We start from the raw sequence: 144179 nt of genomic DNA, 5'->3' as shown, positions 1-144179 counted from the left end.
TTTAATACGCCATCCGCTTTCAAAAATGACAAAAAAAAACGTACGTTTCTTTAAAAAGCAGTAGAATGCATGAGATGCAGCTAGATACTGCATTTTACTGCTGGCCAATCCTGGCCAGCCGTACAATGGCCAGCATTGGCCACCCTGGCCAATCCCCCATTTTATGTGCCACGCCACCATGAGGCAAACAACAACGAAGGGGCGCCTAAGAGCTCCGCACTGTAGTTTCCCACCACTCCCTATAAACTCGTGACGTCTACACGGAAAATCATAACTCCGTGATACCCATTTAGAAGCGAATGCCTAAGTAGCCTAACCACTGGGTATTTCCCTCCCTCCCACAAAAAAAAAAAAAAAGAAAGAAAGAAAACTGTGCCGACACACCGCAATCTACTTGCGAACTCGGTCTGTGGTTTTATGGTTTGGTTTTATGGGGTTTAACGTCCCATAGTGACTCAGCGGCCGCCGCGGCTAGAATTTCTTTGGAGGAGAAATTCTAGAGGCCCGTGTACTGTGCGATGTCAGTGCACGTTAAAGAACCCCAGGTGGTCGAAATTTCCGGAGCCCTCCACTACGGCGTCTCTCATAGCTTTAGTCGCTTTAGGACGTTAAACCCCATAAACCAAACCAAACCAAACCATCAGGGGATGAGATGAGGGACGCTTTAGTGGAGGACTCCGGATAATTTCGATCACCTGGGGTTCTTTAACTGCACTGAAATTGCACAGTTTCTGAGCTTTCTCAGAAACTTCACAGTTAAAGAAATATTCGTCCTGCTCCAGGGTTCAAACCCGGGACCACCGCTTCACCGGAGCAGTCGCTCTACCAATTGAGCTAACCGGGACGGCAAGCTTATCGTAGGGTGAGAGCGAATTGATCAATAACTCGAAGTGGGAACAGTGTTGGTCAAAACTTGCCGTCCCGGTTAGCTCAATTGGTAGAGCGCCTGCTCCAGTGAAGCGGTGGTCCCGGTTCGAACCTCGGACAAGGACGAATTTTTCTTTAACTGCGAAGTTTCTGAGAAAGCTGCGTAGCTTTCCTTTGTAGCCGTATGGTTGCGCTTGGGTGGATGTCGATGAGTAATTACTCCCTTATTACAAATCTACTCCACCTTGGGCGATTCCCCTAAACATTTGACCAGTGAGTGAGTGAGTGCGAGTGAATGTGAGTAAGTTAGTGAGAGTGAGTTAGGGATGAATGTTATGCGCAACTAATCACTCGTGTACCGCGCATGAAAACGCGGGCAGTTTGTAGCATTTGACTCTACTGAGACGCGTACCATGGCACAACAAATTCAAGTAGCGGCAGCTATGCGCCCGAAACACGCAGTTTCACTGTGTAGCATTGCGTACTCGCTTCTTCCAAGCAGGATTCGATAAAGCGCACGCGTGAACGCGCAGTAGAACGTCGCCCACATTTTCCCGTTACCAACTATGATCGTGATAAAAATAAGAAAAAATTAGAGGCGAATAATTTAAATGATGCGGAGGAAATACGATAACATTGTTCTCTCACTCGGTAATCTATTCGATTCAGAATCTATTGCAATGATGATTTTATTCCAGTTCTATTCCAAATTCGGTTCTATTTTGATGATATGCTGCCTCAATTCTTCTTCCCAACCGCTTCTTTTATTGAGTTCTGCTTAGTCATCCTTATTCCGGCGTCTCGTTGCTCTTCCCTACAAGTGGACAGGGGGAAAGTGGTGAGAGGGGGAGGGATGGAAATCCCACCAAACATCATCTGCCACGATTAGCAGGCGGGGGCTTTACACTGATGCCGACGCCTCGGACGCCAGACAGTTTCTACCTTCATGGCCTTCCTAGTGCTGTAGTATTAAAACTGAGGAATATTTTGTTCAGTATTCCATAGCCCACTTATCAAACAGCGCTCTGAAGAACAGAGAGCCACAAGTTATTCGCTGCGCAAATGGTTCTCGGTATGGAGAGAGAAGGAGACTAACTGTGTCGTTCACTGCGTTTCTTTATTCACCGACTTTATGACCATTGATAATCGGCGGCAGCTGCTGCTCTGTGACCATCATTAAACTATTTATTGTCAATACTGCAGGAAACCAGGCGAATTATGGTGAAGCGTGAGTTTTATTTCTTTCAGGTACTTCAGTGGGGCCGAGATTGTCTAAGCTATAAAGTGCACTTAAATGTCCACACACCATCTGTACAGACAGGGCTCAAGCTGACACCACCCGATCACGCACCGTGCTCAGAACGTAGTCGGGAAGGCCGTCATTCGCGTGGCGCTCGGCGTGGGATGCCTGACACGTGTTGTCGGCCGCGGAAGTTGGTGGGTTGCAGTGGGTAGGCTTCCTTCCAGCTCACCGTTGATGGGTCGCCGCTACGACGCCGGTGCCAGCCAACGTTTCCTAAAATACGGCCCCACGGGAACAGGCTCTCCTTTCCTGATTGCCTCCACCGCTGCCTGCAGGTGAAGCTAGCAGCGGGGAGCGCTGGATTGCCTGGTGGGCCCAATCGCCTACAGCACTGAGAGCGATCGCTGAAAGGCTGACCATCAGAGGTACAGAGTATAGAGCATACAGAGTTATTGTTCCTGTGGTGGTCCACTGCATTTCAGCCCGTTTTATTCGTTTCGTAAGCGTCATATACTTGTTTGAACTAGCTTCCGAAAATGGTTTGGTTTCGTTTATTGGGGTTTAACGTCCCAAAGCAACTCAGGTTATGAGAGACGCCGTATGAAGGGCTCCGGAAATTTCCACCACCCGGGGTTCTTTAACGTGCACTGACATCGCACAGTACACGGGCCTCTAGAATTTCGCCTCCAACGAAATTCGGCCACCGCGGCCGGGATCGAACCCGCGTCTTTCGGGTCAGCAGCCGAGCACCATAACCACTGAGCCACCGTGGCGGGCTGCTTCCGAAAATGCATGTTACGATATATTTGCACAGCAGAGAAAGAGCCACATAGTTTGCTGCCTTCGTTTGTTTGCCTTCGTTTGTTCTTTCAGGTCGCTATGGCCGCCAACGGGTTTTCTCAGAATGTAACATGCGTAAATTTCTAAAGCCCCAAATGCCACTGTAGCCGAAATCTGTAGCCGGAGGCAAAGTGAATAGCGCTAGCATTGAGATCGTCTACGGCTGCTGGGAACAGCTGAAGTGTCCGTCAGATGGCCGCTCTTCACCTAGCTTTGCACCGTATTCTCCTGTACGTACTACGCTTTTTATGCTCTTTTGCTTTTGGCTGCTGTGAACAATACAGCTTCCGATGCAGTTTATAAAGCTTTCTTTTATCAGCTTACAGCAGCAAGTAATAGAGCTTCATGATGAATATGGTCCTACTCTGCGTTCGAAACTGGGAGTACCTTTTTTTTTTTCCTAATATGCGTCAAGTTTATTGCCAGCTAACATATAAGTAATCAAATGTGCATAAGCTGTAAGTGCATTATCCTGTACTGCTGTACGTGTGTTTTACAACTTTGGGCGCCTAACATTTATGCCAAATGCTTGGTAGCTAATATATAAATAGCATAAACAAAAATATGATGAGCAATGGCGTATTCGTCTGCAGTGACAGATAACGTGTAGTGGTTCTCTATCATTACGGTGATGTTGCGTGCCGTATGCGATCGGCGCGTGTTCAGCGTGCAAAGTAGAAAACGGGCAACATCTTATATCGCCACCCGCACCCAACATCTCAACGATTGCCCCCGAATACAGAAGAAGAAAACGAGAAAGCTAGCTGAGAGCGCACGTTCAGTAAGAAAGGCAAAACCCACCAACGCAGCACTGAGCGCTCCGGCCGTTTGCTTGAGCGGAGTGGAGTGCGCGAACGAATGGCTGCTATATTGCCAACACCGCCGCCGCTGGCTAAGGAATCCATTAGCCAAATAGGTTTATGGAACAAAGTATAGAGAAGCAGCGACGCCTCTGTGAACGCGGTCTCCCTCGCAAATCTAATATCGCTGATGAACCTGCGTATAGTGCGTGCAGCGGTGGCGTCCACCCCACAGCACGCGCGCCTCTTGCTGCGCCGATCTCGTACAAGTGGTCGCGCCTGCACGTTGCCACACTCGGCTGCTGCGGTCTTTGGTAACATCCCTGTGTGCAGCGCTGTACTGCGTCGTCTCATCACCGCAGATGGAAAAACACGCTTAAGGCGTGTCTCAGTTCGCGGCCTTACGAAAACGTCGTCTACAACTCCTGTGGACGAGCTCCGCAGTAACTTGGTCAGAATTTGTGAAGATTAACATCGCTACATATGGAGAGAGGTCGAGTGTTTTGGAAAAAGCTGGCTACATTTATTTTGTTTTTCTAGCTCACTATCGGGTTAAAATCCCCAATCGATAGGACGCGAAAACTATGCGTTGTTTTTTTTTTTTCTCACAATATTGTGGCTTCATTCCCAACCTTGTGCGTTACGCGGGGCATGCCAGATGCTGCAAAGCAAGAACATTGTCCCGTTTCGTAAATATAAAAAACGATGGGGGAGAAAGTACTATTAGGTCACCAAAGTTTCAGCTTTGCAGGTTCTTTGCTTATGTTTCCTAGTTGAATACGAAGGGATGTCCATTTACGAGCGACTGGCAAGGATCAGAGTATGCTCTACGGCCTACATAGCCTTATATGGGCCTTTTATAGAGCAAAAGAGACGGCACGGAGCAGAGTAGAAAACAGGGCACTGGTAAGAAGCCCTTTCTAATAATACGAACCAACAAGCCCTGCTTGAACTGTAGCTTAAATAGAACTGTGTTCTCTGCAGCTTTTCAAAATCGCTAGCGGCACACATTGCGCAGAGCGAAATATGTAGGGTACAGTATGGATTTCGTGAAACAGCAGCACATAGCTGTGAAAGCAGTAGTTCGATAAGAATAACTTAGTCTTTGCGTGTTAAGTATTATCTGTCTGCGGCACGCTCCACAACACATATATCGTGTGCCAGGCAAGCTGACCTTGCTGTGAACTTTTCCAGCGTAGAACTACTTGTCTGAAATAAAGTGCGCTTTCACTGTGAAGCCAAGCGATGATTCATTTGAAGGTTTCTCGCTGTTACAGTTAATGTCAGGGTTCTCCCAACTCCGCGAGATAATATAGAGACTGACAAGCGCCTTGTGATGAGGGCTAGTGCCCTGAGCTCGATGCTACTGACTGATAGCTTCTTGGTAAGCAAATACCCATTGTACCTGAAGCTCCGAGATCATAGAGCTACTTCACCATCCCCGTACTTGATTTAAACATTGCCCATGCCAAATTGACACTGGCTAGTTCTTTGGCAGTCCTGACGAATTCTTTTTATTTATTTATTGGAAGTACGTGCAGCGCCCGTAGGCATTAGTGCAGGGGGGTGAGGATACATAACAGAAGTATAGGCCAGAAAAAAAAATAAAAAAAGGAAGAAAAAGCAATACAGCAAGACATGACACAGCAAGTACAAAAAGAATGAATATGAAGACACAAGAAACAAGAAGGCATGACAAGAAAGTACAAAAGGAAGAAGCCAACTGCGCTCTCATACATCCGATAGCAACACACGGAACATAGATTCAGAACGGCATTCAGCAATTTCATGGGGCAGGCGATTCCAGTCATTTATTTATTTATTTTTATTTGAAAATACTGCAGCCCCATTCAAGGGGCTATAGCAGGAGTGGGTACAAAAATGTGGAACAATTCCACGCATACAAGAGTACATTACAAGCATTACAAATATAAACGCTAGAAAAACAACATACAATGCTACGACTCAATTGTCATCAATGGTAGATGGAAAAAATGCGTTGTGATAAGTTTTAGTTTTGCATTTAATTTCTTTAATCTTCCATCTGTGGTCAAGTCTGTTTGACCTGAAAAGCGGTGCAAGCAAATAATTATCTTTATCTATTTTTATTTTTCAGTGAAAGATTTTGTACAGAATTTCTAACCGAGAGTTCGTACGGCGTTTCCATAACAGCCCCCCTCCCAGCGCTAGTTTAATGTTTGTAACACTGCTGTCAAAATCGTAATTACTGGAGATAAACCGAGCGGCAAAGTTCTGATTACGTTCAAGCATGTCGGTTAAATTTAACGTTCAGGGCGCGAAACTACTCTAGCATACTCCAATATTGGCCGAATATAGGTGAAATATAGAAGCTCTTTAACTTTTAATGGTGCCATTTTAAAATTTCTTCTTACAAAATTCAGCATGCCATAAGCTTTAGTAGAAACGCGCTCGGCGTGCTTGTTCCAGGTGAGATTGGACGAAAAGTAAACGCCAAGGTATTTATAATGATATACTTTAGAAAGTCGGATAGAATCTAATTTGTATTCAGCCAGGAAAGGGTGATGCTTGCATGTGAAGGAAATAAACAGACACTTTATTGGGTTCAGAAACATCTGCCACTTCAAACACCATTGTCGTATGCGGCCCAAGTTGCACTGCAACTTGGTAGCAACGTGGTATTTTGCAAGCACTGCAACGTGGTATTTTTGGTAGCCAAATTTGGCAGTCCTGCCATTTCTTTAGCAGTCGTGCTAATTCTTTGGAAGTCATAGTCCTGCAGCAATATTCGCGAAACGTAATCTTAGGCATTGAATTTTTGACTGAGCATCGAGCTATCATTGACCTTCAATCCAAGTCCATCACGCTTTCGACGGAGAAATCCTTACCTTCGAAGACAACACCGGAGCACACCGTTGGCCGTTCTCGATGAAGTGAGCGTTCCACCTCGGTCAAGTGTCATCGTCCGGATAGGTGCCAGGATTACCGAGAACATCGGAAACATCAGCGAGTGAAACACGCAGTTGCTCTTAGACTGAGGCCTGGTCATCGTTCGAGGCAACGGCCGTTTCTGATATGGACGAGCTAAGATGGTGGTGACAAACTTCAGCGAAGAATACTGACGCTTCAGAACAGGCACAACGATTGCGCTCTCATGGAATCTATCTGACGTTTGGGGCGCCTTCACCCCATCCGACTGATCCGCAGATGACTCGCCTAACCAAGATAACTCGCCCAGGTTCGACATCAGCCCAGCTCTGCCCCGGAACAGACAAGGGCAGATCCGCATTCTTCTTTAAAGATGCAGCGAGTGCTTTTCGTCGTCGTCGAAGGTCCGGTAAACGCCCATTGCCAAGAATCGCATTGTAACCGACGAACACGCCCGACCTCTCTACCAAAGCCCCTACCATGCGTCGCCACGAGAACGCCAAGCCATCAGGGGCCAAGTGGGCGAAACGCTTTGCGACGACGTCATCCAGCCGCCGAAGAGCCCCTAGGTGGCACAGGTTGTTGTGGTGAGGAAGAAAGACGGCAAACTTCGCTCCTGCGTCATTACCGCCCTTTGAACAACATAACGAAGACGGATGTGCGCCTCCTCCCTCGCATCGACGACAAACTGGGCCGGCTCTGCAATGCCAAGCACTTCTCTTCGATGGACCTCATGAGCGGCTGCTGGCCCATTAAAGTCGACGAGTCATGGTGGCATATTACACAATCATTAGACCGAAACTTGAGTATGCATGCACTGTTTGGGATCCTCACACAAAGACTAACATTAATGCCCTTGAAAGAATTCAGCGCAAAGCAGTTCGGTTTATATTTTCTAAATATCGCACCACTGACTCACCATCTGCTCTGTTGCTTCAACATAATATACAGTCCATTGAAACTCGGCGTAGAATACTAAGGTTAAGATTTCTCTTTCTATTGAAAAATAACAAGCTGTCAATGGCTCCCGATTTGTATCTCCAACCGATAACGTCCAGGTCAACAAGAAACAGGCACACTGAATCGTTAAAACCTTACTTTGCCAGAACTAACATATTCTAATTTTCTTTTTTTCCCCGCACCATTACCGAGTGGAATCAGTTACCACCATCATCAACAGTTGACATTGATGCCATTGAACAGGCCATTCATTGATTTTTTTTACTTGCCTTGAACTTTTGTTTTGTGCTTTTTGTATTGTGTTTATTGTGCCCCTCCTGCCAGTGCCCTTCACTGGGCCTGGAGTATGCCCTAAATAAATAAATAAGTAAAGAGACCGAGATGCGGCCGCATTAATCTCGCCGAATGGCCTCTTCAAGTTGAAGGTGATGCCATTTGAACTCTTTCCATGCCAGCTACGTACCAATGGGTGATGAATACAGTAATGGTAAGTCTCAAGAATCAGATTTGACTAGGTCTCTTAAATGCCATCCTTTTCTTCGCCTCGAACTTTTACGACTACCTGGGAAGGCTTAGAACGGTGCTGGAAGCTATCAAGTCGTCCTGGGTAACCTTCAAGGCAGAGAAGTGGCACTTCGTCTATCAAGAGCTGCTTTTTCTAGGCCACATGTCAACAAAGATGGAGTACGCCCAAACCCGTGCAGCTGCTGTCGTACAGTTTCCGCCGCCGGCCGATAAGAAGGCTGTGCGCAGATTCCTCGCACTGTGCGCATATTACCGGCGATCTGCCAACAATTTTTCGACCATCGCCGAATCTCTGACTCAACTGACAAAGGCAGACTTCAGCGTCGTATAAAGTTCCTTCCAGTCCTTGGGCACTTTGATGAAAACGCCGAGACTGAAATTCATACCGACTCAAGCAGCGCGGGCCTAGACGCCGTTCTCGTCAGAAAAGCGACGGACTGGTGAAAGTAACCCCGTACGCTAACCGTTCCCTGTCGAAGGCCAAGGCTAACTATTCGACGACCGAGGACTACCTCGCCATCATCTGGGCTATGTCGAAATTCCGCCTCTACCGGTACGGACGACCACTCAAGGTGGTCAGCGATCACCACGCACTGCGGGCTCAGATTTCGTGAATGCTTTGTGTTGACGAACTGAATTCAGTCACATCAATTACAATTTAAGTTATTTGTTGGACTGCTGCAATGATTTCCAATCTCCCGTTGTTTCGTTTGACTTGCTCCACGCTCTTTAGGTGGCGCTGGTGGTTCAAATTTCCTAGTGTTCCTGTATACCCGCAGGGAGCAGAGTTGCGCGTAGGCCTACCATTACGCTCCAAACTGTAACGCGAAAGCCGCTTCTCGTGTGGTGTGGCAGGAGGCACACGAGAAGGAAGTTTGGCGGCATCCCTCCTCCTCCCAGTGGATGCTATACAATACTCCCTCAGTCGGATAACAAAGCATAGTGTGCTCGAAATGGGAGCGGCTGGCCCACTCCTCCAGATCATACGTTGAGCATGAGCCGAAATGAATTAGAACATTTGACGTCAGCGGAATCATATGATCGGCGCTTTGATATTTCTGTTATGAGCAGCGCGCGAAAACCGGTCGCGCAACCCTGCTCCCAGTGGGAGCGTATACAGGAACACTAGAATCTCCCGCCATGTCATGTGACTTGATTCATGCTCGTCGGATGGTGCCTCCTGGACCCTTTCTTTCCGGGATACAAATACCCGCGTGCTTTTGCGTAAGGAAGGGGTTGAATGTTGATGAAGTCGACGACTGCCAAAGCACAGCACGAGAGGCACTGATGAAAGTTGATGAAGGCAGCGATATCCGAAACAGAGCACGATAGGCTGGTAGAATAACACCAGGGGCGAAATAATGTACCGATGGCCGCACATTATCGACAAAATAACTGCATGGCCATCGGAATGCAAGCTGCGTGACGTCCTCAAGAACCGAGGTTTCTGTGATTAAGTAATTGAAGTAAAAGATGTTACTGTTAAAATGAAAGTCCACAAGTTTTGACGTTGAACGTGTATTTGCCGCAACAGGCAATAAAGAAAAACTAAAGTGCCGATGGCCTTATGGTCTAAGGCAGCGGTCACCGAAGTTTATGTGTTCGTGCATCCGTGGGTTCGAATCCCACTCGGGGCCATAAGTATGGTTACTTTGTTTCCCGGAAGCTGGTCATCGACAGACGGCCGCCATCGGGTTTTCGTTCACATGAGAGTTTTAATGCTAACGCATTAATAATTTCAACGAGGCGGCTCACGAGCTAGCTCGAGGTTTATACAACCGGGCTAGTGAGGACCCCTTCGGGCAAGGAAGGGAGCGGTGAACGCATGGCAAAACATGGCGAAATTACTCAAAATTACAGATTTAAACGTAGGCTGGTACCCCTACCATACCTGTCGCTAAATAATATGCAGACATTCGCGTGGAGATTACTCCAAACATACACGTTCCCACACTCGATCCTGGCGACCTGTATGTTCCCGGAGATAAGATCAGAAGAGTGTTCACACTGCAGGTTGAGAGGGTCCCTCGACCATATAATCTGGGAATGGCCAAATTCTCCCGGGAGGGCGTTAAATATCGACTCTAAAGAATCCTGTGAGACCCTGCTGCGTAGTTCGGACCCTAAGCTCCAGCTCCACATCGCCAACTGGCTTTAGAGGCCGCTGGGACACAAGACCTCCCGCCCAGCATCTAAAGTGGTGCCTCCTACCTCCCCCGGCCTAGTGCCGAAGGGGGCTGGGGGAATGCATTTGTTGGATAATAGAAGTTCTTTCCTTCTCCTTCTTCGGCCACCTGGGGATCCTAGCGTGCGTTGACATCGCACCGCACGCGGATGCCTTTTGCTTTTCGCAGCAATCTCCCTCACTTGGTTGCGCTTAGCTTCCCGAGAACGAAGAAATTATAAGGAGAGGAAAGGTGTACATGGCTATACTTGTCATTAACTGTACACTCCGACTTTATGTTGAAACACCTAAAAATCAGAAATGCAGCACCTTACATATACTTTGCGCATAGAAGCGACTTCTTACTTGTTTTTCCATTTTAGTTTTGGTTAAACACCAACACTTGATATGTCACCGATCACGGGGAAAGCCGCAGTGAAGGAGAGAGCCGTATTATTGCCAGCCGACCGGACTGGTTGCCTTTTACGTCGCAGGTGATTCCCTCCTTTAATTACGCGAAAGAACGAAAAGCAGACCTCCGGAGCAATATGGCCCACGTAATTTCGTTCTGGGGCCCTTCTTTTGTTCGCCCTCAATTCATACCCTGATTGGAGCCCCAGCGTCGGGCGGACTGCAACGGCTTATTTCACTCAGAGCGCTCGCATAGTGGGTCGCGGACGGCTTCCGTGCCAGCTAATAAACCATCGCGCCATTGATTGCCCGGCTTGATTGAGCGACATTCGGAGGGATGCCCTCTTCCGACCAACCGACCGAGGGGGGGGGGGGGGGGGGGGCCGAGGCTATATGCCAAGCCTTGCTTGCATATACGCCTCGTTCGCCGGAGAACATTGCATCGCGTGAGAGAAGGCAGGGAGGGGTCTCTGTAGGGAAGAGAGAAGAGTGACAGACGTGTAGTGAAGGGTCCAATAAGAAGACAGTCGCTTGCGGAAGAGAGCAAGAAAGTGGCCTTGTGGGAAGAAGGTGGAAGAGGTGGAGGAAGAGGGAGAAGCTGCGAGGTTCCACTCCCTTTCTGTTCTGCCACTGCCTCCGCGGCGTCGTCTCCCTTCAGCCCCTCGTCACCACCACCGCCTTCTTCCCCCTTTCCCCCTCGCAGACGCCGGAAATTGAGCCTTCGATCCCCGGCCTCTTGATGTTGTTATTGCCGCGCGGCGCCTTCAATATAATCCGGCGAGCCAGTAATTACGCCCGTCAGCCTAAATTAAGATCTCGCGCGAGATATGGTCCGTTTTTCCCTCCCTCATCCCGCGCGCGTGCTCCCTCCGACTCCCCTCCCCTGCCTCTCTCTCTGTGGCGTCGATCCTCGCGAAGCTGATGCCTGGCTGATGCCGCCAGGGCGGGAGGGAAAAAGACACGGACACCCGCGCCGAAACGCCGCCACCGCCGCCGCGGAGGCAGCGCGGCTGGGCCCCGTGTGGATCCCGCTGCCGTGTCGATATATCCGCCGGAACAGCTGCGTGCGCTGAGTGTGACTCTGTGCGTGCTGCGGGGGAAAAGGCGGCCACACGTGGCATCTTCTTGGGACTCGTATATGCGCACAGTCGACCACCCCGAATGGCCTCATCTCTTCCCCCCTGCCTGCCACTCTTCCAGCCGCAACGTACGGCTGCGCGTTTCATCGTTTCCGTACAGTTGGAAGTTGGGCGGCAGTTTGTTTTACGGCGATAGGTACTTCCAAAATCTTGACCGAAGTCAACAGAGCCACTGTAAGCGTGATCCCAAACGGCAGAACTGTGGGCCAAAGCTTGGCCCTAGAAATCTGACCCACTCAAACTACTCTGACCACCCTTGGCCCAGACTTGAGGATTCACACTGGCCTTACAACGGCCATCCATCGGCAAACGGCGTTGGGCCAACGTGTAGAGACAATACATGGCTGACCTCAACCTTTAGCCGTGGTTCGGCTCTACACATCCCTAGAAAATTCCAGGCAACATCCTTTAGCAAAGCCAGTTAATGAAACGTCTTTTGCGTGAACCGAGAGCTGTAATGTGCGTGTGTGTGTGTGTGTGTGTGCGTGTGCGTGTGCGCGTTCGTGCGTGCGTGCGTGCGTGCGCGTGTGTGTGCGTGCGCGTGTGTGTGTGTGCGCGTGCGTGTGTGTGCGTGTGTGTGTGTGTGCGTGTGCGCGCGTGCGTGCGTGTGTGTGTGTGTGCGTGTGTGTGTGCGTGTGTGTGTGTGTGTGGGCGCGCGCGCTATACGAAGTAAGAAATAAGAATTTTGCAGGCATGTCGACTGTCAACCAACTAGCAACCACTATTACTATTGCCTTGTTCGGATAGAAAGGTGGAATAATGAATTCGAAGACTGCTTACGCGTGCGTATGTGAAAGCATTACAAACGCTGTCGAGCTTTTTTTTATTTGTTTTTCCTTTGCTTCCACTGGTTTATGCTGTAGCGACCCGCGCGACCTCAAGTGGCGAAATACCGAAGAGGACGAAGGGTCGCCGGCACGCGCTAAAGAATGCTCGGGACCATGGCCTCACCCATACGCTCCCGCCGCCGCTCCATTGCTATCTCTTCTCCGGCAGACCTCTGACAAATGTGGCCGCGGTCGCCTTCGAGGTGACCTCTGCAATGTTAATCCAGAAATGAAAAAAATTGTCATTTTGTCTGTCAAGCATTATTCCCACGATACACTATTGGGGCGGGTGAGACTCCTTTCAGTATTAGCTAAACGTACATTCCGTCAATAATTATTCGGTCATCTGTTACTGCTTCTCAAAATTGACTTCCTGGGGTCATTTAACCTAATGTCAGCAAACGTTCGTAAACCTTTCAGTTTTGTTTACTTTAGTAATCCTTTTTACTCCGCTCCTGTCGTATTTAAGTCAAGACAAAAGTCTACTCTTTCGAGGTGTGCCTGCATTCAAGTGTGTTTAAAGGGCAACTGAAGATGTTGTAGAACTCGGCGATCTTAAAGGGTTCACCCCTTTATGCGAAAATATGCGAAATTTGCAGGTGAAGTAAGCGAGTACTCTTTGTGCGAGTGTTCGAAATAACAATGTGATCGCTGAATAACGATGGGGTGGTGCTCAGGCTTCTCCGCAGCGCAGAATGGAGGGCATCCGATGATGACGCCATCGGCAGAGACGAGGCATTTCGAACGCAGAAGCGTTTACTCGCAAAAAAAAAAAAAAAAAAAAAGCCAATACAACCGAGGGTAAAGGCCTGAAGCATTGTTTGGCGGCATCGGACGAAGCACGGCAAGATGCGGGTTAAGATTGCGGGGATCTGAAACAACAGAAATAAGGAAGTGAATGTGAAGTTTCTTTGCACCACTTAGGTGCCTTGAGGAGAAGCCTAAAAATTGGCACGACTTTGATTGGCGATGAAGTCATCACTTTAAATGCTAGCGCAAAACAACTGTATGCTTAATATATAGGCTTCATACATTCGAACAGTTCACCCTCGTAAAATTCTAAATAACAAAAAGTGTTACGTGCACGTGAGAGGTTGCTTTCCCTGCAAACTTCTCGAAAGCGCATGCATTTTTGTAGCCAAAATTTGTTGGGCCACAGCTCCGATGGTAACCGCGTTTTAGGAATTCTAAAAACCGATATGGATATTAATTACGATGGGCTACACGCCTCTCGATAATTAAGAAGCTTAAAGGTAGTTACAAGGTTAACTATACAATATCAGTTAACCAGCCTACTAATTAGCAAGTTTTAGCTGTATTCTGATGTACCACACCGCTTAGAATGCTATGCAAAAAACAGTGCTCTTGTAATTCAAAAAGCCTATTTTCAAAAATTTTGGAAAGTCTTAGCTGAAACACCCTCTATGTTGGTGCCCTGCGTGAAAAGTTTCATCACTTCAAAGGTGTTTTACTGGTTGTTATTGATAACATAATTTCCAACAATTAGTGCCTTCCTGTTTAAAATACCTCGTGCTCAGCTAATGAAAACAATGAAAAGGCAACTAAATATTTGAAACTATTCAGGTATCCCGATACTGCCGACTATTATTGCACTCAGACTGAAAAAACATAAGTGCACATTTGGGCTTAATTTTTTTTTTTTCGAGTCCGTGAAGTTGTGTCTAAAAATCAGTATGGTTTTTTTGGCGGACCGGGCACCACGCAAATATTAAATGATGTTTGCCATTTCATAAAGTGTATACTAGATGAAAACGAGATACCTTGTGCCGTATTTTTACACCTCACAAAAGGCGCTCTTCTCAGTTAGTCACTTATAGGGCTTTAAGCGCCCTATAAGAGTTCCAGGTATTTATAAAGGTAAGTAATATTATAAATTATATAGATTATGAAGGTCACAGCTTAAGAAATACAGACTTGTTGCATAAATGGGGCGATCTGAACCAGTATAGAGGTCGATGCCCCCAGCTGCTCCAGGAATAACGAAGTGCTAAAACACAAAGTTTATGGCATTCCTTCCAAGCTCCTAAAACCGAGCTCTTTGTCTTCGCTGTTCGTGAAACGGGGAGGCACTTACGATAATGTCACATACCACGCTGTCGAGCATTTCATGACGAACGGTCGCTCCTGCTCAACATAGCAAAAAAAAAAAAAAAGTGGCTTTCATGTCAAAGAAGTCCGGTTAAGGTGCAACGCTGGATAGCTGCGCAATTCACAGTTCTGAATCTGAATGAATGTCCTCGAAGATATCGATAGCGGTGGTACAGTGACCATAGTCCTTCACAAGAAAAGTCAGGAAGGGTGCGAGGAAGGGTGTGAGGCAAGGAGACACGATCTCTCTAGTACTATTTGCAGCGTGTTTGCAGGAGGTATTCAGAGAACTCGATTGCGAAGAGTCGGGTATAAAGCTTATAATTCCTCAGAAAACTGAAATTTGCTGATAGCATTACCGTGCTCAGTAATTCAAGGAACGAATTGTAAAGAATCATCGAGGATAACGACAGGCAAACAGAACGGTGAGTCTAAAAACTGATATGGGGAGGGAAGGGAACACCGGTTTATGATAGGCAGCGAAGAACTAGAAGTGGTAATGGAATACATCTGCTTTGGGATATTCGGGATTGCTGATCTGAAGCACAAGAGAGAAATAGCTAGGGTAATAAGAATGGGGTGGAGTATATTTGGCAGGCATTATCAGGTGATGAATATCAGTTTGCGTAGTAACTGCGAAGAGGAAAACTTATAACATGTGTACCTTCATCATCATCATCATCAGCCTGACTACACCCACTGCAGTGCAAAGGCCTCTCCCATGTCTCTCCAATTAACCCTGTCCTTAGCCAGTTGTGGTCAGGGTATCCCCGCAAACTTCTTAATCTCGTCCGCCCACCTAACTTTCCGCCGTCCCCTGCTACGTTTGCCTTCTCTTGGAGTCCACTCCGTTACCCTTAAGGACCAGCGGTTATCTTGCCTTCGCATTACATGCCCTGCCCAAGCCCATTTTTTCCTTTTGATTTCGACTAGGATGTCATTAACCCGCGTTTGTTCCCTCACCCACTCCGCCCTCTTCCGATCTCTTAACGTTACACCTATCACTTTTCTTTCCGTAGCTCGCTGCGTTGTTCTTAAATTAAGCTGTACCTTACCTTATCTGATGGAGGTCAATGAAGAGGATTCAACTTAAATTAAGGACAGCACAGCGAGGTAAAGAAAGTAAAATGATAGGCTCAACCTTAACACTCAGGAAGAGAAGAGTAGGTCAGGGAAAAAACCCGATTTCAGGAGATCGCAGTCGATATCAAGAAGAAGAAATGGGCACTGTCAGGACATGTAATGCGCAGCCAAGATAACCGATGATCTGTTAAGGAAACGGAATCGATTTCAAGCGAGGGCAGCGTAACAAGAGGCATCAGAGAGTCAGATGGACGGATAAGATAAGAAAGTATGCGTGGATAGGGTGAGTTGAGTTGAGGGTGTTGGAAACTACTGTGGGGTTAGCCTTGCGGATTCTACCGGCAATCGCTCTATCGTAGCAACAGGTAAATGCTAAATAAGGTCCGCAAATCAGGCACATACTCGAGACCTCACTGATCTATACAGGGTGGTCGCAGCTGGCACAGGACCATGTTAATTGGAGGGATATGGGAGAGGCATTTGTCCTGCCATGCATGTAGTCAGGATAATGATGCTTAAACACACTGCGGACGTATTTCTGAGGCAGATTTAATTTCAGTAGTCAAAATTTTCGCCCCAAAACAAAGCTAGATTTTGCAAACATCAATCGTACCTGCAGAGCGCACTTCTTGCCGTAGTATGTAGGGTAGTCCAGCGCATCCCTTGCAGCTTCGGGCCTCTATGTGGGGCTCATGTGATTCGGGTGCCTTGACGAAATAGTACAAACTTAAGAAAAATTACCCTCCACACCAATGGTGTTCAGGGCTTCAGGAGCGCTAAGAAGGGCCAAAATGGCCAGGTGACAGCATGGGCCTCCCACTAGGCGACGAGAATATGCTTGAAAATGACGCTCATACATACAAATCATATCATTGGTTAAAATGAAACAAAAGAAACCAAAACGCCGTTATCACTGATGCGAGCACTCAGAAGCACACGAAGTGCACGCTGGGAGACACAAATATGAAGTCTGTGACCCAAAGAATGCAGACCCGCCGGACTCTCGCGCCGTCAGAGGTCAGCGGCAGCGACGCGGGTGAGCGCGCGATGTCTGCGCGTCGGAACGAAATCACGCCTCGCGCTTTTCAGGCGCGTAGACAGCCGAGTGGGGGAGCTGCGGATTCTTCTGGCAGCAGAGTGCGCGCGAGCCAGTGGGCGGGGGTCGGAGGGGTGCGGTGAAAACGCACGCAGCGACAGGCACGCGCGAGCGGCTGAAAAGGAGGGGAGGCCGCTGCTCACGACTGCATGCCGCCCGCCGTGGTGGCGCGGAGAAAAGGCGCGACAGCGGCGCGCGGGTTGGCGTTGGCACGAGCGACGCATTAGGTGCCCGTTCCGGGGCAAAAAGGTTTCCGTTGTCTTCCGGCGCCGGCACGAAGCGGCGCGCTCGCGAGCTGCCGGGGAGCCGAGTGCCCCGTCCCTAAATGGCATCCCGGCCCGGGACACATGTCGGCACTCAGACAAATAGCGCCAGCCTAGTCGCCGAGTAAATGGCCTGGCCTTGTTACTTATATGCAGCGCCGAGCGGCAGCTCGCTCGCTCGCTCGCGCCGCCTCTGCCGCAGGTGGCGTCAGGGCCGAGGAGGCCCTGTTTATATGTGTCCGTATGCTTCTCTTTTTTCATTCACTCTATTCTTTTGTCGGGCAGCTATCTTTACTGCTGCTGTACATTCTTACGTCAACCCGTTGCGCCACGTGCTTTCGTGTCGCATCCTCCTCCCCTCCCGGCCACATCCACTCCGCCCTGTTCGTTTTCGTTTCTTGCGCCCGCTGCTCCGCGCAGTGCATCTGGGCGAGACAAGGCGGCCCAAAGTGACATCCCGGAGGAATGACTCCCACGGTCTGGAAGCGCGAGGCTGCAGAGACGCCTCTGCGACATCGTGGCCCTGGAGAGGGACGACCTGTTGGTCGCGGTCCTCTTCCCCTCTCCCGTCGCTCTCCTCACTCCCTTTCCTCGGCGGCAGCATCGCCCCAGAGCCTTCTGTTCTTTCAACCTGAGGGTCGTTCTTCACTCACGGCTCTGCAGGTCTTAGTTCCTTTGTTCCCGCGTTTCTTAAAACGGTCTTGTTTTATTTTCTCTTCGTTTCGCGTCTCGTCGACTTGCGCTGCGTAATGTAGCTACAAAAATAGCGGACCAAAAAGAAGTCGCGTAGAAGCGAAGCTCCTGTCGACGAGCTCCTTTGTTCACAGCGAATCCGCGGGCCAGGCGGCAGCGATTCCTGGCTTTTTCAGCCGATATTGAAGAAAGTCCGGAACCCGTTACCGCGACACTACAACCTCTGTCACTTCAGGACGGAAGAGAGAGGGGGATATGGCAGAGAGGGAAAACGTGATTCGCGCCACGAAGATTGGGTGAACAAGACCAAAAAGCTAGACGGAAAGCTATACAGACACTTGTCAGGCTGTCGGCACGTGGCTAGGTATCAACCACCGTGGTATCAACGCTTAAGATATCCTGCTTTGGCAACGGGCCGTTTGTGTCACTTTTATATTGCTCCTCATATTGCTCCCTGAGAGAATTTTTTTGACTCGCAAAATTTCAACCATCAGGCAGACTTCTTCCCGCTTCTGGCCACAAAATATTCCTTATATATTTGTTCCGCAAGACTTTTATCGTCTATACTTCAACCCATCACATTGCATCACAAACAGATCATGCTTGTAAGTCCGTACCTCATTCCCAAAATATATGGCAGAACATGAGCTTCTTTTCTTCCTTTTTACCGCTGCACACCAATACCGTGGAACAACTACCTGTCTACACCGGCAGGCACCACTTTGCCAATAGTGTCTGAGCTAACTCGTTGCTAGGCGCACTTGCATCTGCACTTGCACCAATTGCCGAACTGCGTTTTCTTTGTTTTGCCCGCACAAGCTCCCCTCTCAGATGTCTTTGGAACTAAACCAACATGGCACAAAATGATGATCCGTAAAAAAATCAATATAAAAATACTGATAAAGAGAAAAATATCAGCACACACTTTATCATTGCCCCTAGCAACTGACCAAAGCAGGGTTGTCTTTTATTCGTGAAACTTTGTGGTAGTAGCAATACTGGCACAGCGCGAAATACAGACACAAGGGAAGGCGTGACAGCACGGCGCTGACTAACAGCTTGAATTTTTTATTCAGAAAGGACTGCCTTTATAGATCAGAAACAACACAAAAAGTGTGCACTCATGAAAGAAAAGTGGAAACCCAGATATCGGCTCGAGATTAGAACTTGCCCCAACCGCTCAAGGAACACAACTGCAGGTGTGTGTCGAGGTGCAGGTCGAGCGTCTGAAGGAAGCTGGGTATCCGAAAGTGACCCTGGGGCAAATTTGTGAAAGACTGGTAAAGAAGATGAAAAAAGAGGCTCCTTCAGACAACCGTGATGAATCGCGTAGAAACACTGTGGCCATCACGTACGTTCACGGCGTTTCATACCACTTGAAGAAAATTGGAGGAAAATATGATTTGAACGTTGTTTTCAAATCAGAAAATAGGTTAAAGAAGATTTGTCCGGCGGTCAGTAACGGGGTTCTGAGCAATACGGAAAGCCACACCAGAAAGGGGTGCAGTGTTAACCATGATGTGGAATTTTTGCTATGTAGGCAGGGCGTAGTGTATTGTATTCCCCTGTCCTGCGGTAAGACGTATATTGGGCAGACGGGGCGTTGTGTGAATACACGCCTGATTGAACACTGTGATTCACTGGGGAAACCGCCCAGTTCCAATCTTGTTCTGTACTGTCAGGGTTGTAGTGGTTGCATTCCAGAACTTAAAGGCACGCGCTTATTATACGGCAATCGAAATCAACTATCACGCGAAGTGGTTGAAGCCTTATATACTCGAGTAGAACGGGACAAGTACGTGGCAAAACCTTCGATTAACCTGCGCAAAAATGAGATTGCGTTCTTGCAGACGGTGTTTCCGACACGAGAGTGAATTTTTGAGTGTGCATCTAACAAACGTCACCTGGTTGTGTTCTTTGAGGGGTTGGGGCAAGTTCTAATATCGAGCCAATATCTGGGTTTTGACTTTTCTTCCATGAGTGTACACTTTTTGTTTGCGTTGTTTCTGATCCATAAAGGCAGTCCTTTCTGAATAGGAAATTCAAGTTGTTAGTCAGTGCCGTGTTGTACCGCCTTCCCCTGTGTCTGTCTTTCGCGCTGTGCCAGTATGGCCGGTACAGTCGGGGACAAAAGTATCCGGACCACGTGTTCCTCTAACGAAGCCGATAGCTCTGCTATTAGTCGGCGGCTGGAGACCACATATGTGAAGGTATAAGTTAAATTTTTGTTCTTTCATCTCCACAAGTGCGGTCTCCAGCCGCTGTCTGATAGTAGAGTTATAAGCTTCGTTTGAGGAACACGTGGTCCGGAGACTTTTGTCCCCGACTGTACACTAGAAAACTAACTCGCCCAGCTTTCCGTCGTGCAAAACTTTGTGGATTCGGACTCTATTCGTTGACGCCATCCCAACCTTCGCGACATCGCACAATTTCATTTAGGCTGAGTGTATATAAGTATTATGAAAAAAAGCGCAAATAAAGGAGACAGATGAAAAAAACAGACACGTATACGAGTGCTGACTGGCAAATGAATGCATTTATTGCGCGAGCACACAGATACATGTTAAGAAGGATTGCGCAGCAGCAGTTAAAAGAGGGCAACGTCACCAATAGCAAGAGCACAAAGGCTCGTCATTGAAAATTAAGATACGCCACCTCGTGCCGGGAGATAAGCTAAAGGCTTGCTGAGGCATGATGCCCCGTTGCGTGCGGCGGCACATGCTTCAAAGAGTTCCCACATCAATGAAGCTCAGTAATTCCTGAGGACGGTACACCGTTAAAAAAAAATTGTGGTGTTCAACCCAGGTGAACCTAGTTTACAGAGCGGAAGCTCAATTAAGCATGGTCCCTCAGTTTTAATTAACCAACTCCCTCAGTTTTGCTATTTTTTTACTTTCTATGGCTAGGGTTCAAGGCTGTCGCCGCACGCTCCCTCCACAGTTTTTTTTTTTTTTGTTCCTTCATGCGGGTTTGTAGGCATGAGCCAGAACAGAAGGCGCTGCGGAAAGCGTTGTGCAGACGACGCGACGCCAAGGCTACGCCCAACCTTCTCCCGTCAGTCAGAACGATGCACCAATGGAGTGCCTTTAGCGAAAGTAACCCCCCATGACGTCAACGGGGTTCAGAGTAGTGGGGCGGGCGGTTTTTGTTGAAGCAAAGAACGAGCGGGCTTTGATTTGAATTTTCGCAGCTTTTCGGGACGCGCATGGCTCTAGTATTTTGCAGAGGTTATCTTCGATGCCTCATCTATGCAGTGGGCTTGTTTTTCAAAAATGTCCGGACCCTGGGCAGTGGCCCTTTAACGCAGCCACGACGCCGGTTTCGCCTCCCACTGCTGCAGAAGAAGTTGCGATAGCGCTGGCCATCGCTCACCCTGCCACTCGCACAGTCCTTCGCCGTTTGCCCTGCCACGACACGCATCCTCAAAGGCTGCATCTCTCCGCGACAGATCATCCTAGTCTGGGTTCCTTCTCATGCTGGGAACTCCGGGAACGAGGGAGTTGACCACTTAGCCCGAGGTTTTACGAACCGGGCAGCCGACGCGCCTTGCACCCCGGACGGCCTGGCGGAAACTCCCCAAAACTACGCTGAAGTTATCAATGGATACAACCTATACAGAGAACAACACCGGAAACTCCCCAAAACTACGCTGAAGTTATCAATGGATACAACCTATACAGAGAACAACACCGGATATAGCCTCTCACCCCCCCCCCCCCCCCCCCTCCCCCATCCTGACCTCGACAGAGCACAAGCGACCCTCCTTCGTCGATTACAAACTCATTCGCTTTTCAGTCACTCCCGTATGGCGCTTGTCACCAACGGCGAATACGAATCTTCTTGCCCAAATTGTAACAATGGTACCCCCGGAACACAGGCTCACATCTTATGGAGATGCGCGAAACAATCGTCCCCACACACTCTACTGCCAGCTCCTATGGAATTCGGATGGAATGGGCTGCTGACAACCGCAACAAGACAAATCGCAACAAGTTGCTCTCACGTGGTGGGCCCAAGCAGTCGCCCCCACCAGGGGGACACGCCGCCCCACTATTCCCCATTAATTGCAATTATGACAATGAAGTTTATTCACTAACTCACTCAGTCATGCTTCTTGGGGCACACCACCGTGTAAGGCCCTGAAAAGTTATCTTTCTGCCCAAAGGCTCTAGCTTGTACACGGCGGAAAACATAACATGTTCCCCAACCCTGCGAGCGATACACTTCAGCTTGCGAGACACTTGGATAGTAGCGAACTAGGGCGATGTTTCGTTTTCGCAATATGCCGCTTGACGACCTTGCTGTGTGCAGACGTAGAGGGAAAAAAGGTCTCACCTGTTCGGGGCTCGCAGCGCCAGCATAGATGATGACTACCATATCGAGAAAGTGTATCTGTCCTTCATTTGCAACTCCTTCGCCGACTGAAACGGAGCAAAAAAAGGGGGATTCAAAGAAATCGAACAGATCTCTTTGGAGGGCATTTGTCTCTTGCGTCGTTACTAAAAATTTTGAAGAAATCATTTACTTAGTGAAAAACTTTTATCGCGTCCAGGCCACTCAGTGCAACTTGCAACTGCCTGCCATAGTGCGTCAGCATGTTAAGTCGTCTCACTCACTCGCCCAGTAACGTACTTTGCTGTAGAATAGTCCACCCAAGCGAGTGGAGAGAGAGCGAGAAAGATGAAAGGATGGAAAGGCAGGGAGGTTAAATAGGCGACGCCTAGTATGCTATCCTACACGTGGGAAGGGGAACGGAAGGAGAGATAGGAAGGGGTGAGAGGAAGGGGAGATCCCTTTTCCATGTGTCTGTAGGCCACTACTAACAGGGTACCAAGAGCACACACTGAAAGTTTATAACCTTAAATTCAATCATGTGTCCTTCAAGAACTTGAGAAGCGCCTTCATCTGTCAAAGATGAGGCACTTGCTCATTGAGAACGAATGCCATTCCTGCAATACCCGAATTTTTTTAGCAGCAGCCCGCTTCTGAGTGTCCTTAAAGCACGGTCACGTCAGGTAAACGTGTTATTACCATCGTAACTGTCACGCAGGTTAACTCCCAAACACTAGGATATTAAGGCGAAGGGTTCACTGGTGAATATCATGTTCCACTCTTGGATACCGTTCCAAGCGGACGCTGTCTATAGCGAGTACGTTCCGAAAGAAGGTCAGCACAGCCACCACAACACATTCCGGAATTAAATAAAAGCAAGCGACCGACAAACCGCACACATTAGAATCCTCCATTCATGAGCACTCTCCGTATCACGGTGAATCAGCTACATGCAAGCACATAGGGTATAACAAGAGTTCGAAATCCCATAAGGGCGCATCTTCACCTCAGCCAAAGGTTAATAAATGCTTGAAAGACCACAATAATGTTGAGTATTCAATTGACAAGAAAACGTAAATCAGCTATCTAAACACCAGCGCGGCTGTGCATGGTATAGCGGGAGCCATATAGGCCGCAGCAGCTGCAGGCACTTGGGCAAGCTTGCCCCCGCAGCCGAAAGAGGAGGAAACGAATCGAGAAGAGGAGGGTGAAAGGGGAAGCAGGGAACAACTTTCATTAGCCGAAGCGAGAGGTTCGGTCATCGCACGGCCTGTTTCTACGTACGCGATCCAAGCAGGGAAAGAAAGAGGGGTAAGCGAAATAAAGCGCGGCCGACACGGGGCAATACGAAGAAAGGTTGGTTGGTCTCGGCGCCCCCTTATACCGGCGCGGAGGGGAAACAGTTGCGGGCGACATGCCATTAGGCCGAGGTGAAACGAAGGTGGCGCGCGCTCGGAGGGCTATCTCGGATTACCACTGTGTGGGCCAATTAACGTGAGCTGACAAGGCCGGCTCCTGACAGGCCAGCAAATTGGGACCGCGTCCACCGCTCACCCCCCCTCCCTTACCGCACGGCCCGGACATCACGGCGGAGCAGATACGCGGCGCAGCCAACGCGCACCAATACGCACCCCTTGTCGAGTCCCTGCTGCGATGGGAAAAGAGCAAGGGGGAGAGAGACAAGGAAAAAAGGAAAGGCGCAATAGTGTTGGTTCGCCTTGTTTGTCCCACGCGGGCTTGCACCATGCTTTCGGGTGTGTTCATTTTTGCCTCTCCCCCCTTTTTTTTCCTTTGTCCTAACACGTGCGCCGTATCGATTACGGCCTCTTGACAGAGCTCGGAAAGTATTGCACCCGGTCGTTATAATACGCCCGTCGTCGCGGCCGCTGCAAGCAAGTCGCGCCGAAGTTTCGCTGAAAGTGCTTTCAGAACCTAAATAACATACTTTCATCGTGCTCATCCCGTTAAAATTGCGTGTCAGGCAGCATAAACGCACCAAGCAGAAAATTTTCATAGCTTTCTTAGCGTAATATCCGTGTCAAATCCCGTTTTCATTATTTCTTGGTGGCATTTGTGTGAGTGAGCCATGCTAGCCGAGCACAAGTATGGAGGTAGTGCACAATCGTTTTGAACTCTCAGGCCGTGAACGTTTTTCTTATGATTGCTATTGTGATTTGTTTCTTTCTTCTTTCGTTTGTATTGATTGATTGATTGATTGATTGATTGATTGATTGATTGATTGATTGATTGATTGATTGATTGATTGATTGATTGATTGATTGATTGATTGATTTCTTACTTCGCCACCAATGCGAGGTCGCCAGTCCCGAGAGTTGTTGGTATTATCAAAACTCAAAAGCCATCCTTCATTATTCTACGATGGCATCGGAAGTGCATCGCTTAGGCTCGGCACTATAAGAAGAAGTGATATCCGCCTGAAAAAGAGGACATGCCAAGTTTTCATTTGGATGCAGCGTTGAAATTCTCTGAAAGAATAAAAATATGTATAGAGTCCAGTTGGCAAAGCTTATTTAACATCTTTCCTATGTTACACACTGCTCTTCCCCTAAGCTTCATGTGCCCCTACACCACATGCGGCCAACAAGCATTCCTTGCCAACCCCTATTCGCCCAAATAAAGTACTCGCAACAGTGGAAGCATCAAGGACCTATATGTAGAAACTTATTCCTTTCCTCTGCCACTCGACCTCTTATTTTCTTACGGTGATACCTCAAGGCATGGTTAACTTTTTCGAATGCCTTCGGGTCACCATTGGTCACTTGGTATGAGCGCAAGGTTTTGCTTGAAAGCGTAGATAACAAATAAATTATTCTTCATTTTGAGCTGTACAGCCCCCGTTCGCAATTAAAGTATTTCCAGAAAGTATTGAGAATTTAGCATTAGTGAAGACCTTAACATAAGACAGAACTCCAATACTGCGATTTACCACCTGAACAAAGTGTGCTTCGGAAAAACTTCCAACTAGAAATGTCACTGCTATAAACCTAAGGTGTACTTGTTATACACACAAACACACAGAAGCAGACTAAAACACACAAAATGTGCCTCCATGATTGTGTTCGGCCGGCATCAAGATTATAGCCCATTAATGTGGCTGTGAATATTTTCAGTACCTTCTGATATTACAGCTCTTTGTTCCGCGACAAACAGAAAATGGAATACAGGCGAGGAAGAAAAACTTTTTTTAAATTCGTTATTGTTCAAATCTGCAGCGTTAGCGCACATTTAGAAACTCCACTGACCGTTGTTTTCATAGAAAGCATAAACATTTCCAGTAATCATCTTCCATGAACCGACATTTGTACAACTTATTGTTCTCATTTATGTTATCGTTCGGGATCACTGTCGGGACTGTGCACTGCAGTCTAGTGTCCTCGGTTAACCATTTTATTTATTATAAACGATTTTTATTATGTGTTAGCACTCTTAATAAAAAAAAGGTTGCCTGCAGTTTTAATTCTTTTCTCGAGTACCCGATACCCTCCCTTCTTTACTTATATCTTTAATATATGCCTCTGTCTTAGCTTTAAGATTGTTTCCCTTTGTACATGTTGTCTCGTTTAGTGTCTTAATTTTTAACTCATATCTGTCTTAAGTATTAGGTTCGCTAGGAAGTGATCAGAAAGAATATCGACCTGTTCCTATGCTTTAGATTCATCTATAAACTTATTATTTAGAAGAAAGCAGTGTGCCAGCCTGTTCTTTGTGAAAGCAATAAGGAACCTTATTGAAAACATACGCCTAAAAAAAAAAACGTCTTAAATAAATGTCGCAAAAAACGCAGGAGGGTCTGCGCAGCGCTAAGAATGTATTATTTGGTTTGCACTTTATTATATTTTATAAATTGTAGGTCGCACCCCCTGCTTTGAGTCGAACATAATAGAAGCGAACATTAAGCTCCCATAACTGGAGTCTAGTTGAGCAAGCAAGGGTAAAATGAGGGGCTCGATATGAAGTGTATATCAAGGAAGCCAACAGACACACACAGAGAGAGGAAAGATGAACGGAAAGGCAGGGAGGTTAAATAGGCGACTCCCACTATGCTGCCCTGCACATGGGAATGGCATCAAAGGGAGAGAACGAAAGAGAAGAGGGGAAAGGAAGATCAGTTTCACGGGATACACAGAGAACACATGTTACACGGAGCGCGCAGTGAACGTTTATAGTGTACAACTAAACCATGAGTCATTTAAGAATTTCGTAAGCGCCTTCACAGCTTTCCTTTGAGAGGAAGTTTTGGTCCAAGGCTCCAAAATCTTGGCTTCTGTAAAAGGACGAGTGTTCAGGCGGCGGAGAGTGGTAGCCAGGAAGGCACGCTCACGTTCAAATCGAGGACAGGCACAAAGTAGGTGGCCAACCGTCCAACTGCACCCGCAGTTCTCATACGCTAGAGCGTCAGGCTAGACTAATCATGAGAGTCTGCATTTGGGATGAAGTAAGAATGGGCATTTGAAAATGCAACTCCCAGCCACGGGCAACCCAGCAGCATAGCATCGCAGCGGGCGAGGCCGGGTCCAGGTGGTGCAAACGGCAATCCGAGCTTCCGGGAGTGCACCATGACGCTAAAGTGACGTTAAGGGCAATCATTCGCGCATGTCTTGACGCGTCGACTGTTGTCAGTGGTATCCGGACAACGTTGGCACTAACCGTGCTGATCGAGCTGAATCATCAGCTAAGTCGTTTCCGACAATATCGCTGTGGCCTGGCAGCCACTGGAAGATGACGTCGTGACGTCCTTTCAGTGCACAGTGCTGTACATGTCTTATCTCTGCTACTGGTTGCTCGCGGTCGCCAGTGCATAAAGCAGATTTGAGACATTGTAGTGCAGTTTTGAAATCGCAGCACAGAGCCCATTTATGGGATGTTTGTTGACCAATGTAATGCACAGCCGCGAGAAATGCGGCTAATTCAGTCTCTGTAGATGTTATCCTGTGCAAAATTATGTGGCTAATACTTTTCGTTCTCGCAGGGGACGATCACGGCGCAAGCTGAACTAGTAGATGAGACCGAACCATCCGTATACGTGAGCACGGTCACTGCAATGGCGTGGAGTAAGGACAGTGGCAACTGTTCAAGGGCTAAGGTTGATAAGACCGATTTCTTCGCTATCTACGGAATTGTAGGGCGTACACACGAGTCCCGCATACACCACAGGGGAGAGCAAGGTCGTGCCGCCGAGTTGAACTGTGAACGGATGGATGATCGGTGGGCTGCTATAAGCCTTGAAAATTGAGCGTGCGGTCTCTGTACCGGCACGGACATAAGATAGTGCTGGAAACCCTTGTAAGATGGCGTATGTGCATTCTATACGTCAGAAGCTGGCGGTCCTTGGAGAGTGCAATGGCTGCAACTGTTGAAGCGCTTCGATGTAGACCCACTCGTGTTCGAAGGGCCATACCTTGTACGATGTGGAAGGCACGCAAATTCCTCTTGAACATGTTTGAATGTACGGGTGCACTACACCGCAAAAATTTGAGGAAAAGCGTTCTGTATAGCTCCAGCATCGACTGAACCGACAAGCCCCATGATTTTAAGCCAAGAACTTTAAGCAAGTGATAGTTGTTAGCTTTTCCACAGAAAGGTGCAATGCGGACTCCATAACAGATTACGATCTTTCGAAACCCCTAAAAGAAAGGTTAGATATACAACAGGAAATGGCATTTCCATCGATGGATGCAGGATATGGAGTCCCACATTTGCACATAAATGCCACTAGCACACACTTCTCGGCTGAAACACTTAGATGTTGTTTCGCAAATAGGTAGAGGTTATGGTTGCTTCTCGCTGAAGTCTGGCAGCAACCTGGAGAGGTCGACAAAGAACCAAGTCATTTAAACCAGTGAGAGCATAGTGCAATGTTCCTTTCTATTTTTTTTTTCTATTTTTGGCATTGATCAGTGGGAAATTAATAGAGTAACTATTTTATGGCGGAAAGGTAAGGGATCAGAACTTAGAAGAAAAAACAACCCCATGCCACCGGTGGAATTCGAACCTACGACCTCCGAATCTTGCCTAAGGTGCAGTTGGTAAAATAAGAAAGATCAAATGTGATACACTAGAGATCTTGTAAGGTGCACAAGGAAATGCTAGGGCCGACAACTTTTCTACGTGCTTCTTGGCCGGAACTTTTATTGTTGATTAGCAATATTTATTAATTGTCGGGACTGATTTAACAGCGTGGAGAATTTTTCTGCAGCATGATCTGATATTCGAATTTAACAATTATAATTTTCTTTTCCTTTTTGTAAAGTCCTCTTCACATCATAAAGGTAGCTGTAGCGGTAGAACAACCTTTACAGGAAGAATGGGAGTTGGCTGCACAGGACTGTGGTTATAGTAGGGGTTGTCGAGGACGGAGGGGCCCTGGAGTTGTGTGGGTCGTTCAGGGCAGCAGGTCCCGGCTCCGAAGGAAGATGGCGAACTCCATTAAGGAGGAAACTGAACAGAAGGTTTATTCTACATATTTACAAGCGTAAAAGACCAGAAGTGAGAGACGATTCTGCTGCATTCGTTGTCGACTTTTATATCTTTCGCGGTCCCTAAATTCCCAGGTTGAGTTCGTCCACGCCGGAGTGGGAGGGGCCTGGAGCTTTCACTTGTGCGCACAAACACAACACCGCACTTAGGGTCACGCCCCTGTCACGTGTTGACTCCGAGGGAAAGAAGGTTGCCGTCGAGGCGTCGACTGCGGTAGGTGGTGGTTTCCGGCCAGCCAAAGGTTCCCGCGGGTCACCGACATCTGTTGTTCAAATGACACCCGCCGCTCATGGCCGGAACGCGAGGTCACGACAAAGGCCGGAAAGTGGTCCCTTGTCCTTGGAGATGTTCGAATGATGCCCCCCAGCTCGTCGCGGTGCTTGGCACGCCAAAGAGCCACAGGAAACGAAGCCCTTTGTTCCCCTGCAGGCTCACAGTATTTGGGGAAGATAACGTCCGTCTCCCCGCGGCGGCGGCGTTCGACACGTGCAGGCACTTCGGAAAGGGGGTCTGGTTTTTCTTCAGCCCTTTCGTTTTGGTCCTGCACTCCGACCGGGCAAAGTACATAATTGGAATCAGCTGTCACTGGGTCCTCTGTGTGGTCCATGACGGCAGGCTTGGGGCAACGGTCGCCGCATCTTGCTTCCCGATGACACACGTCTGGAAGTAATCCTTTCCAGGCCCGTGTACTACGATCTTAACAGGGTTTTGGATGAATGACAAAGATGTAGTATACTGATTTCAATCAAAAGAATAGTTATAATTAATATCAAACAGAGCACAGTTGTACGGGTACAATGGACTAGCACCATTTGGCCATTCCAACTGTCGGTTCGGCCTTGCCCTCACAACTGCCAGCTGTCCCATCAAGCTTAGCTTGTTAAGGGGGTACTTACTACAGGCGATGGTCTGGGGTTAGAGACCCGGTCAAGGGTGAATTTGCTTTTCATCTACAAATATCCGAGGACGCTGTACAACTGATCCCACTCTGGCGAATGTAATGAATGTAATGGCGAATATGTAATAAATGTAATTTATGCGTTCGCATTAAAAGGGTCTGCGCAAGCGGAAATGGTTGGCGAATTGGAAAAACAGCGCAATCTAAGACGAGACACAAGAGAACGACAAAACACCAGCGCTGGTGTTTTGTCGTTCTCTTGTGTCTCGTCTTAGATTGCGCTGTTTTTCCAATTCGTAAAACATGTACCAACCAGCCCGTATTTGCCCTCTTCTGGAAATGGTTGACGCCGTCTGTCGATAGCCAGTGGCAGGTAGGGGGCCCATCACCTGAGATGATGGGCAGGTTGCCATCTGTCCCCAACGGGATACGAAAGTACTTAGTATACTGCATATACGAACTTTGTATACTACCTGGGATATAACGAACCTTAGTATGCTGCATCGAAAGTAACGACTTTCGTTCATTAACCTCGGATATAACGAACTTTCGTGTGTTAAACTCGAGTATAACAAACTTTCGTGTGTTGCCATTGGATATAACGAGTATGGCCCCTCGGATGTGATGAACTTTGGTGTCTAATGCGTTCAGACGATCCACCGATGAGAGGCGAGAATTTCTTTCTTGCTTTTAAGTGTGATGATGGGTTCAAGCATTTGAAGAGTGATAGGGAAGAAAAATGACCGAAATAAACTCTCGTCCAGAGAAGAGAACACCAGTAACAGGACGCGCGAGGACACTGCGTTGTGACTGGTCTGTGTTCGCTACGTTCTTTACATTTCTTTCGTTCACGAGGCTTGTTGCTCAAATGCGCGCAAACTCACATGTCGCGTACCGACTGCAAACAAGCCCTTTCAATGTTGTGCTGATAATGAACTGATGTGTTTTGCATTATTTCACTGGTCTGCTTACTTCCTTGTGTTTTTTCTACAACAATATGTCGTTTGGTGGGACATATCCTGCGTGCGCATTATTCCATAAATAAATACGTTAAATTATTGAATCGCACTAAAGACGTGCCCATGCGATAATATTATTTCCGTCTAGCTTGGACTGACTAGTAAAATTGGACCTACTTGAATACCCTTTAGCATTTTATGTATCTCAAGGAAAGGCCACCGACCGGGCTGTCTGCACCTTGTTGATCATCAAATGAGGGATCTTGTTTGAATCTTTGCACAACGCCAATTACGCAGCGATGTCATGAGCACACTCGAAAGCACAACTTAATCGAGAAAAATAGCGCCAAAAGACAATGCTTCAGAAAGTACGGAACAATTTCCACATTCTCACTCGAAAGCAGCGCAGTGACTATGTTAAGTAGTGCAACTTCTCTGAGAACGAGCATACTAGTGTCGCCTACCGGGCTTCCTCATTCCTCCACAGAAACATGGCACGTTGGACATTCCTTCAACTCTCATAGCGCGGAAATTTTAACGCGGCATTCACACCGCCAGCACGCGCTGGTGGAGGGAGCGAGCATGCACTCATTACGCCCGCTCGGAATAAAGGAGTGCGTCAGAGATTTTGCCGTCACTGCGGCGGGCGGGTTCCTCTTCTCTCCGCGGACAAAGCCGAAGGTGAGCAAGACAAAGAGAAGTCATAATAATTTAGGCGACGCATTCTCCAGTCCTGCCAGTCCGGCGCCGCGTCACGTTCCCCCGCGAAAGCAGGAATTAAGCTGCGAAGTTGTGGTGCAACGCGCACGAGCTCGAGGCAGAGCTGAGAGTACTAAAAGAAAGTGGGAAAAAAAGGGAAAGCAACTGTCGAAAAGAAAGAACCTGGATGCACTCCGTGTAAGCCGACTGTATATGCTGGCGCACGGAGGCGGCTCTCCCGCCTCTCGCTATTTCGTGTCTTCAGCGTCGCAATTAGCCCAGGAACGTCGCCGGAATTGCGCCTCAGGCGTGGCATTAACGGCGCGACGGTCATTAATAATAACGGGCAGCCTTATGCACCCGCCTGGGCGCGCCAGTGCGCAAGCGCCAAGCGTGGGCTGAGCTGCCAGAGAAGAGGACACAAAGCGCATTTGTGCACACACACACGCTGACTGAATGCTGCACGGAAAAGAAAAAGAGAAAGAAATGCGAGAGAATTAACGTATATGAGAAACACAAAAAGAAGAGGAGTTACTGAAGCTACTAAGGTGGGACGGGGACGCGCTCGCGCGCGTCTGCAATTAGAAACCGCGCCGCTGCAGGCAGTTGCGAAGTGCCTGGTCATGGCAGCAGCAAATATGACGATGTAAAATTGCTCGCGGTGCAATTTGAGCGTGCCCACCAGCATGGCGCTCACTCGTGTGCCTTGATTTTTGTTATTTTATTTATTTTACCAGCACCCAATCCTCATTGACCACACTGCTTCGAAGTATCAGGCCTCATGTTTGTTGTCTGTCGATGCAATGGTTGCTCGCCGCGGACGCCTCGCGCCTTCTCCCCATAACTTCATTCTACCTCCTTCCCTCACTCTCCATCACGCACTCGCTAAAGACGGCATGCTCCCTTCTTCTCGGGCCATTTCCCTTTTTTCTCTCCTCTTCCTCTTTCCTACTCTATGCGCTTTTCTGACACCGGCGTGAAGTGCTGCGCAACGAAAGCGGGAGACAGGGTGTCGCTAGCACCCCGCAAGGGACGCTATAGGAAAATGCCATACGCATTGCTTCGTATCTCCCCCTCCCCTCTTTGTATCTCTATCCCTCCCAATGGGGCTGCCGCTCGCTGCCTGTCGATTTCAGGGGAAAAGACCAAGGCTCATACTGAGTACCAGATGGAGACATAGCCGGGGAGGGACGAACAGAAAGAGATGCGCTCTTCCCTCTCGCCTTTCCCGTTTTGTCGTACGCGACGCGAACCCCAGGAGCGCTATGTGCGGAATGCTCATTCGCGAGGCGGCGAGCGAAGCCGTGCAATGGGGAAAGGGGGAGGGGGGCGGGGACGTGCGCAACGGAGTGGACGGTGACGCTCTTGCCGCGGTGGCCGCAAGTGTTCTCCCGGGGAACAACAACGCTTATACGCGCATCGAGGCACAAGCAGCGTCGTGATGCTGCTGTTGTCCGGCGTCCATTCGGTTACCGCGCAATAGCGGGCGCAGTGAACGACCCGGGTGGCCTGCTCGGTGTGCCGTGTTTTTCCTTCTCTTTATTTTCGCTGGTTTCTTCTTGCCGAAGCTTCTTTTCGCTGATGGGCGCATTACGGGCCGCTTTCGTCCCGACGTTCTCCTTTTTTCTTTCGCGGCCGCAGCATTTTTCCGCGCTCGTGGAATCCGGTTGTCCGTTTATGTTCGAGCAGAGCAGCACACCACCGCCACTGGAACTTGCGGCGTTCTGACTGTCGGAAAGAACTAAGTAGTCCTTTCTTGAGCTGAAAAATAATAGTTATCTCTCTCTCTTGTAACGATTCGTGCCACTTTTTGAAAAGTGGCTTTCAGATTTCGCTTGTGGTCTTCAGTATTTTTTTTTTTTTTTGGTTACGGTTACAATCGTTACGGCCACCCAGACCTCCCCCCTTTTCCCCCGTTCTCAACAAAAACACAGCACAACCTAACACGTCTCCCAACCCAATGAAGAGCCAGAGCTTCAGTCTAGATAGCGTGACGAATCGGCGTGGCAACTCTCGGACTGGATTACAGACACACTCACATATGCAGTCGTCATCTTCGAAAAGTAGGCGGAACATTGACGTGAGAAAAAAACAAACACATTGAAAAGTTGCTTAATATTAAATACATAGTTCAAATGAGAACACAACAGCTATATATGGCTGCTTGGTTTGTTCTTAAGCTGTGAGGTTTGATGTGCACTTCCCAATCTCTTTCGGCTTCAAACCACTTTCGCAGTAGTTTTTGTATCCCGTGCTTTCCTTAACATCTCACAAAGCAATGAAGTCATTACACATACTTCCCGCCAAATATCTCCTCGGTGAACCTACGTAAAGTCGTACGGTTGATATAATAATATGCTGAGTTTTTAAAGAAAAATGACAAAAATTTCAACTTACAGTTCACACACGGGCTACAGTACGGTAATTAGATTATGTGAAGAAATTTTTGTGAAGGAAGAACCGAACATAGGGCACTCTAGCGAAATTTCCGAGCAGATCCTTCCTTTTACGCGTCTACACTCAGAAAGAGAAGAAACGCGCAGAGCTAGCATTCCTTTTGTCTTGCACTCAGCACTGGGGAGCCGTGTCTTCTTCCTTTCTTTGTCCTCTTTATTTCGATCCTCTCGCTAGTTGCCAGGATGACCCCTTCAGTTTTCATTAGAGAAAGCCGCCTCCTCTCCCAGCGCCACCGCAGCGCCGCCTACCGTACATTAGGGACGGCACTCGTCCGTCCGCGTCCCGCGCTTTGATCGGCCGAGCTGACGAGGTTGCGGTCGACCTTTTCTTTCCGACCTCGGCGCTATAATGCGGCCGCCGCTCGCAGCCGCCGCTGCACTTAGGCCAATGAAGCGGTGTCTCTCTCGGCGGCCCGCCGTCCAGCTTTCCTTTTAATCCCATGGTGGAACCAGACGCCCCGCGGCCGCTCCCTGTCCAACGGAGCCGGCGTGGAGGTGCCGCGTTTTCGCGCATGTTGCTCGCACGCGGGGTTCGCGGCCACACCGACGTTCTTGCCACCTGTGGAGGCCGCATGCGTTTTCATTTTTCTTAATCTTTTCCCTGCTCAGAACTGCGCTGAAATATCGCAGATGTAGCCGTGATTAATATAACAAAATGCGTTCAGAGGTTGACATGTTAAGTTGAGATTAAATATTTTAGCAACGCCTTTAAACTGTAATAGAAAACATGAATGAATGAATGAATGAATTAATGAATGAATGAATGAATGAATGAATGAATGAATGAATGAATGAATGAATGAATGAATGAATGAATGAATGAATGAATGAATGAATGAATGAATGAATGAATGAATGAATGAATCGAACTCACACACAATTAGAAGGCCTGCTGCCATTGCTTGAAGGGATGGCATAGAGGTATGGGGCTGGTCGGTTTCTGCACTGAATTGAATGCTGAATTTTTTGGGGGTGCCAATTCGGCACAGAACTGCAATATATACTCGATTTCTGTACAAGTGGAAACCCTGCTGAAAAGCTGGTTTGGCGCCTATCAGTTTCTAGTTAATATACTCCATAGAATATAAAGTACCAAGCTTCATCTCAGTATATAGTCTTCAGCCAACGATTCGTTCGTTTCCTGGCATTCTTGTCCCGGTGCATGAGAGTTTCTCTCCGAGTTTATCGGACTCTAGTAAGATAAATTTCTTAAAGCGTAAAGCGTTAAAGTCTTCCTTTCTTTATCTTCTTTTCTTGCAATGTTTTGGTTATGTCGACCTAGGTAAGTCTTGTCACTCGAACTTTCTACGCGTGGAGCAGGATCTGTTGAGCATAATGTGTGGCAGACTAAACGGAGCCGTCGGTATAATACTGTGCCAGCCGTACGTTCTGATGCTTTACAGATGTGATAGCACTGGAGTTGCCGTCACATCAGAACCCGGCCGATGTCCGAGACAAATTCGCAGATTGGTAGAGAGAGATGTCACGTCAACTTGTGAAGTCATCACAAAGCGCTCACCGTGGCAGATGGCTCACAACCTGCCGAGTGGCGACCACAAATTCTATCACTGCCGAGACGACCCCGATAGGACGCTGGCCGATGAATTCAAAAGATTAGAGTCGCACCACCATGACACCATCACCAAAGAGTGCAACGCCATGCTGACACAACACCAAGTGGTCATTGGCTCCATCCATATCAAACAAATGCAAACAAAGTGCGCGTGGTAGATACGAAGGATGCTCAAACATTTCACAGGTAAGACCCGCGGCTGCAGCTGAGAGTCCGAATAGTGGCCGATGATGGTCGCTTCAATGCAAACAAACCGACGCATAAGCACCGAATGCTGACACAAATTTAATCACAGGGCGATAACTCTAATACTCTCACATTACCTCGCAAGAGTTCTTAGGACGTCCCATGAGTTTCTGCTCTCGTAATAAAAAAAAAACATCCTATTTGAGTTCAAGGGATGAGTTTATTTTCATTTTATTATAACAAAGTGCTCACTGGGTATGGTGGCTGAAGAAAAAAAAAAGAATAGTGAAGAACGAACTTGCGAGGTGCTTGTGTTTTGCCACTATTAACTATTAACGTTTAACTATTAACTATTAACAGTTAAACGCATTAACTGCCAGTCATTCCATTATGCCTATTCTTTTTTACCACGCACAATAACCGAATGGAACGCTTTGCCATCAGAAATTGCCACAGAATCTGATCTAAATAAATTCCAACATCTTATGCACTCATGTTTCAACAACTAAAAAGGTATTTTTTTTTGCGTTCTTTTCTTCTGCCTTGTCTTCTTTTTATTTTATAATTTTTGTTTTGTACTTCAGCGCACCTTTTCCAGTGTCGTCTTTTTCTTTTTCTAGCGGTGCTGTTATTTATGCTCAAATTTTGCTTTTATGTGCATTGTTGCGACCCTTTCTGTGAATGCCTATTTATGATTAATATTGTGTGATTTCTATTTTATTTCAGTGCAATATTTTTAACCTTATAACAATGCTTTGTACTTACTCCCCCCCCCCCCCCCCCCCATGTAATACCCTCAAATGAGGGCCTTTGGGGGTATTTTGAATAAATAAATAAATAAATAAATAAATAAATAAGTATCAGAGAGAATAGAAAGCGGAGCAACAGTTTGCAGCAAAAGTGCGTTTATAAACTATTTCGTAGACACGTCCAATTTGGAAATTGGCACTCTGAAGAGTGCTCGTCTCCACTCACTAAAACCACTACAGGAACGAGTGATCACATCAAAATTGCTACACGAACGAGCGGCGACCTACACAAAGCACTCTGGATCGCCTTCGCACACTGGACTCCTGCCCACCGGCGACGCCAAAGGGAGCGGCGTTGTGCGGTGCGCGATGCGGTAGGGCCGCGCGGGGCGGCGGAAAGAACACCGCGGCGCGCACTTCCAGAAACCAATATGGAACGGCGCGGAGGTGGCGCGGTAACAGGCGGCAGGCAGCAGCGGTCGTGGCGGCGGCCTGCGCGGCGTCGGCTACTCGCCATGTCCATTACGTGAAATGCGGCCGCGCCGCCGCACCGAGGAGGAAGAAAACCAGGGAAATGGAATGGAGGAATGGGCCGAGGAGCAGCTGCCCAGATCGACGATGGAGTATGAGAGAGAGGAAGGGGCACGCAGAGTGGATGGAAGAGAGGGCATGGGTGCACGAGGGAGGGGAGGAGGGGGCACGAAAGAGACGGAGCGTCGGCGCTGAAGGCCGTGTGGCAACAGGCAAATGGAATGCCTCTCCCGGCGCAAAGACAACAACAACGTCGGGCGCAAACACTATGCGCGTCCAGGAAAGAGGGTTAGGGGAGAGGAACCCGAGGAAGGCGCGATGTGAGGAGGAGGCATGGGAGGGCGCAGCTTCCGTTTCGGTCCGAGGGGGTGGTACTCGCACTCTCCGGTGTGGTGTGTTTGAGTGCTCGTGCGGAGTGAGTGAGGCGGGCGCAGAAACGCAGAGAGAAAAGGATAGTGTGGGGGGTGGCGGAAAGGAACGCTTGTGTAGCGAGGGAGGTGACGACAGACGACAAGTTAATGGAAGCCATCTTAGCGAGGGAAGGAAGCCCCAGCGAGAGGAGGGCCTCGGGATGCGTGCTGTTACTTGCGCTCTTTTGTGACGACGAAATCCGAGTGGCCGTAATGGACTTTTTGGTCCGGGCCTCTATAAACTGGGTGCACCTTGTCTCGCTTGTGTTTTTGCTGCTCTCTCGCGCACCCTTTCCCCCTCTCTCTATATCTCTCGGCCTTTACTTTTCCCGTTTTATTCCTCTCGGCTTCACTTGGTTTTTTGTCTCTTTTTCTGCTGTCCTCCGCCTCCCAGTTGCGATGCGTTTTCTTCGCGCAGGCTGCATTTGCTCAAAGTAGGCTTCAAAGAGTGGACTCGGTTTTGGCTCCGCCGAGGAGCGCGGGAAGACGAAAGACGCCAGCCCACCATCGGAGGAAAGTAACGCCGCGAGGAAGTGGGCGGAAAGAAGTGTCCGTCGAAGAAAAGCAAAGTACATAGGTAGGAAAGAGGGTGAGAGAGAAACAAAGTGACGGCGTAAAGAGACTACGGGAGAGTGCGGAGTGGTGGCCTTCCGTAAGAAGCCCGGTCTCAACTCAGAAGCGCATTGCTCTTCCAGCGGATTGAGCATCTCGAAGTGCGGGCTGTATCTTCGGCTGAGTGCGACTCTGAGGGCTGCCTCTTCGGAAAAGAAGCTGCGCTCGAGGCCGCCGCATTGCTTTAAGGTTCAAGGGAAGAAAAAATGAAACGGGCAAAATATGGCTCGCTGACTTGTCTCCCTCTTCATTCTCATGCGCTGTCAGGAACTATGTACAGCGTCACGTTATGAGCTTAGAATGGAGTCCTGATGACGGGGTGGGAATTTTAAAGTGAGTTTACTCGCTCACTTTAGTTAAACTGGTTTTGAAACAAAACTGACTCTGGTCATTTAAGTGCGTCCATGCCGACTATTAGTTGTTAAGTTAAAGTAAATTCTTCCGTGTGCTCGAAAGAACGTGGGAGGGATGGTTTTTTTTCTTTGTCTTTTTCCGGGAAAAATGATGGGCCACTGCATTTTCTTCAGAACAGTAGGAACAATGTCTAGACTATCGAAGTAGCCCTATATCGGACAAATAAGTGAGAAATGTTGTGCCGTTAAATGGAGATGTTTTATCATTGAGGCTATCTTCTAAACAGTGATTTCATGGAGGTGTTATCATGCAGGCTGTCTTCTAAACAATGATTACACGGAGATGTTTTATCAAGGAGGCTGTCTTCTAAAGAATGATTACATGGAGCTGCTTTATAATGGAGGCTACCCTCTAAGCTATGATTACATGTAGATGTTTTATCATGGAGCCTATCTTCAAAGCAGTGATTCTACCTCTCTTCCACATTTTTACTTTTTAGTTGTTTTCATATTTGTTATTTGTGTTATAGTCACAAAGAATTTCTGCGACTCCTAAAAGATTTGTTTAACTTTCTAGTTTCCCAGGTAATTAATGTTTATCTCCAAAACTCCTTTTAATGGTAAAATTGCAGACCAGGAATTTAGTTTTCACCACAGTATGAGAAAGAAGGCACATCAACAATAATCTCAGGAGAGCCAGTCATGCGAATTGAGGAGTAATTAATATGGAAAATCCTATTTTGTTTACCATATCACTTACTCAAAAAGGGGGAGCAAAAGCCAAATAAATGTAATTCGCTTACGATTTTTGCTGTGAGCACCAGGAACTCACAAATTGCAGTGAAAACCAAAAAAGATTTTTTTAGCCTCTCTTGCAGATATTATTGAAAGCGTTAGATTAAGAAATTGGCCACACGTTTGTGACCGGTATCTTGAGAACAATTCTTAATATGGAGCCAATATTTACTGATTAGAGGAGAACAGAATCGACTGTTCTTGGATGGAGTCACCCAGTCCTTGGATGACGCGTAAAATTGGGTAGTTAAAACCAAAATACACCAGGAGAAAATATGTTTACCTGTTTAAATATAGTGTTAAGTACATCAATCTCAGTAAACTCCAGTTAATGAGCTTTTATACTCATTTTGCTTTCTATCAACAACCATCCATCTAAAACTGGTTGAGCGAAGGATAGTTTTAATAAACTATTTTCCTGGGAGAGCGAAAAACGCTAGTAAAGAGGAGGAGGAGAGGAAATGTGGGGGAGGTTAACCGGAGGCATAATCGGTTTGCTGCCCTACACGGGGGGAAACAAGTAAAGCATTAGGCATAAGCGGAGGTGTAGATGCTATGATTGAGTTTTCCGTCTCGCACTGCAATATGCCTGCGAAACGGCAGTGTCCTATGTGGGTAGGTGACGTAACACTCCTGTGTAAAGCATAAATGTCCTCTGAAACACCTTCCAAGGAGAGCACACAAACTCTCTCAATCACTGTATTGTGTTTTCGTGAACACACGGGCCAAATAATACACTTCTACGCGCAGCAGAGAACCCACAATCACGCGCGAAAGTTGGCGAGCCCTTCCCGGCGACTTTTTTATGCTCTTACCCTCCTCCGTCGCTCGCACCTGTGTACACAAGTTTAGAGATGGCTATTGGTTAGATTCTTTCAGACTTCAGGCAGCTACCATGACCGCGGCCAATAATCCGCCTAACTCCGGCGGGTCAAGAAGCTCCGCCTCCGGAGGTGGAGCCAACGGCGGAGCGCCGACCTTCCAGCGTGCAAAAAGTGACGAGAGAAAAGGGAAACGCGCTAATATAGTGAAATTTAAATTTTGACTACAGATAACTCAGCTTCTACAAAGCGCATTAAAAAAAAAATTCTTGCCGGACAATATTTCTGCAGCCAGGTGCTTTAACATCCCAGGCATACCGAAACTTTATTAGAGCCCCTTTCAAAGCCCCTTTAACCAACTAACCAAAACTCTGACAATCCATTTGTTGCTTTTCTGGCGGAAGTCCTAAACTGAAATAAAATTGCTTTACATTGTCCATTTTCGTAGCTTTAAGTATTGTGCATGTTGTGAAACTGGCCATGTCGCTTTTTCAGTGCAATAAGAAACTTGCCTCATTTCTTTTCTTCTTTCATTCAACACCGTCATGCTGCTGCTCTCATTAGAGTGCTCGCCTAATGCGTCGTCTTCTTGATATGAACGAAAAGGGGCTTGAGATTTAGGTTTTCCTAGCAACCTGAAATCAACGTGAGTGATATTTACAATGGATATAGGTGAAGCAGCAAAGCATAACGTACTATTGAAGATACGCGCACATCTTTGGCCAAAAGCCTTCACGCCAAAGCGTTGGCTTTAGATAGAGTGGTATAACTGGGTGCTTTCGGCGTCCCTGAAGCTCGCAAAGTCCGGAGGTGAGGATAAGAGACTGCCACCCTCATTAGAGATTTGCAACTTATAGTATACTAGTTTGAAAACGTTTAATTGACACTGACAAATATGTTATACTATGCGCCTGAAAACAGACCATCTGGTGGGAACACTTTGGGCAAGGTGTCTTTTACTCCGCTCAGTACTGTGTTGCCGGTGACAACAGAGCTGTTTGTTTGGCTTCACGGCATCGAGTCATTATAAAACAAGCATGCGCTTCACTAAGTGTTAAGACGGTGATCTCAGCGTGAGATGAGCTCTTTTCCTGATTCGTTTGGTTGACGCCCCCAATTCGCACTTTACCCTAATATATCCACATTAGTCATCAGCAAAATGAGGACAAAGTGCTCAACACTCACTCTATTATTTGACAGCTGCACGTGATGTTGTCAGGGGAACCGCATTAACTTATTACTCAGCTTCATAAAACACGTGAACTACGGCTGAATCTTTCGTTTTAAAATATTTGCAGTTCCTGCATCGATCGTTCATCAGCACTGCGGTGAAGCCGGCTGGACTGTTTTGAAAACTGTCATCATTAAATCGGCTGACAGTTAACTGAGGACTGGGATATGTACCCTTCCGCTGTTTTTCTTTTTCTTCCGATTTTTTTCTTTAAGCATTATTGTATTCCCGGAACCTCGCAAAGCAGAGCTTGACTTTCAGTTTCGTTTCAAGCACACTATTTTCATTATTGGCTTACTTGCATACCTTACAGGCTGAGCAGCAAAGCAAGCTTTACAAGTTAAGATTGGGCGAGTGGTAAAGAATATGAGGTTGACGAAAACGAGTAAAGGTTACCGTTGCTGTTTACAGATATGAGGCAACGAGAGGCCGGAAAAAAAAAACATAACTATGACAGAATTTGGTCCAATCAGAAATAATTAAACAGATTAATTATCAAACATATGTCTGGGTCGAACGAAGACACAGGGGGGAGAAACGAAAAACAAACGCCAACTTTCAGCTCAGGTTTTACTAGATCTCCTGCCTTAGCTTGAAACGAAAGGGAAACAAAACAACTGAAACGCGAGCACAACAATAACAAATATTCCCGCCTGGAGTGGAAATACAGGCGCGGCCTATTAACACATCCAAAAGTGGTCCTGACTCCTTCGATGCGAAAATCAACCACGCGAGTATTTCGTCTCCCTGGTGCAATATATTCAAGTTTTGCAGCTTGTATTTAAATTCTTTTGTTTGCATTTCATTTGGCTCTGATAGTACATGCCCACTGTGCTGAAAGGGGCAATTAGAAGGGGAGTTTATTGAGGCCTCGGCGATACACCGTGCAGGTCATCGAACACGTGTAAGCAATCGTACAGTAGCACAACTAGATAAAGAACTTAAGTGTCTTGCTTGAAGGTTTTTTTTTCTTTCACCCTGCTTTACCCCTCCTGTGAGTACGAAATTACTGTGCGCTGTTTGCGTGTTTCGTCACACAGGTCGAAAATAATTTGTTGATCTTAGTAGTGACACGTACTCATTGCGTGGAGATAAAATGAAACATCAGCTCGTCATTGCCGATTGTCTCCTTCTGTGTGTTCGGCCGATCGGTGCATTGGTTTATGTCAAGGACCATGTCCTTTCGAGTTATACATACGAGGCTGGGCAGTCATGACCTCGTGGAGGTCGGAATTCTTTGCTTCGATCTCCGCATCCCCCCCACCGCTTTCCTTCCCGTCAGTATGCCCCCAAAAGACATCGCCTGTGACAGTTCTTCAGTTATTTATAGACCGCAAATGACCCAAAAATCAAATCTGTTAAGTGATGCTAAAGCGGATATAGCTCGAGATGCGAGAGTCTTGACCATCCACAACAAAAAACAAAACTGGAGGGCGCATTTAAGCTCCGCCTTAAGGGTATTACGGGATAGAGTAAATGGGTTAATGCCCATATATGCAGAAATGGTAATTCTTGACTTTACATTCATAGATCGTTGGGAGTATTTTACCCCTCCGGGCGCAGTGTAGCAGGTGCTGCCATCAATGGGGCTCGTGTGGCCCAGGTTGCTCTTGCCGAGCAACCTCTCGTGAGTAATCATTAATTTAACTGCCACCTGCCACAAGGTCATGTGATCTGGGGACCCACCTCTGTTTCCGCAGCAACCGATTGTTCAGGCCGCTCCGTCTTCGAATCTTCAAACAGTCGACGTCTCCAACGCTGGACAGTTTTGTCCAGCACGGGGATACTAACACTCTCGCGTTAAAAGAAACGGTAGAGCACAACGTCAGTGCCCAACTCAAGGCTAACAAGGACGGCCAAACAATAAGCTTGAACATACTTAGTTTGATCTGGCTGCCTTGCACCTCTCAAACAGAGGACTAAAGGGCTGAAAACTAGAGAAAAAAATAGAAAGCTTTGTTTGCTAATAACATTGCATCAATCTACAATGGCATGATGCGCATATGTGACGTGGCAAAATGCAATAAAATGAAAGGCCCTTGCACAGCGCACATGTATGCAACGGGGAGTGATTTGCTCTGGGGCCGTTTAAAAGTGTTTGCAGCTGCTTTGTCACTGAGCAGTGCCCTTGTCACTTTGAGCACATTTAGAAGCGAAGCTTTTGAATTGCTCGAATCACCTCCTTGCCACGTCAAGGTACGTACCGTATTTGCCAAAAGCTACCAGGGAACGGCTGTTGCTGCGCAGCCGTACATTGGGACCATTATGGCACCCCTAAAGACCAAAAAGTCTCGTAAGGTAAGGACAAGGGTTCTCCTTACACCTGGACAGATTCGGAGCTAAAGGGCTGCCATAAGTGCCTGAGTACACGGTGTTGTGTTTCTGCACCCCCCCCCCCCTAACTCTCTTTGTGTGTTCCCGTCACACCTGTGTCCACTTAGGCCATGCCCAGAGGCAGTGGTCTTCATGAAGCACGTGCTCCCATGCAACCTCATGACAGGTGGAAAACGAACAAGAGGGAGGTATTCAGCTCCTGGATTCCTGGTACCACCACTTCGGACCACGTGGGCCCGATCATGCAGCTACCGTGAACATTCATCGAGGCCGACAACCCCGCGACGGCGGTGGGAAGTGGGATGCTTGGAATGCCCCTCCGAGCCTCAGCGGATTAGTGTAGCAGGAATGTCAAAGGCCATTGTCAGCAGTAATCCCAGCGAAATTCCTTGAGCAGAGTGCAGCGGCGACGAAGGCAGGCGAGGCCCAGGAGCTATTGTCCGAGCAACCACCGTGAATGCGGAGGCGACCTGGCGGCGCCGGTCACGCTGGCGGATAATTGAAGAATTCTGTGTCCCCGACTCGCGTTCTGGGCAATCGGCGGGGAGGCAAGTTCATTCCCCTGCTGGAGGACTTCGGGAGATTCCTTTCCCGCAGTGCTGGATGAGTCAGCATTCTCCCCCTCTCATCGGCCCAGCTGTGGGAGAGTGGAAAAGCTCGCACCTGCCCAGCCGTGGGTGGTGACAAGAACGTCCCCTTCGGTCCATCGGATTGGACAGTGCTCGTCGACCATTATTCCCCAGCCAGGGATCTGGGGAAACCGAACGATATTTAACTCGGCCGGGAGTGTGGCCGAGAGAAGCCTGCTAGCTCCAGTCGACTACGGTTGACGAAGACGTTCCCCTTCCACTGAGAGCCATTCTCAGTCCCGCTCTATGTAAATAATGTAAATATGTGAATACAGTTTTTTCCTTCTCTTCCCCTACTCCCCGTCTCCGGCCCACGTTCCTTCCTCCTTCGGCATTGCGGCGGTGCTCCTGGACCCGATGCCTGGTGGGACGCGCTTCTAGCATCGACGAACATATCAACTGGTTGGCAGCGGCGGGATCTTCCACGCTTGGTCCTGGCTTCAGCATAACACCATCTGTCGGGCTAGTTGGTTGCGATCCATATGTATCAGCAGCGCGAACACCACACAGGAAGAAGAAGGAGAAGAAGGTAAAGAGCGCTGAACTTCCAACTTTTATTTGAGCAAAAATTGAACCCGCACTTTTATACACATACCAGGTAAAATCCCACCAGGGGGTAATCAAGGCGTTCTATCTAATTGGGACCAACACGATTTTACCTGGTATGTGTATAAAAGTGCGGGTTCAATTTTTGCTCAAATAAAAGTTGGAAGTTCAGCGCTCTTTACCTTCTTCTCCTTCTTCTTCCTGTGTGGTGTTCGCGCTGCTGATACATATGGCTTCAGCAGTGGTGAGCGCTTGACTTTCTTTAAGAATCTGCCAGGCTTGATAACTCTGGAAATTTATCACTTCCTGTAGATTGTTTTTCTGCACGTGCTCGCTTATGCATTTCACGTAGCAGCTTGTATTGAAAGTCCTCGTTCGGAAGTTGCCATGGATTTGAGCAAGCTAAAGAAGCCAGAGTTGATGTTGCTGTGTGAAAAGCTGGGTATTGAGGCCAGGAAGAGTCACAGAAAGCCGCAGCTGATTGAGGCTATTAGGGAATGTGGTGCTAAGGAGGGAGACAAAATTTTGGAGACCTGGGAAGTCATTCAGGAGGGAATCAGGAACGCTAAGGAGGAGGCCGACAGGGTTGAAAGGGAACGCAAGGAGAAGGCCGTTAGGGTTGAAAAAGAACGCAAGGAGAAGGCCGACAGGGTTGAAATAGAATGGCAGGAGCAATGCCGTAAGAGACGCGCTGAGCTCGAGGAACTACGTAAACGAGAGCAGCAGGAGCTCATACGTACGACTCAATTTCTCAGACGGAAAAGGGCCCGAGATCGGTTGAGGACTTTTCAGAGAGGCGAGAGCTTCAGAACTTTCCTCGCGAATTTTGAACACATATGTACGGAGGAGGAGCTAGATCAGGGCGAATGGTCAATGATGTTGCTGGCCATCCTTCCTTGCGATGTCAGCGCCGTATTAGCGCGACTGTCCGATGAGGATGCCAGAAACTACGACAAAGCCAAAAGTGCCCTCTTCCGATACTTCGGAATTCGCGTGCAGACCGAGTCTAAAAGCCGAAGTGATAGCAGCGGGCCGCGCTCCCGTCAGTGCGTCAGTGACCAGCCAAAGAGCCTCGCTTGGTCAGCTACGCACAACGTAGTTTCTCAGAAGAACAGTGACAGGGCAGGGTCAATCCCAGAAAGAACTGCCAGTTCAGCAGAAACAGCGGCACAATCTGTTGATTTAAAGGCAGAGGTACCGCGCCAGGAAGGCTGCAATGAGGTTTTACGTCAGCGAAATGACGAAACCAGAGGAGGTCCTTCGCTGGTGCAGGTAGAGAACAGTGGCAGTCGGGAAGTTGACGCGATCATCTGCGGCACAGAGCGTCGTTGTCAGTCACCTGACAGCGACTGTGGCGCTCCAAGCAAGAGAGCAGCGTTAGCTGAAAAGCGGGATGCCGCAGAGATTGCCCTTGCAACCCAGAAAGGCGTAGGAGCAGCGCAAAAAGGTAGTCCTCCAGAAAGCAGTCGCGCGCTGAAAGCGGCAACTGCAAGTTCTATTGTAAGCGAGGAATGCGCCTCAGCGCTGCCTCGAAACAATGATCAGTTCAACGATAAGGGAACGACAGCCGCTCGCGACCGAACACCCGAAAATGAGTTATGCTCCACTGAAACCAGTGTGTCTTTGCCCATTGCCCGCGTCACGATCGAGAGCCCGCTCGAGGTGCGTCTGACCGAGGCAGCCGTCTCCCAAAACCTGCCTAAGCAGCAACCCTCGATTTTCTCAAATCGCTTGGATATGCTGCCCAAAGAAAAGGGCCTTTGTTTTGGAGATAATGCTGCGCAGGTCCTTACCATTTCGAAGGCTCGTGAGGTCGCGGCGCCAGCAGAGCACGTGGTTGAAGACGGCAAACCTCAACCTGTAAGCCCGAAGCTGATAAATTCTCACGGTGATGAGCTAGGGCAGGCTTTATTGCAAACTGTCGACGAGACGAACGCAGGCGACTTAACCCGTGACGGCTCCGCGCTACCTAATGACGAGCCAGCCCAGGACTTACTCACTTTTAGCACAGGGGTAAAGAGCACCGATAGTAGTGCAAGCTATAGTGAGTCTTCCGAAGCAGGCGCAAGTGATGAGCTGGGGCTAGGTGAGGAACTGAAAACAAATCTAGTGTTGCCCCACTCAGATGGCTTTTTCGAACTCCTTCGTGTGGACAGAGAAACGTTCACCGCTGAGCAAGAGAAAGACCAGACTCTACGAAACTTGAGTCCCCAAAGTGACATAGGTGTGTCACGGAAGAACATACCTTTCCAGCTCCGTTCTGGCCTGCTGTACCGCCAGTATAAGGATAGGAAAGGTATCGAACACGACCAACTTACAGCCCGCGTCGCGATCGAGAGCCCCCTCGAGCTGCGTCTGACCAAGGCAGCCGTCTCCCAAAACCTGCCTTTGCAGTATCCCTCGATTTTCTCAAATCGCTTGGATATGCTGCCCAAAGAAAAAGGCCTTTGTTTTGGAGATGATGCTGCGCAGGTCCTTACCATTTCGAAGGCTCCAGGATTCGCAGCGCCAGCAGAGCACGCGGGTGAAGAGGGCAAACGTGGCCCTGAAGGCCTTATAAACTCTCACGGTAGTGAGCCAGAGCAGGCTGGATCACAAACGGACAAAGAGGCGAACGCCGACGACTTAACCTGTGACGGTTCCGCAATGGCTAGTGACGCGCCCCGCAAACCAACAGCGAGGGTTTCCACAGAGCGGCAGCGTATAGAGGTGGCCAAACGGGGAATGTTAATGAAGAGGAAAGTGCGCCTCATGTTGACTGCTGCACAGAAAACCGGACAACCGGTTACCCGCCCCAATTTGGCACCTCAGCGCTCAAGAGTTCGCACGCGCCGCTTGAAGGGAACACAAGCTAAGGGGACGCAACGCGCGAACCCAATCCGAGAAAGGCAGATTCGCTGGCACGGCATTCGCACTCGTTCGCTCCCTTCTCGCATTCTGCTTTCTGAGCGTCAGCTAAACTTCAGAACCGCGAGACTTGGACGAAGAACAGTGCAGGGTCCCAAGCGGAAGTTTCTAGCCTTGTGTAATTTTACACCTGCTAGAGTAGCTATCGGACCGCGGCCGCGCAGGGGGCGGCTGAAGAATAGGAACCAGTAAATTCCTCTAATCGTAACGTTGTTTCTAGACGGTTTCGAGGAATAATCCTATTCAGTTTATTGCTTGTTTCTTTTTGTTCATTTAACTCTCTTGTACAGAAATGCAAGCTGAAATTCCTAGCATTATGTAATGTCTTATCTGCTAAAGCAGCTGTCGGACCACGGCCGCGCAAGGGGCGGATATGACGCATAATCTCATATTGAGTTAATGCTTGTTTTTGTCTTTTGTTCATTACACTCTCCTATGCGAAATGAGAGTGAAATTTTGGAGCTTGGCATTGCGGGACTCAGTTTACATGCGTTGCAGTAAAGTGCGAGGTAATGGAAACGCTGATGGCCTCAGCCGAAGCTTTCCCGTGTAATGCCCTTTCATGACTCCCCAGACGTTATTCCGCTATGCAAATTTGTATTGTTCTTTTGCTTTAGCGAGAATCATTTTTATCTGTTTGTATGTGTGTTCAGCAGCTCCACCTTCCCTTTGTGCTCTCACGGGCGGTGGCTTTCTGTGACATACACCGTGCTACGGCACCCCCAAAAATTTTGGAAATTTTCCTCCCTTTTGGCTAAACAAGCTCTGTGTATTCTGGTTTGGTCAAACATGTCAACTTTCGGAGGAGGACGTAAATTTCACGCTACAGCTCATTTTCTCTAAACAGACTTTGTCGACCGAAAACAGCTTGGCAGTTCTTAAAGTCGGTTTGGCGCTTTCTGCTTGTTGGGCTGTGTACCTTGCTGGTTGAGCTCGTTACAGTTGTCAACGAAGCAAGAAGTACCTTTGGGCCCAGCTGTGACCAAAAGCCGAACGGACACAACTCCAGGTCTCTGCGCGCAGCAGCGTTGGCTGCAACCACTACGAGACCTCTTCGGGCGGCGGACGTGCTGTTGTGTTTCTGCACCCCCCCCCCCCCCCCCCTAACTCTCTTTGTGTGTTCCCGTCACACCTGTGTCCACTTAGGCCATGCCCAGAGGCAGTGGTCTTCATGAAGCACGTGCTCCCATGCAACCTCATGACAGGTGGAAAACGAACAAGAGGGAGGTATTCAGCTCCTGGATTCCTGGTACCACCACTTCGGACCACGTGGGCCCGATCATGCAGCTACCGTGAACATTCATCGAGGCCGACAACCCCGCGACGGCGGTGGGAAGTGGGATGCTTGGAATGCCCCTCCGAGCCTCAGCGGATTAGTGTAGCAGGAATGTCAAAGGCCATTGTCAGCAGTAATCCCAGCGAAATTCCTTGAGCAGAGTGCAGCGGCGACGAAGGCAGGCGAGGCCCAGGAGCTATTGTCCGAGCAACCACCGTGAATGCGGAGGCGACCTGGCGGCGCCGGTCACGCTGGCGGATAATTGAAGAATTCTGTGTCCCCGACTCGCGTTCTGGGCAATCGGCGGGGAGGCAAGTTCATTCCCCTGCTGGAGGACTTAGGGAGATTCCTTTCCCGCAGTGCTGGATGAGTCAGCATTCTCCCCCTCTCATCGGCCCAGCTGTGGGAGAGTGGAAAAGCTCGCACCTGCCCAGCCGTGGGTGGTGACAAGAACGTCCCCTTCGGTCCATCGGATTGGACAGTGCTCGTCGACCATTATTCCCCAGCCAGGGATCTGGGGAAACCGAACGATATTTAACTCGGCCGGGAGTGTGGCCGAGAGAAGCCTGCTAGCTCCAGTCGACTACGGTTGACGAAGACGTTCCCCTTCCACTGAGAGCCATTCTCAGTCCCGCTCTATGTAAATAATGTAAATATGTGAATACAGTTTTTTCCTTCTCTTCCCCTACTCCCCGTCTCCGGCCCACGTTCCTTCCTCCTTCGGCATTGCGGCGGTGCTCCTGGACCCGATGCCTGGTGGGACGCGCTTCTAGCATCGACAAATATATCAACGGCCAACAAAGATTTCTCGTTGATTAGTTACTTTTGACAGAGGCGGCACGTCGTTCTACCACAGCTCGGTGTGCTGCTGTTGAGCTAGAAAGACAAAGGAATTCATCGAGAGCTCTGCAGGTTTATTTTACAGCACGCACCTTGTACTCTACAGCACACTGCACATCGCACGCCCTCGTCGTCTGGTCCTTTTCAAGAGAACGTCGATGCCTGGTCCCCTATATTAGGAAACATAACTATGCAAATCGAGTTCACTGAAGTTAACGGACAACAGCCTTCACCTACAACAGCAGACATCACTGGACGCGTTCCCATAGCTCCTTTGCTGAAGAGGCTGAACCCGCCTCCACGCTTTGCTCGAAGGCAAAAACGTTGCTCGAAGGTCAGCCACCCCTTTCGACAGAAGAAGGTGCCGTTGCCCTTCCGCCTCAAGTGGCGGTCGTTTCAGCAATAGCACCACCCAGTCGGGATTGCTCTTCCACTTGCGTCTTTAGACTCAGGAAAAAAAAAAAAGGGGGGGGGGGGGGATGCCCATGCAGCGGCGCCTGAGGAGACGTCACTCTGGCCGGAGCGAGTAGTTAGCCTCGGGCTGCAGCAGTCACATGCTGTGGCTTTGTCGAGACCAGTCCGCCGGAAGTGACCTGAAGTAAAGGATTTGCAGTGGCACCCCTTTTTCTTAATGTGATAAACGAATTGCGCTGTCGCTGCGCCGCGTCAGTAGTCAGCGCCTCCCGTCTCGTCTTCGTCGACCTTGGGGGATCAAGAGTGCCGCCCCAAGGTCCCCACGTATAGGCAGCAGGTATCCAATTTTAGGGACTTTTATGATAGGACAAAAAGCTTGCCTTTATATTACGTCCAAGAAAAAAAAAAAGACCACCTCTCTATATTTTGAGTTTTTTTTTTTCATACAGCAGCAGTCCCTTCTAACGGTTGCGGGGACAAAGCCACACGAAATATGATTCACATAATACTTTAGTAAAGATCAGGTTCTTCTTCTTCTTCTTTGCACCAGAGGTGCCCCGCCAGAGACGGTTTGTTCCAACTTGAAGACTTGAAGACACAGGGATAACAAAAAGGAATACTTGAAGTTTTATATACCAATATTTACAGCGTATAGAAGTTTAGACACTCGAGACAAATTAACGGCACAAGGACAAACAACAAAAGGTGGATTTGGCTAATACTAGGGGAGGCCCCTACTCGGCGTTGCCGAAGATGCGTAGCATCTCTTTTTAGCGCAGAACCCCGCTTCCGGCTCAAGGGCCCAGTTTTAAAGCCCTAAAGGCCCGGCCCACATTCCGTAGCACCCAATCATTCTACATTCTTCATATCATTGGCTAATCGAGAGCATGGTCAGCCCTCCAACTACCGTAGGGTAACACCCTTTCCAGAAAAACAAACGCACGGTCGTGCCAGCATGTGCGGAGTAGAACGTTCTCTCCACCACAAAATAAAAATAAAAACAAACACAAATACACATTCGTGCCAGCACGTGTGCGAATCGGTACCGCGGGTGGGGGGACACCCGTACTTGCCGGCGCGTACGCGAGCGGCCGCGTTCCGAGAAAGGAGACGCTTCGCTTTGAGCGCTCCCAGCCGCGTCCCGATGACCCGGAGTACACTAACGATCCCTTACAACTTTAATACTTTAATACTTTATTGCGCCAAATATTAAAAAAAAATGTACAGAAATCCGGCCTGCCAAAGCCTCATAGGGCTTGAGTGGCAGAGCCCGACAGGCAGCGGAACCGCGCAGATATACACACAGACAAAAAAAAAAACATTCAAAATAACGGACATCAAATTAGTATGATGGTGAGAACAAAGTAGACACAAGACTCATGTTACATGAAGGAAAAAAAAATCCTCATCAGATTAAATTGCAAGGAAGAAAAACCAAAGTGGCATGACAATACCTCTGATCAATGCAATAAATACAGCAGTAACCAATGAAATCACAAGATTTACTTGACAGGTGGTAAAGCACATGCATGATGTCGTAAACCCTATAATTAATGTATCGCAGCATCTTTTTGATTTTGTATTTAGTTTTTGCCCGGCGAACACTTGGAGGTAACCTGTTAAAGTGAAAGGGAACGTAATAATCTCTTACTCGCCTTCCATATCTTGTAGACCGTCGGGGAATACAGAAAGGTTCCTTCGGTCCAAGAGATCGTGTGGGAACATACGGAATCTTATAGTCACTAAGCCAAAAATGTTTCAGGACGATCGTTTCCATCAAAAGGCAATCAAAATCAGGTAGAGAAAATACCTTAAAGAGATCAGAATTGGAGGGAAGGCCTAAATCATAGCCGATATTTTTTAATAAAGATCGTAGGAGAGAATTAATCCTGCACTTCCAGCGAACTGCGCAGTGACCATATATCGTTATGCCATAGCGCAGTATGCTATAACCAAGGGCGTTTACGATAGCTTTGCGTATTGAAAGCGGCATGTAGTACCTGATGTTGTAAAGCACACAGGAGACGGTTCGGAGCTTTTTACAAACGTGGGACAAGTGATCATTCCATGAAAGAGCACTGTCAAAGTATAATCCTAGGTATTTCACTGTATGTGTATAGCTCAAGGGTGCACATTGACATTGGGAACAATCAGATCCGTGCAAGAAAAGGTGATGGTTTAAATCTACCTTCTTCATCGGGCTGTGAAAGCATATAAGCTGAGTCTTAGAGCTGTTAACTTTAATTAGGTTGTTTGAGAACCAGTCCATAGAAATTATTGCTGCAGCTTGAAGAGAAGAAATTGAGTCAGAGTAGTTCGGTGACTGGGTTACAAGTACAGTATCGTCAGCGAACTGGTACAGGCCTACAGGAACAAAGTTTGAAAGGTCATTCACGTAGACGTTAAATAACAGGGGACTAATTATAGAACCTTGCGGAACGCCAGCTTTAATTAACAAAGAAGCGCTCTTTGCCCTGCCAATGGAGACATATTGCGTTCTCTGCAGTAAAAAATTTTCCAAAAGCGAAAGAAACACTCCACGGAAGCCTAACCTGGACAGTTTACACAATAACACACTGTGACACACGCTGTCACAGTGGATGCCTTGCTGGCATCCAGAAACAGTGTACACACCACTTGGTTACGTTCAAAAGATCGATTTAGCATGTCAGAAAAATCCTCCAAAAGCATTTCCGTCCCTTTACCTTGTACAAAACCATATTGACACGGTGACAGGATTTTGTGCTTATCTAAAAAACTTGTCATAGTAAACAGTAGATGTTTTTCTAATATTTGAGTCAAATAGGGCAAGACTGAAATAGGACGATAATTCTCATACCTATTACGTGCACCACCTTTGTGAATTGGGGTAACTATAGCCGCTTTCATGTTCACCGGGATCATGCCGCTTGAGATAATGCTGTTGAACAGCGACAGCAACACGCCTTTAAGTATGTCGAACAAGGTTCGCAAATCATCAACTGAAATACCATCTATTCCCACAGATCTATTGCGTTTAAGACCAAAAATAATTGAACAGAGGTCATCCTCACTTAGCAAAGGTAGGTGTGCAGATTCAACTGTGCTGTTCTTCAAAGTACAAAATAAGGGATTCTGTTGCGCACTGCCCGAAACTTGCGAGAAGAACCTGTTGAATTCATTAGCTATTTTTTCTTCATCAGTGCCGAAATACGACACAAAAGCTTTGCCATCATTGCCACGCCTTTTGACACCTCGTAGATTGTTAATCAAAGACCACGTTTTTCTAGTATCAGAGCCTTCATTCTTGAACTTGTTACGAAAATGTACTCTTTTAGCCTGACGAATCATTGCGTTTACTTTATTTCTTGCAACCTTAAACTTGGACCGTAGCAGGATAGATGCAGGTGCCCTTTTCGACTGGGCCTAGAGCAAATCTTTTTATTTTATAGCTGATAGTATTTTTAAGGTCATCCATGAGTTTTCTTTATTGCGCTGCCTGATTTCAACCACGCGAGTAGCCGCTTTCTTAAACTCTTGTAGTAGCTCAACAAGCTTATCATAAATGTCTTTCGGGGGCACGTTTTCCAAGAACACTTCCCAATCGTATGCCGATGCCAGTCGGTAAAAGATTTTGGGATCGCCGATGGAAATTTCTTTTTTACCGCGATCTGCTGTTGGAGGGTTCGATTTCCGGGCTAAAGAACAACAGACAAAGTAGTGGTCTGACAGCTTTGCTTCGACGATAGCAGATTGTAGGGCAGAATTCGGAGCTCTTATATTTATATGGTCGATGCAAGAGACGACAAGTTGCCCCGACAGAAATTCTTCTCGCGTAGCTTTCTGGATAGTTGGTTGCAGTCCCCATTTTGATAACAGATCAAGATAATCTGAGACCAGAGCCCTAGAAGGGCGAAAGGTATCTATGTTAACATCGCCTATAACACAGATATAATCTTCATGCGAGTGGGCTGAGAGGGCGTTGTCAAGTTCGGCCAAAAAGAGCCTGCCGTTGAAGCAGGGGGGTCGGTATACTGAAAAGAGTATCAGAGAGAGAGCTGGCGTGCTCAAACGCAATGCTACTACTTCTGCTTGCTGGAAGTCAGAATTTAGCTCTGTGACAGTCCAACTGTCTCTCACAAAAACTGCGACGCCACCCCCTTTTCTAGCAGGTCGGGTACAGGAAATTGCTTGGTAACCTGGTATTGCATACTGATTGAAAATATCGGCTGAAATACTGATTTCCGTCAGTACAAATACGTCAAATTTGGAACGAGAAGGTGAAGTTAGTGCCATGAATTCATCCCAGTGCTTTCGGATACTGCGGATATTAACGTGCGTCGCGCAAAAAGCAGGTTGTGCGTCACTTGTGAAAAATTTTGTTACTTCGGAAAATGTTGTACATGTAAGGAATTCGAGATCACCCATGCTCAGCAGATCTTATCCAGGTCAGACATCTTCTCAATGCGGATAACAGTCTTCACTTCTTCTGATTTCTTGGCCAGAACTTTGCCGTTACGTGTCCAAACAAATTTGTATTGCTTTTATTTTCCCTTAGACCTGGCCAATCGGAAAAGCTCCTTGTTTGTCCGTGTCAAATTTTCGTTGAAATACAGCCGAGGGTGAGACTCATCCGTAGGTAAATCGCGAAGCTTTTTCCGTAGAGCAAGCCATACTTCTTTAGACGCCACGTCACGCATCTGCACAAGGATAGGGGGAGACGAACTGTCCTTTTTCGGCAGTCTGTGTATTGAAACAACTGTATTCGCTTCAAATTCTGGAAACTCTAGTGTCTGAGCTAGATCGCCCATGAAAGAAACTAAATTCTCATTAGGGTTGGTTGGGAGGCCATGTATTTCAAAGTTGCACCGCCTGCTGTACTGTTCAAGATCATTAACTGCGCACCTTGATTGATCCAGCAGCTCAGCTTGAGCGACAACAGTCTCAGAAAGTGATTCCACTCGGGCATGTAGCTGAGTTAACTCAGCTTGGTTCGCTTCTAGGGAAGACATGACACAGTCATATTTATTAGAAAGGAACTCTATTGACGTTTGGATTTCAGTGACGGTTTCAGCCATCTTTTCACCTGTTGCCTTAAATTGGAGCAGTTCCTCCACTTTAGTTGTGAGAGCTTCAACCGTAACTCTCAGTTGGTCAAGTTTGCTGTTAACTGCAGAGAATTCATGACCAAAAGAAACGTCACTATCATCTGAGTCTGAGTGATTCCTTGCACTAGATTCGCATGATGGGCATGTCCAGGTTTCACGCTTAGCAGTCGACATTTTTGAAAAAGCATTTTTCGTGATAGCAGAACAGCTCTTTCCAAAGTGGTAGCTACTTTTGCAACGGGAACAAGTCAAACACTTTCCGTCCACGGGTTTGGAACAAGCAGAGCATGTAACAGGCATTTTTGCAGTCAGCGGCGAAAAAAAAAATACAATATATCCAGTTTCAGCAATTGGCAAACAAATGCACACTAAACAAACATTGACATCGCTTCACACAAGAGTGGCAACTGTCATTGACTGATATAAAAATAAAATTTACTTAGATTTATTTAAAATATGAAAGTAAATAAAGTTCCGCAACTTGTCGCGAGGCCCTGTAACCAAATGCACTTGACTATGCCAGGGTAAAGTAAGCAGTCTGCAGACCTGTCAGTTCAGCCTTCGCTCCTTAGCACACCTACTACCTCTTTGCGGCCACCGGCTCCAATGCTGTACCTAGCCCTCCGTCCGCGAAACGTAAAATACCAAGACAGAGACAGCTGGCAAAAAAAAAAAAAAGGGCCAGCGGAAAAAGATGACGCACAGAGCAATGAAAAAAAGACAGCTCTCGCCATAAAAGCCGCAGCCAACTACAAAGCGCCAACCTCTTATGTTGATTGCGGGAGGCGTGCGTTAAGTCGCGGCCCGGGCGTCCTCCCAACCACCTCCCTGCGCCCCTCGCCCTCGCTAACGTTGAATGATCCGTCCGATTCACTCCCACGGCGCTGAGCTGCTCCGACGCCTCTCCGTATCGCCGGCAGCTGCCCTTTCTCCCTCGCAAAACGTACACCCGGAAGTTGCGTCTCACTCCGTCACTTCCGGCGCTCGTGAGAGCGCGCGTCGCGTCGCTCTCTCGCGCGCCGCGGCAAAACGGCTCCACTGGCGCGCCCCCCAGTCGCGCTCGAACCTTGCTAGCGGGTGCTACGTCGGTGCTCCGCGCGATCGAAGAGCTGAGCGGCTCCGCCGTGCCGTGCTCGTCCCGTCGCTGCGAAGACCTGCCTCTGAGCAGCTCGTACGAAAGCAGTCCTTTGTCGCGAGAATGATGTGCTGCGTCGGAACTCCGTGTGACTCAACCTGATCCCTCCGAGGTTCTCGGGCGAGGTTCATAGTCGGCGATCTGCGGTCGCTTCCGGGCGCTCTGTGAAGATTGCGGTTCGGTTTCGATTTCACGCGGCGTTCGCTGTCAGAGCGCGCGCTTCCGTTCTTGGATTTGAAAGTGCGTCATACCCAGTGGTTCCGGAGAGTTCGAGGTGTTTGTGACCTCAGGACAAACGCTGCTCGGAGAGACAAGGAACGCTCGGGCCAACTGTACCAACGACACCACCAGTGACAGCGAGTTGCTGGCTGCTGCTGCCCACCCTTGGTACAAACGTCGTCACAGAATTCAGGTGAGTGCTCTTTCCCCTTGGCTCATTCGTTCTGCGTATGCAGCCAACGCTATCAAGCGAGGTGGTCCCGGAGTCTATCCAATGAGTCTCTAATTTCGTAAGAAGCAGCATTTGGCTCACGTAAGCATTTGATCGCGTAATGACGCTCATCGGGGCGAGCGCGTGCGGGGTCGCGGGAGCCGACGACGATGCATAATTACGCAACCCGAACCGCATGACTGCGTTCGCGGAGGTCTTGTTTTAGCACTTAATAGGGCGGCAGTGTCGCAAGCCATTAGTGCCAGCGTAATTAACAAAGTGCTTGCCAACGCCGGGTCTCTCTCTTCTTTACATTTTCGTCTCGTTTCTTCTCGTAGAATCAGCGTCTATGTCGGCGAAGGTAGAAAATATGAATCTTCCTTACATGTTCGATAATCAGGCTAGCTGTCCTCTGAGAAAAACCGGCCTAAGTGCTTTGCACTTAGCGCAATTAAGAGAGCTGCATTTTTGTGCACTCCGTGTCCTTTCAAAAAAAGAAGAAAAAAAACGCGACTTGTGCGTCCACGCTGCTACAAACACGAAGCTTTAAGAACATGAAAGCTCTTCTGGACTGAGTGCATTATCGCCTCCGTAAAAAAGCCAACATGGTCATAAGTTTTTTTGAAATGCAGGCATTAACGTTCCTTACATCGATCATCTCCTGCGATCATCTGCACGCAACAGAACCTGGGTGACGGTGCCTGAGTTGTTGGCAGCAGCTACGGAGCGGTTGTACGTTCTAAAACAGAACTGGGCAAAAAAAAAAAAAAAAAAGCCGCAACATATATTTGCGGAGAAGGTAGAGAAGTGCGGCGGTGTCACCGCTATCAGGCTTTTGCGTGCATAAAAGGGGACATTTACAGCGGGAAGCGTGAAAGTGGTCGTCGCTTGTACTCCGGGCGCTGGCTGGGACGCTTTTTTAAGGCTATAACAGCTCCACGTGTGCTTGCAGCTGTCAGGAGAGCGCTGTAAAAGGCAGTGACAACCTGTTTACCCCGAACGAAAAGGACCCTGAGACTCTCGGCCAGGTATTACGGCGTTGGTGGATTCGCGCTTCCGCCCCTGCTAACAGACTCGCATGTGGGGTTTACAAGAGAGGGGCGACGGCACGACGTAGTGCGAGAATGGTGCCTGTCGTTATGTGGGTAATATACAACGCATAAGGATGTGTCGTTAGTTTCGGCGGGCCAGCGGCGCGGCAAAGATTTAAAAGAAGCGACAAGCTCTCTGCCGCTTGACCGCATAGATATCCTTGTGTGAGTGTATGTACGCGTTTACATGCTCCGAAGTAGACGGAGCGTCTTTACTACTCTCTCCCTCTCAAAGTTTGCTGTGTCTCTTTTCAGCGTAAGCAAGTTACCTTCTCCATCTTCTCAGCAATTAACTTTGCCGATTTCGGTCCTTTGAGGGCTTTTTTCTTTCTCTCAACGAAGGTGTCTTTCGTCCATACATTTTGATCACATTCGCTCTCTTTTATGTAGTTTTGCTCCGGATTTAGATGTTTTATGTCATTCTCTTGGGCGAGCTTGCAGGCGGAGACACCCGTGGAGTGCGACCACATTCATAGGCTTTCTTTCCGCAATAGGACTGTTCGGGATCCCTCTGACATAACATTGTCTCTTTTCTGTTTCGTGTCGCCCTGCTGGCAGTTGACGTAGCGATTATCAAACAACCCCCGCAGTGCAGGCAAGAAAACATCGGCTTTATTTAGGTAACAGCTTAGATTGGGGTGGCATGAAAGCGTTTTCGAGAGAATACAATAAGATGATAATATGGGATAAGAATACCGGGCACTGTTGAATTACGCTGTTGCGCGTGCATCTGACGCGTAATGATAGAGCGCTTGAGCGAACTGTAGTTTGAACAGAAATCAGCGTGCAGTAAAGAGGAGGCGCTGACGTTAAATGCAGCAAAAATTACGCTGAAGAAACTGACAGCCTTCGTGCAGAACTGGCGGGTGTTCACTGCCTAAAAGCATTGCCGCTTCTTACGCAACTGAGTCGCTGGACAACTGCTGCAATTACTGTCGCCCCGTGCGTAAATCAGACAGGGACAACAATGATGTGCTATAAACGGTGGTTCGTAAATGGAGAGAACATTGCAGATGCCTTGAATATATAACAATCACGAAGGAGATAATAGAGTGCTTTTATTGAAATTACGTAGTCATAATTAAGGCCTAGACTTCTTGCGAAAGCCGCCAAGCAGAAGGGTCCTTCGTGTGATTGGCTGCGAGGAAGGGTAAGGGACGCAGTTCGTGCATGCGGAGGAAACAGCATGCACTCTTTGTTCACGCTGGATTCTTTGAACGCTCGATGCCTCAGTTTACAAAATGGATATGTATTAGGAAAGCAGTGACGCAAGTAAATAACTCCTAAGCTTACAGTTCTTGGTTGCGCAACTGTGAAATAAGCATGTGTAGCTATAGTTGCGTGCTGTTTCTGAGGTTACATAATGTCTGTATGTTTCTGCATTTACGTTAGTTCACTTTAAACATCGTTCTTGTAAAGCACATCACCATCTTCTTCTCATGGCATCACTGTCCCCCTAACTATTAAGTTAGTTGGCTGTGGTGAAATTCTGCTGCGCCTTTTTTTTCTGCCATGCGAGCGTGATCCGTACGGTACGGCAGCTTAACACCTCATTTACCTAGCTCCACTTTCCAGCTCCAAGCGCGCCCTGGCAGCAGCTCCTGGTCACGAATTGCGTGCAGAAACACTCCAAAGTGCTCATTGGTGAGCAAGCTCTAGGAAGCGCCGCAGCTTTGCGAAGTCATGACGGGAACGTCTCTCGCTTCGCCAAGCGGCTGGAAGCCCAGCCACGATTCCGCACGCCTCGCAGGCAACGCGCTCACTTGTCGGCGGTTTGCGCTCCTCTCACGCCTAGCGGAACTCAGCGGGCAGGCGTTTTTCCTCGCAGCGTTTATAATATCGTGCAACGAGCAACGTGCCTCTGCTCACGTTCGTACGCTGTGAAATGGGTCTTAAAGCGTGAAATGGAACTAAATTTGGGAAGGTGCGGGCGGTGGGGAGAAACCGCGCTTGGCAGGAAGACTCGCAAGAAAGCTTTGGGAGAGGGGGGGTTGGGTTACGCAACAGTGTTCTGCGACCCGAGACCCACCCGCTAACACAGAGACTTTACTTTTTTTTTCCCGTTTCATTCTTCCTTCATGTTACGTGAGTGCGAAGAGTGATACATCACTGGCTTTACGCTGCTCTTTTAATTGCTTTTTGTTGCGGTTGATGCCGGTGCTATCGCTCGAGTAAGACATCTGAGCTCAGTGAATTGATATGCTATTCCGGAGCGCGCTGGATATTCATGGGCGCATGGTCGGTTCGCTCCGAAAAGTTTCCCTCTTTTGGCCGGCATTTCGTTGAAGCGAGGCTGCGGCAACGGCTCACTGGTGAACTTCGCTGTATTGTTTAGATGCGTTTTTGTCTTGTTTCCTTCTAGTGCTTGTTTTAAGGCGCCTCAGCCCTCTCTGTAAACTAAGGAAGCGTCACCGCTGAGCCGCAGACGGGTGATTAGCGCGAGACAGACGCCGTGAACAGAATCTCCGTTCCCACGACACGCCGAGGAAAAACGCATGAAAGAAGAATCCGCGGAAACTAGAAAACAAGCGAATAGAACGAAGGAGGAAGAGACAGCAGAAATAACGAGCTAGTGAAAGAAGCGCGTTGCACCGTCGCTGCAAGCCAATGAGCAAGAGGCCGCCGTTCTCAGCAACACCGCCACCACTGCGGCAGCCACTAATTTGGGGCGCGACGGCATAGAAGCATCATTGTACCGACGGCGACCTCCGGAAATCCGCTGCGCCATGATTGAGAGCGATACCCCTTTCCCCAGAGCACCTCCCTTGCTGTTCTGCCACCACCCTCCCCGCTTGCTCGTCGAGCTCACGTGGCCGCACAAACAAGCCCGACGCCGGTGAAACGTTTGGGAAGGAACGAGTTAATGAGTCGTCTTTCTCCGCCACCGCGGGGAAACGCCGAGGCCGCCCCCGCCGCCATACACACACACACACACAAGCGCCGCGGCGATAAGTCCGTCGCGCTATGCGCCCCTTGTTATCCGCCGCGCTCGTTACGGGCGCCGTAATATGATTGGAACGGCGGCGCGTGGCAGTTGTTGACGAGTCGCCCTTCCGAGAGAAGAAAGAGAAAACTAAAAAGGCGCGCCCCCAGCAGCAGCGGCCCGGAGCCCGCGGCTCGTCAACGAACCCGCCACGCTCGCAAAAACAAAAATCACAGAGAACGATACCTCGAGAAGACGGCAGAAAAAAAAAAAAATACTGCCGCGTCGTCGGTCAATGGATGCTAAGTCACGACAGGAAACTGTTTTCTTTCTCCTTGTTTCTTTCTTTCCGGCTCTCTCTTTCTCTTTCTCCCCTCCTGTCCTGTTAGTTTCGTTTGCTTCATTGGGAGCCGCGCGTTGACACGTCGCGTAGTGAAAACAGGCGCTCGCGCTGGCGTTTGACTCGGCAAATGCATTTTTCGTGCGTCCCTTCCCACCCTCGTCCCCTCCATCCTCTTCGTCGCAGCAGCGCTGGGCTCCAGACGGACAGCTCCTCCCTTTTCCGAAACGCGAGAAGAGCAGCCCGCTAGCTCCCCCCAGTGAGTGGCGCTCGCGAGAAGTCGCGGCTAATGAAGGAGTTCGATTGAGGACAGAGCGCGCAGGCGGCGGCGTCCTCGGCCGCGGAGCCCAATTAGGGGACGACGAGCTGATGAATGAGGAGACGAGCGACGCCGCCGACCGAGGAGCCCGCTCTTCGCTCTCCGAGAAGTTTCCCGCGGGAAAAAGGAAAAGCGCGCGAGTGGTACGGCCAGGTTGGCGCGAAAAAGCGGAAACCGCAGAGTGCGCGGTGAGTTCGTCGCCTGTCGCTAAAAAAAGGAGAGCGCGCCGGCGGCCGAAGCTAGACAGAGTCAGTAAAATAGCGAAGGAAACGACGAGCTGCGATAAACGGCCTGACGAGCTCCCTCTGTTTCCCCCTCCGAAAGAGCGGCGCGATGTTCTGTTCGTCATTTTAATTTACTTTTGTGTTATTTTTGCGGGGTTTGGCTCCGTGAAAAGCATTTTTATGGTTGGAGCCACTTGTCCGACGCAGCCGAGCAGACAGCTGTGGGACTGAGCTTTCTGATTCCTCCCTTGTTATTGACTCCAGGTACTTTCGTACTTCGTGCGTCACATAGTGGTTCCCGATGCGACGTCAAAAATTCTTTCTAACATAGATACGCGCATACTGTTTTCACCGTGAATAATGCTTGCATTATTTACGATGCCTTTCGTGCAGTAAAGAATGCATTTGTTCGGTCTCCTTTTGAAGTAGCGCCTATGTCTTTCCAAGCAAGTAATCGTAAAGCTAAGCCTTGGAATGTTTTTCTTCATATTCAGGTGTAGAAACAACGTGTAGAATTCACTCGGCCTGAACTGCGTTTTAGTGGCTTTTAAGGAACTACGCACATTGAATCCGCCCTCACCCGCTGCGGTGGCTCAGTAGATAGTGCTACAGTCGGACACAACTCAAGAACGAAGCAGCTTTTCCTGTCAAAGGACCCCCTGCCAGCCAGTAGCAATGCCAGTTTGTCATGACCCTGCTAGTGTGACAGTGCAGGGAGCGGCGCCACAGTGCAGAGCGGGGACTATCCGCGACCATGGAAGAACAGGACTACCCCCTTTCATCTACCACTCCCTGCATTGTCACGCTAACAGGGTCATGAGAATCGGCCGACGCCACTGGCTGGGAGGGGGTCCTGTGACCGGGAAAAGCCGCTAGTTCTTGAGTTGTATTTATTTATTTATTTATTTCTTGTACACCTCAAGTGCCCCTGAACAGGGGTATTACATGAGGGGAAACAATAGACAAAATGAATCTGAAATGAATGACATGGGGTTTAAAACAGAACATTTTCAATGGCTTTCTTAAAATGGACGGGGCTGGTGTGGAGTGCGGCATCGGCAGGCAGGCCATTCCAGTCTACTGCAGTCTGGGAAAAGAAGGAATGAAGGTGCGCAGTGGTGCGTGCGCGGGGGGGATAAACGGCTTTGCTGTGACTGGTGCGAGGAGACACGTGATGAGCTGGTTTTAGATCTGCAAGGGATGAATCCGACTGTATATAATGAGCCCGATGTATAAGCTATAATGTATAAGCTATAATGAGCCCGATGACTGTCGTGTAGTGTCGTGTGCTGTGCTGTGCGATGTCAGTGCACATTAAAGAGCCCCAGCTGGTCTCAATTACTTACTAGCTTCGGGGACTTCCACTACAGTTCCTCTTTCTCGTGAGACGAGACGTGAGCGGGTTTGCGTTTCATAGGTACTAATTTTTAATACACGGTTCCAACGGCCGTTCCCAACTGCGACAATTCAGCGGCGAAAATACACGCGTAAAACATTTTCAAGCTTACAGACTGATAAAAAATACCGCACCTTCCTCATTGCCAAATTCCCCACCAATGTTTATGCATGCGAGATGATGGCGCGAGACCACTGACGATATTGTTTATCGCGGAGGGTTCCTGTTTAATTTGGTTCCAAACTCTGCCTCGCGCGGTTTATATTGCCATAATATTACACCACCATCAAGGTCAGAGCGTTTGTTACAGATTAACTCGCGAAGCCCGACATTTTGAAACCAACGTTGAAGCGGAGTTCCTTTGTTTACGAATTTAAGAGCTGGCGCCTTGCGCTGCGACGATCCTACGGGGCTGACCTTGAATCACTGCACGAGGAACAACCTTGGTTTCAGACCCGTCGTTAAGAGAGACGCATACACAGTGTATCCAACATAGAATGTTGTCCAAACAGATCATCTCAAACAGCAGCCCTATACGAGCAAGGGGCAGGACGGCGTATATCCATCAGTGCTCTCGGGAAGCTCCAATCGCAACCGAAGACTGGAGCCGAGAGAGATGACAGCGACAGGGGAGGGCGCACCAAACGTAAGCAATTGCCCTAATGGCTCTTGATTGAAGTGACAGGGCTCTTTTACTCCCTTCCCGTTCTCTTGCCTTCCTGGTGCCTTCGTCAGGACTCTTGGAAGCACCACACGGCGGCGTCGCGTCGCGTGGCCGTATATGTGGGTACGACGGCGGGCAGTGTACGGTTCGAGCCATTAGTGCCTTTGTTGACCTAACGTGGGCGTGCCCCTCGCCGACTGGGGTGGTCGCGCCGCGCGTCCGCCGACGAGTTTTCAAACCGAAAAAAGCAAGAAATAACCGCGGCCGTAGAGCGTGGTCGCGTGCATATGCGCGTCCGAGCGTGCCACCCCCTCGCCTTCGCTTTGCCCGCCGCTGCGTAGCCGCGTAGCGCTCGCGGGCGAACGTGCATGCGTAATGCTGATTGGACGAGAGACCCGGCGCCTGGCGGCGACGTGACACGTGGACTTACAAGTCGTTAGGCGCTACGACGCCCTCTTTTCCGTCTCCTCACGCAGTCTCTCTTACGTTCTGACACTGGGCGTCCTCGTATAGATGCGCGCCGCTCTGGGGGCAGAAAAAAATAGGAAGAGGCGCAGCAGTGCAGAGTGCGACTGGGGCCTAACGGTGTGTACATAGACAGAGGAGTGTGTAGTGCTGCTGCCGGATGGGACAAAGCGGGTTTGGTTTTCGCATTGAGTCGCGGTCCGCGGCAGCATGCGTCCGTGTTTGTACATGCATGCGCGGTACTGAAAGGAACCGCGCATTCAGAAAGAGAGAAAAGACAAGTGGGGAGAAGGTGACGGTTCTTGTGTGGCCCAAGGGCGTTCCGCCGCCATCAGCATAGCGAGCAAACCACGAATGGTGCCGGCAACGACCATCAAGGCTGGCTCGGGGCGGGGCAGCGCAGGCCTGCATAGCTGGACCTCGGGCGTGTGCCTGCGTGTGTTTTGCTTGCGTCGTGGACTGGCGAATTTAAACAGGCGGGGTCTCGCGGAAAGCGAGGAATATAGTCTCTGCGCTGCCTATTACTCATCTCTCTATACATCTGTCCATGGGCCTGCTGGGCGGTCTACAAAGACGGCCACGTAAGCTATCAGGGCGTCGAGAGCTGTATATATGCATGCAGGCTAGGTGTGAGTTATCTCGGCTTTAGCGTCCACCGGACGCAAACCACTGCGCGCTTGTTTTGCTTTTGTGCGCACCTGCGAGTTTGCGCGCCGCGTGTGCGCCTAAAGTAAGCATGTTTACCGAAAGGTGAAGCTATTCAGCGCGCCAGCGCCGCAGTGTCGGCTGTTGACGTCGTTTATACAAAGTGCAGTGTAAGCGGAGGCGGCAGGTTTGAGTAATGAGCGTATGCCTCCAGTGTTTGCTCCCGGGCGCGGAGCAGTTTATGGAGATTAGCTCATCGATGACAGTACGTATATACCTGTTCGCGAAGGGTTCTGCGTGTGTTTTCCTTTCACGTCGATAAGTTGGTTGCTACATATGGTCGCAGGGGGAAATGGCTCCACGACTGCCTTTCGAATTCGTTGCCACAGAGGGAGGTTGCATGTATAAGATAAGGTTGCTGAGTGTTGGTTGATATGGCGTTGTTCACAGGAGGTGGAAGGCTACATATACCTTGTATTCATCGGATAGTTCATGCTTGCAAAGGACCCCGCCTCGGTGGCTCAGTGGTTACGGCGCTCGGCTGCTGACCCGAAAGACGCGGGTTCGATCCCGGCCGCGTCGGCCGAATCTTGGTGAAGGCGAAATTCTAGAGGCCCGTGTTCTGTGCGATGTCAGTGCACGTTAAAGAACCTCAGGTGGTCGAAATTTCCGGAGCCCTCCACTACGGCGTCCCTCATAGCCTGAGTTGCTTCGGGACGTTAAACGCCAATAAACCAAACCAAAACTAAACCATTCTTACAAAGGCATGGAACGTTCAGTGCAATCGCGGCAGTAACGTTATAATAACTAGCGTTAGGAAAAGGAAGCAAAAATTAATGTATACGTTAGACGTGACAAAATTAACCAGCCAGAATGTGGGGCAGGTAATTTAGCACAAAAAAACAGACTTATTGGAAGACATTCTTTAGTAATTGCCGTTTAAGAGCAAAACGAGAAAGAACACTTGCGTAGGTGCAAACCGCCAAGTGCTATTATGGAAGCAATGTGGCACAACCGATCGGTGTAATAGTCTCTGTATATGATTGAGCCCGCTGTGCTGGCCTTCAGAATTCAGTACGTCGTGCCAATTCTCCTCTGGCAACGTGACAATCTTCGAGCGTCTCACCTACGTACATTCAAGATACGAAGATCCTTAAATCTTTCTTTTACAGGCGTGTACCCTGTACAAGAGCATATGATGGACTCAGTGGGAACACCGAGCACCCAAAACTGGTTTTAGCACGCACGAGAGGCGCATGAGCGGTTTTAAGGTTACTCAGGACTGAACCGTTTAGAATGCATTCCAAAAAACGTGCGTGCAGTATGCTGTGCATTGCATCGCCAATGCAACCGGAAGCCGGCAAAGCAGGCGCTGAGCTCTTGTCCGATTGCATGCACGACACTTGTCCTCTGCAAGCGTATACCACCTGCCGGGGCAGTGTTGCGCAAGTATGCTTTCATGAGCTATCATTTATTTGCCAGCTGCGGCCAGTCGCTGACGCATGACTGCAGGAGCACAGACATAGTTGCTGGCACGGCTATAGACTCAAACACTTGCGTTGAAAACGAAGCTTCCGCAATAACCGGCCAGCACCGTTGGCTGTCGACATGGCGTTATAGCGGAAAACATCAGTTACGAATGTTTCGCAAAGTACGCTGGTGAGTTTGAAGAGCTGTAGGCTTTTGCGGCACCGCTGCGGTCATTAAAAGTGGGGTGGCTTTTTTTTTTTTCGTTTCATGCAGCTCTCGAGAGCGGTAACGCTTCCCGCGAAAGGGGCGGTACGTGCAATATGAAAGAGAACGAGACATTCACAGTTAAGCCGTGCACACACAACTGTGCATACACTGGGAAGACCAGATAATGTTAGCCAGCATGCCCCTCCGTATTGAGTTGAATCTTTCACTCTAAGCATCCCAACAGAGGAAAGCACATCGACTACAGAAACAGTACGAACACCTAGCCTGCGCCTTGCGCACAAATGTGGCCGCGATCCCTTTTTCATGTCCGTCTCGGAAGCACCTCTATTTCGTCGCGCGGTGTGCCGCCAAACTGCCACGATTCACGCCCCTTCTCCAACCGAAAGCTGGTCCGCGTCGGCTCCGCATTTGGGCAACAACGCGACCTTGCAAGGTCTTGGTTCCTTGATGTCGGCTAACCGATGTGCCTGCCGTGCAGCTCTTGAAGTATTTGTTTTAGAACTACCGGACGACCGGCACCGGGTGGCGGCAACGTGGTGGCCTCGTTCCAGAAAAACTGAAGAAAATAACCAAGTCAGCGGCACCCGGGTGTTAGATCCCGATGGCCCCGCTGCTCGTCGTCCCGCAAGCCTAACCACATCCAAACAAAGTCGGAAAGGAGCCGACCATCTGCGCCACGGCCCGCACACTCAATTAGTTCGATCAAAACTTGCTCGCAAATTGCAGCTGCACGAACAACAAAAAATTGCAGTCCTTGGTTGAGGCGAAATGTTTTCATGATATCAGCTCTCCGTAATACGGTATAGTGAGTACACAAACAAAACATTCGGCTTCGTTTGAATGGCGGTACGACACGAAAACTATCAGGTTGTTCTTCTACTACTAACTTTAAAGCTTGGCTATTTATGCCATTCTCAAAAACTGTGTGGTGCATGGTCTGCATTATTTTCTTCCGTCTACATTATTTTTTTTATTGCATGTAGACATGACTAGTTGCATTCAGCCACTCTTTTTACTTCGTTCTGATCGCGAGCAGAACACGTCTAAATGCACCCTAATGGCTATTAAATATTCTCATTTCTTAATGGACTCTAATGGTACGTTCTGGTTGCTCCAGGCGTGGTACATTAATCACGCCTTTTCATCAACTACCACTCAAGCCACGACGCAAAAGAAAGTTTATTGAATCCACTCCTAGCTGCTTTCTCGTTTCGTCTACAGTGCATTCGCTAGATATAAAGGGAACTATCACGTGGATGTGCAACCAGAAAAACAAGCTCGAAATAAACTCAACGCGGAAACAGGATTCAACCCGTATGGCTCTACATTTTTCGAATACTCTTGCTTTGTTCGTCTTTTGGCGAGAGCAACCAATACGGTATAGATAAGCTCGGCGCCCGCCTGCCTTTTCCATTCCCCAACTGTCTACGCGTGCCACATTGCTCTACACGGCGCCAATGAATCACCGCTGCTGAAATGATGGGAAGTCGCGCGCATGGAACGAACGAACGAGCAGACACGGAAGCAGGATGCGGCACTGCAGCGCCCGTCAGACGGAGAATATATACGCCTGTTAAGCAAGCGTCGCCCGCTATTTTCCTCCCATGAGCAGCTCTGAACTTTGTAATACTTAGCGGGACTTACGTCAGTTGGTGCGCGACTGTGGCGCGAATAAACGGCTGGTTGCTAAGGCAAGAGGAAGCGAGGAGCGGGACAGACGGTGTCCGGGGAAATCGCCCTCTCTACAGTGCCTCGAATGAGGCGCACACAAGGTGGGCCGCATGTTAACCGCTGCCTCCGCGTACAGGGCAAAGGCCGCAGTGGTGGGCTCCATCAGCCAAAGTGTATGGCGAGGGGGATAGAAGAAGGAGCCAGACCTTCCCTAAATGGGGATAGGCGTGCGTTAAAAAGGTGGCGGCGGGGAAACTGGACGCATTTATTTGCTCTCCTCGGATCCCCTTGCAAGCTCCCACCTTTCCTTTCTCTTCCCAAAACCGGGCCTCTTTCAGCTCTTTTTTTTTTCTTTCATTCTGAGAGGCAATCCCTGCTGCCTCCTGGCGTGGTTCTGTGCGGGTGGCGGCGGGGGCTTTCAGGGAAATCGAAACGACTCTGGTTGCACGGTGCGACCGCGATGTTTTCCTCACAACCACAAGCCTTGCGTTTTCTTAGCCGCAGCCCGAACCTCACTGGTTACGTAGTTTCCTCACTCGGACTTGGTTCGTACCGTGCGATATCGTAGACAGGAGCAATAAGTAAACGAAGAGAAAATAAAGTCGGTGCAACTAGCGTTCCAGAAACTGTCATGTGGGCCTCCGTGTTTCAGTGGGCAAGTGACAGTACTGACAAAGAACCATGGTTGTCTTCGTCCGCGTATATCTAACATCCCTGTTGCGAGTGTAGCCTGGTACAAGGGCGTCCGCAGAATTTTTTGCAGGGGGGGGGGCCATTGGTTGTTGGCGCCGGAGGGGGGGGGGGGGGGGGGGTATGTTCGTAGCAAAAAGGCACTATTTGCGGAGTAAATTTATTTATTTATATACAAATAAAATAAATAAGTAAAATACACACATGAAAGAAAAATTACAAACAGCAAATTAAAGCGAGGCTAGGAGAGATACATTGGAGTTTATCAACGAAGAAACAATTAAAATTAATAAAAATGCAAAAAGATACTATCACTTCGTGGAGAAGAGTGCTCAGTCTTGCTGCATACGGGTTCTCGACACACCCGGATTGATGACCAGCACACAGCACAATATGTTCACAAACACGCAACGACAGTCACTCAGTCAGTCTTCCTTGAACAGAAACTGTAGACGCCTCGGATTTTTCTGGGCGAATTGCGTGATGACACTGGTGATAAATTCATTTCTGTGCTTCATTACACGCTCTCGGTGCACACTCATCATACAAAGGCCGTCCAGTCTGTCGTTTGTCATCGTTGAGCGTAGCCACGTTTTCACTCTCCTCATTGTACTGAAGGAGCGTTCGACCGTACAGGTAGTAACTGGCAAAGCCAGAGCCACCTCAATGGCTTTTGCAACACCAGGGAAGAATGTCTTGGCCTGATGTAGAAGCTCGCAGTAAGTTATTTCTGATGGGTCCCCAGTTTTGTTGCACCACATCTCGTACCAAGAGATGGCCTCTTCCTTGAAGTTGTCGATGCTGTAAAAGCACTGGAGTTCTTCGGCGAGAACAGCGAACTCAACACGGCTCAAGTGCTTCATTTTTGATGGATGCAGCTGGAGAAGTTTGAAGCTCCTCTCATTGCTTTCAGAAAAGCGCCGAGCTAAAGAAGCAGTGAGGGAGTCCAAGTACGGCACATATATTGCCACACGGTAGTATTCCTCTGGCGACTGAATCCCGTAGTTGTCTCGGTGGGCCTGACGAGAGACTTGTCTTGGTACAGATATCACCACATTTAAGTGATTGGCTGCCTCCCTTGCTGCATTCATGATGTTAGAGAACTCCTCTACAGCGTTTGTCCGGTGGCCGCGAAAAATACGTTGTAGCTCAGTGATGTGGCCATGCACAGAATGGAAGTCCATGGATACACCTTGCAGAATGTTCGTAGCTGGTTCGAGCCGAGCGCTGTACTTCGCTACAATATGCAAGCAGACGATGAAAGATGAGCTTGTTGTTGCGCAGTAGAGGATGTGAGCTCGTTGTCTAGTTGCAGCGTTCGAGCATGATTCCGTGGACGCGAGCTGCTCGAGTGCTTCGACTATGGCCACGTAATGCTGAGAGAAGATCCTAATAGACTTGTACTTTGCAGACCATCTTGTCTCACACAGCATCGGAATGTTGGGCACCAATTTTCTCCGGAGCACGCTCTCGCGGAAGAAGTTTATGGTTTGTTTGATTATCCCAATTATGTTTCGAATTTCAGAGACGTCGTTCAAATCGTTGATGACGAGATTTAGTTTGTGACTTGCACAGTGGAAAAATAGTGCCTTCGGGAACTGTTTTTGTATAATTTTGTTCACTCCAGCTTCTTTTGCAGCCATTGTAGAGCATCCATCGTACCCCTGTCCAACGAGGTTCGAAAGAATCAGTCCGACATTCGTCAAAAGCTTCAAGATTGCCGCGGCGATGCAAGCGGAGTTTAATTGCTCCAGCTCTACAAATCCCAAAAACTGCTCTCGAACGCACACTTCGACTTCCGCCTTGTCAATAAAGCGAACGCCTATAGACATCTGCTCTTTTCCTGAAATATCTGCAGTTTCGTCAGCAAGAACGGAAAAAGCAAACGCTTTGTTAGTTTCGGTAACTATCTGCTCTCTCAGGATGTCGCCACAGATTGTGATGATCTCGTTCTGGACGCGGACAGAAGTGTACTTGGCATTGCCAGCAGAAGAAGCGAAGTGCTCCTGAAGTAGAGTATCTCCAGCTTCTACACGAAAGTCAAGCAGATCACTGAAGACTCCACTATCGGACTGCTTGCCGCGAATCGCCAAGTCATGCGTCGCGCAAAAGACAACGGTGGAAACTATTGGAAATAGTTTCTCACGGCTCCTTTCAACTTGCGCGTGCAGTGCTCTGTTCAGCTGCTGTACAACGGGTAGCTGCTTGCCTTTCATCACATCCATAAAGTTCTGTGAGGCCGTCATTGCCTCCTGGTGCCATTGGGATTTTACGTGATCCCTGCACGCCTCGTGCATTTTTCTGTAGTTACTGAAAGCGCGCACGATAAAACTACCTTGAGTACCCCCGAGACCTACCCGACCGATACGTGTAGAGTCTGCCGGAGGGAGCCGGCAGATCACACGCACATCCTGTGGGACTGCATCAAAAATCCAAAGGAAGCAAGATCAGGAACAATCCCGCCGCGGCTGGAGGCAGCCGCGAAGAGCAACGACCATGACCAACAGCTATGGGCCGTCCAGCAGGTCCTCGGGGCGCTCGAAAGGCAGGGATCCAGGGAGCCGGCAACGGCGAGCGGAGACCCGCGCCGAGTAACGGCAGCCTCGTAGACGACGTAGGTCCTCGTCGGGGCGCGCGAGCGTCCAACTGCAGGCACAAATAAAGTTTATTCCAATCCAATCCAATTGAGTACCCCGGTGAACACGCGGAGGAAAAATGACGCAAAAACGACAAAAGGCGCCTTTCGCTGTCGCTGAGTACGCAAGCCAGGGGGCGTAATCTCCCAGCCACTGATGTCGAAAAGGCCTCTTTCCAGGTGTTACATCCTTCTTAAAATCATATGTGACATTTGGCGACCATGGCTTAGTAAGAAGACGTAACTTCAAAAAGTCCGGTATGCCAGTGAGTTTAGCTTTGCCTAGAAACTCTCCTAAGTCATATTCTTGAGGCAAGTTATTTGTTTTCTTGATGTTGTCTCCGGACTTCGATCCCAAGCAAGGAGAAAGGGAATCGTTTCGGCTTACTGCGTGACCGGAGCTCGCTGGTGGAGTTCCTTCCATGGAGACGACGACGCCGGCTACTGTCCGGTGATGAAAGGTTGCATCGCTCTGGTCAAATCCGGACTTGAATCCCAAGAAAGGAGAAATGGAATCATCTCGGCCTGCTGCATCACCTGAACTCACTGTTGACAGAGTCCCTTCCATGGAGTCGACGACATCAGCTACTGTCCGGTGATAAAAGCTTGCATCACTCTGTTCAAATGCTACACCGTTGTCACATGTCACACCAGAATCTGCAGGGGCGCATTTGGATAATGCTTCGTCAGACAACCGCTGACGCTTGAAGAAGCGTCGAATATCCATCATTCGGGACCGCGCGAGACAAAGCTGGCTATGGAGTTCCTCGGGGTTGGTAGTGTTAAAAATATATACACATTGATTGGAAAAACGGTTGAATGCGTACGTTGAAAACAAAAAATGACTATGTATGCAGCGAAAACTTATTTACAAGATAAATGCACGCTCGCAGCTTCATACACCTCGCTCCATCTTGCTCGCGCAACCGCACAGTCGAGTATTTGCACACACACTACTCGCCGCTCGTCGTTTTCTCGTCCGCTGTCTTGGTTGTTCTCAGCTTCGTTGACAACCGGCCACTAAAAACACCGAAGCACAAACAAAGAGGCGCGCACACGCAAGGAACGCCGCGCGACTTCCGAGGGGAAGGGACACTCGCCACTCCGGTCGGAAAATTTGTTTTGTGTGTTTTTATGAGGTTCAGAGCCCCAAAACGACTCAGGCTATGAGGGACGGACGGTCTCTTTACCATGCACTGACATCGCACAGTACATGGGCGCTGTTGGGATTTGAGGCCCAGCCAGAGGTGACAGGCGAGCCAGGCAGGCGCCATCGGGCTGCCTTGACCAAAGGCGCTGGTTTCCGGAGAAGACGCAAGGAACGCTGGTGTGGGGGCGCCTCTGGAGACTGCGTCGCCGTGAACAAAAGCAGCTAATCCCCTTTGCCGAAAATTCTGAAAGCGGCGCTTGTACCGAACTGCGCTCTCCCGTGGATCGGAGGAGACAGCGAGCGGCGGCGGCGCCAACTCATCGCCCGCTTGCCCCTGAGCAGTCCGACAAAGCGGGGATGGACACGGCTGATTTGTCCCTCCCTCCTGAAGAATTCATCGGTGGCCGGGGTGTGCACTGTCTGCCTCCGTGTCGCTATCTCTCTAGAGATCAAAGAAACAGGCACACATCTCAAGACGGCTCGAAACACATGCTCGCGGTGCCGCTGTATGTCTGCAACGACGCGTCCCCGGACGCGGCACTTTGCAGATGTGACCCAAAGCGTGGAAGCAGGGCCGCTTTTACTCTTTTGGCTGAGCGCACCGCCGCCCCTGACGTGCGGCCATCACTCACGGTTCGAGTGAGTGATTTTCCAGGGGGGTGCAGCCGCCCCCCCTTGCCCCCCCCTCCGGACGCCCATGGCCTGGTACGTGATACGCTTCTATCTATTGTTATAGACCTTTCAATCGGGTACAAGCGCAAGTGGAAACGCCTCCTCTCTGGAATTTTGCAAACCGTTTCAAAGAGCACGTGCTACCGCTTCCTCCCTGCTAGCACCACGTACACACTGTAACAGTCCAGCTTGCAATATGGCGACGCCCAGGAAGCGCTTACTGGAGAGGTCTGTACGTATCGCTGCAAGAAGAGGAGGATTTTTGTACTCTTGCAAAAGTCGCGCGTGGTCGCCTTAATTCGCATTTTATTTAGTGGACAGACAACAAGCGCAGAGCGTATCCAGTGGGCTCTAGGTACGAGGCAACAGCCGCCACTAATAATTCCCAGTTTCTCTCGCCCTCTGCCTTCCCAGATTACGAGCGTCTCACGCTCAAATACCGCGTCAGCTCACGCCGCGAACGCCACCGACACGCTTTGGCTCCACGCGGTATTGAAGCGTCCTCCTTCGTTCCCACGAGAAAGGAACTGACGGCCGATCTTGCGCAAGCACCTCGAAAGCCATTTCTTGTACATGTGTCAGCCGCGCGCGTACCGCCGTTCGCGCATTTCAAATACTCTCTCGCGTACTCTCGGGTTTCGCTAATTGCCTTCAGGACATCGCGCTCCCCGGGCCAGGCAGGAAGGCCCTCGTTCCGGGAGGCTCCTTCGCCTCGCTGCGCTTGTTGCGTTTTTTTTTCTTTTCCTCCCTCGCGAGGGCTGTTAGCAGCTGAGGCGGATCTTCGTTAAGCGAAACCAAAAACAGGCGCCCGTAACAAGCGACAGCTGGCGTCTTTCGACAGACAGACAGTCGTCGTCGTCTTCCTGTGCGGCGCTAATCAAAGACTCTGGCCGGGGGAGAAGGCAAGGAAGAAGAACGAGAGGGAGGGGGAAAAGAGAGAGAGAGCAATGGAATCAAGGCACGGGTAGTGAAATAAAGTAAAGAACAGAGGTGGGAAACGGGGGAAGTTACATTTCTGATTAATCTGATGGCTATTTGGGGCAATGCCTTATTAATTAAGGGACTAAGGAAATGTATACTCGGCATATAGAGAACATCCTTGGCCTACCGGGAGCTTGTGTCCATGCTTGCTTGTACGTGTACGTTAGTGGAAATACGTGCGCAGTATAAGCCCTCAACAAAAGGACGGCGATGAACAGCATTCAAAGGACTGCAATTTCTCTCGATACCTGAACCAGTGCCGCTTGTCTGTATTGCAGCGAGGCACGAATAGGCGTTGCACAGAGCTTAAAGACGGAACAAGAAAGAGCTGTTTTGCTTTCATGCATTGTTGTTAACGCAACAGCGTTCAGAGCCCCGTGTCGCACAAAAAGCCGGCGTCGTCGTCTGCGTCGTTGACCGTGAGCGAAAAATCCACGAAAAATCCCCAGAGAAGCAACCTACGTGGCAGGTGAACCAATTGGGTCATGTGACTTTGTGACGTCAGCACAACAACCTGCCCACCGGATTGTGAGCAAGCTGCTTACCGAGGCAGGTGTAGTTAGTTAAAATAATGATTGGTCGCGAGCGGTTGCTTGCGAAAAAACACCTGCCATCGAGCTGGGTCTCACGAGCCCTATCGGTGGTAACACCTGCCATTGAGGGCAGTGGCGCATCACTTAACCGCTGCACCACTGGACCAGGAGTGGTATATGAGGACTTCCAGGGATCTATGAATGCAAACCATGGAATGACCAAGCACACAAGTAAGCGAAAGCCGGACATTTATCGACACCAAAGAAACTGGTATCAGCGAGTTATGCACGCCGGACATGCAGCGGTGATAAGGCGTACACACCAGAGACTTTTACCTCTGCCGTACGGTAAACACGCTAAATACAATAACTGCGACCGTATGCGGCAAATATTTCCTGTCAACGGTAGCAACGGCAACGCGTTACCGTATTTGTCGCACGGCTGTTCGGCCGTGCTAAAATTCTCTATTAGCTCGCGCCGGCGCAGCGACGCGTTTGTTTCGCGCTGCTATGCCGTCAGATCGGCTGTCAACGCTGCCTCGGGGACGGCTATAGTCAATACGGGCGTCCGGGAGCGTGTGAAACCGTTCTCCCACGGCAGCTAAGCGGTGTTCGCTCAGTCATCGGCTATCCTACCGCACCCCCGGCGTCCCTGGAGCTCATCTTCCCGTCTTTTTCTTTTTTGTGGTTGATATTCTTTTCTTCCCCTGCAGTTTCTCTTCGTTCCCTTTACAGAGGCGGGACCCGCAGCGCTTGGACGAGGCGCGGTTGCGGCGGTGGCTTGTAACAAGGCCGCGAGACTCCGACGTCACTGCGCAAAAATTCCGAGTCGCAGGCAGCCAGCGAAGCTATGCTGCAGTGCAAAGCAGCGTGCACTTTCCGCTGCTGGTGCAACACTCGCTCTGCTTGTGACCGGAAGCCTGAAGCCAGCAGCGTTTTATTTTTTTCTTCTCTTTTTCAATCAGCGGGCTGACTTCACGAAAACCGTATAGCTCTGAGACATTTTTGCACCTCCTGCGTTCACCACCGTTAGGCCTGCGGTTCGCTGTATTATAAATCACTGTGTCGAGTTTTTCGCACCAGGGGGTATATGCCAAGGAAGGATAAGTTTCCGTGGTACTCAGAAGGTTGGCCCGCACTTCTGGGTGCGTCTGCCGCCAAGCATTTGCAAGACTGAGAGAAAAATCGTTTCCTCCGCTACTCATTTTGTCCGCTACGATGTGTGTCCTGTGTGACGATTCGTGCGCGTACACCAGTGGCCGCACAAACCCGGTCAGTGACTCCCGGGAGGCGGCAGACCGGGCCATCCTGGCGGCGTGTCGCCACGGAGGGACAAGGCCACATAGCGCATAGGATGGCCGTCGACGAAGATTCCAGGGAAGAGCTGCGCGGAGTGGACCCGGTCAGCGACTTTCCCGGGAAGCGGAAGACTGGCGTCGCGTCGCCACGGAGGGGGGCTCGACGCTGTCACGAGGAGGGAGATCTGCGCGGAGGGAACAAAAGGAAGCGGCGAGCGGGCGGCGCCGCGGGGGCGGCGAGAAGCAGCCAGCGGCTACGGCGAAGGGGGAGGCTGCAGAAAGAAAGAAGCAAAAGGCTTAAAAGGGGGAGCCGACGGGAAAAACGGGCAGACAGGGACGATTCGAGCGAGCAGTCGAGACGGAGGAAGGCAGAAGACCGGGGCGGCGCATGGACCAGGGAGCCCGGGGTCTAGCCTTCGCTCGCGTTCGGCCTCCGACAGCAAGCTTCGATACCTGGCAGCTCATCCAACGCCTGGCCGAGAACGAGAGCCGCACAGCCGCGAAGAATCCCCAGCCCGGCCGCAGCAGACATCCAGCCATTTGTCGAGCCCGTGCCACGACAAGCTGACTCAGTCCCGACGTGGACGAGCCTTACTGCATTTTCCCGTAAGCGGCATCAAGCCAGATTCATTAATTAAATCATTCTAAAATCATTCTTGGAGTCTGTGCATCAATCTCCTCGTGCCCAGTGCGGACCCTGGGCCAATTTTAAGAAAATGAGCCATCACACCTGTAGCACATCACGGAAATTTTCCGTTGCTTTGCTGGGATCGTTGCAGTTAAATGCCCCGTTGTCCAGAAAATCGAGTGTCAGCGTTGTGAGCGAATAACATTGGAACGAAGAAGGTAGCTTTGAAACACCTCGTTGAAAAGGAAAAGAAGAAAAAGCGGCCGTCCTGTCCTCGCCTTTTCTACGCGATGTCATTTTTAAGCTGTATTCTTCATTCTAATATATAGTCATGCACTCCGCACTGAATCTGCGCGCCACCCGTAAAAGCAGCAATTATTTGCAATTGAAAAAAGTATATGCTAAACGCTTGCACTGCGGTGTTCATCACTATATTCAGTATACTCACGTGCAGTGTGTCGTGAGAGCGTTGTAAAGAGCCAAGTAAGGACATACGTGCCGTGCTCCTTTGAAAAACGCACACGGCCGGATTCCAACCCACAAGGTTTACATCAGTCCGCTTGACTTGATGGACGGGCTGGCTCGGTGATGAGAATAGTTTAGCTTAATGAGTCATTTGTCGTTCCAGGTCATTACCCTGAATCCAAGAGATGGGCATTAACCGTGTATCGTTGCTCGGGGCCGTAAAAGGTGCCGGTCGTTCATTTTCCGACTTCTTTCTTTTTTCTATTCTTATCCCTATTCTGCCCTTGTGATGCGAACGACGGCACGAATAAAGACAGCGAGCGCAGAAGGAGACGAGCGCTCATTCATCGGTAGGGTCCCGGGATCACGGCTTGCACGACGGATGTGCATCAAGTGCTCTTTGGGGGTGCCATAAAAGAAACATGAGGGAAACAGGTTCCCTTCTCCGAGCAGTTCCACCAGCCGCGGCCGACCGGTCGGTCGGCGGCGCTTTGAAGAGCGAAAGACACTTTGGTTGGGGAAAAAAGCAAGCCTGGCTTATAGTGCGTGGTAGGGGGAAAGAGAAAGATCCCTTCTTCACTTGGGAATGTAAAGCAACGGGGCTCGCATGATGCGGCGGCAGATGCGCGCCTCGTGCCTCTTCTGGCCGCCTCCTCGCCGCGAACGCCATTTGCCCCCCTCCCACACAACAGCAACAACTGCGGCAGCCCAAGCCCGCACACGCACACGCCGATAAATGCGCTTTGTGCACGCGCTGTTGGCCGAAGCCGCAAGAACAGCAGCAGGGGCGCAGGTCCTCCCGGCTCTCTTGCACGAGGAGGGCGCCGCTGCGAAGTGCTTATGATTCCGGCGTCTCTTTCGGCGGCGGCCGAATGCCTCTCCGGCGCCTGATGCGCGCTACTACTACTGCCTCCTCCCAGCACTACTACTCCAACCTCGTCGGGAGTAGAGTGGAGGCGGGGAGCGGAGGGCCCGCGTCGTCCAAATGGCGAACAACGCGGCGGGCCTGTTGCTAATGGACCCTCTCCTCTTGCGGCAGCTCGTGGCGGCGGCGTGTTCCACTCGAGGTGTCTGTTTTACGACTGGCGGCGTTCGCGGAAAGAAGAAAGAAATGAGGAAAGAAGAGGCGCGGAGGAGGCCGAACGGAAGGAGATGCTCGATCCGTGTCGGCGTGGTCGCCAGCGTGCCTTCTTTCTACGAGAGGACCCCCCCCCCCCCCCTCCGTCCGACCGGCGCGCCGCTGCGGTCCCTCCTGTGGTTCAAGTGCCTCCTCGTTAGCCGAAACCTCGCGCTGAGTCGCCGTTTCCCGGGGCCCGCCGCGTCACTTAGCCTGAGTGAACATCCTGTTGGTGGCTCGTCGCAATCTGGCCGGCCGCCGCTGATGCTGTGTAGGGCTCATCTCTTTGTTTTGTTTGCCCGAGCGTCCTCTCCCCTGTAGGCTAGTGGCTGGAAGTGTGCGCCCACGCATGGTTCGACTCTTTCGTCGATCTCCTCCGCCTGTGTAAGCTGTCCCTGAGGAAGCGCCGACTCGTCGTGACCCACATACTCGCTTTTCCGTTCGTCCAGTCATATCCTGCATTGCAGTTCATGTGGGAATACACATGGGGGATTCTTGCAATTCATGAAGCCGCTTGCACTGCGCCCAGCCACCTTTAACGCGCATTGAAATTTCGGACGCAGGACCTCAGGTGCAGATTTGGTGAGGTCGGGGGGGGGGGGGGGGGGGCGACCCTATTTTTTCAATGCGTTTCTTAGGCATTCCTCCGCCTAATCCCAGTTAATCCATCGCTGGCCGCAGTCGGCTGCACTATTTCGAGACAAACCAACTGCAATGCAGTTCCGTCAATAAGAACGCCAAGTAGCGACTGCAAGATGATGTATTTGACGGACGGCCCGATAATAAATACGCGCCCAGAGGCACAACAGGTTTGCGTCGAGTGGAAGTGCAGGCGAGGGGGTGGCTTTTGTGAGAATAAATGGCAATGGAGAGATCTCTTTATGTGTGTGGTCTAAAACATGCAGCGCAAGTAAGGTACGAGGAACAAGGAAGAAACCCCACTTGGGCGCTGCTCCTCATTTTTCGCTCTTTCTTCACTCCCGTACTTACCGCGCTGAACGTTTCTGACCATGGACTGCCACCGCTTCGGCCAATTTTCCACCCCCTTCAGTACTGCTGATGTTAAATGCGTACCAAAGGCCACGTCTGCCGCCTAAAATGCTACTTTAAAGAGGAATCAAAACAACCTTTCGCGCAATTGCAGAAGGCTTTCAGGATAGATAATATTAATATAAAATGCCCTTTATTACCTCTGCGCAAAGTCAATTTCTTGCACAGCTGCTAATCTGTTTTTCCTGCTTTCGGCGATGATATCTATTGAATAGTGATGGAACCCTACAAAACAGGGCTGCTGTGATCTCCCTATCAAAGGCTTTTTTTTTTTTTTTGCTGGAATTTTCGACAAGTACGCGCGTACTCCTTCGTGTAGCCAGCGATTCGTTATGTTGGTTCAGAAACCACCCCCTCTTTCTTGGAGCCTACTCCGCATGGAACGTGCGAATGGGCAGTGTTGTATGAAGCATGCACTGGTTTTATAGGACTCAAAACGGCCTTCTCTTTGCACTCTGTAAGGCTCTTTATAGCGCAGCACTTCGGCGCCCGTTCCTGGTTTCGACGGAGGCGAAGGCTAGAGTCGCGTGTGCTGTGCGATGTCAGTGCACGTTAAAGAGCCCCAGGTGGTCGAAATGGTTCGAAGCTCTCCACTAAGGCATCCCTCTTAGCCTGAGTCCCTTTGGGGCGTTAGACCCCATAAAACCAAAGCAGCACAAGCGACTGCGGTGGATGCGGCAGCTGGAAGAGGCAAATACACCCGCAACCCCTCCGTTATAGGCGGCACACATTGGAGGGTTCGCGAGAAACCACGTACTGCCTTGCCCCGGTGAGGTGATTCCTTGCTCGAAGCTTGTGGGCCCCTAAATTGTCACGCAGGTGCGTGGCTAATTATGTTCGAACCGGCGTGAGATCTACCACAACACTGGTAGTCGCAGCTTCAGTCACCCATGAATCGGCAGTCGAACCGTAAAAAAAAATGGAGTAGGCACTTAAGCTCCGCCTTAAGGACATGACGCCGTGGCGTCAATGAGTTAGTGCCAATATATCCGGAACTGATCATTCTCAACTTTACATCCTGATGTCCCCGGGAGTCCCCATACCGCTCATTGCGCAATACTGCAGCGGTTAAAGGGATGCGCCACTGCCCTGCGATGGCAGGTTCTGCTACCGATGGGCCTTGAGCGACCCAAGTTGCTCTTACCTCTCGCGATCATCCATTCGTTTAACTGCCACCTACCAGGGTGGTTAGTTTGCTCACAATCCGGTGGACAGGTTGTGATTCGCCTCAAAGGTCACGTGACCTACGTAGCCCACCTAGGTTGCTTCTCAGGGGCTGGCTGCCTGGGCCACCCTAGTCATCGGTCACGACGCCAACGTCGGATTTTCTGCGCAACGGGGCCTTTAACGCTAGCGCGTTAATAACACAACCAAAGAACGAAAACTGAACGAAGAGCAGGCGATATTTCTCAAAGGAATCGCTGGACGCTGCATACGTCCGTGCGGCCCGACGATACGCGCGCGGCCTTTGGTGCAGGCCAGCGAAGAGGCATAGAAATCGTTTGCATATGCAACGGCTGCTGCAACAGCAAGAACGAAAGGAGAGACGCGCGACCCCGTGTAAACACGCTTCCCAACTGCCGCGCCGGCAAAGGAGCGAAAACGTGTCGGGAGACGAGGAGAGGGGCCGAAGCCGCGGCACACAGGCTCGCGTCCATCGCCAATTTAACTTCGCCTTGAGGAGCAAGGAGCGGCGGCGATGCGTTTCCGGGAACCGCTCACTACTACCACCGTCCCGTGCGGCTTTCAGCGCGCGCACTGCCGACGCCCGCGGCGCCGCGAAAGCGACCGGGTTGAAGCGACGACTGGGCGAGGGATGTGCGCTGCCGCGAAAGCGTGGTGTTGTTTACTCTCCAGGAAAGTGGAGGGGGGGACCTCGTAAAATGGGAGGGCCGTCCCGATGAAAGAGCCGGCAGCTGTGGCCGTTTTGCGAACGCCGTCCTCCTACGCGGCCGCGCGGCGTCGGTGGCGCGTATTTAGAGCCGCACGCCTTATTACGAGCTCCGCAAAGACCGGGGTGCGCATTCGCGCAACGCTGCCGCTACTCATCGTTCGTCGGCGGCGGCTGCGCCCACGCAAACACACACACACACAGTCGCTAGCTATAAGCAAAGGCACATCATACGCGCGTACCGCTCCCGCAGCATGTAGTACACAACACCGATACGCTTACTATACGCGCTGGCGCATTCAGGCTGTGGCAGAGAGTGAGTGGGCGAGTGAGCTGGTTATGTGCTGCGGCGATCCTCTTTACCCTGGCAGTGCTTGCCGCCGTCTTTTGAACCTCGCTAGGCCCGCTGCCTTTCCTCGAATGGTACTAACAAAAAGAAAAAAATATACAGATGAAGTGGCTTTGGTTCTTTTCGCCCTTGTATGGTTCGGCGAGGCCCTGGCGATCGTCTACGAAGCACTGCCTTTTCAGACGAATAAATGGGGGTGATTATGAGGTGTTTAGCTCTGCTTTTTGCGCGTTTTTCGCCTTCCGCCATCGCCTACGACGAATGCGCTTGCAGTTGCTCCTCTGATATTGCGAATGGGTTGTATATGACCGCAGTCGGTGCGGCGGATTCAGGGTGCGTTTTTTTTTTATTTATTTCCATTACTGTAACAGTGTGGCTGTACACCTCGTTTTCTTGATATACGAGTTTCTCGTGTGCAGGTATTTTGTGTCCGATGAATGATGGCCTTGCTGTAAGCGTCGAAAGCAGAGATTTGGGGAGGGGAGCGCATCCCTTTCGTAGCTTTCTCAACTCCCCGTTAAACTGAATGCAGGCTGTCAACCGCAAGGCGCGGTGTAGGGCAAGGGCATGCATTCCATAATTGTGGCGAAGCCTTTGATGTGTACATGGGGTTTAACACCCCGAAGCTAAGCTGGCCATGGGGGATGGCGTAGCGGAGACCTGGGGATTAATTTCGTCTACCTGGAGTTCCCCGGCATAGTGGTGGCTTATCGTGACGAAAATACAAAAAAAAATAGGAAAAAGTATTTCCACTCGCTGCAATTGCTATCTAATATCTTAAGGACCCGAGTTGCGGCCGGCGGAAATAAAGGGACAAGGAGAGAATACCAAGGAGAAGTTCAGAAGAGAGCGATAGCGAGAGAGGAGGACAAGGGAGAGTTTATAGACTTTACAATATTTACATAAATATATAAAAGGTGGCCAGTTAGCGCCGCTCGCGAGCAACTGTCCAGGCAATATCCGAATTGTAACGGCGCGAATTGCAACCGAATTGTAAATGTGTTCTAATACAAAGCCGCGCGCACGTAGCGTCTTGTCAGTAATGTATCGTCCTCGCGGCGCGCTGTACAAGCGGACTGGGTGGGGCCCCCGGCCGTATACTCCTCTACGTGCACTGACATCGCAGAGCACATGGACGCACTTGCACTTCGCCTGTATACAAATGCGGCTGCCATGTTCGGCATGCGATCCCGTGACTTGGGTTCAGCAATCGAACGCCATGTATCCACTGAGCGTCCGGGCGGACTTATAGTATACACTTTGTAGTGCGTTAGTATAATGCAACTATGCACGAACGATTCATGGTATCGCTCTTCGATTAGCGCATACGTGTCTCAGGATGGACGATGGGTGACGTAGTCAGATCACTCCGAGCTCCACTCGATGCTGCTTTCATGTGCTGGCTCTAGGCGCTGCTGCTGTCATAAGGGAAAGGCACAGCGGATCACACTGGGCCTTCCCGCGATTAAAACGTGCGCTGGATAGCGCCGTGTATATATCGTCCAGTCTTGCTCCTTGTTTTTTGGTTTTTTGTTTTTTTCTCTCACTGCCTTGCTGATTATTCGCGGTAAATAGGCGGTAATGAACGAACGCCATAAAGAACGAGGCGGGCAATTTATTGCGCTGCCCGGCATTATGAGCGGCTCTCACGACCTTATTCGCAGCTGCGCATAAAATATGAAATTGAAAAAAAAAATCCTCCCCCTTTGTTTTATGCCCGACTATGCTCGTACTATTCAGACGAGAAAAAAAAAAAAAACCCTCGCACATCCCCATCAGACAGGATGGTGGAGAGGCGTAAGAATAAATTATGGCGCGTGCGCGGCGCCCGCGAATCGCTCATTGGAATACGGCCCGATTTGGCTTTTGTCTCCGGGTAGATTCCGCGGTAACGTTGCTGCGCTTTTTCCTTCTTTCTAGACGCTCCATAATAAACGCGCGCTTTGGGCATCTGCTTCCTGGTGCTCGCGCTCCGACGTGACAGTTGCCGGCAGAGCGATAAATCAGAGCGAGCAGTCGTCCTTCCGGCGTAATTTACAGTCCTGTGCCGTATACGGGATCCTTCGACAAACTTCCGACGAGATGCTGCTATTGTTCGGGAAACTGCAGAAAGAGAGGGACATGTGTATGGGCGAAACGTAGCTGCCCTGCTTTCTCTGCAGGATATATCCGTCGGCCGTTCGCGCAGCTTGCAGTCTGAGCTGTAACGTGATTGAATGAGAGGGTTTCGAGATTTTTGACTTTCATCATCGTCATCATCACCACCAACCTGATTACGCCCACTCCAGGGCAAAGGCCTCACCCATGTCTCTCCAAATAACCCTGTCCTTTGCCAGTTGCGGCCACCATATCCCCGTAAACTTCTTAATCCCATCCGCCCACCTAACTTGCTGCCGCCCCCTGCTTGCTTTCTCTTATAATCCACTCCGTTACCCTTAAGGACCAGCGGTTATCTGCCCTTCGCATTACATGATCTGCCCAAGCCCATTTCTTCCTCTTGATTTCGACTAGGATGTCATCAGCCCGCGTTTGTTCCCTCACCAACTCCGCCGGCCTGATAGTGGAGGTGCTGTGACACAAGCAAGTGCCTTCTTACACTAATGAGGAAGCTTTGTTTTGATCTTATTCTGTCTGGACAACGTTAATAGGGGCACCTGGATAACGAGAACACAGGAGTTGTGGCCAACTACTCATACGGTGACAACGTCGTTTGCGACAATAGATGGCGGTACCGTTTACAAATAATATTTTTAAACCTGGACACACTGATCAGTCCAATTTTCTAAGGTGCTTCACTGAGTGCTAGCACAAACTTGAAGTCCCTGAAGTAATGCAAGCTAATATATTAGTACAGGTTGGACCACACATGTAGAGGGGACACTTGAGCTCGTGGTTCACCCGCGGCTTGCACAGCGCCAGCGTCATGCGGGTAGTTTATTATTCTAACAATTGTGCTGGGCTCTCCTCTGTCTAGAGCAACGTCGTTTGACAGCTGCAAGCCGCTGGCGCTGCAGGCGTGACCGTATACAGTGCAGCAGTGTCCAGACACTGACATTGCCCTCGCAGCGTGAGCCGAAGAACCGCAGGCTCACGTGTTCGCGCTAAGTCTAGTCCGATCTGTACATTTCATTCATATTTCATTTTAATTTCCTTTAAAGGCTCCTTTTCAGGGGCATTACATTTCGTATATTACATTGCTAATGAACTGTACTCAATCTCACTGTTCGCAGGCATCGCAGGTAGATTGGTTTGGTTTGGTTTGGTTTGGTTTAACGTCCCAAAGCGACTAAGGCTATGAGAGACGCCGTAGTGGAGGGCTCCGGAAATTTCGACCACCTGGGGTTCTTTAACGTGCACTGACAACGCACAGTACACGGGCCTCTAGAATTTCTCCTCCAAAGAAATTCTAGCCGCCGCGGCCGGGATCGAACCCGCGTAGAGTCTATACGCCAATCAGGGAACGAATTCTCAAGCCTGTTCGCATGTGAACACAGCCTGCTGTTGGCCGGCGAATTTTATGCCGCATGCCGAGAGCTGTGACGATCGGCTAATTGACGGCCACCAGCCAGGTTGTGAACCCGGCCAACAAATTGTTTGAGTGAGACGAAGAAGTATTGCGACCAATAGCGTCACGTAACGAACCACTGTTCGGTGACCAGAATGTATTTTTACGATAAAGTTCGCCTTTTTATGGAGCTTGACTTCCGTCCCCGTCAAGCTATTATTTCCACCGTTATTACTTGTAGTCCCAGTCGTACGAAATCCGAGCTCATAAATGTGCGTTGTGGCACGCTCATATGGGGCTATATTAGACACTCTGGACATTTCAATTTAGAGCACGAACGTTTTGATACGAAGGCTGATGGCTTCCTGCCATCCGTCAATTCTGCGAGCGGACAACATATACGGTCGCTGTACAGACACTGTGCAGAGGCGGATGCGCGATCTTTGGCGTTCCAGCGCAGGCTGCCAACGCAGGCTGCCAACGTTGCCAACTCAGGCTGCTGTCGATATCGGAGCCCTGCTGTGTATGTGAACACTTTGTTGCGGCAATCGACAAAGTCGACGGGGTGTAGTGGCCGCTGTTCGCGATCAACCATTCGGCTTGCGCGCCTAAGCAGGTATTCCCGAAAATGCCGCAAAGCTGTTGTCGTTAGGGGCTAAATATTAATAAAAACAACAATAAAAGTAAAAGATGTTGCTAGCCGTGTCATATGCCACAGAAAGCTGGAGCACCTGAGCTGCGGCTAGCGTGAGAAAAAGGACAGCGAGAGGACAGGAAGGGACGGCGAAGAGGACGGCGTCGCCCTCTCCACCGAAAGAGTTGCGAGGAGGAGGAGGAGGAGATAGAGACAACTTTATTAGAGGTCTAGAGCCTCGTTAGAACGCGCCTACAATAAATAAGATTGCGGACCCCTTAAATATACCCTGACGGTATGGGTAATGTAGCGTGGTTCTCATCTGTAAATACCTAAAATAATCCTCGCATTTGCACTTCCCCTCGAAATCCCTTCACGCACTTCAACGCTCGATAGCACTTCATGCCGGCACCTACGGGTCACGACCTGGCAGCTAGGCAACCGAAGTAATCCCAAATGCATCGGTTCGCAACACTGCACACGCGGCGGTCATCGTAAAAGTGGAACTGCAAGGGCAGGACGCATCCAAGCACTTTACATTCGGCAGCCCGTTCCATGCTGTTCATTTAAACCAGCTGTGGACGTCATCTCGTTACGACGTCCGTCACCTTCATGCTTGAGCCGCGAGCGGCGCAACGCGCTATCAGTGCTGATGAGACCACGTGTGCTCTGTCGCCACGACGGGTGTACGTACGGTTGCTACCTATAGCTCACACGCTAGCCGGCCGGTGACGGCGAAAGGATGGCAGCGAGGAGAATAGAGAGGAGAAAGAATGAAAGAGAAGTAAAAATATATACTAGCCGGGTGAAACCTCAGCGAACGACAAATGCTAGAGCGACTGATATCAAACAAAGGAGAGTGCGCTGTGCCGGAACTCTTCCGCTCACAGCTTGCAGCAGTTACACAGAGACCCAATAAAGAGAAAGAAATGCTTGTGCCTCCCATTCTGCGCTGAGTGACTTGAACCAGATCCTGCTCCTATGCGGTGGCCGTGGTATACTTTATTTATACGCGCGCTTTTCTTTCATTGGATGTTCTTCCTCTTTTCTTAGTCTCTGTGCGCTACTGCAGGAGAAAGAACGTCAGAGAGCGGGAGGGGAGTTCTGGAAGGACCGAGAGTAGTGAGGAAGACGGGGACGGGTAGAGAGAGAGAGAGAGAAAGGGTAAGCGCAGCATTATGGAACCATTTGCAGCTGCTTATCTCTGGCGACGAGGGTGCGATATGTCTAAAACAACTTGGTCGCCGCTCTCGTCGTAATGGACCGCGGGCTGCGGAGCGCGAGCGGGATCGGGCCGCTTTATTTGCTCGCTCCGCGGCCGAGCACTTACTTTGTTGCGCGCGGCTCTCTCTCTCTGTGAGTACTTCTTGCTCCATCGTGCCCCTTGTTTTTCTTATTCTTCTCTTTTTGGTTGGCTCGCCTCTTTTGAGTGCGGTCATCCGCGCCAGTCGATTGTCAGAGCAGCCGAATGCTGCTCTCTTGTTTCTCTTTGCCCCGCTGGATGGCGTTAGCCAAGCAAGACGGACACGCTTCGCCCCTGTATTGCGCGACTTCTGGAGGCTGACGCGATACTGTCGCTCGCGCTACTCCTGTTGACGCGGGTAGTATATTGACGCACGGGTGTGCCGAGATCGTTTGCATTTGGCTGTCGTCGGCGTCGTCTTGGAAAGAAGCAAATGCGATGTTCGCCCAAGAAAAAAGAAACAGAGAACAAAATGGCCCCCATCAGGCCCGCGAGTGTGAGGAAAGATTGAAGGGTAAGAAGCTAAAAGCGAGGAGTACATGACGCGGATACATTCATTTTTTTTCGTCTTTTTTTTTATGGGAGGGTGATCGCAGAAGCGATCGTTGAGCGCTCTGTACGCCTGTATTATAGCAGTGCTTAAACAACGCGGCCTTGTTTGATCTTGTTTCTTTCCAAGAAGACCTTTTATTTTTTCGGCGCTGCAACCCGGGTGCTGTTGACCGCGGCTGTTATCTCGATGTCATTCTCTTTCCATCTCCCACCTGAGTCTGTCTAATAACGAAACGAGCTCTAGCGCCGCACTTTAGAGTGCGAGTCACTTCATAGGGCTTTGCGCCGACCCAGATGATAGAGAGGCAGCGGTGGTGGAAAAACGAGAAAGAACCTTTCTGCTGTTCACGTTGCAGCCTTGGAGTCTCACTCAGCGGAGTGCTTCCTAGCGTGACTGTGTAACCTGGTCTGTGCCTCGCAAGTGAGGGAGACAGGAACACAATATACTGGTGCCTTATCAGCCGATTATTATTGACTAAACATTCTTGACATGTTGATGAAGCAGGAAAGAAGCTCTAGTCTTGAGGAGATAAGGGTGGCCGGCACAAATGACTCCGTATTTTCTGGTGTAATGGTTTTTCGGCTGATCTAGCTCCTCGGTGCAGCTCTACAGAGGTACCCCCTCACCCTCGCCCCCCTTTTTTTTCCTTGACGAACACGTGCGATTTATTTCTCCGATAGTTTCCCACCTTGGTTGGTTTACGCCGTTCTCTAATGGTTGGCGACGGTACTGACTACCTCGGTCGTGATGAAAACAAGTATAGATAGGAGCGATCTAGCAGAAAACGTGCTAGCAATACTGCACACGAAAGGACACGGGTCATTGTTCGTAGAACGACATCGCCGCTGGCGTCGCAAAAGGCGACGCGCACTGCGGGGCCTGCGTGATGCTTGCGTGCTGTGAAGTCTTAGTGCAGTCTTGCCATGGTGTTCAATGCGAGTGTAGTTATCGTCCTTTCAAACTCGCGGCACTTCCCTCTTGCTTCATTATCGCAGCTCAGAATGTTGTTTTTCAAAACCAGAAACCATAAAACCGAGTGATCGCATCTCTTCGTTTCCCAGAATAATCCCCCTCTTGGGCGACGGGGAAGAATTTTCATTTAGAGGTTTCCTGAGTTTTAATGAAAAACTTAAAAGTCCTGAGTCCTAAGAGAGCATTATGTGTACACCGGGGAAAAAAGCATGGCAGCGAGGGAAACAATGATTAATAGATAGGAATAGCTATAACCCCCCCCCTCTTTACGTTAATCGTATGGAAAGGCCGGCTTCTATAGGAACGTGAGTCACATCAGCTCAAAGAGAGCATTCTCAGTGGCCAGTAGTAGCTTTGTATGACAATGTTCCATTTCAGTTAAGAAAAAGTTAATCACTACTTTGGTGTTGTGTAAGCACAAAAAACTACCACAGCTACTAACACGACGACTAACACAGACTAGTGAAACTGAACAAGGGTATAACTACTCATTAGAATCCACCCAAGCCCAGCCATACAGCGACAAGGGAAAGCTGTACAGTTTTCGCAGGACTTCTTGAAGAAAAATCCGACGTGTCCCGGGGGCCGAACGCAGGGGTACCACCTGTCTGGGCCAGTCTCTCTGTCAACGAAGCCAACCAGTACAGTTAACAGATGGACGGGCGAAGTTAGTCCAGTGTTCAGGGGAATCCCCCAAGATGGCGCAGATTTGAAATTATGAAGCGATTAGTCATTAGCATCCACCCATGCGCACCATATGGCTACAAAGGAAAGCTGTAATTACTCCGTAATTACTCCGCTATTTCAAATTTACTCCACCTTGGGGGATTAGATAAAACATCGGTTAACACCGCTCCCACTTCGAGTTGATGAATTCGGCCTCGCCTTACCATCTGCTGGCCGTCCTGGCTAGCCTATTTGGCCCGGTGCCCAGAGAAGGACGAATTTTTCTCAACTACGAAAGGCTGTAAAGCTTTCATCTGTAGCCGCGTAAGGCTGCAGGCGCTCACATGGATGCTAATGAGTAACTACGCGGGGTTCTTCTCGCGGGGAATGCCCGTAAATATTGGGCGGACTACTATATTTCTATGGCACTGAAACCTGAGCAAAACCTCTCCGTTGCATCTGACGCTCTAAACAGGGTTCCGCGCGCGTTTTAACGAGCCCCGCACGGCGCTGATCGCGCAGGTGTGCCCCGAATATAATCGCGCGAGGCGCGCAGGTAAAGCTGGCCGAAATGGCGCGGTGCGTGCCAGAGCACATCATGGCGTCGGCGGGAGGCGCGCAGGCGAGTCGCGTATACTGCGCACAGGCGCTGGAGCGTCTTTTTCCTTGCTGTAGAGAGTGGCGCGGTGGAGCGCGCTGCAGCGGCGGCGGCCAAACAGCGCGGCTGCCTGATTTGAGCCGGGGGCCTTCTAAATTATCGCCAGGAGCGCGGCGCGCGCTCTGGTGCGCAATTAAAGCCGCTTATCCGTTGCCGGAGCCCCGAGCTCGCGCGCGCGTGTGCGCCCCGGGGGCCAGCGTGGGACGGGGCTCCGCCACTCGCTACTTAATTAAAGTGCTAATTACCAGACCCGAACTAATTACGCGTGCGCCGATAACCCGATCCCTGCTCCAGCAGCAGCCGCGGTGGTGGTAGTGGCGGCGACGGCGTGTTGTAGGCTGCTCCGTGGCGGCCTTCCTTGGCTGCTGTGAGCGTGTGCTCGAGCGCCCTATACAGCATGCATCTGTGCGCTGAACTTGCCGCCGCCGCTAGCGGTGCGCTGCCGAGCGTCCGTGATTCTCGAACAGAGAGAGTGGTTGTGCGCAAGCGTCTCGTCTTTGTTTTCAACAGTGATGCTTTCTCTGTCCGACCTCCTGCTATCGTGCCTCGCGAACACGGGTCGCGACGCCTCGACGTGACTTCCGCTGAAGGACGTCGTTGTGAAGCTGGGACGATATGCATCTATCGCAAAGGCTGCTCGCCTTTACAGTCTCTTCCCCGCTGCGGCCTCTAAGGAAATATGTTCGCCCCTGTTCTGGCAGGACACCGCGTTAGCGCATAAAGTCTATAGGGTAGAGCGCGGTGGTATCACAACTGGTGCCATGCACAGGCGGTGACACTTCATGGTTGCGTTTATCGAACTGGCGATGGAGCGCATGTTGGTTGGCCGAATGCCTCTTGTGTTGCACATTTGACTGAGGCGCCAATCCTGGTGGCTACGGCATGGGAAATCCTAAAACGTCTTATTTCCTGTAGATGGATAGCAATGTACTGCAGTAGCCTAAGGAGAAAATTATCGAATGTTCATCAGTGTCTGAACAGATTTATCTGATATCGAACAGCAAGCTGGGCGAAAGCAGTTTTGGATGTCAGGCTTGCATTGATTATGATTAGCTCGAGCGATTTCTTCCCTTTCTCTCAGTGTCGTCACTGTCCGACGAGAACTCATCGCTTTTTTTTTTTTTCGCTCCCTTACAATTGGAGTCTTTAGCTTTGAACAGCTGAATAAAGAAAGCGTTGAGCAATAAGAACGTGAGCGCAATAACTTCGAACACACGCTAACGCCATCTACCGTCTACAACAAGCAGCATTCCTCTTTCTCGGGCAATGTTTCTTCAAGCAGTGCTTGTGCCGCCTTGGAAAACAAGGCGAAATAATTGTTGCTCACTCTCCAAACGCCTGACCGTACAGATAAAAAAAAGAAAACTAAGTTGCTTCGAGAGCTGGCAAATAGGAGGCGCCTGGTAGGGGTAATTAACGACATTTCTTCTTGCGCAAGCAGGCTCACTTAGCCGTAAAATTAAAACTTTCCTCATAATCTCTGCTGAAAGGAAGCGAAAACTTGTTCCCTGTAGCTGTGAAAAAAAAAAGGAAGAAAAGAGATTAGAATCGCTTTTAAAACATACATAATTGGAGCACTTGATTGAACCACCCAGCAACGATGCCCTTCGTCTCTTTCGCATGCCCCCCGTCCCCCTTCTTTCACTCCCGCCATCTATGTGTACTTCTGTGCGCCTTTCCTTTCTTCTTTCTCTTTCTGCCTCTTCGTGCGCCCTTCGAGAAATGAGCCGCAGCAGTCTGAGAGGAAGCCAATTCTTCCAATAAAGCACGTCGTGGTTACTTCTGAGGTGATTACCTAACGAGGTACAAAGCTCAGTGCGAGAAAAAAGAAGCACATCTCGCGCGTATGAACCATACTCAGCAAACTACACAGGAGACTGCAACTACATAAAAAGAGTGCGACAGTCTTTGGAGTGTTGCCTTCTTTCCTGGTATATTTTTTACCTTCCCGTCCGTTTTATTTCCTCGGCGTGCTTGCTTTAAGAGAATTCATTCTTCTCCTGTGCTAATGAGTCGCCCTCTCGTCGTGTGCGCCTTAATTCCGTTCGCCAAGGCTTAGCGGCGCAAAGCAAAACCGCCTCTCTTAATTAGGAAGAAACGACGGGGGGGGGGGGGGGGGGGGGGGGTGTACCGGCAAACGAAGCACGAAATGAGGAAGGTGACTACTCGTACGCTTTCTCTTTAAAACTTTGTCGCGCGAGATCTGGGTGCTGGGCGTATAATATATGATTACGCTGTTGATCACAGAATTAAGTTGTTTTAGCGGTTACTTCGAACCGTTCTTGAATGTAGCGGCTTGTACAGAAATTGAGATCCACGTTACATGCGCCCTACGTATTCGGCGCGGTAGGTCGCTGTAGTCGCGCGGCAGCTCAAGCTTGCCACTCGGAGCGAGCTATTTATTGTGCAGAGAACGAAATAATCGCCTTCTTATAATTCATTGTGTATAGGCTGTTGAAAGTACGATTAATTTTATTAATATTGTTGTTTCACTATTTGTAGGATAAAATCATTCCGCGAAACTTCGACGTTAATATGAGCGAGACACTTCGACTACTAAACAGCCAGTTTTTCCGCTTTGGCCACATTTCGCTTTAAAAATCTATGGAAAGCAAAAAAAAAAGAAATGAAAAGGTGTCGTGGGGCAGACACGTACGGCTGGTAGATGAGCATCTTAACGTCGTGCGGGTGCAACACGAGTGCAATAGAAAACCTAGTCAGCGTGTGCGCTATTTCAAAGCTCGAACGATTGTCACGCTGCGCACGTGAACTCATCGGTCTTTATGAACATTACATTAGACTTGTCTTCCTTTCCAAATGATATCGCCCCTGGGATAATACGTGCTGTCGACATGTAGTAACGCGCCACGGGTTGCTTGAGGACGTTTGCCACAGAACTGCAGGTTGAGATCGAATCCGCTCGGCCAGCGGGAGATTCTTGAAAAGGTCACTATGGTCGCCGTTGCTCCCGCGAAGCAAGCCGAAACGCGACCTCTGCGACTGGCATGTGCGCGAAGGTGCCCTTTATCAAACGCTCATATCAGCAGTCGCAGTTTTGAAATATTGAACGCCCTTATTCGAAGACAGCTGTTGTTCAATAAAATCGCTGAATAACATGCTATATATATATATATATATATATATATATATATATATATATATATATATATATATATATATATATATATATATATATATATATATATATATATATATATATATATATATATATGGTTTGGTTTGGTTTTTGGGGTTTAACGTCCCCAAAGCGACTAAGGCTATGAGAGACGCCGTAGTGAAGGGCTCCGGAAATTTCGACCACCTGGGGTTCTTTAACGTGCACTGACATCGCACAGTACACGGGCCTCTAGAATTTCTCCTCCAAAGAAATTCTAGCCGCCGCGGCGGGATCGAACCCGCGTCTTTTGGGTCAGCAGCCGAGCACCATAGCCGCTGAGCCACCGCGGCGCATATATATATATATATATATATATATATATATATATATATATATATATATATATATACACGGCATGGGATTTTCCTTTGTATTTGTGCGCGGGCATGAGTGCGAAGGGCAATGAACCGACTTGGGTGTGGTCATAGCCTCCCCGCATTTCCTTCTTCAACCTTCTCTCCCCCCCCCCCCCCCACAACTCTCTCTCTCTCTCTACTTACTTAAGCGGTTCGCATGTTGCGAGCCGGCCATCGTATGTCATCTGTAGATCTTGAAATCTCGAACCTCCGCAGGTCTGTAAGTTTACTGCTTGCCGCTATGAAGCGAGCATTAGATTTGCTGCTGCATAATGTACTCAGATTGACGCCAGCAGAAGTTCTGCACTTGTTTTTCGCAACCGACTGCGTGTCGCAACTCTCACTACAAGAAATGTCGAATGCGGGGGAGAAAAGGATCTCCGCATAACTATCCTGCGGTGTTACTTCAAGTGTGTTACTCCTTGCTACGTTACAAACAATTTGCGCCTGTACGTGTTATTTTTGTTATCACTCGAATAGACCGCAAAGGTACTAAAGCTACAAAGCGAAACGAGCAGGGTTGCAGTGAAACGAGTTCATTTCGTTTCATTTTCGGAATAACTGTTTTCTCTCTAATACGACTTGACTGGAACATCGCATCGCATTTTCCCTATCTCCAGAATCCCCCGGTCGATACGGCGCGCTATATGCTCGCCGAACAGAAGAGCAAACGAAATGAAATGCCAGAATCGTTATGGCGCTATCTAGCTGATGGTTATAGCGTGGTACGACTGTCACCTTACTGCGCGACACGCCCTCCACGTGGCATAAATTGTAAAGTCTTGGCACACTTTAATCTCCCTGAATTCTCCGTGTATACATTACAGTCGCACCCATAGGAGAGCATATCACGGGTTGACACCATTGATCCTACAGGAACATAACGGAGTGTTCTGCTCTTTTCACTTTCTTAATAACGAATGAGAGACGCTACTATTCTCTGCGCGTGCAACCTTGCACGCGCCACGACTGTCGGCCGCTAGCGTAAGGATCGTTAGAACACAGGGAGGGAGGGAGCCTTGCTTTCTAACGATGTTTAGCGTTACATACGCTCCCCGCCGTCTCGTATACAGCACAGCGCGGAGCGCGCCCCAATTCGCTTGCACACTCGCCCCCCTTGATTTCACGCGTAAATTAAGCTTTTCTTCTTCGTTCGTGGCTTTCATATTTTAGTCCCAGTTTTTTTTTTTTCGTGCCTGGCGTGTTTTTATTACGGGGTGTGCGTCTTTCTTTATCGTTAAAGCGGATTTCCAGGTTGCGACGCACGCGGCGATCGTTTATTAAAGTGGCGCGTTCGCTGGCGGGCGGCGCCGAGCGCTCTGTGTCCGGACGTCGTTTAATTCCGAGTATATAGGGGCTATCCTAATTAGAATCGCCAGGGACGGGGCGCGAGTGGGTGGGCGGCGCGCACAGGGCAAAACAAGAGCTGCGCGGAGGAGGGGTGGCGCCAAAACCTGCGTTACAACGTGCGTCATTAATTACGAACGAAACTGGTGAAGCGGAAGATTACGCTTTTCCGTGCGTGCGTTTCACCGTTTTTCACTCGTGTGCTTGTTTTGTTTGTTTTTTTTTTTACTTTGCCGCGCTTTTGTTTTCGCCACATGTCCGCTGGCATGACAGGCCGTCAAGTGCGAAATTCGTGAAAACAAAACGAACAAAAATTGAAAAGAGAAATGATGGTGTAGTGCAATGCCGACGCACTATATGAAACCTTGAAATTGATTTTGCAGAGAGGGGGACTGTGGATACGTCACACCTCTTGCGTGCGTATATGCGGCTGATCAAGTGTTGCCTGTGCCACGCGCGTGCAGTGAACTTTCATTTGCAGTGTCGCGAGAGATGGATGGGAAATATACAGCGCATTCGTTGACACTTTGAGGGATAGAAGCGATAAAAAGTGAGAGGAAAAGTCGAACCTCCTGTCGCCATTCGAGAATGATGACGCCTCGGCGTGTTGACAATGCACGTTAAGGGTGATCTTGACGCTGTCACGGTTACTTTAAAAGAGCTGAAACGCATGGCATGAACCTGCAACTTTTTTTTCTTCTCTCATAACTTTTATTGTTGTTTGCAGCTGGAGCTCTGAGATTTCTTTCCTCATATATCATACGCTGCCTTCGGCATGAAAGGTCTTACCAATAATTTCGCTGTTGCTACAAGACTTGGCAGTGTGCAAAAGGGAAAGTGAGGTTATGTGAGGGAAATTTCTTTGTTTTCTACACGCAGATGTGCCGCATCATATTGGAATCTTGCTTTGTGTTAATATTAGTCACCAGGATTCCGTACAAAGAGCAGTATTTCTCTGGTTCAAGAAACCAACGAGAAGTTGATTCTTCCGCACAAGCAGAATTTGGAATTTATGAGGTCTTTTCGGCGCGAAGGTCGACAGTTCTTTGTACAACCTTTTAGAACGCAGCCAAAGTTTTTCTTCTTCGAACGTGTCGCCCGGGAATGGAAAACAAATAAATTGCGGTGCTTAAAGCTAACTATGTGCACTTGAACAGGAAAGGAGTGAAAATTTTTGTCCCTTTTAAGTAATTCTAACTCATTCTTGCTGGGACAGGTGCTGGACCCAGTATATGTAGATTGAACTTGTTCAGATTTATCTCCAGTGCCGTCAGAACACATGATTAAGTGAACTCTTATGCTAATTTGTCTGAGTCAAGGGCGCGTTATAAGTAAAGGTGAAAAAATATGCTCTGTAAGCCTGCTATTACACATGTGTTGTCGGTTCCCGTACTCCGCCTTGCATTTTGCTGATTCTATATATCCCAGTCTGAACGGCAGCGTCGTACCGCCGTAGGTCATTAGAAGTGGTCGTCGCTAAACACTACAATCATGTAAAGTTCCTATCGTAGACAATGTCTTACGTTTAGTTCTTGTGCCTACAACGAATAATTCTATTCTGTACGCTGCAAGTAACATATTCTGTTGCTTTAGAGGACGGCATTTTGATTGAACTTTCAGGCAACCTTTATAGTATTCAGTATGCTTGGTCTTTACTGGAAATGTTTCATGCGCATTGAAAATTAACTTTGTCTTTATGCACATATTTTCGAGCTGAAAACTGCATATCTGCGCCTGTACAGTGAGAGGTCATTCCGAAGTGCCCCCAGGGTATTTCGTTGCTCAGGACATGTATCAAGAGGGCCCGCAAGATGAAAATTTTTGAAAGGACATGTTCAGTCTTATTATTTTATCTGTCGTAAATGCGGCTATGCTTTTTCTACCATGTCGGATTTCTACCCAGTACCTTCAGGTGCACTGTGCAGAACAGAAAAAAAAAAAAAAGAACTCATTGCCAGTGGAGTTCAACAGCCGCATCCGGAGCAAGTCCAGTCAGTAAGAAATGTTTGCATTTCGTAATACGTACGTTAGTGTGACATACCATAGGCCCAACCATCGCTGCGGTGCCCCGGACGTGAAAGACACAAAAAAAGGGTTAACGTGTCCGGTAGAGGCCTGTATGTGGGCTTCCCAAAGCCGCTTGGCTTCAATGAAAGAGCAAGAGTCTGTATATACAACACGTGGGCTTCGCTCCGTACCCTCACCCCCTGCAACCCCCGCCCTCTTCGCGTGTCCGCTACTCTTGTAGCAGTTATACTTTGCGTGGGGTATTAATCTGCTCTTACAATGTCTGCAAATGACGGGAAGCTGTAGAAAACAAGAGTACAACGACTTCATATGCTCCGCGTCATACCCTTTTCTTCACTGGTACAAATGAAACTGGGAATAAATTAACTAGGTTCAAATAGTAGAGATTAGAAACCGCCATATCAAATAAGCAAACTTCAGACAGCTGGCGGCAGAGTAAAATGAATGTGGTCTACTAAAGGAAAGGGGATAGGACTAGCACAAAATCCTTCAGACCGATTACGACAGCATCGGTTACATACAGCTTGGCAGTGCAGACATGGATAGAAAGTAAGAAGATACTGGGAAAGCTTCAGAACGTGTTCAGAATACGTAGGCGCTTATAAGATTGCCTGTTCGTGCTTAACCAGTGTAGAGAAATAGCTAGGGTTGGAGCGTTGCCCTCGGAAAAATCACAGTAAGGTATTACAACCTATTATTACACGTACTGATGTCTATCGCTACTCTTTTTTTCCCGATGCTGTAGAAATTTGGAATCAACTACCAAGTGACGTTGTGGACCAAACAGATGTAGACAAATTTGTGATAGGTGTGAACGCGTTCCTGGAAGATTGCTGTGCAAATCTGTAATTCTGTGCATTTGAGTGTTTCGTTTTTTAGCGAAGAGAATTGCACTTGTATCTGTATATGTTTCCCTCCCTGTAATGACCCTCATGCAGAGGGTTAACAGTATGGATAAATAAAAAAAAAAATAAAAAATTCTAGCGGCCCGTGTACTGTGCGATGTCAGTGCACTTTAAGGAACCCCAGGAGGTCAAAATTTCTGCACCCCTTCACTACGGCGTTCCTCATAGTCTGAGTCTCTATGGTGCGTTAAACTCCCATTAATTAAATCATGTAAATTCTTATCTCGAACATAGATGAGGTCCGTTCTGTTTCGGGATGCGCGGCGACTTGCGCTATGCTTTACTGCAGTTCACGCGAGGTGGAGCTTGCGTCCCGCGAGCCCGTTGCCAGTGCTGTCAGGATTTTCCCGCACACGCTTCTCTTTACGGTGGCCGAGGGAGGCAGCCTGCGCGTACTTTAACGAGAAGAAGCCTGGCCGCCGCGACGCCGACTCCGGCCCACTAACGACCCGCAGCTGGCAGCGGTTTGTGGCCTGCTTCGCTGGCTGGCCCACCGCAGCGTCGAGTGCCTGCCTGCTTGGCCGCCTGCTCGGGGGAACGCCACGCGGCGCAGTCCTCACTCGTCGCCAGCCGCGCATTTGGGCCCGTGTCCCACTAATTCGAGCACGCCCCGGGTGCGACCCAGCACAGGCGCCGGAGCCGCCACCCACGGGCTGCTCGGCCCCCGTTTGTTTAGAGGCGACGTCCTGTTTTATTACCGGCTTCTCTTTATTTCTTTCTTTTTATGTCGGTGTGCGCTCCAGGAGTGACTCGTGGTTGACGCGTTCTTCTCAGGTGCTCGAGAGGCCTCCGCTATGCCCTGAAAACTCTTTCCGTCCGTTCCATTTCATTTTCTGTTAACTTTTCTTTTTTTCTTCTTCTGTTGTCTCGCTACGAAGGTCGCGGTTGTGGCGTTGGGATTCTGTGGGTACACATACACGATTTCCGCGATTTCTGTGGTGGCTGGCTGCTTGAAATATTGCAAAAGCCAACTACAGCTTTAAGACTCCAGCCTGTTCCTTTTGGGCAGTGCGTTGTTTCTTTATCTTTGTTGTTCTGCTCTTTTTTCTTGAATCCTGAGTGAGTCTGAAGGCTGACATATGCCATCGAATGCGAATTGGTGAGGTGTTTAAAAGATACGTTTGTTTTTTTATTTGTAATCATTCCTGTTCGACGCATTAACGCATGCGAATATCTTTCTAAGGTTAAAGCGCAGGCGTAAGCTCTTCTGCCCTTTGCTGTTGACCATCTGGGAAATGTTTTTCGCCAACCCGTATTCGTTACGTTTCTTGGCGCCATTGGTGTTTGAAAACAAAGCGACAGATGCTGGCTGGGAAATTCTAAGCCGAGCACAAACAGGCGGCGCCTCTCTTTCCTGTTATTTCTCCATCTCCCTCTCCGAGGGCTATTCCTCTCCGGCAGCTGGCGGCTTCGCAAAAAGACAGCCCTGCTGAAACGAGGCAGGACCGACAGCCAGATACAGGCGTCGAGAAACAACTGCCTGTCGGGAAAGGGATACGAGCGCACTCCGGCCGGCACGCCTCGGCGGCGACCCCTTCTTCTTCACCGGCACACATTCAGCACGCGGTCGCGAACTAAAAGCGAAGAGACGTCGGGGCCCGCAGGAAGCAAGACAGGGCGAGGAAACACGGGAGTCAGCGAGCCGTTCCGGCTAGTCTCCTCGTCGCTGCCTGCGTGGTGGTCGCAGAGCTAGGCTAGCCGAGGCCGCAAGTTGTGTGTGTTGCTCCCGCGGGACGACGAGCGAGGAGAGAGACATCCGCGCGCCTGTCAAACGAGCCGAGCAGCGAGCCGCCGCGGTGTGGGGGTGTGGTGGTGAAGAACGCTCCTCAGTGCCGCTGTGCGACCAGCCGACAGACAGCCCGAGCCGGGCGGGAAGTGAGCCAGGCGCTTCTTCGCTTGCGCTGAAAAAACGAGCCGGACGCGAACAGATTGAGAGACCCGACGGGCCCCGGTCGGTCGCCCTCGTGTCGTTGAGAAAGCAGCGCCCAACTGTTCTCGTACCAACACCGCCTCCTCCCCATTTTCCGAGCGCCTTCTGCTCACGTTACAGCGCCTGGCATTTGTAGGTCGGACGCTAGGCGTTTCGCGACAACGCTTCAAGGACGGCGGCCCTTAAAAGAAAGCTAAGGGAGATTTTCAGAGTCCGAGCCCAGGTCCAACGAGGCCTGCGTCTGCTGAGCTATTCTTTCCTATTTCGGAGTCGGCCCTGGCGGAAGCGGAGTTTGGTGAGAAAAGTTCAAAGCGCATCTCTTGCTGCAACCGATTACGAGACGCTGTTAGTTATTCTGAGAACATTTCAATCCGAAGCAAAGGAAATGCATATTGATGAGTTTTTTTTCGTTCTGGAGCACGCATCTTCTTGCGTTTGTATAACATTGTAGCATTAACAGCGGTGCTAACACGCTCCAACCTCTTTGTAGAGCTTGTTTATGTTTAGCCCTTTTATTTTATCTCTGCGCACATATGGTGTTTCTGAACAAGTGACAAATATGACTCCTCAGTCGCGCTACACGCGAGCATATTTCGTCGCCGTTCGGCATGCATACTGCCGGCCGCACTTGTCCACTCCACGTGCAGGTGCGGAACGATTTACGTGGTTGTTTCTTGAAGGGGACATTCTTTCCCCTTTTTTCTTTGGGAGGAGGGGAAGGCGGATTCATGTGTGTCATTGCTGTGTGCAATGCTTTTCTCTCCAAGAAAATATGGTTGTTCAGTTGTAACATAGCGGGTAATGCCATCCCCCTCCTCCCGCCACTCCTGCCGTTCAGCTAAGCGCGGCTGTTGAACGGCAGTGCCCTTCCCTCAAAACGAAGTGTCCCCTTAGCGCCGCTCACCAGTTCCTCTCTCTCTCTCTCCCCCCATTTTTTTTTTCTCGCGGCGTGTCGAATCGCTTTCACGGTAGGCAGCTGTTCTAGTCTCTCTAGCCAGGGTTCATTAGCGGGATCCCCGCTATGGGCAACTTTCGTGAGTCTTGTAGAGCCGCTAGGGCTGAAAGATGACACGGGCAGCGGGGGCCCAAGTGCTGAGTCGCCGCCTTGACCGGTTCCACAACATGAAACCCGACGGGGGATTTAGGCGGGGGCGTTGCCCGGACCCTTCCAGGCAACTGGGCATGCGTCTGTACTTTTTTTACTTCCTTTAGCTTTTTGACTTCTTGCTACGTCGCTTCGGCCCCTTTCCCCGTTCCCTCTGCCTCTTCACCTCCTCTGTCTTGATGCCAGAATGCGACAAAACGCAAATCTCCTCTTCCCTCCAGAAGTGACGGGCGGCTGACCGAAGCCAGATGCGAGCTTTTGTGGAAGCTGTACAGTTAGGCGAAGCTGTGCCCTCGGAGGAAGAGGCATTTTCTGTGTGGCTGCGAACGAATGGTCTCTTCCGCGAAGCTTCGATAGGGAACCGCAGTGCGACCGAGAAAGCGCTCCAACTGAATGTACACATGGTGAAGCCCAGTCGAGACTCAAAAGGTCAGCACCGAGCTTCGCATGTTTTCAGTGCGTTCATTTCACTACGACATTTCCCGTTAACATGGCTGCGTCCTGGTGTGGAGGTTACAGTCGCACAGGGTACGCTAGGAACCAAAGGGGATCTGAGGCTTTCGAGGGCACGCTCACTGCTCTGTTGGATGGGACACTGGAGACGGAATTACGTTGCTCACTGCCTCGGTTGATAATCTTCCCTGAACAATGCGCGTTGTACTTCGTTTTTTCGTCTCCGGCAAGCTGCACTCACCCGGTGCAGTTGTGGTTCTCAACACACCTTTTCGCTCACGTGCAGATCCAATGATGGAGCTCAAGGCCGAAGTGCACCGGTGGAACCCGGAGCTGCACCGGAGCCCTGTGCTGGGCCCCGGTCCCGGCAGTGGTCCCGTGCCCATGATGGCGCCAGCTGCCCTGAGCCACGCGGGCCCCGAGTGCGCGGGCTGCCAGAAGCCCATCCGCGAGCGGTTCCTGCTCAAGGCGCTGGACCAGCTGTGGCACGAGGACTGCCTCAAGTGCGCCTGCTGCGACTGCCGCCTCGGGGAGGTGGGCTCCACGCTCTTCACCAAGGCCAACCTCATACTCTGCAAGAGGGACTACCTCAGGTATGCATCGTTTTGTCCTTGCGTGTACGTCCATCCGCCCTGCAAAGTTTGCTCCTGCCACTTTCTAACGCGGGCTGCGGTCGTCGGCCGTCTTGCAGTACCGGTCGCGGTATCTCTCGTTACTGCATGCGCAATAGTAAACCTTCAGGCGCATAGGATGCAGTTTTCACTCCCCTTTGCTTCATCTGAGTTACAGATGCTAGGCAGTAAACCCAGACAGTTCAAATCAGATCCCCGAATAACATTGCCTTCTGTCGAATGCCCATCCTGTTCTGTCTGAGACGTTGTTATCAGTGAGTCGCCCGTGACGTTTTAAAAATGGGCATTCCTTGGACTGGTATCTGTCAGGCACTGCACAGTTTCCTTCCGCTCGTTTTACAACTCTCGGACGCGAACGTTGGTGTGGCCTCGCATCGGCTTTTGTTTCTCCGGCCTAGAAATTCCTCACTTTCAAAATCGCAGCAGAGTATACGAACAGCTGCGCATTTCCCTTCTGGCCAAAGTAGAATTTGCCTCTTTGGCTAATGCCAGGACACATTATAATTTTGAACGGTTTTTGTTGCGAAAGCAACTCTACGCGAGTCGCCGAGCCATTTCGCGGAGCTGAGGCAAGGCCATACTGCGCATGCGCGAGGACGGCGCACAGCTGGCGCGCAGTAGCGGCGCATAGCTAGTGTGCCGGGGCCGCCGCCGCTGCTGCGCGCTCTCCATCGCCTCTCTCTCTCCTCGTTGCTTTCGCAATCCTCCAGGTTTAACCAGAGCTAAACCACTGCCAATTTGTGTACCTGCATTGGAATTTCGCAGATTCTGATTTTGAAAAAAAAAAAAAAAGCGATAGTCGATATTTCAGTATTTGAATTCAGCCAGGATTTTCGACGCCGTACTTTTTGAAACCGTTTAACAAATCGAGAGCTAATAATTTGGCCCGGAGGCATGCAACTTGAGGCTACCGATGCTGAAACTGTTATGGAGGGTTCGAGGAAATATCGGATTGGAATGTGTACAAGACATCTGCTCGGGAGAGGAGGAAGACGGGCTTATTCATAAGGTGCAATAATTACAAATTTTACGTAGAGTTTCTCGAAACGAGAGAAGAATGGAAGAGGAGATATGTAAACGTGTCACGATCAAAATCGTGTCCTGCCTCGTCGGCAGTTCAACCCCGAAAGAACAACTCGCCAAACCGTAGGTTGGCGGAGCCGTGGAAGAGCGCATCGTATGAAAAAGAAAACTAAAAAGGAAGTAGAGAAAACGCTGTGCACGGCAATCGTTACGGTGAGGGCAACCAAACCCCGCCTTCTCCGCACAACACTCGAAGCGGAAATTTCGCTTGCAAAAGCACATGCGAACACTCCCGACTTATGGGCCGAGGAGGAGGAACAAGAAGAAGCAAAGCAAAGCAAAAAAAATAACACCTAGGAATGAGGCTGTACGTTTCGCGGCTGCGGCTGTTGTGCGTACTCGCGCCACTGCGCGGGGTGGAGGTGGGCGCGCACGCACGCGCATACCCGGGCCAACCCCAAAGGAAGAAAACTTTCCGGATAGTTTGGCCGGCACGCTCGACCAACTCTTTCTCGCTCCACGCGTCAGGCAACAACGCCTGCGGCCCACCCGACACCCCCGCCGCCTCCAAGAGCCACGGGAAAAACTCAGCGGCTCGAACGAAGCACGCGACGCCGTAGCGAGGCGCCCTTGCCTACTAAGCTCGCATAGCTTGCCGAGCCGACGTCGTTCTCGGAGCTGCTGTTGTAAGCAAAACTGGCCTCCGGTTTCGCTTCTGTAGTCTGTCGGCCAACCGTCGCGGGGAAAAAGAACAGCAAGCCGAGCTCGACACTTAACAAAGCACTGCCGCTGTACAGCTCGAAAGGGGGTGAAACCAACCGGCTGTCGGCAGTTTACGCCCTCCCCGCCGTAGCGAAACTGTTGTGTGGCAGCTATTCAAGGAGAAACGTAAGGGTTTCCACTGCTGCCACCCCCATCGCCATCACCACTTGCACAGCCACCAACCGTGCTAGCATTGCGAGCAAACGGAATACCTGCTTTTTCTAGCAGCTCCTCGTATGCCCAACCACGTCGCTAAAAGGAAGAACGGGGAAAGAAAATAAACGCATCTAAGAAACGCGAAACCCGGGTGCGCGCGCGAAACGACCATTGCGCGCGTTCTGCTCACACACGCCGGAGGAATGCGGCACTTGCTCCGCCGCCGAAGACGCGTTCATGCGCGAAGCCCAGACCACGCCAAAAGCGCGCGACATTGGTTCTTTCGCGGCCCACACCCAGTGGTGCGCGCCCGACGCCGGCTAAACGTGCGCGGGCACGCAGTTTTTGCCCGTGTCACTGTCGTCGACGGTGGTGGCGTTGGTTGTGGTGGTCCCCCTCTGTACACCCCCCCCCCCCCCTCCTCCCCCTCGCAGCTCTCCGTGCTCGGCGAGTCTCGCACGAACGGTAAAGTAGAGGCGGTGTAGGGCTGCATCCGCGCAACAAGGGAGGCGACGACGCAATGGGTGGGCCGTGCTGTCGACTCCGCTGTCTTTCCTGCTTCCTTTGAGCTCTGTCTCTGCTTCGTCGTCTCGCATGCATCGGATGCAGCCGAACACTGCGGGCCCCCAGAAACATAGTTACCACTCTGGGAACTTCAAGCGAAAAAAAGAGGGAAAGAGTTGGTAGACACGGTAGCAGCACGAATGAACAAATATTCCTGGATGCTACATTTCAGGGAGAGAGATAGATAAACGCAGCATGCACAGATGTCGGTACGTGACGACAAGCAAGGTGAAAGACCACGAATTCCTACGCTCGTGCAACTTCGTAGCCAGCGCTCCCTACGAGGCGCACGCTGTCAAGCGGGGGCGGCGGGAAGGGGGCGCCTCATTGTGCATGCGCCACAGCGCCAGAAGAAGGGCCATTTACGGCGACTCACGCGTGAAAAAGGTTTCAATGTTTTTTCTCTTTTTTTTGCGTGGACTCACGTTCTTTAACACACACACACACACACACACACACACACACACACACACACACACACACACACACACACACACACACACACACACACACACACACACACACACACACACACACACACACACACACACACACGCACACACACGCACGCACGCACGCACGTGTGTGTGTGTGAGACATACATGTGTATGAGTCATCGATTCAGTACATGAGCGAAAACTGCGCTCGCGTGCTGAGTGATGTCAGAGCACGTTAAAAAACTCCAGGTGGTCAAATTTATTCCGGAGCCCTCCACTAAGGCCCCTCTCTGTCACTTCCTTCTTTCACTCCCAGCTTCATTCCTTCCCTCACGGCACGGTTGAACTGTCCACCGAGAGGTGAGAAGTTACGGCGCCCTTTTCTTTATCGAGTCTAATTTTAAGTTTTCCCCTTGCCGTTCCAAAAAAAAAAAAAAAAAAAACTCCCCTCACTAACACGCACATATCATAGGAGCGCAAACCGTCTAGGAGAATTGGGGACGCCCCTGTTTCTTTTTGCTAGCATAAGCAGTCTGAAAGCTGAGTACGCGCTTAGGAAGACGGCGCGTAGCGCATGGAGGGTTGCGGCCGCGCTCAGAAATCGCCATAACGGTCCCTGCGAATATGTCGTCTGCGCCACCGTGCCCCTTTACGTCGTGCCCGCAATGTTTCTCGACAATTCTGTGTGTGCGGTCGCTGTGTGGGTAGGGCACGTCACGGGGGTGGTAGAAACGGAAGGCGCGACGGCACGAACAGCGTCGACGTGTTGTTGCATAGCGAACACCCCTCGAGCTTACGCGCCGGCCAAAACTCCTTTTCATAATTCAATGCAGCGCTACAGAAGGAGAAGGCGCCTAGAGACACGCCCCATCGCGTGGGCATTAACTTGTTTCCGGATTCGCAGAATTGTAGATCCGCGACTCTTCGAGCCGTGTACAAATCTAGCGGCGCACACTTTTCAAAATTAAATACTGCCAAGCGCCTAAGCAGCAAATAAAAAAGAGCCGTCCGTAAGGAGGGTAACGGTGTAAGAAACCTTGCATTAGTGTCTTCTTTCAAGTTTCGTTTCCACTTCTTTCATATAAACAGCTTCATCGCTGTGCTTAATTTCCTCACTGTACTGTGCTTATTATGTATTGTATTTACTTTGCTTGCAATACGACTGCATGTTTATCAGCGCTGTCTCTGCTCCCACGTCTGCCTTTTGAATATTAAGACAAGCGATTCGGCCGCAAACAGATGCCACTTGATGGATTGTCCTACAGGCATGTAAGAATGTCATATAGGGTCTGCGTGAGTCACAAAGGGTTGGCACTATCCATAAAAACAAGGACACAAAACTGTCGTGAAGGGAGTCCAAAGTGACGTGAAATACAAGGAAATGCTCAGTAGGCTCGACCGCAGAGCGGTCGACTGCCGCTTGGTGGTTTCCTGACAGCGGGGATATAGGCCTCGCAATCCGCAGCACTGCACCGAAATAAGGAGACAACGGACGCACAGGCTGGGGCGCGCGAGCGGAGCAGTTTTATATGCGCGCACGCTCGGTTGAGCCTTGTGAAAACGTCGGACGCGCTGAACGGGCAAGCAGAGACATTTGCGTGCGGCCACCGCACACACACACTCGGATCCCCAGCTCTCCATCAAAGCGACGGCACGCAGCGCGCACAATAAACGCGCCTTTCCGCCCCCTCCTTTCTGGCGACGCTCACGTACACGCGAGCTTCCCGCGCGGCTCGCGGCTGCGTGGAGGCGCACCGCCGCGGCGTCGGGAACGCTGCCGCAGCATCCGGCTGTCGCGTTAACTGCGACGTCGGCCGCTCTTGAAAAGGACGTGCGCTGTTTCTGGCTGTCGCGCGTTGTCTGCGCCTGCTGAGGGGCGGAAGGTGTTTTATGTCACGGGACGGAATGCCGCCGGTCGCGGACCGCTGTCGGTGCCCTGCGCGCGAATCTGAGCGCTGTACTTTACCAAGGACGGCCCACGCGTGACTGGGGGTAAGTTGAGCGGGATCCGAATTGGACAGGAAAGTGGATCTGCACTGGTTCTCGGGTTTGTTTACTGACTTCAGGCGCCTGGTTCGCAAGGAATAGGTTGAAATTAATGGTACACTGAAGTGCAACGAACAAGATTTAACTAAAGAAAAGCTATGCGTGAACAAGTCCAACAACCCGCACTGCTGAAAAATTAGCGCTTCCGCCGTGACCAGACCTCCTCTGTGAGAGGGTGAATTGAAGTGATTTGAGTGGAGGCTGAACGTTATGGGGGTTCATGGCCGAGGTAAATGTCCAAGAAGCTTTTACTGCGGGCACCGTGCCACGACATTGTGCTCATGAAATGCAACTTATTATTGTTATTATTATTGTTCTCTTTTAAGCTCCTTTGTATGCACTCTTGCCTCAGCGCATACTATTAAAAGTGACTTACAGATTATATCAGAGCAGCAGAGATGTAACGCACGTTGCATAAATGTCGGTTACAAGATTACCGTGTACAATTGGCGGCAAAAACATGCTGAAAACACAATTGGATAGCGAAAGCTCGCTGGTAATGCGTCAAACATGTGCTGTTACAACACCAGACTGGACAGCGTGCGCAGAATTCGGTTGAGAAAGCAGCAAAAAGAAATTACAGCGCTCTACTTCGGCGCTGCGAGGGCGAGTGACGTGTAAGTGGACCCACATCTCTATTTGACAGTGTCACTGCGTGGCAGGCAGCATGTGTAGCTGAGCGCTCTCCTTCTTTTATATAAACTCTCGCACTTGTGTCGCACACTGATTCCCTGTTATAGCCGATTGCGTAAGAGCAGGTGGGACGACGCTTCGTGCCCCTCCTCTCAATTTCTTCCTTCCTTTTATTCCACGCTTCCCTCCGGAACATCGGAAAAACCTATTCTCCGGATACACGCAAACGTTACATTGCGGACGGCGAAAAGAAATGAATGAGAGCCCGCGGAGTTCTCGGGTACAATATAGATGTTCCGGCACATAATGCATCCCTCCCGCCGTCCATCCTCGTCAAGCCACCCGCATGCGTGCGTTCGGTGTGGGTGGGTGAAAGGAGCTCAATAATTCAGCCCCACCATGCGGGCGCTATTTTTCGGAGGGGAAAGAGAGAAATAGAGGGGACACAAAGGGCAAGCCGCCGCGAGTTTCCTCCCCGCGCGTCTTCATTTCCGCCGCTGTGCTGCGAGGTTCGGGTTCGGCGGGCGTTGGGGCAAGGTTGGGGGCGCTGCTCCGCTCGCTCAGTTGTTGCAACTGCGTGGCGTGTCTGCATGCGGCGCATGTTGGACTAGGTGCGCGAGCAGGGCACAATTTCGGCGCCTCGCTCGCACGCATCTCGCACCGAGATTCGATCACGCAACGCGCCGCTCGTTGTGGTCGCGCTCATATACGCACCTCTGCTGGGGGCTGGAAATCGCAAAAAAAAAAAAGAAAAAGAAACGAATCGCGATTCGGAGCAAACACGCCCGTGGACAGCTGCTTTCCCGTGACTGACGTGTGTCTTATTTGCATGTGCTGAAAAAGTGTAAATATAAAACCCTGCAAGATACACAGGGAGCTTTCTTTCACAGCTGTGGACGGCCGGCTGGCGTCACTCCTTGCGATGTCGCGTCACACCTTCGCACCCTTCTGAGGTCAATGTCCTGCTGCTCCCACTTGCATAGGGGCGGGTACCTATCCGCCACGACGGCTCAGTGTCTGCGACGTTCGGCTTCCGAGCCCCCTCGTGGCGAGTTCGAATCCCGGTCAAAGACGCTGTGAAGAACGCCCGTTAGCTGTGCGTTGTCTTCGCAGGTTGAAGAGCTGCAGGTAGCCGAAACCAATTCTACGTCCTCCACTATAGCGTCTCTCAAAATATATGTGCAGCATCGATACTTAAATCCCACATGCCGCCCGCGGGTTTGATCCCGACCGCGGCAGTTCGATTTCTTTGGAGGAGAAATTCTAGAGGCCCGTCACCCGTGTACTGTGCGATGTCAGTGCACGTTAAAGAACCCCAGGTGGACGAAATTTCCGGAGCCCTTCACTACGGCGTCTCTGATAGCCTGAGTCGCTTTGGGACGTTAAACCCCATAAACCAAACAAAATCAAACCAACCACATGCCGTCCTCATGTGCGCTGTTCTGGCGTCCTCACGAGCCAACCACACACGTCTGGAAGCCGCCACTTCTACTTTTGCGGCTTCTACTACGTACATAGCAGTTAGCTACATCAAGTTGTCCTGCAGTATTTCGAATATGGTTGCCGGAGGAGGAGAAGAAATGCTCCCATCTATTTGCTTTCTTCTCTTCTTTTTCTTCATAATTTACATTTTTTCGAACAACCTTAATGAGCCATGAAACAGGGCATAAAGTAAATGCATTCCATCGGGGACGAAATTTCCAGGACGCGTGTGCCGCAGGACGTCAGTCGAAACCTTACGTGGGACCACAGTTGAAGTGTGCGACAGAAGCAGTGCAGTGGAAATGGATACGAAGTGGCTATCGCGTAGGGGCTAGCAAAAATTGCACTGTCATGGCATCCCAAGTACTCCGTAGTCAGGGCAGTATGCTTTCCCTCTCCACATTTATTCCCTTGTACATTTGTGGTGAGTTTTAAGCCCTTACGTCATAGAAACCTACCTGAAACGACTCGCAGCGTGAGAGCGCATTTCTTACCGGGTCTATGCACGCAGTGGGGCTTGAAAGGCAAGCCCCGCAACTGCGTGAGAGCGTGTGCGGTGGTGTGACGGAAACCTGAACGCTTTCGGTCGCGTAGGCTTGCCTCGGCGGTGCGCGTACACGCAGAGGCGTGAAAAAAGAGCGCCCGACGAGACGCTCACATGCCTGTGCGTGGACGCACCACAGACTCGGCCTCGAATGACGTGACGGCGGCTCTGTGCGCGTGACGAAAGGAAATGCGGGGCCGAGTTTCAATGGCTCTGCCGCGGCATGTCGTGTTTCCTGCGCCGTCGCCTGGCTCCTCCGTTTAGTTTATTTGTCAGACGTTCTGCTCGCTTTCGCATGCATCCGGAAAAATGCGGAGGGAGGAGTAGGAACAAAACGCGCGCTTTCTTAAAAAATGAGTGCGCCGCCTTTGAATTCTGTAAACTAGGCTTCAGTCATCATTTCGATCTATGGAAAAGTTGCATTCGGAAAAAATGAATGGATGTGAGTGCGAACTCGCAGCGCCGCGGCTCATACCGACCTCTGAACTTGAGCGCGGGCAGCGAAACTTTCCGTTTAAGGGTTTACAACAGACCGTCACGCTAAGAAGCCGAAAGGTCATATTTGCGGACACACACTCATATCATTATTCCTTTTAGGGTCTTGTTTACCTGCGCGATTGGCTCAAGCCACGCCATGCCCTGAGCCCCCCATCGCTCGATTTGAGGGAGTGTCAAGAAGGCAGTACAGGGCATGACGTATAGCTTCAGATACTCGCAAAGAGCGCGAGAAGGGAAATGAATCCTCAACGAACAGATTATGCAGGCTTGGTGAGCCAAAAGAACCAAAAAGCTATGGGCATTACGCTACCATGATTTTCTTTTCCTTGCGTAGCCTGATACTGGAGAGATTACTGGCAGGATTTTTTTGTCTTGAAAAGCTCTGTCTTGCAAAGATATAAACGACCAAATCGATGCCTTTGATTTGGCACGGTACGTTGCCACACTCGACGGTTCCATGCCACTAAAGAACTGAATTTATAACATAACTCATAACATAAAGAGCTGAATTTATAACATAACTCCTTACTCTCCAAGTCACTGTTTTCAGGCCTCATTGTGCCTTTCTCTTCAAGATTATGCTCATTTGCAAAAGCCCCAAATCACCGAAACGGATTCGTATGATGGCCATCCGCGGCGCGGTGCTGCTCACAACGCTCTCACAAGCGCTGATCTCGGGCGTAAAAATCAATGTCGACCGAAACCAGCTGATCACCGACAGCACGCGGTCGCAGTTCTGCGTCGCCCAAAGCACTGTTTCGTTGGCTGCGAATGGCATTCGCTTAGAAACGCACCCGCAGAGACGGCAGCCGGGTGTAGAGCAGCGCTCTCTGCGGCGGCGGCGGCGCGGCGGACCACAGCTGGATTCCATCAAGCGTTTCCACGGCCGGCAAGCTGCTGCAAGAAAGAAGGCAGTCACTCAGACAGCGGGAAGCTCAGCTGCGCGCGGGTTCCGGACTCGTGTGAAGAAAACGGCCGGTGTCGGGCAAACGAGAAACAGCCGTGCGCCAGAGGCGTCTCTCGATGACCCGCGGCGCGAAGAAAGAGAGAGGAGGCGGCAGCGGGAGGTCAACGGCGCACGTGCGTGTTCAACGCTGGAGGAACGCGCGTCTCCGGTGGCCGCCACAGCCGCGGTTTCTTCTCCGCGGCTCCCAAAACGCGCTCTGCAGTTGGCAAACAATAAACGGATCGCACCTGTCTCAACAGGCCGCAACGAGCGAGCGAGCGATCCGTCGCCGGCTGAGATGGTGTTTGCGGGCCGCTGGCCTTTTACTGAGCGCGCCGCTTTGGGCGCGGAAAGAGGACAGAGGGAACCGTATGGTCTGCCCTGTTTGAAAGTGAGATTTGCCTGCGTACGGTGGGATGAATGCCCTCATTTCACGCGTGATTCTTGCTCGCTTTTCTAAAGCTCCATAGTTGCGGGCCGAAGTTGCCTGTCCTCTGAGCCACAGACATCGCTGACTAGCTGTTGCGTATTGTATTATTAGGCTGGATGACTCTGCATCATTTTGTTGTCTAGGCTTCCTCTCACCTACTCTGGCTGCCGTATATGACCGTTATACTTTCGAATATGTCCGTGTTAGAGACACTTGTCCACTAACGTGACAATTTCTACGTACCGATTAATTGTGATAAACTTGCTCTTACGGCGAATGGCACCCAAATGTGCAGAAATGGACTAAAAGCTTCGGGTCCACAGAAATAGTGCCAGGGATCACGAATGGCTTTGAACGATTGCGTGATTTGAATGACGGGATCTTTGCTGAAGAAACATGCTGTCCAGGCCTAGCAGGCACAAAAGGGAAATTAATGGTAGAAAATGGTAGAAAAGGGAAAATGGTAGAAATGGTAGAATGACATGTATACGGCGCAGAGTTATGCTCCTTAAATAAGGCGAGTTGTCGTTACGCCTGCCCGTGTTAGCCAGCGGGTGTCTAGACTCCGTCGCTCACTGAAGCTCACGATTGAAGCTAGGAACATGATGCCGGCGAGTCTCGACAGGGCCCGGCGTGTTGCGGTGTACAGGTGCCAATTGTTCTCACCGCGTGCGCGTCTGATGCGTGTTGATCGGGCGTCGCGCCGAAAGACGAGCACGAAACGAAAACTCACGTTAGACGGGCCGGCTGCAAGGAAGGGCGCAACCGCAACTGGCCCCTTTTTATCTTTTTTTTTTCAATGGCCTCTCAATAGAGGGCTTTATGAAGGGTAAAGATCGTAGCCTTCATCACCATATGCCACAACCGACACATTCTGCCCACGACGTCTTCGCCGGTTAGAATAAAGAATTTTAGCATAGTGTTCCCGTATTGCACTGCCGCATACAGTAGCGCTGTGCCAAAATTCGCCAATGCTATCCAGGTTAGGCGAAAACCGATGCTATCGAGAATGTCCCCTCTGCGTAGTCGCCTGACAGCAGGGTTGGGTGGGGCCCATATGGGGCTTGTTGTGGCCGTTCTCATCTTGGGTCTGGACGTGGTCGTTTTGTAACAGCAGGGACTGGGCGCCACACATCCGCACTAGGAAACCGGCTCATCGCGCATTACTGCGCCAGGTATAAAGCAAGACCTAAGTGCTCAGAAAGAAGTCCTCTTTGACGCAGCTATTGGAGATGATAAATCACGTTGTCAACAGAAAGCATAGTGCATTCATTTTACGTCGTCGCGTTGTAGGAGCTCTCGAAAGGGTATGAAGGAAAAAAAAGCGACGTTGCGAGGGGCGTTTTATACAGTGCTCTACCGCAGAATATCATGCCTGTCTTTCATCTGGCGACACGAGCGCTTCGAACACTGTCTGCCTCGAGTCACATCTGTGAAGCCAGTGTTGTAACTGACGCACATCTACGGGAAATAGTGACAGCTGGTTTACGAAACATGGTTAATTAATCACCCTGCATGCGTCGTTAGAGCAACACACATGGTATCCCACTGAAAAAGAGAGGAAAGAAATAGACAGGAGTTAGTTTTTTTTTTTTTTAATAGCAGCAACTGACGCAACCAGCATTACATTTACTTTCCTCATGCAGTAGAAGGGATGAAGTAATGATTAAAATGAAGTAACGAGAATACATTCTTTCCCAGCCTAAAGATAAGTTGGTAGGCGTCGGTGAAACCGTATTAGGTACTGCGGTGCTAGCTTTCACAACCTGCTGTCTGTTGCAGTGGCGTCATAATAAAAAGATATTCCTGGCAGATTGTCATAACAGAGGACGCTCCGGCGCTCGCGCGTGTCGACGCTCGCTCGCCCGCCCGCCCACACACTTACCCCCCACCCACCTCACTCACTCACTCACTCACTCACTCACTCACTCACTCACTCACTCACTCACTCACTCACTCACTCACTCACTCACTCACTCACTCACTCACTCACTCTCTTACTCACTGTGTCATTCACTCTCACTCACTCACTCACTCACTGTGTCACTCACTGACTCACTCACTCATTCACTCTCTTACTCACTGTGTCACTCACTCATTCACTCTCACTCACTCACTCACTCACTCACTCACTCACTCACTCACTCACTCACTCACTCACTCACTCACTCACTCACTCACTCACTCACTCACTCACTCACTCATTCAAAACATTAGTAGCCAGCCAAAGGCAGGAAAGCTTACAATCGGTATGTGTAAGAAAATGCTGTTAAGTGATTATCTGACTGACCATGCTTAAAGCGCTTGCCTTGTCTACGTCTCCCTTCTGTCCGTGTTTGCTGCGCTATTGTGAATCATGAATATATATACCAACTCGCACAACTTTTTTCACTCATGCAACCGCCCTAATTAACGGTTAGTTAAAAGGACAAATCAGCCGAAGGTACCGTACTGCAAGAAGCAGCTTTAGAAACGATACAATACGCTTGGTTAAATACGCAGATGTAATATCTGCAAAGCGACTGAGGTCATGAAGTTCGATCACTGTCTGCAGCGGTAACGGTGTCTCTGTTTCAGCAGGACATAAAAATGTCTTTTGAAGGGAAGCCATCTTCAATGAGACAACCAAAATGGCTTAAAATAGCCCACTGTGCCACACCATGCCGACTTGGGTGCAACCTGCCATTAATTCGTTCCAACATGGCACAGGCAAGATGTTTGGATGGTTTTAAGAGCAATTTCTTAACACACTATGAAGAAGGGGGAGGTGCTTTCTTAATCGAAAAGAAATGCTCAAAGCGCCGCGAGTATGTTTTCTTTAGTTTTGATTGTCACGCTGATTTTTCGAAAGATTTGCTCGTTCCAGCCGAGCTAACGAACTGCGAGGAGATGTTGGCTGTTAATTAAACGGTGAGAAAGCTGCCGGGATCCATAAAACCGCAAAGGCGATCATATTCGTGACTGCGGTAATTAGACAGGTGGCGGCAATTCGGCGCGCCGTGTAATAAACATCGCGGTTGCCCACGTCAATGTAGTAAGAATTTTTTTTGTTATCTGTGCATTGCTGTCGGTCGCTTTTGTTGCTGATGCCTGCTTTTGTTGCAGCTTTGTTTTACTCTCACAAGCCACGTGTAGCTTGGAGCGTCGCCTTTATTCAACAGCTGAGGCGCTGGGGCAGCGTCTGTTGTTCTCTCAAAGTGCATAATAGAGCCGTTTCCTGCTGGCTAATTGAACTAGGTGCATATGGCGCGGGTACCGTGAAATTTATTTTGTATTTGATAATATCCACATCTGCAAGCGCTACGTATATGGTCTGCGGCAGCAGTGGATTGGAAAATATACAAACACTTTGGGCTACAAATTATGCGATTCACATAGGCGTATGCTTTTGACCACAAATTTCAGTAATGGGCAGAAAAAGAGGGGAAGGAAGCGGATATGCTGAGATTATATCCGCGCCATATTAAGGAAAAGGGAATTTAACGAAAATTAGGTGCCAGACGCAGCTGTACTAACTTTTTCAGAAATTTAATGATGCTGTATTATTTAACATAAGTACATACGTCTGCGGCAAACGCAAATACGGAACAAAATTTCTCTCTACAACTTTCCGTTTTTTTTTTTTTTTTTGTGGTTCATGTGCAGCTTACATGGGTGGTTTGATGCGTGAAACTACGGATAGGGCTTCTGCGAAAGGGAAGAAAAAAAGAACAAAGATGCTTTTAAACATGAGTATCAGTTTTCCTGCTCCTCTGTAAATTCGGCTAAGTCGTGAGCTGCAACGTTCTTCTAAAGCTAATGCGCTTCAACTACCGTGCGGCTCGTACTTCGGGCAACGTTGCATTATTCCGGTAATCCTGGACTCACGAACCTAATCCGCTAATCCGCGAGTGTCTTGGTGCATTTCATAATTTGTTCGGCATAACCCTTAGAATGACGATAGGAGAAGAAATGTAGTGTCCCCCGGAGAACTGACGCTCCGTAGCGCTGATAGCTTCAGCGCCGTTCACTGCCGTAGGGGTCGCCAAGTTTTAGCTTTCAGGGACATTTTATCTGACACCTGACATGTTGCTGGAAGTATACGGCAGTCATATCTTTGTCACTACAGTTGGCCCCGTGCTGGGCACAAAGAAAGCGGGACTCATTGTACTGGCCACAGCGTATGCAGTTGGCACGTTACAGTCTCGGTGCTCCAAGATAAGGCCTTCTTCGTCTTTAGGTGGTAGGAGTAAGACACAGCTGGGCCTTTTCTACTCTTCCGTCGTATCCGCTGAGAGCGAAAGAAGCACGAAAAACTTGGCTCGTTGCCTAATTAGACAGCGAACCATAAGGCAGCCTTCGTTCCGGCCGTGTAAAGGAACAAATATAAGAAGGCGGCCGTGCTGCACGCGATGAGGGCTTCAGGTGCAACAGCGAGCGCGAATAAACCGTAATAAGATGGCGTGAATAGACGCGCAGAGAAGAGGCACGCTGAGATAGGAACGCAGAGGTAGCGTGGGGAACGAGAACGAGGGGGGGGGGGGGGGGGGGGGGGGGATAGTGACGCCACCTGGAGGCAGCAATTAGAAGTCGCTCCCGCGGCGCTGCTCATTAGGCGCGAGCGCGCGCACCCTTAACGCGCGCGCGAAGCTCGTCCGCTGGCGTAATTTTAGCGCAGGCCTCGCCTTTCAGGAAGAGCGCGCCGCCGACTGAGCGATGAGGAGGTGACGGAGGAAGGGCCAGCAGCAGCGGCAGCAAGAAGGGCCCGCGAAAACGCTGTAATGAGCAAAGCACGGACTTGGAAGCCATGGCTGGGCGAAAGTTTTTACGCAGCTGTTGTTGGACAGCGTGAAAAAAAAAATAACGAACAGAGGAGGAGGAGGAAAGAACGAAAGAGAGGCGCAAAAAGAAAATCACACTACTATAGGATAGCCCTTTTCACGGGGTGAGATAATAAGCTTCTTTGTGGCGCGTGGCTGATAGCTGAGCTAACTTTTTTTTTCGTTTTTTGGTCTCCTACCGAGTATTAGAAAAGAAGTGAGAATTGAGGTTCGCTCAGAGAGCCAGTGACGCTCACCTGAACACGCTTGCGCGGCGGCAGTGGACACGTGTTGGCCTTCTTGAGTTTCGCAGATGAGAAACCATTTTATTTTTCCGTCTGCGGCGCAGATAATGCGGAGCGACGGGCTTCAGTTTTTTTTTTGTTGTTTATAAATAGGGCTTCCTGCAAGCCCCTACGCAGCGTAGCAAGCGAAGTGGTCCTGTTACAGATCGTAACTTGTGTTGTGGTCAAGCACCAGGGCAGGAAGTAGTAAGTACAACGGAGCGACAGCTCTGTCTGTTTCGATATGCTGATTCGCTTCAATCAATTAGGCAGTCCTCAGTCCGTTATGCGGTCCCAACTAACTCCGTCCAGTACAAATCAGCCCACTTCACCGCCGTCTATCATATTCTGTTTGAAAATGGTTTTGACGTGCCATTTGCATGCTTTAGCCTCCACTTTTACAGCCAACAAACCTGCTGCGGGCCTCGGATGTTTTTGTTGAAATCTTCGTCACATGGGCGTGAAGCTTCCTTAACTGACCACTTATAGCAACGCTTGCCGTCTGCTTTGAAGGAAAAGGACTGACCGCTGCTCTCGGCCCAGCTTTTCCCTCATAAAAATTTCCACAGACTGTCCGTAGAGTATTCACAAATTGTCTGCGCTCAAGGCGGCGCTGCTGTGACAGCGACAGCACTGTCCTATACGTAGCTGAGTGCACTTTTCCTGTATTCATTAAATTGTCTCCCTCTCCTCTAGCTCTCGGAAGCAATTAGACAGCGGCAGCCGAAAATTACCGCCCTGTTGACTTGGAATTGTCTCTTCCGGCTAACTAACTTGGTGAGAAAAATTGTGGCAGATTAGGAGAGACCTGCCCCCTTATTTGTCTCCGCTGTGTCCCCGAATCGTGGTGACGAGGGTGCGAGTTGAAGCGCTCAAGGGTTCGAGGCTCGGTTTTCAAGGTCTAGAAGGCTTCGGGCAAAGATTGGCGAAAAGAAAGAACGGTAACCGTGCCTGCGAATTGATACGCAAAGAGGGCCCCCCCCACCACAACGCTGTGGCGTCCCCTCAAGTTTTTCAAGGTTGCGCTTTGGGCCGGCATATATGTTAGCGAATGCACAGGACTGGTCAAAACAGTGTATGCTTTTTTAGCAATGCAGTTGGGCACTTACAGCGGCTACCAAGGACCTCAAGGGTAACGCAAGGTACCCTCTAGATGTTTTTTTTTTATTTGTAAGGGGGGGGGGGGGGGGGGAATGGCATATGTCTTACTAGGCCAAAAAGGCAGACCCTGTGGTCTCGGAACTTTTTGCGAATCCTACAGGGGTCGGTTTACGGGTGACTCTTGGGGGAGGGGAGGGGGGAGGGGAGGCCTCCGCAAATTTCGACCACCTGGGGTTCTTCAACGTGCACTGACATCGCACAGTACAAGCGCCTCTAGAATTTCGCCTCCATCGAAATGCGACCGCCGCAGCCGGGATCGAACCCGCGTCCTTCGGGTTCGCAGCCGAGCACCATAACCACTGAGCCATCGCAGCGGCCCATGTTTCAAGTGGGCGACCGTGTGCATTGGGTGCAACGGTAATCGCATGTGCTGTGGCATACATCTCATGGAGACAAACGTCACGCAACTGCAGCGCTGCGTGGGCCGATGCAGAAAATCGCCCAAGAGACATTCAGATTCACCACGAAGAATACCTTTCTTTTTTTTTTTGTTTTACAGAAAACTCAGATGTCCTGTAGGTTTCACAAAAAGTCACGGAACATTCTGGCCGACCTCGGAGAGCTCACTTTGTTCTCCTTGAGTTCAGTGAACCATACACACTGTCGGAACATGGTGCTCATATCCCAAAGAGCGTCGTTTCAAACCCCATATACGAGTACACACTTCCGTCAAGGGGAAGAAACTGGTATCGTACCAAGTGCCGTTCCGGGCGGCCTGCTCAAAAAAGGTTACGAGCCTTTTGAAACGTTCCAAGTGCATTTGTTGCACGGCAAAAGCAAGGCCATCAAATTGACGAACCATGTCTTAGAAAATAGCGAAAAACTCATCTCAAGAGCAGCAAATATTGGCAAATGTATAGCTCAGCCAGAAGGTGGTCTCACCATATAGTGTCTCGTGTCTCGCGAGGTACACTGCAAAGATGGCGACGCAAGTAGCAGCAAGCTAGAAGCATTCCGAGAAAGTATCTGCGAATATATGCATTTTTATTTTGCGTTTGTTTAGATATTCTAAAAATTCCGTTCATGAATATTGTCCCGTTGAAAAAAATGCTCTTGTCTACAATTTCCGGTTATGCCAAACTGATTACAACGAACCTAAAAGTGCAATAACAATTACCTTCTGTAATGCCTGTTGAAGAATAAAACTACAGCTGCTGACCAGAGAACCTTTCAAGCAGCTTTAATATTTTTATTTCATATTGACGTGAAGAGGTTAAACGTAAGCAGAATAATTAACAAGTTTACTCCAACCAATGGCCTCGACCATTTGCCATATCTTCCCGGTCAACCGACTTCCACCTACTAGCTTTCACCTGCAAGTGGCCATGGCAGGTGCAAGTCATTGACTGCGATGTGATGATTAGTCTATGCCATTAACTGAAGAGCCATCTTTGCGGGACATCTGCCGCACCGTTATTAAGCTGTGTCAGACTGCAGAGACGCTTCGCACATAACAAGCAGTGCTTATGAAGTTCAGCAGCTGTTGGACCTTTCGAGCTGCTCTTTGTAAATACGCCGCTGCTGGTTTCTGGTTTTGCTATTCTGTTGAGGTGCAGCGTATTTCATGGAAAAGTTTTTAACGAGCGCCGTTTGGCAGGAGTGAAATTTTGAATGGAATGCTTCGGGGCCACAGCCCAGGAAACAGCGAAAACACAATCTGGCACAGGATTTTGATTTCTATTTCTCTCTTGTAGCTTTATGTGATATTTTCGCTGTTTTCAGAACAACTGCCAGAGTATACAAGCTGTCTTTTGAAATCTGACTGATGTTTTTATGTGATCGTAAACAGTGTAATTCATAGTCTTGTTTTTATTTTTTGAAACCCACCGAGTAACGATATTGTGTAGGCAATATGAGGAGGACACTTTATAAGCTCCGCCTTAAGGGCATGACGCGACTTATGCATACTTGCTCTTTCTTCCTTAATTACTACCGCTTTTAATCACACATTTATTAGCATACATCAGTAGGCATACTACACCACGTGATGCACCACAAAGCACATAGGTACTCCTTTTAACAAAGTGGAATGAACTTGCCTCAAGAGCGCTCGCTAAGCGGGTTTGATTCGTAACACAATGGTCATGGGTTCGATTCCTGACCAAATTATCCCCTTTTACTTTTAACTTAGTTAACTTACTTACATAATTATATTCCATGATCACACTTCAATCATGCTACAACCTCATAGTCTTAAATTGCTTTCAATTTTAATCAGTTTCAGTACACAACTCAAAGTGTGACGTCACAGCCCTATCGACCAATCCGGAATTCGTGTGACAACGCGAAAGTCCGCTCCGAAAACCCGCTCTAACGCCTTCGCGTTAACACCCCTTTCATACGGGCTCTTAAAAGGTGCGAGATTTTCAGTCGCGATCGAACTCGAAGGAGTAGTACCCATCAAGTAGAAAACAAAACTCAGAAGAGTGCACGACATCATGCTGCCAGCCTTCACGAACCAGGTGCTCATGACGTCGTTCCCTGTCCCGGTGTTAAGCTTTCCGAGTCGGCTCCGAATGTTTTGGTGCCGGTATGTTTTAGTGCGCGCGTCTGCGCGGCCCATGACCATGCATGGGTTTCAGTTTCCCCTCGCTGGTCCGTGCATGCGCGCGCTCTGCGGGGATAGGTTTGGCCGCACCATCGCGTGGTGTGATCACGCCGGGACTGACTCTCTCCTTTCTACTTTTTATGCCTAGGCTTCAAGGTTATCGCCGGACGCGTCCTTCGGAGTTTTTTTTTCTTCTACATGGTACCCATAAAGCAAATATATTGATTCTAGAGGTAGCATTCAGCCCATGCAATCCAGTGGGCGCGACCGAATGAGCGCGACCATGTTCCAACTATTTTGTCACTGGACTTCGCGTCTTGCAAAACTACTCTCCCTCTGACATCTACGCTATAACAAAAAAAACACTAGAAAAGAAAACGTGTGGAAGGGTCGTGTTTATCGCATGCATGGGGAGAAATTACGGAGAAAGCTTCGGGAACGTTGGTGTCAAACACAACTAGGAACCTGTAAGTGCTGGCATTTTCCTCGTGTAAAAAGTTCTTGGCGCGGCATTAGGTTTGAACAATGGTGCTAGGTCTTGAAACGGAATGAACGAATTGGCATGTGCCTCGAATCAATTTGACACAGTGACAGTTGCTTAGCGCACAACCACTTGTTGAGTAATTTCCGTTGCTCACTGTACAGTATGTGTTGTGTATCTCTTGTAGGGAATGCCGGTCAAGGCGGTCTCAGAAAGTGCGGGTTGCATTGATGCTACCTTTGTCAAAATTGTGCTGTGGTTAGCTTTATAGCTACGAAAGTCAAGGTGCAGCATTGGGCACGTTTGCATTCATAAGCGACTGGGAACGTACCCCTTGAGATACGCTAGAGTGAAAACGAAAAAAAAAAAAACGAAACAGAAGATGCAAGAGTGACCGCTCAAAGGTCGCGGTGATTATTCCTTTGACACAGTTAAAAATTCAATTTTTAGATTATTTGTGCATAAAATATGCTCATTTTTTGAACGATATTTTCAGTAGCCAGCGTGTAAATTCCGACCGTTTTTAAAGGATATGTTCTGGCCACAGTGAGAATTGCAAGATGTCAGCGCGCTGGCGTGGACCACTTCTCGGGTACAGCTTTACCCCCCTAGTGGCACCGCTGCTACTCTGGAAATTCAATCGCCGGCTAGAATTTCGACCTTCTTATGCCCAACTATAGTGGCGCCTCCATTGCCGCTATCAGTCAACCAAGTTTAACCTGAAAAGGTTAAAGACAAAACGTTTATTCGTCATGGTAATATTAGTCACTCTAGAAATGAACTTCGTTGCCGTGGGCAAGCAGTAGAAACATTCATGCACTTTTGAGCAGGCGGGTGTTGGTCGTTTCTGTATCGCTGGGAAGAAAGATATTATGCGTACTGCATTGTTTTGTAGGCTGGCCTCGCTTTTTTTTTCCCTGCGAAATAAGTCGTATATTTTGAAGTTCATATTTTTAAGAGATGAAACTGCTCAGATTTTATTCCCCAGCGCGTTGCTGCGAGCATTCCGCGTCCGAGAGCACAGGCAGCCGCCGAAGGCCCTGGAGATCTCATTAGAGTTCCTCGCTGCTCCGTTGACTCAATGGACATCGGAGCGGCCCGTCTAGTAGCGCTCACCGACCTTTGAGTCGATAGACGATCGGTTCGAGGGCCTTCGAAGTTACCGTGCGAGAGGGCAATAAAACTTTTCTAAACAGACAGCCATTCTGACGGCAAAAGAGGAGCGTAGATGAAGAAAAAGCATGACGAAAGAAGAAATAGTGTGGTTGCAATAATCAACGCCGAAATTGCCCAATGGGTGCGACTGGCTGTTCAACGTCATCGAAGTCCGATTTGTCGACTCACTCCGGGCCTTCTCTCCAGAGTGAGTTTATCATCATAGATTGATGTCGCGCGCAAATAACAGCTGTACTGCTGTTGTTGTATACCTCCTGAAATGGACCTGTGAAGAATTAACGACTCTAACGTCGCATGATTACCATGACTACCGCGTGTGTACGTGACAGGCAAGACAATCTCCATTAGGGCCTCCTGCTCTCGTTGCCTGATTGTTATTTTCGCATGGTGTCGCCTTCAGAGTGAAGCGGTCTGTCCCGCCAACATCGGTTGCTACGAAAGCCCCATTTTCTCACATGGCGACTTCCGTAGGCTTCGAACTTACCGCCCTTATTGCGTCTGTCAGAATGCAGTCACATTAAAACTGAAAAGTGCCATGGCGGTCTCGAGCAACTGGTATCAGAAAATATAAAAAGTCACCACCATGCTCGACGAAGGTGATAGCGTCTATTTTCTATTCAGGCCCTTGCCATGTAGCATAGGTTGGCGCTGCCGGTAGCATCTGGGTCCGTCGGTATGAATTCCATCCTAAGAGCGGGCGCTACAACGGTGCTTCTTTTGTGTACTTCACAAATTCAACCTGCATGGCGTTCAACATACTGGGAGATTACGGCTGTTGTTTCTACAAGTAGGAGAGATCATTCCCTGCCCTGATGTCTACCACTCGCTAACGCTTTCGGATTTATTTAGTTTCGTTGTAACATAGACAGTGACGGAGAAGGTGCTATAGGCCGTTAAACCTATAGCACTTACTCCGCCACTGTCTCTTCTTATGCCTACCAGTTCAAGTGCTTCTTGAAGCGACGATATCCCAACAGTACTGCTGCATCTCCTTGGATCAGCCCTGAGATCACCAAAGCACTTCACCGATATTTGAAGGCGCAGTTTATTACTCTTGATGCCGCCACTTGATCCGGTTTATTACTCTTGTTGAACACCAGTAGACTTTAGGTATTTGACTTCTCTATGCGCTCAGTTCCTCTTTCGCTCCCTTTATACCCTCCTCATCTGTAGGGTGGTCAACAAGACATAGTACTCTCGTATGCTTAATAGACCTCCCTTTCTTTGTTTACTTTATTTCCTCCTCCTCCTCTTCGATGTCACGCCGGAGAGGACAAGAAAATTCCGTCATTGCCTTAATGATCATGCTTCCCGGGGTTTCCGATGCTCACATACACACAGTAGAACTTTTCTGTCATTTCTTTTTTCCCTCACGCTGAGCCTGGCGACTTAAGTCCGATTCCGAGGCCGCAGTCTGCTCCATCGGCCTCGCTCCCCGTCCTCCCCCCAGTGGCGCATTTTCTTTCCGTAGCGTCTCGGTGCGATGCGCGCGAGCTGGCCGTCGTCTTTCGTGCCGTGGCGTGTCCAATAGCGCAAGAACGCATCGTTGGTCTGCTGCAGCCCCTTTGAAAATCTCCCGTTCGTGCGCTTCTTCGTTGTCCGCCCCGAGAAGAGGGCGCGCGCGCGCAGCGGTGCGCTGCCGACTGTCTCGCTGCCGCCGCTTTGGTGTTCTGCATCTCAAAGGCGACCGTCCGTCTCGAATGAATGCCGCCGAGATCGCACGCTGCCCTGCCTCCCGCCGCCTATACGGCTGCCCTTTCTCTTCCTTCTGAGGCGGTGTCTTTTGTTGGAAATGCGTATATACCGAACAGAACAGCGCACGACTCAGAATGGCCGAGCGATGAAGAGAGATACGCGTGTGTATGTATTGGAGCCTTCGCTGATGGTCGCCGCCGGCTCTGTACAGTGCAGCGGTTCTCCGCTGTGGGAGTTGCTACGAAACCCAGCTTAAGCTTAGGAAGTTCGTGGTCGGCTCGGGCAAATGAAAAGGCGAACATTTTCTCTCTTTTTTTTTTCTCCGTGTTTCAACTTGGGTGACATTCATTACTTTCTGCGCGATCAGTGGCGAAACTCGTCCTTGGTGTTACGCGTGTACGTCTCTAATTCTTTTGGTTTCCGTGCTACTCTTTTCCTCATGTATCCGATTAGCACTTGCATTACGATTTTGCAAGAGTACGCTGACTTGTCTGATTAATCTTCTCTTTGAGCACATGCGCAAAATGTTCTACTGGCGGGGGCTTTGTACAAAGGGCAGCCGCGACTTCCTTGCCGGTGCAGTGTCGCAACGCTGGCAAGAAATTTCGTAGGGTCTGTCTTTATATTCGCACATGTAGGGTTCGTGTTCGCGCTACTGAAAACATTGTCTGCACCCTTATCCCTTTAGTCGCTGCCCGTCCTATCATATGTGCTCTCGTTACTTATTAAAGTGAAAGTAATAACCGCAAATTTCCACTGTTTGTCAGAAGGAAGCTACTAGGCATATAAAAAAATCTATCACCTTGTCTTCAAAAAAGACTGTTGTTGAATGGCATCAAAAGCAAGCTTCTTAATGAGGTGCCGAGCGAATGAGGCTATCCCATAGTCGGATCGGCTATGCCCTTGAAGAAGTTCCGGATAGCAGTTCTTTGAAGTTACGTTTATAATTTAATCTGTTTAGTCCCTGACAACTGAAACAGGAAGTGACACCGGAAAGTCCAGTACATTGTGCGAGAGAAGAAATACCTTGAACGCGATTTTAAAACGTGGGTGCCACGGGGAACTCCTTATCATGCGTCTGATAATGACCCCGGCCACAAATTTGGTTTATGACTGTGCCTGATGCCGGCTGTAGGAAAATTAATCCTCACGAGGAAACCAAAGTGGCACGTCACTGCTGAATGGAAGTTGTCGGCTGGCTAGATAGGTCATGATTTTAAACGTGTAAAGCACAGTGATAGACGAACACAGACCGATAATGACACCGGATAAGCTCTAAAGGCAAATTTAAATGCAAATAATGGCTTACGTACATTCTAAACAGTAAAAAGGAAGTAGCCTGTCCTCTAGACCCTTTTTTACTTCGATGTAGGCGTATTCGTGCTTAGAGTGCACGAATAAACCGCCAATAGTCTCCTGACGACCGTCGCATGGCAGCACCTGGACAAGGCTTTACGGGAACTACCAGCCGTTGCGTGAATCTGCGAGAACTGCGAGGTTTTACAATGGCTTGATTAGAATTCCACCTAGAAACACTTGAGTATTTAAAAAAAAAAAGCGAATACCTTCTTTGATTCGAACAAAGTTGTTTTCTTTTCGTATATGGTTTGGGGCCAGGACTTTGACGAAAGAGGCTGCGCCGACCCAGGCGGGAGACGAAAGGGGCAGTGAGCTTTGCAGCCAACTTCTCGCATCCCAGAGCTTTACGCACGCGAAAATTGTCGACCACCCCAGGGAAGGTGACCTGGCCTCGAAAGTCCCTGGTTCTTCCGTCAGCACGAAATGCTTCCGCCAAGATGAGTGTCGTCTCAGCGCAACGGTGATCGACTACCGTAGGTGCCTCTCCGTGCTAGAGCTGCTTCTCAAGGGCAAAGCGAAACACGAATTCGGTGGTCTCGGTTCCTGGAACAGCATCGCCGGAGTTCACATTCATGAGATCAAGAAGAGTCTCAAAGTCGGCAGTGTAAAGCACCGAGTAAATTGAAAAAGAAAAAAAGATGTTTCGGAAGGTTGTACTTACGGGAAACGGAGGAAAAAAAAACGTTAGGTATGAAGAAAAACTCCGCAGCATGGCTTTTGCGTTCAGGCAGAAAGAGACACGCCCCATGCGCGGCGGGCAATTTGCATAAGTTTCCGAGAGTCGTTGCTCAGAAGCCACGGCAGGCGGCAGCACGTGCGGAGGTAGATGTCGGGGATTGAGGTGGGCATGCCTATAAGGAAAGAATAGGCGGCAAACGCGCTTTAAAAGCCGCCTCGGTGGTACAGTCGGTGGCCGGGGACCCTCCTCACCTTTATTTTTCTGCCTGTGGATAAGCCGAGGAGACGTTTCGCCTTGACAGGACCGACGGGCTTACTTAAGCTTCCTTCTTCAGAGCTTCCATGATGGCAGATCGCTAGAAAACGGCGGCGCGCTACACGCGCGCGTTTATTTATATATATATTTTTTGTGAAGACCGCCCAGGTGCGGTTCTTTCGAGGTTAGAATCCTTCGTAGAACCGCAGTTTTGTTGGTCGTTCTTCAGGAGTTGGGGAAAGTGCTCTTAGGAAATAGTGCAGGACTTTCAGCCTTGCCATTTTGTTTCCTCTCGAAAGCGCGGCTCATTAAGCACTTCACCGGAAGTCTTCCCTTGTACAGAATGTACCGCTCCGTCACACTTCCCATTCAAGAAGAAAGGAGTGTATACGTGTGTGCGTGCGGGGGGGGGGGGGGGGGGGGGGGGGGGGTTCTATGCCATGCAGGGCACTGAATGCACAAAAGAAGCATGAATGTGTTCTAATTACTGTTGCAATAATTGAAATCAGGAACGATAATGATTTTTTTATGAGGAAGGTGCTCAGCGGAAGGCGTACACATGTTCACTTGTATAATGGGGACCCTTGTTTGCTCCGCCGCAGTGGCTTAGTGGTTATGGCGCTCGGCTGCTGACTCCAAATGCGCGGGTTCGATCCCGGCTGCGGCGACCGAATTTCGATGGAGGCGAATTTCTAGAGGCCCTTGTACTGTGCGATGTCAGTGCACGTTAAAGAACCCCAGGTAGTCGAAATTTCTGAAGCGCTTCACTACAGCGTACCTCATAGCCTGAGTCGTTTTGGGACGTAAAACCCCCATAAACCAACCAGCACCTTTGTTTGTGTCAATACGTTACGGGTCTAGTTTGATTGAAGCTCAAGAGTTTTCCAGACTCGTGTCGTTATCCTCCTACACCGCTCCACGTCAATTGCTCATTGCATTGAATACTTTAAAGTTTAGTCTACAATAACCCGAGTTTTAAAGGAGGTCTTTTGGCAACGTCCAACAAGTAAGCTGTAATCACGCCAAAATCAGACGCAAAAACTGGTCATAATTTTCGCCTTTGCTGCGTTAGGTACACTAAGCGGTGTTCATGCGTCTACACAAAGATTTCATTCTGCACAGTGTGCATGCATCAATCGATTAACACATTCGTGTCATCCCTCACACTCCATGAACGAGGCACAGACATGCTCGCGTTTTAATCTGGGGTCCGGTACTTACTATCTGCGATCTCTGTAGAAGGAATATGCGCCGGTTTCCCTGCGCGTTGATTAATATTTCTTCATTTTATGTCATTGCACACATTTCCTTTTTTGCGTGCGCATAACCGTTGCGAAGACAGTGGTTTCCTCGCGAAAAACTGCTTGCGTAACCCACTACAAATAAAAGGGCTCGCAATGCGCAAAGCGGCCGCGACAAGAGCTGCTAGCGGCCACAGTGCGTGGGGGCTAAAGGACGTCATTTATGTCTTAAGCATCGACAAGGGGGCGCGACGGAGCGCGAGCAATGGCCGGTGGTCTCCGAAGACTTGTTACGTCGTACGCCGCAAAGGCCGTTCTGCGGAAGAGACGGCTGGGCGAGAGACGCCCTTTTCTCGCCCGATGAGCCCCAGTCACGACCGGCCCCTTCGGCGTGCCGGCCGCCACCGCGCTCCGGGCATATTTAATAGAAGAGGTCAATTAATAGCGGCAGAAGACGACGACTCGCGCGGTCATCTCTTCTGCCACGGGGGGGCCGCCGCGCCGAGCTGGACCACGCCCCTCAAATGGCGCTGCGGCGTGTCTCGGGCCACTTAGGGCAGCACTGCCGGCGCTACAAGAGAGGCGTGCGGTTCATTCTTTCTTGCTTTCTTTCTCGCTGAGGTCGCGGGCGCAGCTCCGGGCGCGCATTAAGAATATCACGGAAGCGTCGCGAGACCAGAGAGGGAGGGAGGAGAGGGCAGCTAAATGTACACGCGGACGGCGTTCACCGAGAGAGCCGCGATGTTATGTCCTGCCGCCGCCTTCGCTTTCTGCGGAATGACGCTCCGCGGTGGTGGTGGCGGTACGCTCGCGGCAGGGAAGAAGGTAAATGCGTGCAGGCACGTCACATAGACTGCCGAAGCTTTTGCGCGCGCTGTGCAGCGGTCTTTAAGGCGACGACGGTGAGGCTGGGGTGAGGAGGGAGGTAGGAAGTACACGACCCGCAATTTGTGGCTCTTTCACGTGGCGTCGGAGGCGTCGGCGATGTGCGCAGGAGGGGCGAAAGCGAAAACCGCGTGAGGAGATGGAGGAAAGGGGGCGGGTGGAGGGAGAGCGCAGTTCTGGAGGCTGTCGTGGTAGTAGTGCGCTCTGGCAGATGTGCTGGGGGGGGGGAGGCAGCATCGCATGCGTGGAATGGGCGATTAAACGGGGCAGTGCGTGCGGCTCGCGGATGGAGGACAACACCCGGCCATTAGCGCGGCAGTGCGAAACTGGGCCCTCCGCTGAGCGCCACGCCCGGAGACGGGGAAAAACGCCGCGTCGCCCGCTCGTGTTCGGTCTCGCCGTCATCTCCGCCGTCGTCGTAGCCGTCAACGCCGCTGTCGTGAGCTTTTACTTCATTAGGAAGAAGCCCGTTGCTCCGTTGCTCCGCGTCCATTAAAAAGGCAGGCCAGATTAGGCGAGGTGAAAAAGCTTGGTATTTTTCTTGGCTTTCTTCTTGGACACCCGGGTGGTCTCTCCTGATGAGGAGGATCGATGCCTCGGGATGGTTGTGCGGGCTCTCTGCGCAGTCATTTAACGTCCTTGATGTGGCGGGCAGGCGACTGTTAACCGCTGGTATTTTTTTTTCTTGGGGGAGTTTCAGCACAACTAAACTGTGATGCCGGTGTTGGATGTGTCTGGGAATGATATGCACTTTGCTTGCCCCGATCATGCGGTGTGATACTGGCTTTTACCTACTGGTGGGACTAACCTTGCGTTGTAATGCCGGCGATGGCTCCGCCGTAGAGACACTTCGGATAAATAAAGAATTCAATTCCACCATTCGTGTCACAGCTGTCGTCTAAGCAGTAACCCTTACCAAAGAAGAGTCCCTACGTGCCACCATCGGCACTTGTGGGCCTGATCAATGTAATGAAGGTATTTAAAAGAAGCCGAGAGGTGGTGGTGGTAACAACTTTAATTTGAAGCAGAAAATAAAAGAAGCTACTCAACGGTGGGTTTATGTTTGTCCAAGAGTCTACGGGCCTGGACTTCACTGAGAGCTCTACTGCTACTGCCATGGGTTGGAGGAATTCCCATGTACAGTGTATGAGGCAGTCCTTGGCCGCCCTAGATGTTGAGCAGATTGCGAGGGCCAGTGTAGCGATGGTGCAGTGATATGTGGCAGTTTGCAGTTGCCACCAGGCCGCACTGTATTTCGAATCTAGGGTACCAAGAGGAAGTGGGATGGCGAAGCACCTGTTTTTGAACTGAGTGGTGATTTGGTGGGAAGCCAGCCTTCGAACTGTCTGGTTCCTCAGTGCCACCTAGCAAAGTGTATCATTTGTTAGTGTGTCACCGAATTTGATTTGAAGCCCTCGAACTATGGCGATCATACATTTAGGGTTTTGGAACTGAAACAAAAATTCACAGGGACACCCAATTCCAGCATGTGTTGCCAGTGAGATAGCATTAACAGCTTTTGACGGTTTTTCCGGACGTGATATAACTTCCCGTCTCTTGACGTCACTTCACTCTAGTCAATGCGCAAATTTTATGACCGACGACTCATGTTGGATCCACGGGGCCCCTATTGCTATCGCATTAAATATAATATTTGGAATTGACGTTCATACAACGTTAATTTGCTTCTTGTTTGTCGGAAGCAGTATAAAAGTGACCGTGGTGGTCAAATCGCTGTTTTTCTCTCCTGATTTTGTCGCTGCAGATTATTTGGCACGACAGGCCTGTGCTCTGCATGCAGTAAAGCCATCCCGGCGTTCGAGATGGTCATGAGAGCACGCGGCAATGTGTACCATCTGGAGTGCTTCGCTTGCCAGCAGTGTAACCACAGGTAAGGCAGCAACCAAACCTTTTCAGATATGTTTTAAGACTTACATTCTTACTGTTCCGTTTTGCCAGGATTTGGGTATTAACTGCTACGGTTACTTTCACAGCCTGTCTGACAAATGTTCGGCTTCCCGCAGACATTCTTGTTTATATTCTTGTGCTTCCCCTGGTATTAAGTAAACGCCCATTGTAGTGTGCCTCAAACTCACGTATGTGAATAAATTTAAATGTCGCTACGGTAGAGCGATGGCCGGAAGATCAATCGCAAGGCTAACCACACCTGTAGCTTGCAACACCCTCAACCCAAACGTCCCAAAGCTGACTGAATGAGCACTTGTAGCTTACACGTTGTGACAGCGGCTCAGAATGTTCAGTGTCAGCGGCTAAGTATCTTTAAACGGATAAATGAAGTTTTTCTAGTGGGTGCTGCTGATTCCAAATATAAAAGCAGTAAAACGGTATTTTCGCTTTTGTTGTTCTGGCGCATTCTTCCTTCTGTAGCCTGTAAAAATACTCATACCCCATATTTCACAACGGATATGCACCTAGTCACCCTGCGCATGGACATTTTAGTCCCGTTAGCTAAATTACGCATTATTCAAATATTGCGCTACCACATTTTATCTGCGTATGAATCGGGACGCTTTGCATCATCACCTTTGCTTTCACTGCTCGTTGTCATATTTCTTATTGCCATGCTCCGAATACAACACACTGCGAGAAAATTTGTGCGCTACGCTACAGCGGAACTGGCGGAAACCGCAAACAAGCCATCTGGCCTTTTTCGACGAGATGTTTAAACCCATTCATTTTTTTGGTGCATCCCAGTAGGTATCCTATTTCCTCGCACTGATTCCGTCTGTGCAAATGAAGCAACATAAAGCGGGGGTACTGACGTGGAGTCGACGGCTCCGCGAAGATTGGTTCCTAATCGTGCGTCCTCTCTCCCTTTTCCCCTGTTCAACTCGCAGGTTCTGTGTTGGCGACCGCTTCTACCTGCATGACAACCGCATCCTCTGCGAGTACGACTACGAGGAGCGGGCCCTGATGGCGGGAGTGCCTCCACCCTTCTACGCAGCGGCTGGCGGCGGCGGAGGTGGCGGCGGACCGGGCGGTGTGCCGGCACTCAACCACCAGGTGGCCAACCCTCTCCCAGTAAAGCGTCAGCAGCAGCAACAGCAGCAGCAGCAACAACAGCAGCAGCAACAACAACAGCAGCAACAGCAACAACAGCAGCATACGCCGCAGCAGACGCCCATGTCCCAACCACAGCCTCAGCAGCAGCAACAATCTCAAGCACCGCAACAAGCGCCTCACTCGGTCGACGAGCCGCCCAGGGACGACCGCTCCAGCGGTTACGGCAGTGGTGACTCCCCGTACGACGGTCGGTAGCTATGGCGACCCCCAGCGCCGACCATGATCTGCGCTGCGCGCCCTTTTGTCGGCAACGGCGCGACCAAGAGGAGGAAGACCAAGAGGTAGACACGCGAAAGGCGGCGACTGAAACAGCCTCGCATAGACGAGCGTCATGCAGAGGCGACCGGAAAGACGTGTGTTCCTGGAGGAACCCTGTGTGACCCCGCGAGCGCTTATTGTGTAACCACTGACTCGCAGGTGCGCCACCCGCTCGCCTAAGGTTGTTTTCTGGGAAACAGGCCGTATAGTGTGTGACTCGAGGATGGTGAACACGCTGCCGTTCATTGTTGCTGGGGAGACAAAAGAGATTCCGAGGAAAAGAAAGCAGGAAGAGAAGCCGTATGTCTTTTCATTGAGTGTGATGGTTGCAGTTCTCGTACAATATGCGCTGTTGTTCTCTTAACCACTTACCATCATTGTAGATTGGCTTGCTGACATAGGCAACAACACTGGAATGCCACGTATGTTTGATGTGACCCAAAAATACGTTAGCAGACATGAATGAACCAGTGAAACAAATTTTCCTTCATTCAGGGCTTGCTTTTAATATTGTGCGAGAGCCAGTGTGAGCCGTGCTTGCTTCAAAATGGTGCTGTAACTGGACGTGTTCTTGCATAGTTTTCAGTATGCGGGAAACATTAGGACACAGTGGCATGAGCGCTGCATTCTCGCTGTTTCCGTACAGTCACCTGTTCGCTACCACATAAAATATTTCATAGCCAAGCCAGTTTTAAATTAATTTCGGAAGATGCTGGAGAACAATGCTCTTTAAAACTCCTATAAACATTATTTTCACTCTGTCTCAGTGTCCATTCAAAATGAACTCCACAGGAAAATTACCTTTCAGGGTGTGGGTTATTTATTAAGTGATAAGCTCTGAATACTTAAGAGAACTTGCAGTCATTAACCAGGTGATGTAAATACACAAAAACCAGAGGACGCCACTTTCCCACATTGTATGTCACGGATGAAGATTGCTTGGAACCCCCTTCACCAGTGTGACTCACATGTGATCAATTCCCCACCCCCATTTTTGACTCTACGCCGATGCCTCTCTGCCGTGATGCAGCTCTTGTAACTGTTTCTTTCTCATCGTGCGTAATTGAAGAAAAGGTGGTACGCTGATGCCTGCGTTTGACGGATCAAGCACCGCCGCTGGAATACTTGACGGCCGCCTGGTTCAGCCCTCGTGTGAATATGGCCCTACATTCTAGAGGCGTCCTCAACAATGACAACATTGACAAACCCTTCCACATGAACAGTCATTCCCATTCATTGTGACAGTGAACTGATGGATTGAACGGATGTGTTCCTTGGTGCAGTGTCGTCATGTTGCGTGATCTGCTTATGGTTTTGCTTCCTCTTTTACTCGTCTAGAGCAGCTCGTGTATTTATGTTATTCTTGATTCTCATGTACTAGTGCAAGAGAACCAAAATCTATTGGAAGAATGGGGAAGGATAAATTGATTCCCCATCCAAAGAAATCAGTGCAATCAATATGTATATATATCAGGGGCGGATTTATGGAGATGGGATGGTGGTCGTTGTTGCTCACACCCCGAACCCCACCAAAACAAAAAGCTTTACATGGGAAAACTGTGAACAACCCTCCTTTTTTTTTGATGAAAAAGTCCGAGAAATGCATGGTTCGAATGGACACCCCCACACAACCACCTCTTTCAAGGTGGTCCATAAATCCGTCCTTGAAATATAGGTCTTTGCACTTTACCGAGGTTCTTTTTCACTTGTCACATCTCTTGTATTTCGGGGAAGGGGCGGGAGCGATGGCTGTTTATTTATTCAACTTTTCGTAATCGTGACCAACAAAGGACTATGTTTTGTTCTTGGTTGTTGTGTGAAGCGTTCCTGCAATGTCGAAGATGATGTTTCCACGGGCATTACGTTTCCAGAAACTGCGCAAAAGGAATGCGTTTACGCACTGTGAGCACAAGCACGTGCACGCTCCTGATGAACACATGTGTAAAAACCATTGTCACAAAATGGACGTCCCCTGTACAGCCCGAACGTTTCCTCCGCAGTAACATCAGTGAAACTTCGCGGGAGTCCTTTGTGCGGCTCGCCCCTTTGCACCCTGCAAGAAAGGGAGAGAACAGTGGGTGCCTTGTGAGAAATGTCTTGTACATACACGCGCGTTGTCTTAAGTGACGTTTCTCTACAGCCGGCCGGACTCATTTTTTTTTCTTAATTATTTGTTCCTGGTCCTCTGACAGCTATCAGCTGTCCATTCTCTTTTTTGTGCGTGCATGCGGTAGAGGAGACGACGTCTCGTAACCTCCTCACGGTGTGGTTACAAGGCGCCTTGGTGATCCAATGTGGATTCTGCTATGGCATTATCGCTGCAACTGAAAGAAAAAAAATACACACACCAAAGATAAGCCACTGGCGAATAACGCGCGGGAAAGAATGAGTGCCCCGGGCATTGTTGCTTTGACAGGAGATTCTTTTATTTTAAGGGAATCGGGAAGTAGTGTATAGTCATTAAACGGTGGGCCCTCAATCGAGCTATTTTTGTTACGTGACCTAATTAAAAGACTGTAGCCTTTTCATCGAGTGTTGTTCTCAGTAGTCATGCGTGAAAAAAACTAAATGAAGCATTTCGTCAGTACTAAAGCGCGTTTCGCGAGGAGGTGACCGCGCTGATAGTCGTGCAATAAATCATAAGTCAAGCAGTTACTAGTCAAGAGGTATTTCTAACCGTCATGCACTCTTTTGAAGCACCGGGCTTTGGAAATTGCGACGCGAAGGAAAAAAAAATCGATCGTCCCTTTGTCGACGTCCTTTGTCGACATCCGGATGAGCAGCCGGAAGAAATCCGCAGTGGCAACGAAAGCGTTTTCGGCACGGGTTAGGTTATTAAAACAAATTTTTCACAATGAAATTAAAGCGGCCACAACAGCTTCTCAGCGCTAGCATTTTTCTACTGAATATGCTGAAGTGCTTTGGTTTGTTTTCCTGACGCAGGTTGTTTTGAATGAAGTGTCCACGCGATATCTAGTTCACGTTTCAACTGTTGTGCTGAGTTTGATCAACGCACGCGGGCATCACTACACAGCGTTTCAAGTGCTGTATGTTTCCCTCCAAGTTTCAGTGAATCATCATGTTTGCTCTTTTGGAATTTAATATAATGCTACTTCCCAACTTATGTCGTTTGTTCTTCCTCTCGGGGCGGACTGCGGTCTCCGCGCAAGCGCACACGACCCAAACTTCCACAACATCACACCGAGCAATAAAATTTCGTCCTGTGCTATTACTGCCTGCGCGACTCCAGCTTTTCATGGAAATCGCATACGGAATACTGCGGACTGGCCGTGCATCTATGGCCACGTAACCGCAAAAGTAGAAGCTATCCGGTGCTGATCGGAGTAAAGTTTAACACGATTTGAAGGTTATTAAATTCGTTCCCGCTGAAACGGAAGAGCGTTTTGGTGGCGTGACTGCCACTCATTCCGCAAGAAACACGACGTTGCAGGATAAACCAATCCTTCACATAGCTTAGCTCAAGTATTCATTGCAGCGTTATTGCGAAAATAAACCGTATTAGAGGAGTTCAATCTAAGTAGGTTAAGCCTGAAATGATCACCTTCAAATCGCGTTAGACTGTAAACTCGTGCTAGAGTCTACGGCGTAGCAAGCTCCGAGTGAGTTGTCCGCCAGCGCAAAAAAAGGGAACGCCCCGTTCTGTGCGACAGTGCTAAATCACAACTTGCTACCCTGCAGTCGCATCAGCACTACTAAGCTTTAGCAAAGGTTTAATGGGGCTAATTGGTCGTACGTCTTTGCACAGGGCATACTACTAAACCTACGACTATTCTTATACAGCGTATGCTTTAATGCAGTTGCGTGGCCTTGAAAAGGTGGTGCTTCTGACGAGGGGAAAGCCACAGACCGAGTTGGGCGAATATTACCTAAACACACTGAAAAAAAAAATAACATAAAACCCGCTGTCTGTAAGCGCTAGCTGTGGGGCTCAAGGTACAGCCGCCAGCAAAAGTTAACGGGATGCGCGTGCTCAATAACAAATTTATTGCAGCGCAGCCTCGCGACCACATAGGCTGATATACTGATTCCAGCGGACGGAACATTGTACTTTTACCAGTACGCATTTCAGGCGATCAGCTCCTGCGACTAAGTCGAAATCATTTTTATTCCACAAATCCTAACTCTTAACATTTTTGCTGCCGGCTGTGCTTTCGCCTTCGTACTTTAGGGTCTTGGACTCGGTCGACCTTGTGGGTCACTACGCTTATATCAGGGAATCCAGCCGGAAAGCGTTAAGCGTCCCGAGTGGTGGCAGCTGAATTCATACAACAATGACCTGGAAGCATACTGTGTGTTATAAAATAGACATCGCTGTAGAAGAGTAACCATTCATACTAGCATAGGCTCATGTCGGACCACAAGACGAGAGAACAGCGCGTTTACCAGAGATGCAAGAGGAGAACACAGCACGGGACCAATCCAGTGTCGACGGCGCATGCGCAGTGGTCAGGTGGGGACGTGCACATGACACCACGCATGCGCAGAAAGCACCCTGTTTATTTAGTATGCGCGCCCGCCATGCTGAACTGGCATGCAGTGAGATGCCCTGAAAACCTGAAATAATTACTATTTTTAAGAACATGACAGTCCTTTAGTCGACATTCTCGGCAAACCTGGCCGAGAACGGCGAACATCTTACCGTTTAAAGGAGAATTTCTTGTCCGATCGGTATCCATAAGAACAGAAGCTTTCCAAACCAAGCTCCCTCTTACCGTTTAAAGGAGAATTTTTTGTCCGATCGGTATCCATAAGAACAGAAGCTTTCCAAACCAAGCTCCCTAAACGGGGCTCGAGCAAACGGGGGCTTAAATGCAGCAGTTTCATTTTTAGACATTTAAAACTAGTGAGCCGTAGCCGCAGCGACTCCGGCTACATATTCTAAATGATACCCTGCAGCTGATGCTAGCGACTAAATAGGCGCGAGCATAGCAGTCGGCACCACTTCATGTGTGTCTAGAGTTGCTGAGTGAACGCACAAGTTGTGCATCCCATCAAACTGACATAATTCAGAAATGGTTGGTTGGTTGGCAGGCCTCAAATAAAGATGGCACGTACCCACTAGGGGGAGTGACCAAGACATAGGCAGTGAACTGCTCGAAACAGGAGTGTTTAGAGGGGGAAAAGGAGTAGTAATAGGGTATAGCCTGACAGATTGGACGACGCAACGACCGGGGACTTGCTAACCGGGAGATCGAAGACGCAGGAATGACGGTCATCTTCGTCATTTTCGTCGTCATCGTGCGTTCGCTCTCCAAATGCTCGGCGGCAGTGAAGCCGTATGAGTCAAGGGGTAGGCAGGCTCGGTTCTGCTGGCAAAGGCGGCTGTAAATTGCCGCACGATCCTGAGAAAGCGGCTAAGGCGCTGGAAGAAGAGAAGTGACTTATAGCAGGGGCTCTAGAAGCCGAGAAAGAAACTATGGTGACCAAGCGTACTGTCCAGTTTGAACAGGAGTGGGGTGAGGCGGAGGCACGTCCAGCCTTCAAGGTAGCTAGCTGGCCGATGCCCATCAAAAAGTGCGGCTTCGGCCATCTGTGAGCCATTCAAGAATGAGCTATACACCTTTCCTGCGATGCATTTCAGGCTGACACCTACTCTCGAGGGCCAGATATAGTGCATGTTTTTTTTTTTTTTAAGGCGGAAGCCTTTAATGCCTCATCGTTGTAAGCAGCAGTTGTGGACAGAAATGTCACGCTTTTCAATTGGTCGAAATGGTCGTGACGTCACAGTGCGCGAATTTCAAACGGGGTAAATTGTACTTTGGCTAGTAACCATGCAACCAATTAAAGGGATGGTATAGTGATGCTCCAAGTAAGTGGGACTGAGTTTAGTTAATTGCTTAATTGACCAAGTAGCCTAATTAACCTTTCTAGTAGACCAGATAAATATATACAACCGAGTAGGAAATTGGCCTAGTTGGGGAATCCAACCATGGTCTCCTGAGTGCGAGACGAGCGCGCTACCACTCCGCCATGGCAGCTCGATGGTTTGGAATGAACAAAGGCGCGTCTAGTAAATACAATGTCTTCGTTCACTATCATCTTCCTCCCGTTACGGCGAGGTTCAGGTGTCCACCGAGATATGCAAGACAGACATTTCCTTTCCTCAAAAACTAATTTACGGACGAGCGAGGCGCAGAGCCGAACGGGCGATGGCGTTCTGTGGACTCCCTGGCAGCGTTGCAAGACGCTGTCGCGTTCCACTTTTAGAGGCGAAGCTTGACATCTTAACCACGCATCAGTGACATAAGCAGCACCACCGCGCTTAAGGCTTCCGACTCACCGCACTTTAGGTGAACAAAGCGCCCCCTGAATTTTTTTTTTAACAAGTATCCTCAATTCTCTAGTAGAATACGTCGCAAACCGACCATGAGATCTTAAAAGGACTGCGACTAGCGCCGAGTATAATGCGAATGGCGCGCATTATCGGGGTTACGCTAAGTGCCCTTCTTTCAGCCATCAGAATGAGTGCTGAGAGCAACGAACTGTCGGGATTTCCGCTTCCATTGAAACGTGCGCGTAGCACGCGGCGCACGGTGCGAGCAAGCGCGTCGAACCATGGCAAGCGAGAAATGGCTGCAAATCGCCGGAAGCTCGCCAGCTATGTGGATCGGCCGAAACCTGCATCCTTCTGCGACGCATTAGCGCGGCAGTTTTGCTTTGCTGCTTGTTACCTTTCTTGTATTTTTTTTCTTCTTGCAGGCGGGAAGCAGGGAATAGAGCAAAGCAGGATCCAAACGTATTCCCAGAGGTTTCCATGTCAATCCTTTCTCAATAGGCAGGCTTTGACCGCTTTCATTCGCATGTTCTTTACGTTACACACAAGTACGATACCTTTATTTAACTGGCAAAAAATGTGCCTTGGCGCTTAGCAGACAGTTCGTAAATGTTGGCAAAGTCTAGAATTTCACTAGATCATTTTGTAAGGCTGAGATAAGCAGGAAGAGGGAGGAGGTGAGTGCCTGCACAAAGGTAGGAATTGTTTTACGATATTGGGAAAGTTTTTACCGCAGCGTAATAAAGTGAACACCGGGTTTTGAAGGATTCAAGCTACTCCTTTAAATCGAAAGCTCCCTATGTAGGTCACAGTTTCGGTTTCAAAGGCGCCTTGTAATTCATGTGGACAAATTAGCCGGAGTTCGATACTGCGTTTTGAAGGCATGGAAGTGTATCTGAAAAAGCGTGGTTAGCACACGTCGTGATTTTAACAAATGACATCGTGCAGGCGCCAATGAGAAAATCTATTACATTTGGTTAGTGAACTCTACGGCTGGATGTATGTTCTATGTGCCAGGACAAGTTTCCATCTTGTAATAAAAGAGCGCAAGGACACAGGACGAGAACGGAGAGAAGACACACACGGCGCTGTGTGTCTTCTCTCCGTTCTCGTCCTGTGTCCTTGCGCTGTTTTGTTACAAGATGCTTAACCAACTCGCCCAAACTGCCATTTTACTACAAGTTTCCATGCCATGGAGATAAGTCGCAAGAGAGCAGGCACGGCTGAGTCCGCACTTGTCGCCATATTATCCACACGCGCCTACTTCTACTTAAGCGCCATTCAACATTCAATTCATATATTCATTTCATATATTTCTATATGGAAACATTATCCGCAGTGTGCATAGTTTACAATGCGGTGAATTCAGTAGGGACCGCGTTCGAATGCTGGTGAATACGTATTCACGTATTCGAAATCAGTTGTGTCGACCGGTTGAACAGAAAAAAGCAAAAACTAAACAAAGCAGGAAGTTCCGCTTCGTGTTTCTCCTTGAAAGTCGTGCATGCGAAGTTAAGTTTCAGGCTCCCTCTCGGCAGGTCAGCTCGAATAACTGACGAGTACAGAAAATGGGCTAAAAGGTTAGCGGGGGCCAGTGCGTGCTCGGGGCTTCTAGTACGACTGCACCGTAGAATGCCATCGGGAGAGTGGGGCCAGCCGCGGCTGCCGGACGTGAAAAAAGACGCAAGGAGAGGAAGGGAAGAGATAGAGGATGCCCGAACAGCGCGTGCGCTCCGCGATTCACGGACGGCAGCCGTGCCCCGAACCGGAGCCGTGTCCTTGGTCGGTGCCTTGTGGCGGCGACCAGCGGCCTGCCGCTGCATCCCGCCTTCCTCCCGCCCCCAGCTTGTGCCGGATAACCGTGCCGCACGCGGATTTTGTGCTGGCCCGGAGAAGACGAGTGCGCGCGCTCTTGATGCTTCTCGCGCCGCCGCTCCGCCACAAAGAGCGAGCAGCAGCAGCACGGAGGTCACGCACAAGAGATCACCCCCACGGGAAGCGACGACGAAGAAGGGATTCTCGTGCTACGCCGCCGACGCTGGGCTCCCAACGGACAGGACTTGTTTCTCGAGGCGGCGACGCAGAGAGAGCTATTCCGCCGAGGGAAGCAAAAGAAGAAAGGTAGATACAAAGAGGGGGGAGACCTCGCATGCGTGATGAGCTTTGCGTGGCTCCTATATAACGGAGCGCGCGAGGCGCTTTTACAGCGCTTACTGCTGCTCCCGCTGCAGCTCCTCTCTGTGCTCGCACGCACGCACACACGCACCGCTCGGGGTTCCTCTTCTAGCGCTCGGATGCAGGAGGTGGAAGGGGGTCGCGGGCGAGCGAGCGTGCTGCACGCGCGGCGGCGAGATCCGGCGATTCGCCTAAGTGGCGCACTTCCTCGACCCCCGGTGGGCGCGCGGCGCGCACGCAGTGTGCATTTGCGTTTCAAATGGAGGCTTTCGCGAGGGGCGGCGCGCGCACGACGGATGTGGTCCCGCGGTTAAGAGCGGGCGTTTTCCACCGGCCATGCTTCAATGCGGCGGCGGCGGACACCCGAGACGTCGACGGCGGCGACGGCTGCATTTCGCGCTCGCCCCGTTCGGGCACCGGAGCGATTTCGGCCGCTCCTATATGCTGCCCCCCTCCGACCGCCTTGCGACTCTCCTCCTCGGCCTCCCTCCCGTTTCATCCTCCCGTCAATTTATAGATACATCTATTGCGCTATGCCTCTTAGACTCAGCTCACTCGGCGGCGGCTATTCGGGCAGTGATTTTGCCATTTTGGAATTCGCGCTCGGCCGCTGTATAAAAGCGTTTTGAAGATCGCAGTGCAGCACAGCGCGCCGAGAGGGTGAGGCAAAGGGGAAAGAAGAATGTGAGTGCTCGAATGTTTCCATCTTCACCGTGAGTAAGCAGAGGCATGCGTCTCTCACTCTTTTCCCGCCCTCTTTCCCTTTACTTTTTCTTATCCGGCTGGGGCGTTAGGCATTCCCGGAAAGCGAGTCGCGACTGCCCTGCTGAGATGCGACTTGTGGCGACTCCAAGGTGCAGCCTATCAGTGGGATATGTGCATGATGCGCCTTCAGTCCTTGATGAGTGTACACTGTGCACGATGCCATTTCAAAGTGATCGAATTATTCTGTTGAGCTATTTCGATCCCAAAGCATTAAACACTCAAGCCACACCGGTAATATCGAATGACGTGTATGAAGTTTGGTTTATTGGTTTGTTTATTTGGGTTTAACATCCCAAAGCAACTCAGGGTATGAGCGACGCCGTAGTGAAGGACTCCGGAAATTTCGACCTTCTGGGGTTCTTTAACGCCTTTATAGCGTGTCATCATGGTCCGGCCGCAGAACACGACGACAGTCCCAGTACGCCTGCCAAGCACGCGCAGATTGAATTAGGTGGCAGCTTAACTGCATGGCCGGCGGCACGCTGTTCCGTTCCCGCCTGGCTGAGCGCGTCCAGTCGAATATATTTGCGGAGACCCGACGACGACTGGTGTCCACGATTCGTCTCCACAAATTCTCCTTCATCGAAATTCGGCCGCCGCGGCCAGGATCGAACCCGCGTCTGTCGGGTCCGCCGCCGAGCGCCGTAATCATTGAGCCACCGCGGCAGGGCGCGTGTATGAAATGTATTTCAGGGGTGCTCTTGCATGAATATTTGCCCGTATATATGCGATAGATGAGCCGCTAAGTGTCATTGCTTGACTTTTATGATGCCAGCAAAACAAACACACCATGGCAACAGGAAGCTTGACCGCTGTATTGGAACGCTTGCAGGACCATGACACCAAGCACTGAACCCATATTTTATTGAACAGGGTGAGCTCACGGGCTAGTTGGTTATTCATAATAATTTTTTCAACAGCGCATGCTACACAAGGACACAAGACGAGGAAAACACACACACGAGCGCTGAACTGCAACTTTATTTGAGAAAAGGCGCCAACCTCTACATATATACCCTCAAGGAACCGCCCACTAGGGTAAAACCTAAAATCACTGCACGTGTCAAGCCACAAGCAAGAAAAAATATTCAAGAGTTAAGCATACAATACAAGGGTGACCAAGACCGCAAAAAAGAAGAAAGATTACAAGAAGCAGCGAGAAGAAATTATTTCACTTGCCCTTTTTTTGCGTAACAAACAGTGGGCAGAAATCGTTTTTAAAAGTGGTAAAAGCACAAAACGCGGTAACTAAGCATGATGATGACCGAGGCGAAAAAACATCTGAAGTGCATGAGGGCCAACGACTAACACGGCTAAAAAAGTGGTGCCAAATGAGATGTAAAAAGTGCTAACGCGAAGACTAAAAGAGATAAAACAGAGGTACAAAAAAGGAGGGTAAAAGCAAAAGTAAAAACGAAGGAAGAAGTACCGGAAAAAACCAGGTCAAAATCACATAAAACCAGACAGGAACGCTATCTCTTTGTTTGACAGAGAAACAGAAGGCGTACTAACGCATTCACTCTTGAGGTTACAAATCTTGGCTGCTTCTATTATTTCGCGAGTCAGATGGTAGGGGCATTTCTTCAGAATGGTTGTTCTTTTGAACATAGGGGTGCATTGTTCATTAGAACCTAGTTTAAGTTTGCAATTCTTGCAGTGCACTGGCAAGTTCCTGAGTGATGAACCAGATAGATCCCTCCATTAATCTTTCACTAATACAACGACCTGTTTGGCCGATGCACGCCTTTCCACAAGAAAGAGGGATCGAGTAGACTACACCCTCAGCGCACGTGACCAAGGGATCTCTGTGCCGCGTGGTACAACCGGAGTTAATTTTTGTCTTTGCATGAGGGCCAACGACTAACACGGCTAAAAAAGTGGTGCCAAATGAGATGTAAAAAGTGCCGGGACCACAAGCGCCTATGTAAATGAGAGATGCTATTAGTTAGCAGGCATCGCTGAGCACAAGTCACTATGGGGCACCCTTCAAAACTGACGTGTTTTGTGCCTAACGGAGTCTCTAGTGGCATGTCTTACTGCGGCATGCGTGTATGGTGGAATGGTGCGCTGCTATCGAAAGAAAGGGGGGGGGAGAGGGGGGATATGAAGACTTTATCCGAATTCTATTTCATTTTGAGTCTTTTGGCATTTGGTCACAGTCCATACGTTCTCTGAAACTGGAATTAGTCGCTCACACGGGCTGATGATAAGAATCGAATGGAATCGAACGTAAGGAATTGTGTCATAACGGCCTAATTGCATTCCTTACATGCTTTCCATCAACTCCTGACAAACTGGGAGCACAAACCACGACTAACTGCTCCGGGAAAACAGCGCATGGAAACGGTGACCTCAATGTTATCTCTTTGCACCTCGACACATAATTATAAGTATGTATTCATATTGTTGTAGCATGTGGTTTATAAATTTTTTTGAACACGAAGATACGCATAGAGGCACATTATTATCCCTTAAAATTCTAACTAGACTGACCGGTAAACTTTTCTAGGTTTGTTTACGGCACAAGCAGCATGACAATCGCTGGGTCCGGCTTACCTGTAGCGCCAAACGCAGAAAATTGCGTTTCTGCGTATTCCTGTTACTCGCCGCTACAAGGGCCTTCAATGTCGGTGCCATTAATTTAAAATTCTGTACGAAGCCGACGGCAATCTACCATTCCGCATTCACGCCGGCCGTTTTCAAACGACTGAGAGCGATTTCTTCCTAGCCTCTGCTTTACTCCTTTACACTCCCGAGAAACGGAAAGCTGGCTCACACGAGGTTGGCATCATCGATAAACAAGCCTGAGTTTATAACGAAATTTTAAAGCAAACGCGATTCTACCTATACATGTATACGCTCCCCTCAAGAAGAGTATACTCCGTAAGGTCTCCATTCTGGATTACTTCAGATGCCCCTCCTAGGTCACGAAAATCGCCAATATCTGGGGAAATATTTCAACAATATTAGGCCTGTTTTCTGAAATTTGTCATTTCTTTCCTCATATTCTTTTATCCGATCGAAGCGAAAAGGCCAGATGGATGGTAGCTCCCGAATAAAGCCTCGGGAGACATGGTTCGTTAAAGATTCGGGAGACACCAGCACAAAATTTCTTCTCACGCCATTCACGAACATTGTGTGGGCGGCGTCCAGTTCAAGGCACACCACGAAATATGTTTGTTGAAGGCCCGGCGCCCAGAATATATACAAAAAAGAGCAATTTTGGACGCTCATGGCGAAGCTTTTAGAAAGGCTGCTCGCAGAAAGGTTCGCTGAACGGGCGGAAATGAACTGCCGGATTTAATGGCTGTCGGATGGCGGAAGAACTCTTCGCGTGACGTGAGCTGACCACAAGCGGCCCATGATGAGTCGAAGTGGAGGAAAGAAAAATAAGGTAAGCAAAAAAAGGTATCACTGTGGCAGTAAAAACACCTAAACAAAGCGCCAGCCGAAAATGATAGCAATTCACGACAATAAAAAAAAAAGAAATGCTGAACCTATAAGACACCGAGATAACGGCGAAGCTATGGCGCCGAAAGCAGAGCGAAGCTCGCTTGGTCCGTTATGTGTGCGCGAAGGAGGGTGGGGAATCGAGGCGGCGGACGGGGAATCCGGGCGCGTTCGAGATAGGGTCACTTCCGTTCTGAAATGTCTCTTCCACTCCATTCGTCCGCAACAGTCCGCACCTTGCGTAACGCCGCCTCGCAGACGCGGAGATAAAGCCCGCAGCGGAATAGAGTACAAGCCCGAAAACGACCTTCCCTTCGCGGTCGGCGGCGGCCGACAACAGAAAAGGAAATGGAAGAAGGGGACATTCTCTAACCCGTCTC

General features: G+C 49.7%; 1 protein-coding gene across 1 annotated transcript; it reads left to right on the top strand.

The window, feature by feature from the left end:
• Positions 1–56109: 56109 nt before the first annotated feature.
• On the top strand, positions 56110–134238 carry LOC149372777 (uncharacterized). Its single transcript, XM_089567320.1, has 4 exons — positions 56110–56610; positions 101343–101649; positions 129538–129663; positions 130631–134238. Exons 2-4 carry the CDS (start codon positions 101348–101350, stop codon positions 131049–131051), a joined length of 849 nt encoding a protein of 282 aa, XP_089423446.1. The 5' UTR covers positions 56110–56610; positions 101343–101347; the 3' UTR covers positions 131052–134238.
• The last annotated feature ends 9941 nt before the right edge of the window (positions 134239–144179 follow it).

Source organism: Amblyomma mixtum, chromosome 1 (genome assembly GCF_055824585.1).
Source record: "Amblyomma mixtum isolate Tamu chromosome 1, ASM5582458v1, whole genome shotgun sequence".
NCBI lineage: Eukaryota > Metazoa > Arthropoda > Arachnida > Ixodida > Ixodidae > Amblyomma > Amblyomma mixtum.
This window is presented reverse-complemented; position numbering and strand designations above follow the sequence as displayed.

Coding starts and splice junctions, on each gene's coding strand:
- LOC149372777 (XM_089567320.1), top strand. CDS start 101,348: ATGATGGAGCTCAAGGCCGAAGTGCACCGGTGGAACCCGGAGCTGCAC. Junction 101,650..129,537: donor TGCAAGAGGGACTACCTCAG/GTATGCATCGTT, acceptor TTGTCGCTGCAG/ATTATTTGGCACGACAGGCC. Junction 129,664..130,630: donor TGCCAGCAGTGTAACCACAG/GTAAGGCAGCAA, acceptor TTCAACTCGCAG/GTTCTGTGTTGGCGACCGCT.